This window comes from Cucurbita pepo, chromosome LG15 (assembly GCF_002806865.2).
Source record: "Cucurbita pepo subsp. pepo cultivar mu-cu-16 chromosome LG15, ASM280686v2, whole genome shotgun sequence".
NCBI classification, from domain to species: domain Eukaryota; kingdom Viridiplantae; phylum Streptophyta; class Magnoliopsida; order Cucurbitales; family Cucurbitaceae; genus Cucurbita; species Cucurbita pepo.
Window position 1 is genome coordinate 2,414,679 of NC_036652.1, and position 144,179 is coordinate 2,558,857.

The window sequence follows — 144,179 nt, forward strand, 5'->3', positions numbered from 1 at the left end:
GTAACGCAAATGGAACTATTTTGGGAGTCACTATGTGAAGAGTATATCCTGTCTTGATACGGGATGAGGGACTACGAGAGTAGACGATATAAGGAGTGACCACTTTATGTATGATAACCGGCCTTGAGAGAGGATGAGGGACTACATAAGTAGGTGGCATGAGATGTTGCTAATGTATGTACAATAACCCGCATTGAGAGGAGACGAGAGACTACATAAGTAGATAACATGAAGAATCATTATTGTGTGTATGATAACCTGCCTTGAGAGGAGACGAGGGACTAAATAGGTAGTTTGATTGAGAATATACTATTATGTGTAGACAAACCCGCCTGAGAGTGGACAAGAAACTACATAAGTAGTATTTTCAGAAGCTACTATTGTGTGTGGAGGAAACCCACTATGACATGAGACGAGGAACTACACAAATAGATTAGCTTATGTGGTGTAAGGTAGCTTGAAGGGGATATCTGAACTAGGCAGTAACTTGAAGGGGATATCTGAACTAGGCCTGAACTTCTTAGAACCCTATGACAAGCTTAAGGAAACATATTAGGTTAAGGATGCGATGAGAGCGTACAGTTAGGGTGCTTACGAAGTATTTTATACTCACCCCTTTCCCTTTTTCCTTTTTAGGTATCAGTCAAGGTGGGGAGGTGATCGGGAGCTACACTATCACAGAGGGGCGTTGACTAGGAGCGTCAATATACATATATATATATATATATATATATATATATATATATATATATATTTTTTTGCCTTTGTATTGGTTTCGTGTACCCTTTCCCATTTGTAAATGTCTCGAACAATACCTATTTTTTCCCTATTGTTTTATATTTTTGCAATGGTATTGTTTGATTTTAAATCGTGTGTAATTTTATCGTACTTTTAACTGTTTGTATTCTTTTTTCATTTTCTTTTTCTTTTCGTCTGAGTTCGATTTCTCAAAGCCTCGAAAATCTGTTTGTGATAGATTAAGAAGCCATAGTTTGAGCGGTTTACATGTTGACCTAGGTCAGAACGTTTCTAATAGACCTAGCACCTTAAGATCGTGAGTGACAATACGAGTTCTAGACATGAGTGCACCTAGGGATCAGATTACTCTAAGGTATTAACCTTGAGTGTCTATGAAACATGAGATGTAGATTAAATCGCCTAGATGCCTCTAAGGGCCTATTAACCCTCCACGACATCTAAGTACAATTAAGGAATCTAAACAAAATCGTCAGGTCACTTCTAATTGTGTGTAGTCAAGTCAAGGCTGACATCGCAATCTGGTTTAACTTGGGACTACATAGGTAGTTAGCTCAAAAAGTGGACGTCTATTGAGTGTAAGAGTTTTCACGTGCTACTTCTTTCTAAGGAAAGATAAGGTACACCTATATTGATGACGATATTGCTGTGAAAAACATAGAACCAAAACTAGGATAATTGCATTTACTTTTAAATCGTAGCCCTTAAGTTAAATCATAGCGTTTTTGTAATAACTCGTATAGCTGACATTAAATGAAGAAAAGCGAGGTGTACCAACATTTTGGGTAAAAAAAAAAAAAAAAAAAAATTTATGACAAGAATTTGAAAAGGCAGGGCTGACACAAAGAGGGTAGGGGGTTGAACCAAAATGTTTGAAATCAAAGGGAAAACGTCAAGTACTTCGTTGGAGTCAAGCAACCATACGGGAGAAAATACCACCGAGGCCATAAGCTTGCAAGGAACTACCATTGCTTGTAAACAAAGTCAGACAATCGAGGGTCGAAGAAGAGGAAAAAAGGAAGGTTGGCAAGTGTCGGACAAGCTGAAGAAGTGAAGGAAAGTCTAGGGGAGGAAGGAGCTGATCGCTGGATTTAACCGACTGTGGGACCAAATCGACCCACTGTACCAAACCGCCCTGCCAAAATCGCACTGACCCGTCGACCGACCCTACTCGCCTAGTGATCCAAAAGTCAACACTGGCCCGACCCGACCCATCTAGCTGACTTCGACTTACTACCCAAACCAGACCCGAAGGTAAACATGACCCAAGGTTCAGAGACCCAATTCTCGCAAATTTGCATCGTTTGACTCGAATTCTACCCAACTTCTATAGTTTTAATATATTTTCTTAATGTAGGACCTAATTGAAGATCTTTGAAGAAATTGAAAATTTGTTGAAGACCCGGAACAAGCTCGGGAAGACTACAACAAGTAAGTAACCGCATGGAGCAAGTTTCTAAGAAATGCTTGTAGGAGTCGGTTTGGAGTATGGGCAAACGATCTTGTATTACACTTAGGATTTTGGTTAACATTAGTTTCATGTGTGTTGTACTTTGATATCGTGAATGATTATACCTTGATTATAGTTAGGGTTATATAGCTTCCGCATGCATAAATGTAAAATTCTCTAATAGGCGTTTGGGTTTATGTGTTTCCTAGGATGTCAAGGTAGATTGTTAGTTCTTGATTTACATGATGAGTATGATGTAAGATTTGATACTTTGTTCTGCTTTGATTTAGGGTTTGGATAGGCCATTATTGCCCATTTGTGAATTGGACCATTTGCTATGCGCTAGATAGCGTGAATTATTAATTTCATAGATTATGAGTTACCGTCTTTTAGTTGTCACCTATAGTGGATATGGGTGGCCATAGTGAGNTTTATTAAACTTGCATGAATGTTTAGATCATGATTTTTGTGCACTAGGATCAATAGAATGTATACCTAATAAATCATGCATGAATAAGAGTGAGTAGGGCGGTAGAACCAGAGTGGTTATGCAACGTCTTAGGTCAATACGTTTCTAGTAAAATAGGCACCCTGAGATCGTGAGCGGAGATCAAAGACCTAGGTGTACCTCAATATTTGGCTTAGCCATGAGGAGCTAACCCCGAGCGGCCTAGAAACACATGTTGTGACCTAAACCGCATAGATGCCTTAGAACCTAATATATATCCACGACACCCAAGGCGAACTACAAAAACATATAAGATCGATGGTAACGCAAATGGAACTATTTTGGGAGTCACTATGTGAAGAGTATATCCTGTCTTGATACGGGATGAGGGACTACGAGAGTAGACGATATAAGGAGTGACCACTTTATGTATGATAACCGGCCTTGAGAGAGGATGAGGGACTACATAAGTAGGTGGCATGAGATGTTGCTAATGTATGTACAATAACCCGCATTGAGAGGAGACGAGAGACTACATAAGTAGATAACATGAAGAATCATTATTGTGTGTATGATAACCTGCCTTGAGAGGAGACGAGGGACTAAATAGGTAGTTTGATTGAGAATATACTATTATGTGTAGACAAACCCGCCTGAGAGTGGACAAGAAACTACATAAGTAGTATTTTCAGAAGCTACTATTGTGTGTGGAGGAAACCCACTATGACATGAGACGAGGAACTACACAAATAGATTAGCTTATGTGGTGTAAGGTAGCTTGAAGGGGATATCTGAACTAGGCAGTAACTTGAAGGGGATATCTGAACTAGGCCTGAACTTCTTAGAACCCTATGACAAGCTTAAGGAAACATATTAGGTTAAGGATGCGATGAGAGCGTACAGTTAGGGTGCTTACGAAGTATTTTATACTCACCCCTTTCCCTTTTTCCTTTTTAGGTATCAGTCAAGGTGGGGAGGTGATCGGGAGCTACACTATCACAGAGGGGCGTTGACTAGGAGCGTCAATATACATATATATATATATATATATATATATATATATATATATATATATTTTTTTGCCTTTGTATTGGTTTCGTGTACCCTTTCCCATTTGTAAATGTCTCGAACAATACCTATTTTTTCCCTATTGTTTTATATTTTTGCAATGGTATTGTTTGATTTTAAATCGTGTGTAATTTTATCGTACTTTTAACTGTTTGTATTCTTTTTTCATTTTCTTTTTCTTTTCGTCTGAGTTCGATTTCTCAAAGCCTCGAAAATCTGTTTGTGATAGATTAAGAAGCCATAGTTTGAGCGGTTTACATGTTGACCTAGGTCAGAACGTTTCTAATAGACCTAGCACCTTAAGATCGTGAGTGACAATACGAGTTCTAGACATGAGTGCACCTAGGGATCAGATTACTCTAAGGTATTAACCTTGAGTGTCTATGAAACATGAGATGTAGATTAAATCGCCTAGATGCCTCTAAGGGCCTATTAACCCTCCACGACATCTAAGTACAATTAAGGAATCTAAACAAAATCGTCAGGTCACTTCTAATTGTGTGTAGTCAAGTCAAGGCTGACATCGCAATCTGGTTTAACTTGGGACTACATAGGTAGTTAGCTCAAAAAGTGGACGTCTATTGAGTGTAAGAGTTTTCACGTGCTACTTCTTTCTAAGGAAAGATAAGGTACACCTATATTGATGACGATATTGCTGTGAAAAACATAGAACCAAAACTAGGATAATTGCATTTACTTTTAAATCGTAGCCCTTAAGTTAAATCATAGCGTTTTTGTAATAACTCGTATAGCTGACATTAAATGAAGAAAAGCGAGGTGTACCAACATTTTGGGTAAAAAAAAAAAAAAAAAAAAATTTATGACAAGAATTTGAAAAGGCAGGGCTGACACAAAGAGGGTAGGGGGTTGAACCAAAATGTTTGAAATCAAAGGGAAAACGTCAAGTACTTCGTTGGAGTCAAGCAACCATACGGGAGAAAATACCACCGAGGCCATAAGCTTGCAAGGAACTACCATTGCTTGTAAACAAAGTCAGACAATCGAGGGTCGAAGAAGAGGAAAAAAGGAAGGTTGGCAAGTGTCGGACAAGCTGAAGAAGTGAAGGAAAGTCTAGGGGAGGAAGGAGCTGATCGCTGGATTTAACCGACTGTGGGACCAAATCGACCCACTGTACCAAACCGCCCTGCCAAAATCGCACTGACCCGTCGACCGACCCTACTCGCCTAGTGATCCAAAAGTCAACACTGGCCCGACCCGACCCATCTAGCTGACTTCGACTTACTACCCAAACCAGACCCGAAGGTAAACATGACCCAAGGTTCAGAGACCCAATTCTCGCAAATTTGCATCGTTTGACTCGAATTCTACCCAACTTCTATAGTTTTAATATATTTTCTTAATGTAGGACCTAATTGAAGATCTTTGAAGAAATTGAAAATTTGTTGAAGACCCGGAACAAGCTCGGGAAGACTACAACAAGTAAGTAACCGCATGGAGCAAGTTTCTAAGAAATGCTTGTAGGAGTCGGTTTGGAGTATGGGCAAACGATCTTGTATTACACTTAGGATTTTGGTTAACATTAGTTTCATGTGTGTTGTACTTTGATATCGTGAATGATTATACCTTGATTATAGTTAGGGTTATATAGCTTCCGCATGCATAAATGTAAAATTCTCTAATAGGCGTTTGGGTTTATGTGTTTCCTAGGATGTCAAGGTAGATTGTTAGTTCTTGATTTACATGATGAGTATGATGTAAGATTTGATACTTTGTTCTGCTTTGATTTAGGGTTTGGATAGGCCATTATTGCCCATTTGTGAATTGGACCATTTGCTATGCGCTAGATAGCGTGAATTATTAATTTCATAGATTATGAGTTACCGTCTTTTAGTTGTCACCTATAGTGGATATGGGTGGCCATAGTGAGTATACTACTGTAATACTACGTCAGGGGTGCCTAGTGGGGAGAGCCATGACCTTTTACTGATCTAACCCCGATAGGGGTGTAAGATAGGTAGTTTACTGACCCAGCCTGGCGGGGTGTAGTGGCAGGTAGTTATTGATTCTCAGGAACAGATAGTTGATGTCAGACACGACTAGGCGGAATACACTGATTTGAGCTCAGTAGATAGTTAGGTATGGAATAAAATCCATATCAATGAGAATCCAAAGGGTCTTCTTTTGAGACCACAGTAGACTTTGCTAGAGATAGATTCGAGCACATAGCCAAAGATTTCGTGAATAGGATTTGTTGGGTTTTATGTCCTAAAATTCATAGTTTGTAAATAAAATCATATTCTGGTTCCAATAAAGTTATTATTGATGTTTATTCGGTAAAGATTGTTATTGAATAAAGTAAATTTTACGATTATTAATCTAAATCCAATAAACTAAGAACACTCTGGCTATAGTATGATTACTTGAACTATGTAGAGACATAAAAGTGAATCAAGTTCAAGTATATAGTCAAAATGATCTACAGTACAGGGATAAGGCTAAGTACCTTATTTTGGGGACACTATGGATGCGGCCCACTTTTGTATATGATATAAACAATGTGATCACTAAATTGTACATGTGGAGACATGTGAGTGGGGGCGTCCTATGCAATGAGTATTGCATAAGATCGGACCATGAAGAAAACCACTCTCACTTTATAATGTCGTTTAAATATATATATATATATATATATATATATATATATATATATATATTTTGTTGCCTTTGTATTGGTTTCGTGTACCCTTTCCCATTTGTAAATGTCTCGAACAATACCTATTTTTTCCCTATTGTTTTATATTTTTGCAATGGTATTGTTTGATTTTAAATCGTGTGTAATTTTATCGTACTTTTAACTGTTTGTATTCTTTTTTCATTTTCTTTTTCTTTTCGTCTGAGTTCGATTTCTCAAAGCCTCGAAAATCTGTTTGTGATAGATTAAGAAGCCATAGTTTGAGCGGTTTACATGTTGACCTAGGTCAGAACGTTTCTAATAGACCTAGCACCTTAAGATCGTGAGTGACAATACGAGTTCTAGACATGAGTGCACCTAGGGATCAGATTACTCTAAGGTATTAACCTTGAGTGTCTATGAAACATGAGATGTAGATTAAATCGCCTAGATGCCTCTAAGGGCCTATTAACCCTCCACGACATCTAAGTACAATTAAGGAATCTAAACAAAATCGTCAGGTCACTTCTAATTGTGTGTAGTCAAGTCAAGGCTGACATCGCAATCTGGTTTAACTTGGGACTACATAGGTAGTTAGCTCAAAAAGTGGACGTCTATTGAGTGTAAGAGTTTTCACGTGCTACTTCTTTCTAAGGAAAGATAAGGTACACCTATATTGATGACGATATTGCTGTGAAAAACATAGAACCAAAACTAGGATAATTGCATTTACTTTTAAATCGTAGCCCTTAAGTTAAATCATAGCGTTTTTGTAATAACTCGTATAGCTGACATTAAATGAAGAAAAGCGAGGTGTACCAACATTTTGGGTAAAGAAAAAAAAAAAAAAAAATTTATGACAAGAATTTGAAAAGGCAGGGCTGACACAAAGAGGGTAGGGGGTTGAACCAAAATGTTTGAAATCAAAGGGAAAACGTCAAGTACTTCGTTGGAGTCAAGCAACCATACGGGAGAAAATACCACCGAGGCCATAAGCTTGCAAGGAACTACCATTGCTTGTAAACAAAGTCAGACAATCGAGGGTCGAAGAAGAGGAAAAAAGGAAGGTTGGCAAGTGTCGGACAAGCTGAAGAAGTGAAGGAAAGTCTAGGGGAGGAAGGAGCTGATCGCTGGATTTAACCGACTGTGGGACCAAATCGACCCACTGTACCAAACCGCCCTGCCAAAATCGCACTGACCCGTCGACCGACCCTACTCGCCTAGTGATCCAAAAGTCAACACTGGCCCGACCCGACCCATCTAGCTGACTTCGACTTACTACCCAAACCAGACCCGAAGGTAAACATGACCCAAGGTTCAGAGACCCAATTCTCGCAAATTTGCATCGTTTGACTCGAATTCTACCCAACTTCTATAGTTTTAATATATTTTCTTAATGTAGGACCTAATTGAAGATCTTTGAAGAAATTGAAAATTTGTTGAAGACCCGGAACAAGCTCGGGAAGACTACAACAAGTAAGTAACCGCATGGAGCAAGTTTCTAAGAAATGCTTGTAGGAGTCGGTTTGGAGTATGGGCAAACGATCTTGTATTACACTTAGGATTTTGGTTAACATTAGTTTCATGTGTGTTGTACTTTGATATCGTGAATGATTATACCTTGATTATAGTTAGGGTTATATAGCTTCCGCATGCATAAATGTAAAATTCTCTAATAGGCGTTTGGGTTTATGTGTTTCCTAGGATGTCAAGGTAGATTGTTAGTTCTTGATTTACATGATGAGTATGATGTAAGATTTGATACTTTGTTCTGCTTTGATTTAGGGTTTGGATAGGCCATTATTGCCCATTTGTGAATTGGACCATTTGCTATGCGCTAGATAGCGTGAATTATTAATTTCATAGATTATGAGTTACCGTCTTTTAGTTGTCACCTATAGTGGATATGGGTGGCCATAGTGAGTATACTACTGTAATACTACGTCAGGGGTGCCTAGTGGGGAGAGCCATGACCTTTTACTGATCTAACCCCGATAGGGGTGTAAGATAGGTAGTTTACTGACCCAGCCTGGCGGGGTGTAGTGGCAGGTAGTTATTGATTCTCAGGAACAGATAGTTGATGTCAGACACGACTAGGCGGAATACACTGATTTGAGCTCAGTAGATAGTTAGGTATGGAATAAAATCCATATCAATGAGAATCCAAAGGGTCTTCTTTTGAGACCACAGTAGACTTTGCTAGAGATAGATTCGAGCACATAGCCAAAGATTTCGTGAATAGGATTTGTTGGGTTTTATGTCCTAAAATTCATAGTTTGTAAATAAAATCATATTCTGGTTCCAATAAAGTTATTATTGATGTTTATTCGGTAAAGATTGTTATTGAATAAAGTAAATTTTACGATTATTAATCTAAATCCAATAAACTAAGAACACTCTGGCTATAGTATGATTACTTGAACTATGTAGAGACATAAAAGTGAATCAAGTTCAAGTATATAGTCAAAATGATCTACAGTACAGGGATAAGGCTGAGTACCTTATTCTGGGGACACTATGGATGCGGCCCACTTTTGTATATGATATAAACAATGTGATCACTAAATTGTACATGTGGAGACATGTGAGTGGGGGCGTCCTATGCAATAAGTATTGCGTAAGATCGGACCATGAAGAAAACCACTCTCACTTTATAATGTCGTTTACTGTTGAGACTAATTTTTTTCATTCAATGACCTAGGTAACTCAATCTTAATCCTGAGCTAACTATGAACTCCTGTTTATTCGAAATTATCCTTAGATTTGCATGGGTGAGAGTGGCCCGAGTTCGCCGACTCAATAAGCCTCCCATTTCAAGGGTAAGACTGGGTGAATAGCTCCATATAGGATGTAAGATGAAATTCACTTCTACCCTCTTTTAGGGATAGTAGAGAGGTTGGTCCCTTAAGTACCGACTCCAAGTCTTGAACAAGGGGCCCCACCCTCTCATTGGCCCAAGAGGGATTCAGTTTGGTGGTTAGACCACAAACCAATTGTTCATTAGGATCAGTGGGACTTAAGGAACAAGAAGTAACTTTAGGGGTAAAATGGTAAATTGACCTAGCTCTAGTTACGAACAACCTGTGAAGAATCGACTTACTAATCATGATTATATCAAATGGACAAAAATATATCTACAGTGAGGGGAGTGCAACTACTAGGCTATAGTGAAGTGTCCTAGTAGTTAACGAATGTTGGTTAACAAGGTTAATTAGTTTAGCCAGTTAATCTCAGATCGTTGGAGCCCATGATCTGTAGGTCCATTAGGTCCCCCTACTAGCTCATATCGGACTAAACCTTAGAACAATGTGACGAGTGAGTTCGAAGTGTTTGAATTCAAATTAGAGAATATACGCTAAATATATACGATATATTTAACATTTTGTTTTAATTATGAATTAAACAAAAATAGAGAATTGAAGATATTTAAATAAGATTTAAATATTTTAATTATGAATAGGGATTCATAATCAACTTGTTTCAGAATTGATTGAGATTGACATTTGATTTAATGTTAAATATTAATTAAATTATTTAATTAATCATTTAATATTATTTTGATTTGAAATTAATTATTTAAATTAATTGTTGAATTAAAATAAAGGAAGTAAAAAAGGTTTGCTTCACTTAATGGAAAAATCTATGTTTGAGTTAGTAGAATATTGAGTGTCAATATATAGTTTAACCAAACTTGCATGTTTGTTTGTCACGTAATCCCACAAATTTGAGTAGAATTTTGAGTGTCAAAATTTGGGCTAACCAAACTTGAATGTTTGCCAAATAAACCCCACAAATTTGAGTGGAATTTTGAGTGTCAAAATTTGGTTAACTCAAGCTTGGATGCTTGGCACATAATCCCACAAATTTGAGTGAAATTTTGAGTGTCAAAATTTGTTAATCTCAAATTTGCCCAAATATGACACTATAAATAAAACATGTAAATTCTTCTTGAAAAAACTTTGAGAAAATCTCTCAAAACTCTCTCTTTGCATATACTAAATTCCAATCAAGTTTAGTCACTCATCGGATTTTGCAATTTCGTTCTAAGGCCGGAGAATAGTAGGGAAGACACTAGTGGTGGTTCGAAACAGGTTCGTGAGGAAAAATGAATTTGAACTACAAAAGGTTAGTATTCAAACTCATTGAGTTTTAATGCTTTTGAACATGCTAACTAATTTAATATAATTGATGTACAAGATCCAAATTGCTTCCGCACGTGTTATAGTAACACCATCAGGATTAAGTCCGACAAGAGCCTACAAGTAGGTTGCTTACGGTGTATTTTTATACTCATTCCATGTTATTGCTATTTTTTTCAAGTGTTAAGTAGACCGATGTCGGTGGCAGAAACGTGCGGAGCCGTGCTGCTACAGTGGAGACCCCTAGATCGAGTCCTCGCGGTCCATGTTGTTTTTAGTGTCATTTTGATGTTTATTTTTGGGAAAACTTATGCTATTTTGTAACTGATTTCTTTCCATGTAACTCTGCGGATCCCGTTATGTTTTGAAACTATTTTGAATTTTTAATGCTTATCATGTAACTTTAATTTTCTTGTGTCTCCCGTTTTATAAAATGAAAATGTTGTAAGGCTTTTACCCTAGAGTCCACGAAGCGATTTGTGATTCGATCCATCAGAGAGCAGTCGTTAGAGTTTGGTATCAGAGCCCTAGGTTGTTAGGTCCTATAGACCCTCCTTTATCTAGAGTGTAAGTTGGGTCCACTGCAGCTGGGCTCATCGCCACGTTCCTCCTTGACTTGGTAACCAAGAGAGTAAGTTACAAGCAGTACTCCATAGTTGTAGTCGTATTATAGTTTAACGTTCCATGATGAGACATTAATTCATGAACCTGTTATGGTTAAAGGCTTGAGATAAAAACCTAGTAACTTGCGTGTTGATGGTGTAGATATTATGGCACCCATAACTAAAAGTAATGGGCGAGGGAGAGGTAGGCGAGCCGCCAGTGCTCTAGAGGAATCTGATCCTACCCAAGACTCAACTTCGGAACAGACTCAAGGGCAGACAGGAGCCCCACCTTCATACCTAGTATTGATTTCCAACGAGGCCCTACAGGCGCTCATACGGGCCGCTGGGGCAAACCAAGGGGGGAATGACGCTGGCATGACTAGAGAGCAGAAATTCATCAGGGATTTTAGGAAGCATGACCTTCCGACCTTCGTAGGGAAGGAAATTGATCCAATGGCAGCAGAAGCATGGGTAGAAGCGATTGAGACCATATTTAGGCATATGAATTGTCCTGAGGATCAGAAAGTGAATTGTGCCTCCTACATGCTCACACTTTTGGTGGAAAACTGCTCAAAGGACGTTGAAGGGTGAAGATGAGGATGAGGAACCGATCTGTTGGCATGAAATGAAGAGGGCGTTTTTCCACAAGTACTACCTACTGGTGAATCAGTATCAAAATGAGGCTGACTTCCTAAACCTGAGGCAGGAAAATAGGATGGTTGAGGAGTACGACTTGGAACTGACCCGATTGTCCCGATTTGCACCAAAGTAGGTCGATACGGAACAAAAATGGATACGAAGATTTATTGCAGGTCTTCAGGAGGAAATCCAGGGAACAGTGGGGACAGTGGCACCCACTACATATGCAGGCGCCGTAAATGCTGCTACCATGATGGACGCCCAACTCCAAAAGATGCTCAAGAGATTTGGGGGTCAGAGGAATTTCCTCGGTAAATGGGAATGGAACAAGCATTCTGACAGGACATCACGACACGTGAATAGAAAAAGATCACATAGGCCACCTCCAACAGAAAGGCAGCAGGGTGTTAGAAGTGAGGCCCTCAGACTTGAGATGCCTACTTGCCCCACTTGTGGCACCAGACATACAGGGGAGTGCAGGGCAGGTTCTGGCGCATGTTTCCATTGTGATAAGAGTGGTCATAAGAAGGTTGATTGCCCTCATCGAAGGCGTCAAGAGGAGAACAGGGCGTCAGGGTCAGGGCAAGGAGGACGAGGGGGCATGACGTAGAATCGCGGTACTGCTAGAGCAACTATTGGAAAGAGGGCGGATGACATGGACACCGTAGTGATAGGTACCTTACCAGTACTTGGCTTTCATGCTTTCATATTATTTGACTCTGGATCCACACACTCGTTCATATCACTACCTTTGTTAGATATGCACGGTTAAGACTAGAGCCTTTAGGATACAAACTATCGGTGTCTACACCGTTAGGAGAGATTTTAGTAGCTAATGAGAGGATGCAAGCAAGTCAAATAGTAATAGCAGGACGACCTCTAGAGGTGGTGTTAATCGTTCTTAACTTGAGTGATTTCGATGTGATCCTCGGCATCGGCTGGCTAGCCGAGAACCATGCAATTATCGATTGCAGGTCTAGAGAGGTGATCTTTAGGCCACCTAATGAACAGAGCTTTAAATTTAAGGGGGTGGATTCTCGAAGCACCCCAAGGATTATCTCTACTCTAAAGGCAAGAAAGATAATTGGCCACGGAGCTTGGGCCCTATTGGCTAGCGTAATGGACATGAGGAAAGGTACTAGTAGTATGATGAATGTGCCTATTGTACAAGAGTTTAAGGATGTGTTTCCAGATGAACTGCCTTGGTTACCACCAGTTAGGGACATGGACTTTGCAATCGAACTAGAACCTGGTATAGCTCCAATCTCCAAGGCACCTTACAAGATGGCTCCTGCCGAGTTGAAGGAACTAAAGAAGCAGTTGCAGGATCTCTTAGATTGGGGTTTTATCAGGCCAAGTGTATCGCCATGGGGAGCCCTAGTGCTTTTTGTCAAGAAGAAAGATGGGACCTTGAGATTGTGCATTGACTGTAGGGAATTGAATAAAGTAACAATAAAAAAAACACATACCCGTTGCCTCGCATTGATGATCTATTTGATCAATTGCAAGGTGCTTCAGTATTTTCAATAATTGACCTGCGATCGGGATACCATCAGTTGAGGATAAAGGAGATCGATATCCCCAAGACGGCTTTCAGGAGCCGATATGGTCATTATGAGTTTACCGTGATGTCGTTTGTATTAGGGTATTTAAGGATTTCTTAGATACATTTGTCATAGTATTCATTGATGACATATTAATATACTCCACGACTAAGGAGGAGCACGAAGAGCACTTGCATCAAGTGCTGTCAAGGTTAAGGGCACATCGATTTTATGCCAAGTTTTCTAAATGTGAATTCTGGTGGCAGGAAGTGACCTTCTTGGGGCATGTTGTGTCAGGAAAGGGTATATCAGTAGATCCAACCAAAATCGAGGCAATTATAGATTGTCCCCGATCTACCTCGGCAACCGAAGTGAGGAGCTTCTTAGGCTTAGCTAGATACTATAGAAGATTTATCCAGAATTTCTCCAAAACAGCCGCCAGCCTCACACAACTAACAAGGAAAGGGAAGGTGTTCTCGTGGGATAGTGCATGTGAGCAAAGTTTCGGTGAACTTAAACACCGACTGGTTACAGTGCTAGTACTTGCAGTACCAGATAACTCAGGCAACTTTGTGGTCTATAGTGACGCATCAGGGAAGGGCCTAGGTTGTGTCCTGATGCAGAATGGCAAGGTCATAGCCTACGCTTCGAGACAGTTAAAGGACTACGAGAGAAACTACCCGACGCATGACCTGGAGTTAGCTGTCATAGTATTTGCTCTGAAGATATGCCGACACTACCTGTATGGTTAGCGTATACAGATTATTCACTGATCACAAGAGCTTGAAATACTTATTCACTCAAAAGGAACTCAACATGAGGCAAAGGCGTTGGTTTTTGTTAGTCAAGGACTACGACATTGAAATAATGTATCACCCAGATAAGGCTAATGTCGTAGCTGACGCTCTAAGCAGGAAAATGGCTCACTTTTCGACATTAGTCACAAGAGAGTGTAGGTTGTAAGAGGATATGGCGGCGACTGAAATAGAAGTGGTAACATAGTTAGCTTACTTAACCCATGAATGGATGAAGAAGGGTCATTGCCTAATTTTCTTGAGTTCAGTAATGAGCATGGTGCAATAGGTACTTACTTCGAGCAAGTTTCACTATTAGATCTAAGACTTTGCATGTGAATGATAAATCATGAACGGTTCCCTTGTATTCTAGAGTATAATTTAACAATAGAGACGATTCATGATCAATCAATATAAGATTAGATGAGAGCAATCTCTTAAGTAAGCCTGTATGGACGTAAGTGCTAGATACCACTCCAAATATTTGAATCAAAAAGTAAATTATGGATTTAGGCTAATCTAGTTTTCGTGCTTTGTAATCATTTAATGTCTTATTATTATGTTATTGTTGTTATATGAGTATGTTATTCTATGGAACTCGACATGTTATGTTATACTGTACTTGTGAGATATACTATGTTATGGAATATCATGTTGACACGTTATGCCATATGAAATTGAGCTATGCTTTGGAGAGTGTTATACCAAGTTATACACTACATTATGAGATGACCTGAAATGATTAAGTATGAAATGACGAAGGTATAACTTGTATCATAGATACATGCCATAATTTTAGACTATGTAGATCTCATGCATATTGTATGTTCACACGCATAACGATATTTCTTTATTATGATTAGTACAGACGCGTACATTACAATATTATGATATGATATTGTGTACACTATAATACTGTGTGCGCTCCTTTCCCTCCGTGGTACATCAGCAGCATGAGTGTACGCTAGTCAAAAGCCAAGTTTAGGTGTACATATACGTGCTCATCTTGGGATCCATGTTGCTCACGTGGGCCGTGTGTAGGAAATTACTATCCATCCAATTATGCCCATACTGGAAGTGAGACCAAAGTCATGTTATGATGTCTCAAACATAATTGCATGTAATTGCATTTCCAGTTATGAGAGTTTTTCTTAAAATACTCAAGTCACGTGGTACTCTTATTTTTTAAGTAAGGTAAGATACATCTACACGGATGACGACGTCACAGTGATGACCATGAGACTAAAGCTAGGGTAAATGCATCCATGTTGTTCTTTCATAGCCCTTCCGTTAGATCAATGCAATACTTTATTTAAAAAACATAATACTTTTACAACAAACAATAGAAAGAATCCTTAAATAAAACTACAAAACACTCTAAAAATGATACCACCCATCACCTCAAAGCCAACAAAATATCACTCACAAACAAAAGTTGAACTATTCCAAATACTAATTTGGTATCAAAAACTACCTATAAATGTATTCTAAACTTGCGAACTAGCCAAACTTTACTTAACATATGACACAAGATTGAAGTAAACGAAGATCGTCGATTTAGTATCCGAACTCTTCTTCAGAAGCATTTCCTGTGAACTATAGCTGGACCCGACTCGTCGTATTCAGCCTTCGTTATCCACATCTGCATCGGATAATCGAAATTGTTATATTCGTAAAATTTGTACAAAAATCCTAAAATGTTGGTAAATAACTCTATTTTGATTGCAAGAGATACCTGTTGGAAGGTACTGAGGGATGCCAGGATGGATCCTCCAATCCAAACACTGTACTTTCTTTCTGGAGGTGCAACGACCTTAATCTTCATGCTGCTCGGAGCGAGAGCGGTGATTTCTTTGCTCATACGATCGGCAATGCCGGGGAACATTGTCGTACCGCCACTGAGTACGATGTTACCGTATAAGTCTTTCCTGATATCAACATCACACTTCATGATAGAGTTGTATGTGGTTTCGTGGATACCGGGTGATTCCATGCCGATCAGCGATGGCTGGAAAAGTACTTCTGGGCAACGGAATCTCTCGGCTCCTATTGTAATCACCTGCCCGTCTGGTAGTTCATAGCTTTTTTCGATGGCTGAACTAGTCCTGGCTGTCTCAAGTTCTTGTTCGTAATCAAGAGCCACATATGCAAGCTTCTCCTTCACGTCACGGACAATTTCTCGCTCGGCTGTTGTCGTGAACATGTAACCTCTTTCGGTAAGGATTTTCATCAATGCATCCGTTAAATCACGACCAGCAAGGTCGAGACGTAGGATTGCATGAGGGAGCGAAAACCCCTCGTATATTGGCACCGTGTGGCTCACTCCATCCCCAGAATCCAACACAATACCTGGCACAATTTTAAAAGTTCTGTGAGAAAATATAACAGTAAAAGTTTATGTAACTAAAACAAATATGGTCCTAGAACAGCCCCAGCCCACCGCTAGCAGATATTGTCTTTCCCTCTCGGGCTTCCCCTTAAAGTTTATAAAACGTGTCTACTAGGGAGAAGTTTCCACACCCTTCCACGCCCTTATAAAGGGTGTTTCGTTCTCCTCCCCAACCGACGTGGGATCTCAAATCCACCCCCATTTGGGTCCCAGCTGGCACTCGTTCCCTTCTCCAATTAATGTGGGACCCCCAATCCACCCCCCGTTTGGGTCCCAGCGTCCTTGCTGGCACACCGCCTCGTGTCCACCCCCTTCGGGGCTCAGCCTCCTCTCTGGCACATTCCGGTGGCACATCCCGATGTCTGGCTCTGATACCATTTGTAACAGCTCAAGCCCACCATTAACCGATATTGTCTATTTTTGGGCTTTTCCTTTCGGGCTTCCCCTCAAGGTTTTTAAAATGCATATGTTCGGGAGAGGTTTCCACAACAGTATAAAAAATGTTTCATTCTCCTCCCCAGCTGATGTGGGATCTCACAATAATGATTGGATCCCGATCACTTATTCTTAAAACCAAAGATGACTTCAATCATATAATTAAGATATCAGCAATTTGAATAAATTTAAATTTCAATCTCATTAAAAAATACGTACGAATCAGTATACGAAGTATTGGCATTCGTATCCAAACGAACCTGTTGTTCGACCGCTAGCATAGAGAGATAAAACGGCCTGGATAGCAACATACATAGCAGGAACGTCAAACGTTTCAAACATGATCTGCGTCATCTTCTCCCTGTTTGCCTTCGGGTTAAGTGGTGCTTCGGTAAGAAGTATCGGATGCTCTTCCGGAGCAACACGAAGCTCGTTGTAGAACGTGTGATGCCAAATCTTTTCCATGTCATCCCAGTTGCTTACGATGCCGTGCTCAATTGGGTATTTCAATGTAAGAATACCCCTTTTGGATTGAGCTTCATCACCAACATAGGCATCCTTCTGGCCCATTCCAACCATCACACCGGTGTGACGTGGTCGCCCGACAATACTGGGAAACACAGCCCTCGGAGCATCATCGCCCGCAAATCCAGCCTGCAATGTTCAAGAAAGGTAGTAGAGATAGGCATTATCACAACAGCTCGACATATATATCACCAACACGAAAATTCATAGACAGTTTGAAGCAATTCTAAAATCGAAAGCTCAAATTCTTGGATTTTGAAGGAAAAAAAAGCTCGCTTTCGATTATGATTCATACAGGCTTAAGTATTCAATTTCATGATTCGGTATGTCTATTGTGAGATCCCACATCTGTTGGAGAGGGGAACGAAACATTCCTTATAAGGGTGTGGAAACCTCTCCGTGGGAGACGCGTTTTAAAATCGTGAGGCTGACAGGATACGTAACGGGCCAAATTGGACAATATCTACTAACGATGGGCTTGGATTGTTACAAATGGTAGCAGAGCCCCCAGTGAGAACGCTAGGCCCTCAAGGGGGTGAATTGTGAGATCCCACATCGGTTGAGAGGGGAACAAAGCATTCTTTATAAAAGTGTGGAAACCTCTCCCTAGTAGACAGGTTGACGGGATACGTAACAGGCGAAAAATCGGACAATATCTACTAACAATGGGTTTGGGCTATTAGAAATGGTACCAGAACCAGACACCGAGCGGTGTGTCAGCAAGGACGCTGGCCCCCCAAGGAGGGTGGATTGTGAGATCCCACATTGGTTGGAGATGAGAACAAATCATTCTTTATAAAAATGTGGAAACTTCTCTTTGGTAGACGCATTTTAATATCGTGAGGTTGACAGGATACGTAACGGGTCAAATCGGACAATATCCACTAGCGATGAGCTTGGGCTGTTATAAATGGTATCAGAGCCATACACTGGAGGTGTGTCAGGGAGGACGTTGAGCCCCCAAAGGGGGTGGATTGTGAGATCCCACATCGGTTGGAGAGGGGGAACAAAACATTCTTTGTAAGGGTGTGGAAACTTCTCCCTAGTAGACGTGTTTAATATTATAACGTACGATACTTATGTGAACTTGTGTTTTAAGCAGCAAATGTATCAAATTTGATATCAATTAAGAAAACTAAACTCCTAACTAATTCATTACAACACAAACCTTGACCATTCCAGTTCCATTATCACAGACAAGAGGTTGGATATCTTCACCATCTGCCATGTTTCAAACTTCACCCAAAACTGATACAACATAAACCAAATATCATCATGAACAACAAAAAAACACATGAAACAGATTATGAATAATCAAAGCAGCTAATCACTCGATCATATCGAGCCCAATTCCACGGCTGCATATATTTCCTCCATAAACACACAGGATTCTAAATACCCTGTTCATTAGTGAAATCACAAAATCAAGCAAAGCCACCAATCTAATCAGATAAAGACACCACAGATGTAACAACCCAAGTCCACCGCTAGCAGATATTGTCCTTTTTGGGCTTTCCCTTTCGAGTTTTCTCTCAAGGTTTTTAAAATGCTTCTGCTAGAGAGAGGTTCCCACACTCTTATAAAGAATGTTTTGTTCTCCTCCCAACGTCCTCGTTGGCACTTGTCCTCTTCTCTAATTGATGTGGGACCCCTCAATCCACCCCATCGGGGCCTTGCTGGCACACCACCTCATGTCCATCCCCTTTGGGCTCAGCCTCCTCGCTTGTGTCTACCTCTAATACCATTTGTAACAACTCAAGCACACTACTAGCAAAGATTGTCCTCCTTGAACTTTCCCTTTTGAGTTCCCCTCAAGGTTTTTAAAACATGTTTACTAGGGAGAGGTTTCCACACCCTTATAAAAATGTTTCATTCTCCTCCCCAACCGATGTGGAATTTCACAATTCACCCCTTTCAGGGCCCAGCGCCTCGCTGGCACTCGTTCCATTCTCCCATCAATGTGGAAACCCCCCAATCCACCCCCTTCAAGGCCTTACCAGCACACCGCCTCGTGTCCATCCCCTTGAGGCTCAGCCTCCTCACTGACACATCACTTGGTGTTTAGCTCTAATACATTTGTAACAACTCAAGTCCACCCCTGGCAGATATATCTCTTTTTGAGCTCTCTTTCAAGCTTCCCCCTGCTAAGGAAATGTTTCTACACCCTTATAAAGAATGTTTCGTTATCCTCGCTCGCCCATCACGTGGGATTTCACAACAGAAATGATCGTGATCATGCACAAATTGATAAAGAGATAGAACAAACAAAGCGCTAAAAAGAGGATCAGATTCGATTACGAAACAAATACCCAATAAAAATCATAAAATTCAATGATCAGAACGGCACATACACAAAGAGAAACAGAATTCCAGATGCAAAAGTAAAAGAAAACGATCAAGAGAAACAAGTAATCAAGAAAAAAACATAAACCCAGATGAAAAAACAGTAAAATCAAGCCATCAGAGACACGCACCTTGACTGCCACCACAGAAACAGAGCAAAGATTGAAGAAGAAGGCAGAGAGAGAGAGAGAGAGAGAGAGAGAAAGGGGTTTTGAGAAAATGGAAAATAGAAAAAAGGGGTAGAAGACAAAGGTTTATAAAGGAGAAAGAAAAGGAAAATGCAAATGCAAATGCAAATGAGACCCAAATACAACAAATTCCATTTATGCAGTTAAAGGGAAAATTCCAAATTGGAGTGAATTGAAGCAGCCGACCATGGCTTGGCTTCAAAAAGATTCGAAGACTTCGGAGGACATAAGAACAGAAAAGGGTAAAAAGAGAGCGAGAAAGAGTTGATATCACCACATCGGCATGGACGGCGCCACTTTGGCATGCCAGCTGCCACCCCTTCCCTAGACTTATGTCCGACTTGGCTCTTCCCTACTTTTCTAACCCGACTTAGTGAATATAATATTGGGAGAATATAAAAATGAGTTATGGAACAGATATTTTAAATTTATAATTTGATTATTTTATTTTATTCTCAATATTCAATTAGTTTATATTTTCTTTATTTCTAGGGATTAATTCTTAGCTTGCATCCTATTTAAAGGTTATGAATATCAATAAATATATACTTTCGATCTCAATTCTATTTCTCATTTTTTACATGGTATCGAGCACTGATCTTGATATTCTTAAATATCAAAATTTCCTCTTAAGTTAGAGTTTGGTATTCCTAATACTCCCGGGAGTATTAGACCTAAAGCCAAACCCCAACTCAATCAGCCTTTACAGTGGCAGATCATCGACTAACTCAATCAATGAAGCCTTTACCGCCACAGATCATCCAATATCAAGAATAAGTTATAAGCATCTCCAAATTTCTCATTCTTAACGTAACTATTTATAATTTTAAGAAATTATTAATTTTATATGGAATGGATAAAAAATGTATGTACAATATAAAAGGTAAAAAATTATAAATATTTTTTTTAATAAAGGATGCTCATATGACTCGATAATTCCAAGTACCCATCCCAAACCATAAATTTTGGGTTAGGTTATATTTTTTCTGTTTGCAGGTTGACATTTTTTTTATCCAGTCAACTTGACCAACTTGAAAATAGAGTTACAACCCAACACGGGACTTTTCAAAAGATTTAATTATTTTTACCAATTTATATTTATATTTGATATAAAATAAAATTTAATGGAGAAAATAAAACAAAATTATAATATTGGATTCTGATTGGGTTGGAACCATTATTTAATAAATATGATATGGGTTGAAAAAATAAAAAATATAAATTTAATTGGGTTGAGTGGTATGAATTAAGTAAATAAAATTTTGGTAGAAACAATTAAATTTAGTAGCGTATGAATTAAGTAACGTAATTAAAAATTAAAAAATGATGTTGATATGGATATTGTTTATTTATTTATTATTATTATTATTTTGTAGGGATGAATGCGAGTTGCAATTTATCTAATTCAATAATTGCCATTGTCCTACATCAATAATTAAAAATAAATTTAAAAAATTAACATTTATTTATTAAAAGAAATATTATAGATTAATAAGAATCCACCAACCCTTGATAATTTTTTTTTTTTTTTTTTTTTTTTTTTTTTTTTTTTTTTTTTTTTTTTTTTTTTTNAAAATACTACGTACTTGAGTTGTTCATATGACTCGATAACTTATCAATTCAAGCAACAAATCAAAAAGATTGGGTTGGGTTGGATTTTTTTTTTTTTTTTTTTTTTTTTTTTTTTTTNGGTTGGGTTGAGCTTTTGAAAAATAGAATTTGGTTCGGTTTGCGGGTTGACATTTGTTTTGTTAGGTCAACCTAACCAACTTGAAAATAGAGTTAAAATCCAATCCAACCCTACCATAATTTTTAAGATTATTACGAATATTTAACATTTGTAACCGATTTTAGTGACAGACTCGTAAATGTTTGATATTTAAATTCTATAAAATTTTAGTTATTAATATAACATGTATGATAGATAATTATGATTTTTAAAATAATTAAAAAAAAAACTAACTCGATAACCCAACAAAAAAATAGAGGACTGGGTTGAGTTGGGTTGGGTTTCGCTGAATATAGGGTTACAACCCAACCCATTCATACCCTACTTTTAAGATTGTTGTGATACCTAACATTTTGTAACCGATTTTAGTGACGTGTTGTGACAGGTAAATGTTTGATATTTAAATTTTATGAAATTTTAGTTATAATATAATGTACGGTGGATAAATATGATTTTTTAAAATAATTTGAAAAAACAACCCGATAACCCAATTCGAAAATAGAGGATTATGTTGGGTTGTAAAGTCTAATTGTATTGTTCGGGTCACCAATCTAAGCAACTCGAAATTTCGAGGTGGTTCAAAAGATTTTTCCAGCTCAACTCAATTCAAAACTTAAACGAAAATATAATCTTAGTGTGGTTTTTTTCTTAAATATTATTATTTCCAAATGAATTTAAAAGTCAAGAAGTTTGTTAAATTGAGGAATAAAAATTCAATCCTTCTAAAAAGAATTAAATAAGATATTTAATTCATTGGTATCCAACATGGCGAATACTATGATTAATCAAGTCAAATTTCTTTAAAAGTTCTTGAATTTAAATTAATTCTTCAAACGAAATACTTTTCTTTTCATTTTTTTTATAATAATTATTTGAATCGAGTATATATGATGGAAGATTAGGAAGATTCAAAGAACTTTATAATATATAAATGAAACGATCAAATCATAATCTAAATTTTAATTTTCAAACGATCTATCATTCATTCAAACACGTACCATAAACTTGTCAAATAAGAACGAAGCCACCAAAATGGACCTTGATTATCAATTGAAGTGACAACTTAAAGCTTATAATTTTATAACACTATAGGTTAAAATACTTTATTTTAATATTTCATAATGTCTTATGCTTCGAAGATGAATAAACAATGTTAAATTACTAGTGGTCGAGCCCGGGTACATCCATTTATTAAACCCATTTAATATGTTTTTGGGATGGTTCAACATTGCTTACCTCAAAGCTCGATTTAGGTTAGTTTCTCTTTAAATTTGGTTATTTTAGAACGTATATTTTAAGGAAGTCAAATAAGTTGAGGGTCATGAAGTATGCTCAAATGAGAAATAATATTAATAGGACGTTTATGAATGTTCCTATGATAGTTGTGAGTGACTTGGAAGGTGGTTGAAGTACGTGAAGTACTCGAATGGTTTCAGATCAAGATTTTAGTGAAATTGATCGAGGTAAGTGAAGTTACTCTCGGAAGCTATAAACTAGGTTGAAGACTTGTGATATTCTTTATGCATTGTGATGAGCATAATATGTATTATGACCCTGAGATTTTAATAGAATAGTGACGTTGGTTATGTATATATGTGATTCATGTCATGATATAGTGTATGATTGATGTTAACTAAGAGACATAAATCCTACAATATACTTCAATGATGGGAAGAAAATGCTATTGAAATTATCAAAAGATATTTTAATTCATGTCACATGAAGAAGAATGAAGTTTCATTATTATAAATTTTTTATAGATTACAATTTAGAGGTATTGTATTTCATTAATATATTTTAAGACTTTTTATTTCCTTTAAGTACATTTACATAATGGTTAATTAGGGTCCTAAAGTAGGAATGATAAACTCTTGGAACATCTGTAGTTTCATTTTGAGGTATATAAAGATGTATTTGTAAGTAGACTTGGAAAATATAGTAAAGGAGCATTTGTGCTTACTTCTATAAAAATTTAGTGCAACTTATTGTTAGTTTGAATTAATTATGGAATATATCTTAGATATTCGTAATCAGTTAATATTTGAGAAATATATTCATTATAAAATATATCTTAGATATTTATCTGTTAATTTTTTTTTTTTTTATGATTTGATTAGTAGTATATTTTATTTTATTCTCAAGATTTAGTTAGTTTATATTTTCCTTATTTGTAGGTATTAGTTGGTAGCTCGTATCCTATTTAAAACGTTGTTGTGAATATTAATGAAGATTGAACCTTCGATCCCAATTCTATTTCTCATTCTTAACTCTATTTCCTTGAGTAATAATATTTTCAAATCTACTCACACTATTCACACTTTTGAGTGGTAGATATTGTGTTGGTTGGTATCAGAGTCAAGTTGGTAACCAAGAGTCTGATATTATTACTTAATCATATGAATGATGGAAGTGCTTCTGTTAAAATATCACAACTAGCCCAATAGGGAAGTGCTTCTAGTTAAAATATCACAACTAGCGTACAACCCAACAATTGTATGAGTAATTATATTAAGAAAAATGATTTAGGAATTTTAGGAATAAATTTAAGAAAATGATTTAAGAATTTTAGGAATAAATTTAGGAAAATGATTTAGGTATTTTAGAAAAAAAGTTTACAAATTTTAGGAATAGGTTGACTAACATCGAGTATAAATACCTCTACCCTACTTAATTCATCATCCCAAGAAATCTCTTCTCGATTGGTCTTAATAAAGTGTGCGAGTGTTTTCGAGTTGTGTTCAACAATCTGGTATCAGAGCGAGATTAGTGTAAATTGTCGATCTCTTGGAATTCTTAGTATGCTCTGTGGTTGCAGCTCTGTCTGATCTTCCACATCAGAAACGATTTCTTGAGATTATAAGTATGTGAGTTTCTTTTGTGTCGTGAGTAGTCTGTGACTCTACAAGTCTTGTGTCGAAAGAGCTTGTTTGGTATTACTGAGGTATAGCCAACACAATGGGTGATTTTCAAATCATTGGAGAAATCAAGAAACTCAATAACAACAACTACAACACGTGGGCAACATGCATGATGTCCTATTTACAAGGACATGATCTTTGGAGATTGTTGGCAGGTGCGAAACTACGCCGCCAGATGATGATTCTAACGTCGCCTTGTGCAAATGGAGAATCAAAGCAGGCAAAGCAATGTTTGCCTCAAAGACTACAATCAGAGAAGAGATGTTAGAGCATATTTGGGATGACAAGACACCGAAAGAAGTATGGGACATGTTCGGGATGTTCTAAAAGAAGAATGATACAAGGCTACAACTTCTAGAGAATGAGTTGTTGTCAATTTCACAACATGACATGACGATTGCTCAGTACTTCCACAAGGTCAAGTCGATCTGTCGGGAGATTACTGAACTAGACCCGAAGTCCGCCATTGTAGAATCTCGAATGAAGAAGATTATAATCCACGGATTGCGACCAGAATATAGAAGCTTTATTATTGCTGTACAAGGATGGCCCACTCAACCATCACTTGTAGAGTTCGAAAATTTTTAGCCAGCCAAGAAGCCATGGCTAAACAAATAGAAGGCATCACATTGAAGGGTGAAGAAGAAGCACTCTACACAAGTGAAAGCCGGAGCAATAATAGGTCGTCTACCAAATATGGATACAATGGTGACAAAAGAAGAAGTCACCAAGGAACTGTACAACCAGGGAGAGCTCAGAAGAACGATAACAATAACTCTCAAGGGAAGAGATTTGAAGGCATCTGCTACAATTGCGAGAAAAAATGTCACATGTTTTGAGATTGTTGGTCCAAGAAAAAAAATCTGTCGAAAGCAATGTGGCATCCTCCAACATGAAGATGGAGGAGGAATGGGATGTAGAGGAACTCTATGTCATAGAAGAAGATGAGCTAGCACTCATGGCGATGATGAGAAACCATATCGATTATGAGAATGATTTGATCATTGATTCAGGATACTCAAACCACATGATTGACGATCAAAGTGGTGCAATGGAAGAGGGGTGATCCTCAGAGAAGGAAGTATTACCAGGCTTTGAGCAAATTGAAGAAATTCTTTTGACGGGAGAGAAAATTGAAGAGATTCTTTCACAGAAGACGGGGGAGCAAGCTGTACACATTTGCTTAAGTGCTGATGTGCCTGAAGATTCAAGTGACACTAGTGTTGGTGAACAAGAAGTGACTCAACCAAGCGAATCTAGTGAAAAACAAATGGCACCTCAACAACTAAGACAGTTAGAAATAATCCAAAAGCCAAGTCTAAAGTATGCCAACGCAACTCTTGTAGAAGACAGAGTTAATAAGCTAGAGATATATGAGGATGTATCACAAAACTCAGTTTGGCAGAAAGCGATGGAGGAAGAAATTATAGCTCTGGAGCAAAATCATATTTGAGAACTAGTGCCAAGATCAAGAGATATTAATTCTATCTTTTGCAAATGGATTTACAAAATAAAGTGTACCTCTGATGAATCAATCGTGAGATACAAAACTCAGACTGTAGATCCAGGGTTCTCTCAAGAATATGGACTAAACTATGATGAAACGTTTTGTCTAGTGACGAAGATAACAATCATACAGGTTCCTACAGTACTTGCAGTAAATAAATATTGGATATTATGGCAGATGGATATAAATAATGCTTTCTTACATGGAGAGTTGGACTGGGAGTTCTACCTGAACCAACCAAATGGATTTGAGAATGAAGTTGGAGTCATTAGTCTCTACATGCGAAGTTTGAAGAAGCTTCCTTTGGATGCGGCTCGACGAACCTTAAGATATATCAAACAATATCACCATACTCGAAGGTCAAGTATCGGGTACGTGTTCAAGCTCAGTTCAAGAACAATCTTTTGTGTAGGAAAAGACAACCAACAGTATCATTGTCTATTAGAGAAATAAAGTACAAAGCAGCGACTGGAGCAGCTCAGGAAAGTACATTACTGAAACTCTTGATGGAAGATTGGCACCAGAAAATTGACTATCCAATATTACTTCATTGCGATAACCAATCTGTGATTCGCCTAGCAGAAAATTCGGTGTTTCATGCTAGAACAAAGTATGTGGAGGTACACTACCATTTCATTAGAGAAAAAGTCCTGAAGGAAGAAATCGAGATGCAGCAGATCAAGACGGATGACCAAGTGACAGACTTGTTTACAAAAAGACTGAACACTAGCAAATATGAGAGTTTTCATTGTCAGCTCAACATGGTGCAACGAATGAGGACTAGTGTTGAGGGGGATTGTTAAAATATCACCACTAGTCCAACAGGGTTAAGCCCAACCATTGCGTGAGTAATTATATTTATGTTAAGAAAATGATTTAGGGATTTTATGAATAAATTTAGAAAAATGAATTAGGTATTTTAGGAAAAACGTTGAGAAATTTTAGGAATAGATTGACTACCATCTAGTATAAATACCCCTCCACCCTACTTAGTTCATCTTCCCAAGCAATACAAAGTAGTAGTTTCTACAGAGTGTTTTGTAAATCTCTTCTCGATTAGTCTTAACAAAGTGTGCGAGTGTTTCCCACAGAGAGTTGTGTTCAACACTTCTATGGGTATAGCTATGGAAAAGCTTGTTGGCAATAATTATAATTATTGGAAGTTATGTATGGAAGCTTATCTACTCGGGCAAGATTTGTGGGATTTAATTGAAAGTGATGACACAGAAATCGCAGCAGAAACTCCCCAAAATGCTAAATTACGCCAAAAATGGAAGATCTAATGTGAAAAAACTTTATTTACCTTGCGAACTTTGATTAGCAAGGAATATATTGATCATGTTCGTGATTTAAAGTCACCAAAGCAAGTGTGGGAAACACTTCAAAGCTGTTCACTAAAAAAAATACTACTCGATTGTAATTTCTAGATGATGAACTAGTTGTGGTAACTCAAAGTAATTTTTCTGTTGAAGAATATTTCTTGAAAGTGAAAAATCTGTGTTCTGAAATTTCAGAATTAGATGCTAAGGAGCTAGTGAGTGATAGTCGATTATGGCATTATCTTATCGTGGATTACGAAAAGACTTTATGCCCTTTGTTTTCTCAATACAAGGATGTGCAAATCAACCTACAATTATTGAATTGTTGAATTTGTTTTCTAATCAAGAAGTTTTGATTAAGCAAATGACTAACAGCAATGAGCTTTCCCCAAAGTCAGAAAATGTGTTGTATGTCAAAGATCAGAGGAGACAGAATTTTTATTTAAAGCCTTCATCAAGCAACGGGAATCAATTGAGAAGTGAGGAGTCGTCAAAGAAGCCATTTAAAGCTTGTTACAAGTGTGGAAAACCTGGCCATTTTAAACGAGATTGTTGGGTGAAAGTGGTGTGTCATCGTTGCGGAAAGTCAGGCCATATTAAGCCAAATTGCTGAATTAAAATGCATGAATCAGAAGCAAATGTTGTACATGAAAGTAAAAATCCTTCAGATCCATTTTGGGACCACTGTTTAACTATTGAGGTTCTTGACTAGCCAAAAAATGTGACTTCAACTGTACATCAAGATGATGTCCCTCCAGATGCTCATGCCTTTATAGACTACAATGAAGAATGGATTGTTGATTCTGGTTGTTCTCATCATGCAACTTGAAACGAAACTTTTCTATCAGATGTTCGTCCACATTGTCAAAAGAAGAGTAAAGAACCCAGTAAAGTGGCTGAATTGGAATCACGGCTTTCTCAACTCCAAGAGGAACTAAAGAAAACAAGTGATCAGCTGAGTGCATCTGAATCACACAAAAAGCAAGCCCAATAGGAAGCAGAAGAAGCAAAGAAACAACTATCAGATATGTCTAACAAAGCTTGAAGAATTCCTACCGCAGGTGCTTGAGCTCTCAGCTTCTAAGGAAGATCGTGTTCAAGAACTGCACAAACTTTCTCAAGATCGCGATCGAGCATAGGAGTCTGAACTCAAAGCTATCAGAAGGAGAATGCAATGGATGTTGCTGCATTGGCCTCCACCATGAATGAAGTTTAGAGGCTCAAGGTCTAGCTGAACATGGTGTTTGAATCCGACCAAACCCTTGGTTACCAACTTGGTTCTGATACCAATTGAAGAAATGCATCCTGTGACGAAAGAAGGAGATTTGAATGATGGGAGTGTTCTACTCAAGGACGTTTATCTCATCATGCTGAATATGTTCTTTTTTGTCCTAAAGATGTTCAAATACTTTCTAATGTGAAACATGTTGCTGCTGAAATCCTGTTATGTGGAAAAAGCAAAGAATTTTTGTATGTTTTATCAACTAGTGATGAATATATCAAGAAAGTTGGTCATAATGCAAGCTCAACTCTTTGGCATGCTCGTTTGAGTCATGTGAGTTTTCAGTTGTTGCAGAAAATATCCACAAAACAACTTCTTCATGGTGTCCCTGTCTTTAATGATATTCAACATGATGAGATTTGTCCAGGCTGCCAATATGGCAAGTCTCATCGTCTTCCTTTCACAAGCTCAAAGAGTAGAGCTTCAACAGTATTGGAATTGATTCATTCTGATCTTCTGGGACCAACGTGAACAGCAAGCTATACTGGCCTTCATTACGTGATGGTGTTTGTGGATGATTTCTCTCGCTTCAGTTGGGTATATTTCTTAGAACACAAAAGTGAAACTTTTTCAAAGTTTATTCAGTTTAAGCATGTTGTAGAAAAAGAATTTGAATTGAAAATCAAGTGCTTGAGCACTAATAATGGAGGAGAATTTCTTTCAAATGATTTTATGGAATACTGTAAGGAGCATGAAATTCAGCGTCAACTGACTTGTCTAGAAACCCCACAACAAAATGGGGTGGTTGAGCGCAAGTTAGCTCATCTTACATCAGTTTGCTTGTCTTGGTTGCATGCGAGGAGTCTTCCAAGAGAGTTATGGACATCAGCTTTTCAAACAGCTTGCCATGTTGTAAATCGACTGCCTCCATGGCCAGGGACAGAATCATCACCATTCGAGCTGATTTATCATCGTAAACCTAATGTGAATTATTTTCGTATTTTTGGGTCTATTCGTTATGTTCATGTACTGAAACATAATCGAACTAAACTTGACCCAAAAGCCAAGAAATGCATTTTTGTTGGCTATGATACTCATAGAAAGGGTTGGAGGTGTATGGATCTGGAAACAAAGAAGGTGATTGTGTCTCGTGATGTTGTGTTTGATGAAATTTCAAGTTACAAAGATGATGCAGATGGCAGCAAAAGTACAACTACTCTTGCACTCTCTCCTGATGATTCTACATTAGGGAGAAAAGATTTTTCAATTGTGACAGACATTCAAACTGAAGAGAATACAGTAGCCACCACAAATATTGAAGTTGCCACAAGAAAAAATACTCGAAGACAGAAAAAGTTACCCGGTCATTTGTCTGATTTTGTAGTTGACATTAATCAATTTTCTGTTCTGTCTTGTTTTTTTTATGGGAGATATAAGTGAAAATGAGCCGAAGTTGTATAGTAAGCTAAAGGAATTTCAGAATGGGAAAATGCAATCATGGAAGAAATTTCAGCACTTGAAAAAAATGACACCTGGGAGCTTGTACCAAAGCCTCGTGATGTCGATTTAATTACTTGTAAGTGGGTTTACAAGTTGAAAAAAAAAACCCTGATAGTAGAATTCATAGACACAAAGCTCATCTTGTTGCTCGTGGGTTCTCTCAGCAATATGGTCGAGACTATGATGAGACTTTTAGTCCGATCGCAAGGATGGTAACATTACGGACAATCATCTCTTTAGCTGCTAGTAAAGGCTAGAAATTATGGCAGCTTGATGTGAAAAATGTTTTTCTTTACTAAGAGTTGGATCGTGATATTTTTATGGAGCAGTCGTAAGGATTTACCTCTAAGGAATATCCTGATTATGTGTGCAGACTTAGAAGGCATTGTACGGACTCAAGCAAGCTCCTCGTGCTTGGTTTGGTAAGATTGCTCGATATCTTAATTTTTGTGGTTTTAAGTCTTCATGTGCTGATCCGAGCTTATTTGTTAAGAAAACAACAACTGTATGCACCTTGCTCTTACTTTACGTTGATGACATGATTATTATTGGTGATGATATTGTTGAAATTAGTAGTCTTCGAGATGCCTTGTCTGTTCGTTTTGAAATGAAAAGATTAGGTGAAGCTGATTGTTTTCTGGGTTTGGAAATTAAGAAATGTGATGTTATTTTCTCTCTAAAAAAGGATATGCATCGAGTTTATTGCAACGGTTTTGTATAGAGAATTCAAGAGAAAAAACTACTCCTATGGAACTAAATCTCAAATTAGCTAGAAATGAAGGGAAGTCATTAGTAGATGTTACATTCTTTCGTCATCTTGTTGGTAGTTTATTCTATTTAACTATCACAAGGCCAGACGTTGCTTTTTCAGTAGGAGTTGTGTAGGAGTTGTGTCTCAATTTATGGATCAACCACATCAGACTCATTTAACTGCAGCAAAAAGGATTCTTTGTTACATCCAGGACACTCTAAATTATGAACTAATGTATGAGAAATCAAAGTCATTTGTCTTGAGTGGTTTTGTGGATGCTGATTGAGTTGGTGACGTGAACGATAGACGCTCCACAACAGGTTTTTGTTTTACAGCAGGCTCTACTGCAATTTCATGGTGCAGTAAAAAGCAAAGCATCGTTGCTTTGTCAAATTGTGAAGCAGAATATGTAGCTGCTACATGGCTACTCAAGAATGTTTGTGGCTCAGGAGGCTTATTCTCGAAATGGTGACTACTCTCAATCAGCCAATTCAAATTAATTGTGATAATAAAAGTGCAATAAAACTTGCTGGAAATCCGGTGCTTCATGCTCATTCGAAACATATTGAAACTCATTATCATTTTGTTGGAGAGAAAGTGTTATCGCAGTATGTTGAATTGCAGAAAATACATACTAATGAGCAAGTTGTAGACATATTTACTAAGGCACTTGCCAATGTGAAGTTTGAAGTTTTTCATAAGATTCTCGGAGTTATTGAGAAATAAACTTGCACTAAGGGAGACTGTCAGAATTTAGTGCAACTTATTGCTAGTTTGAATTAGTTATGAAATATATATTAGATATTTGTAATCGGTTAATATTCAGAGAATATACTTTCCTTATTTGTAGATATTAGTTGGTAGTTTGTATCCTATTTAAACGTTATGAATATCAATAAAGATTGAACCTTCGATCCCAATTTTATTTCTCATTCTTAACTCTATATTGTTTACTTGAGTAATAATATTTTTAGATCTATTCACACTTGTGAATGGTAGATATTGATATTGTGTCATCTTCAACGAATGGCTAAGTTTCTTTGCAATTTTATGTAGTTTAGGTTGCATATAGAATCATTCAAGCTCGACATGATCAATCTTGCTTGTGGAGTGATTCGAATCTCAAACAAGTGTTATTGCATTGAGATATTTGATCAACAATAATCATTCAAGCTAGACATGATCGATGTTGCTTGTGGAGTGATTCGAATCTCAAACAATGTTCTTGCCTTGAGATATTCGATCAACAAGGAAATCTGAATCTTACTCCCCTTGTAGTGATTCCATATCATTTGGTATCCGAGCTTCAGGCTCAAGATCGGATATGTGTTTCCTTTGTGTTTTTTTTTCTCAATATGATTTTTTATTTATTTTTATTTTTTTAGTTTTTAATCGACCCAGAGTTAAAAATTCAATCTTGGCTCTATTTAAAATTTTGAGAGGTGAGAATGAGAGCTTCATCCGTGTAAATGAGTGCAATGTGGCTTAAAATTCCTTGAGCGTATACACGTGAGAGAGTGTTGTGAGGTTCTTTATATTTCCATAACTTATTTTTGCAGCAAAGTTTCACAAATAGATTCGATGACGAATCCTCTTTAAGAAGTGGAGAATGATATGAACCAAGAAACATCAATCATACAATATATTTCAATGAAGATGTGAAAAAAATGCGGTTGAAATTATTAAAAGATTTTTCAATTCATGCCACATTGAACAAGAACGAAGTTTCATGTTATAAATCTTGGGTAGATTACAATTTAGAGTAATTTAGAGTTATTGTATTTCATTAATATATTTTACTTTTTATTTACTTTAAGTTACAATTACATAATGGTTAATTATGGTCATAAAGTATGAATTTACTACTTCTTGGAATGCCATAGTTTCATTTTGAAGCTATATAAAGCTATGTATGTTGTATTTGTAAGGCGCATTAAAAAATATAGTAAAAGAAGTATTTGTGCTTTCCTTTAGCCAATAGCTAAGTTTCTTTGCAATTCTATGTAGTTTAGGTTGCATGTAGAATCATTCAAGCTCGTCATGACCAATTTTGCTTGTGGAGTGATTTGAATATCAAACAAGCGTTCTTGCCTTGAGATATTTGATCAATAAGAATTATTCAAGCTAGACATGATCGATCTTCCTTGTGGAGTAATTCGAATCTCAAACAAATGTTTTTGTCTTAAATATTCGATCAACAAGGTAATCTGGATCTTACTCCCTTTGTAGTGATTTCTATATCAATGATGTTGGTCATACGGTTGGGAATGTCGGCCATGGAAAAAATGATAACATTACATAGTCATAACGACATATCATGAGTTAGATTATACGTTCTTGTTTTATGGGAACTCACGTATGTGTGTATTCACGAGCAATGATCACGTAAGTTGAGCATAGTTCAAGGAGGCCATCTAGAAGAAGTACTACCCTATCGTCATCCGACACATGATATAGTCATAATTCGTGAAGCTTCAATAGGGAGGTCGACCAGTGGAGGTTTCTAAGCAAGAGTTCATGAGATTGTAAAGGTTCGCCCGAGAACTTGTTGACACGGAGACCAAGAAAGCCAAGAGATTTATCACGAGCCTAGATGAGTCTTGTCACCACTAGACTATGCTATTGCAATGAGAATTGTGAACTCATAAGATAAAACATGCTTTTTATACCGGTCAGAAGAAGAGCTACCTCGATGAGAAATTCAAATTTGTGTTTTTTATTCAGCCAAAATTGGTGTCTTTCTTATTCCAATAATTCCAATAAATTGTAGAGCTCGAGTATGATATTTTTCATGAAGATCTTAAAGAGAAGTAACCATAGAAAGACCCTCAATTTCTCCATAGAACAATCTAATTCGTGCCGTTCGTGCGGTTCGGTTTTGTCCTTGAAAAACTCATTTTAAAGGAAGTCAACCGAGACACTCGTCATCACTGTGACACACGCATGTGCACAGGGTAGCTCGCTTAGGCCACATGACCTAGGGGTGGTAGAGAGCTAACATCACGCCTCCCTCTAAGGTACATTTTGAGGCATTTTCAATCCTTCTTGAGTAGACGTCATTTTGGCGAACGGTCATACAGTGTCGTGGAGTGTCCGTTCAATGTTCGATTGACACCAAATTTGGTAAGGATTCATACTTCATATGGATGGACTTGACTCTAGAATTGCATGCTCAAATTCCTTTTAGAACCCCGACTATCAAGGTTAAGGCCTAGGGTCCTACCCAGCCCTTCAACAAGTCAATCTTTGACGCTCTGTCTACTCATGGTCCTTATCTTGCTTATATCTCGTCTTCTCTTCAATGCCCCACTCAGTGTGATGTGCTAAATAATACATCATCCTCCTTAGTCGCATCATGACACTCATCTAGACTCTCGCGTAGTCGGATGGACGCCACTTGAAGGAAACCATTTTGCTTGTCACAACGTGAGAGTCACAATCTACTCTCTTCACAGTACAGTAATTTAGGACAATACGTGAGTTTGGATAATGAGGTACCTAGCAATATGAGTATCATGGTAAGCTCAGGGTTCCGAACAATACGAACCAACCTAATCCAAAAACTTCATGGCTCGATTTGGTTCGGTTGTGTTTAGGTCGAAAAATTTACCATCCAAACAATTGAGTTGAACCCGATAAATGGGCCTTGTGAATAGTAGACCTTGGGCCTATAAATGGGCTTTTGTGAATGTGCAATAGAAGCCCATTTCTCATACTCTCAGCCCAAAAGAACCATCTCTAATCATTTCATGGATGTCTGTTTGTTATTTTATTATTATTATTAGAATTAGAATTAAATTGAGTGTGTGTGTTTTTTTATATGCCTTTTGGAATTGTAAGCTAAAAGGGAAACAACAATGGGGAACATGCATGTGTGGGATAAAAGCAAAGGCTAATTAAAAAATTAAAAAAAAAGTTAGTAGGGGTTAGCAAATAATTAAGCAATAATCATACATCTTAATTACTCTCACCTTTTGTCTCCATTCAAATCTTTCAATAATCCAAAATAAAATAACAATACCAAATTAGAATCTTCATGATCCAAAATAAATAAATAAAATACACATGTCATAAATACCCCATTCAATTTTTATTTTTAAAGGGAAGCTTAAATAGATAATGGATTGTTCCGTTGTACACTGGTTAGGTTAGGAAGAACTAACCAACCTGAACAGAGTTCACAATCCAACCCAATTCAAGCTTGATTTTCGAGTTTGTTAGGTGTGTTCGATGAAAGTGGCTAATCTAGTGAATGATCATGGGTTTATAATCAACGAATATTATCTCTATTGGTACGAAGTCTTTTGGGAAACCCAAAGCAAACCCATGAGAGCTTATGCTCAAAGTGGACAATATCAAACATTGGCTAGTCAAAACACATCACTAACAACAGTAACAAATATTAAATATTCTTAATTTTCGTAATAATTTTAAAAGTAGAGTTGGATTGTAATCTTAATTTTTGCATGATCAAACAAGTGTCAACCCGCTAATGACCGAAAAAATGTCAACCTGCAAACTGATCCAAATTTTTAAGTTTTCTAAAAATTCAACTCTAACTGAAATTGGACAAAAAAATTCTATCTCAATCCAACTTTTTATGATTTCGGTTGGATAGTTCATATGGGTTGGATCCTTTTAGGTCTAAAAAAAATGATGCCCGACTCAATACAACCTATGGATACTCCAAGGAACCTACTCAAAGATCTATAGAAAAAAAAGTACGAACGTCCATAGTCTTCTATTAGATAATGAAAAACACAACATAAAATCGGAGAAGCACGAAAACAGTGAGATCTTGGAGTGTTCGTGAGTTGAGTTATGATATGAGAATGCAAATAGACATAAGGTTGAAATTCAATACAATTATCATAATCATACTCATTACATAAACTAAATTAAAATAAAAACAGCTTGTGTTTTTTGTTCCATTCCAATGTCTTCATTTCACACATCATAAGATCAATGAGCTTTTTCTTCTTCTAGTTCATGAATTCAACACAATCAACTTCAACCCTTTTTTCTTTTAAGTTCTAGAGGAAGGGAAATTTTGCGTACCCGAGTTGAATGTGTTGATTGAGATGGGATATAGAGAAGACTCCATAAATGGGGTTGATTTGTTACTCCTCCACTCGCCGTTCGACGCTCCGATCACCAGCTCGAGCGCTTGACTATCGTCTTCTCCGCCGTAGCAATACGAGCTCTCGCCGCCCGTGCTCAAATTTGGAGTGCTTTCGGGACCTTGGTCGTAAAGAATCCCTTTGAACATACGCCCACCAATGTTCACTGATGTTTGATATGCGAATTGTTCTTCGACATCGTCGATGGCACTGACTTTCACGCACCGAAAAACGGCTGAGGAGTTGAATTCAGCTGGAAAATTCGCAACTTCTAACCCTAATTCCAAATCAAATCGATTAGAAGAACAAAAATAATTGTAATTCTAATGAAACACTACACCCATCTCACCCTAGGGTTTGAATCATCCATCATCATCGTAATTTTTCGACTTAAGCTTATGAATTTCATCGAAAATTAATCACCTGGAGTGTCGACTGGAGCGGTCTGATCGGGTCGATCTAGTCGGGATTGTTGCCGAACAATTTGGTGACGTTGTAGCTGCCGTTCCCGGCGCTTGGTAGCCGGAACCCAAGTACTTTTGACATGAGTTTGGCAATGAAACCCTCGGCTCTTACAACAAGTTCTACATCTCAAATGGGAACAATCTTTCTTAGCTTGATTCCCACAATCTTGACAATTGATCGAAAACCCTAATCTCGGGACAAACTGATCGTGACGATCGGAGGCGTTGATCATGAAGTTCCTCCGACTCGGACCCACTCCAAATGAAATGTAATTCTCTAGATTTTGTTGTGGCCATATCTCCAAGCCCTTGGACAAGAACAATTGCTGTTCTCTTCCTCTTTGTTCTTGATTTTCCTCTTGTTTTTCACTTAAATAGAACAAACCCGTCATGATCTCTACAACCCAATATTATTTAGGTCATTCACGAAGGCTTTTAGGGTTTTTAGGGTTTAGAGAGAGAGAGAGAAGGAGGGTACCGGAGGAATTTGGAAGGTGGATTGCAAACGCCGCCGTGTTAAGTACTGAGAATCGTTACAGCTAAACCAAAACTGTCTCTGTCTCTTGTCTCTGGTCTCTTGTCTCTTGTCTCTCTCACTCACTCACTCATACTCGATATAATACGATGGTTTTTTTTTTAATAATAAAAAAAAAAAAAAAAAAAAAAAAAAAAANGAGAGAGGATAGAAGGAGTCATTGGATCTCTACGTAATCCAATTGACTGCAAATTGCTCAAGATCTTCTGCAGGGAGATCGGACGGCGGTGGATTCTAAGGGCACAATGGTCATTTAAATTTAATAGTGTCAACGAGAATGTTGGGCTATGAAGGGGGTGGATTGTGAGATCCCATGTCGATAGGAGAGAGGAACGAGTGTCAGTGAGGACGCTGGGTCGGGTGAATTGTGGATTCCACGATGATTGGAGAGAGGAATGAGTGTCAGCGAGAACGCTGGGACCTGAAGAAGGGTGGATTATGAGATTTCACGACGATTGGAGAGAGAAACGAGTGTCAGCGAGGATGCTGGGTTATAAAAGGGGTGGATTGTGAGATCCCACGTCAATTAGAGAGAGGAACGAGTGTCAGTAAGAACACTAGACCCTGAAGTGGGTGAATTGTGAGATTCCACATCGGAGTTGGAGAATGAAGCATTCTTCACAAAAATGTGGAAACTTCTCCCTAGCATACGCATTTTAAGAACCTCGAGGAGAAGTTCGAAAGGGAAAATCCAAAAAAAGACAATATCTACTAGCGGTGAACTTAAACTGTTACAGTGCCAATATAGTTCTTTTTACTCCGGAAAATTTTTAGAACATTTTCTAGAATTATATTCTATGAGTTTTATATTGAAAGTGTTCTTCAAACATCTAGATCTTTGATCCACGATGATTTCCAGATACATTACGTTAATGTGTTACCACACTATGATAACTTCTCGATGCACCATTTGAATGTGTTTTTTGTAGTGTATTTGACACATAGGTTTTGGACCCTGTGTCGGGGTGCATAACCCTTTGAACGCAACTTTACGTACATGTGTAACCATATTTTGGTCTACTATGTATCTTATGATTACCCAATGCATAGTATGACTAGAGATTACTCTCTTGTACATATTAAGATTACTCTACACCAATATGACCCGAGATTTGAATACAGGTATGATGACTGTTTTTACTCGTTAATTTTATGATTTTTTTAAATAGATACGGATATTATACAAAGATTTGAACAAATTTATTTAATTATATTTAAAGAGATTTGGATTTTTTTTTTTTTTTTTTAAATTTATAGTTGGGGATTAATTAATGATGGAGCGGCGCTAGTTGTACATGTGACTTAGAATATGAATGGATATTAGTTGGTCAAACGGAAAGTCTTTGCAGAATTCCCGGCTAATAAACGCGTTCTTCCCTTTATCTTTATCTAATCATGCCTGCTTCCTTTCAACATTTTTGACCAAACAAACCCTAATACCAAATACTTCAACCGGTTGCTCGACCATACACGTCGCTTTGAGTCCAACGTATACTCGTTCAATAAGGTTGGATCTTTAAGAAAAAAACGAGGAGTGTTCATATGACTCGATTGGGTTAAATATTTGAAAAACTGACATTTTGATTCAGTTCACGGGGTTGACATTTTTTTTGTTGGATCAACCCGACCACCCCAGAAGTAGGGTTGTAGTCTAGTTCAACCCAACCTTACCCTATTTTTATAAATATTAAGAATATTTAACGTATGTAACTGATGTTAGTGATGTGTTGTGACTTGTAAATGTTTTATATTTGAATTTTATGATAATTTATGTATTGGGTAAATAGGATTTTTAAATATAATTAAAAAAAAAAAAAACCCCGACTGTTAGGATCGTACAACTCACACCGGATTTTGGTAAAGAACAATAGAGAGAAGATAAAGAGAAATATATGTGAAGACACCGACAAGTGCTAGGGTTTAGATTATGAAAAATTAAATAATCTTAAAAGCTAAGTACGAGAATATATAAGATTTCTCCAATTACTTCAGTATTAAGTTTTTTTAAGTCTTACGTAAACCTAATTCATAAATAGAAATCAGACTCTACAACCTAACATCGACAATCCAACTCGGGTTAAGTTGAGTTGAGTTGTGAACTTTATTTAGATTATTCGGGTCACTCATCCAATCAATCCAAAATTTCAAGTGAGTTCAAAAGATTTTTTTTCAGCTCAACCCGTATACATCCCTAGAAAAAGCGTCACATAAAGCAACATTTTTTTAGTATATGATTAAGTATACAATAATCAACCCGAACATAACTCTTTTCAAAACCACCATTTAAAATGTTTATAATGAGTTCCCTTTTTAATTTTTTGAATAATGTCATAAAATTATTGAAAGTGGTCTAATATGAAACATTTAATTAGTTTTTCTTTCAAAAGTGGTTTCACAAAATATAAAATTAAAAAAAAAAATACTTTTGAAAAAAGCATGTGATTAAAGAATTTGTACTCTATAAATAGAATTGTAATGAAAGAATAAAAGAAAAATAAAGTGATAATTGAAAAATATAAATAAAGTTTAAATTAAAGGGAGACTAATTAATAATGGGTTTTTTCTTTTTTTTTTCCTTTTTTATTTTTTTCTTGAGTTCAATAATGGTATTTTTTTTTAAATAGTTTTAATTATATAAAATTCAAATATAAAAAATTTAAAATCACAGGTCATCACTAGCATCGGTTATAAATGTTAAATATTCTTACTTTTTTTTTAAAGTAGAGTTGGGTTGGATTGTAACCCTATTGCAACCCGACTAAAAAAAGTCAACCTGCAAACGAATCGAATTCTCAATTATTTAAAAATTCAATTCAACCCAAATAAAAATATATATAATCCAATTAAACTTTTATAGTTTTGACGGGATAATTTGAATTGATCAGATTATTGGCGTGGTAATTAAATAATCGAATAAATTTTAACTTTACTTTATATGAAAATTTACTTTAAATTTAAATATATGTAGAAATTATGATTTTTAGAAGTTTTTTTTTGTTTAATTTAGTAGGCTATTTGTGGTTACAAGAAGTTACTTTATCTTTTCAAAAAAACAAAAGAAGAAAACAAGGTACTTTATCTTTTAAGTGTTTATTTGGTTAAGTTTTGTGATTTTCTTTGTTTGAAACCAAGTTAGTTGTCGAGAGAGAGAGAAAAGGAGGATTTTCAAGAATGCCCACCACGTTAAAGATTCAAAGGATAAACTCTTGTAAAAGTGGACAACCGATTGTGTTGCACTCGTTCTAACTTGGTGAACAAGTCAGTCATATGAAAATCCTTAGTCACAAGTAATTTGGATGTATGATCGAGTCTCGGTCACGTTTGAGAGAACGTGTTTTAGAGGACATGAGCGAAGAAATGCGTTAAAAACAATTGGTAAGAAAGCAATGTTACACATCTACAACTTTGATGACATATGAGGTTGATTTTGAGGAGTCTCTTCAAATCTGTTAGGAATTGTTGAAAATCACTTCTCGATTCGTTGATTCTTCGCGTCTTCTCTATTACAATCTCTCCTACATTTATGCAGTGGAATTCTTCTTCGTGGCATGAGGTCATATCACCACTTTGTGACGGGTGTCTTCTTAGTCAGAATAATAATGTTTCAAGTTATTGGTGTGGACAACAGGACTACTCTGTATCCATAGGAGCAATTAGATACTATATGATGTCTTCCCGACATTCTAAGTGACTTTGACTAGTCCATAGTATTTTCGCACCAGTCATTGGTTCTTGCTGCTTTGTAATTGGAGTTGGGTTGATCTCAGCTTGATCAGAACTCTTTCTCCATTTTGAAATTTTTGTGGCCGACACTTCCGACCGACTCTTCTCTTCATTTGTATAGATGATCTTCCTAAGTAAACATGAGTTGTTTGGGAGGTTTGTCTCTGCCTCCCCCTTTAACGTAGGTGTTGGCTTGGGGTCTCTCCCAGTAATTAGGTGACCACTAACAAGAGTCTCAGTCGTATGACACACATTTATGGCAAAGGATCTCGCCCCCGACATAAAATCAATCTAGTGATCTATCTACCCAAGTAGAGATAAATCCTTTGTCTGACTTTTTGGTCTTGTGTCGTGGTGTTTCTTTGGCGACCAAGAGATTTCTATTGGAGTTAGCTCACTCGAGCTCTCCTCCTCAACTATGGCAATGCCAGCGATCGTAGGTTCATCATGGCTAAGATCTCTTCTCAACATAGTGTCGACATCATTTTCACCCCTTTTGGTTGATAGCTGTTGATAAGAAATCAGCCCAAGGAAAAGCTCTGATACCAAATGATATGGTAATCAGCCCAAGGGAAAAGCTCTGATACCAAATGATATGGAATCGCTACAAGGGGAGTAAGATTCAGATTACCTTGTTGATCGAATATCTCAAGGTAAGAACACTTGTTTGAGATTCGAATCACTCCACAAGCAAGATCGATCATGTCTAGCTTGAATGATTCTTGTTGATCAAATATCTCAAGGCAAGAACACTTGTTGAGATTCGAATCACTCCACAAGTAAGATTGATCATGTCAAGTTTGAATGATTCTAAATGCAACCTAAACTACTTAGAATTGCAAAGAAACTTAGTCATTGGCTAAAGAAAGCACAAATGCTTCTTTTACTATATTTTCCAAGTCTATTTACAAATACAACATATATGATTTTATATAGCCTCAAAATGAAAACTCTTAACCTTCCATGAATCTTTACCAGAGCCGTAACTTTCATACTTTATGACCATAATTAATATGAACCAAGAGACATCAATCATACAATATACATCAATGAAGATGTGAAAAAAATGTTGTTGGAATTATCAAAAAAATATTTCAATTCATGTCACATTGAAGAAGAACAAATCTTCATTATTATAAATTTTTTGTGGATCATAATTTAGAATAATTTAGAGTTATGATGTTTATTTAATGTATTTTAAGGCTTATTTACATAGTGGCTAATTATGACCATAAGTATACATCGTGGTTAATTATGGTCATAAAGTATGCAACTTACACCTCTTGGAAAGCTAGAAGGTTAAGAGTTTTCATTTTGAGACGATATAAAGCCATGTATGTTGTATTTGTGAGTACACTTTGAAAATATAGTAAAAGAAGCATTTGTGCTTTCTTTAGCGATTGACTAAGTTTCTTTGCAATTCTACATAGTTTAGGTTGCATGTAGAATCATTCAAGCTCGACATGATCAATCTTGCTTGTAGAGTGATTTGAATATCAAACTTTTTGCCTTGAGATATTTTATCAACAAGAATCATTCAAGCTAGACGTGATCGATCTTGCTTGTGGAGTGATTCGAATCTCAAACAAGTGTTCTTGCCTTGAGATATTCGATCAACAAGGTACTCTGAATCTTACTCCCCTTGTAGCGATTCTATATCATTTTGTATCAGAGTATTCCCTTGGACCGATTTCCATATCATTTAGTGTCAGAGCCTTCCACCCACTATGCTGATTTCATATCATCAAACCTACCCAGAATAGAAATCTACCTAAGACCATGCCATGTTGTTTTTAAAAGAATAGGTTCTATCATACTGCAAGTGTTTGCATTTTTCGATTCCAACAATAGGGTTACTTACTAAAATACTCAAGTCACGTGCAACTCTTATTTTTCAAGAAAATGTAAGGCACCCATGTAGGGATGACAGCGTCACGATGAAAGTCATGGAACTAATATTAGGGTAGTCGCATTTATATTTGTTAATCGACTCTTAGGTTAGTTCAAGCTTTGTTTATTTAATTTAATTTATGACATTCATTGGTTTTAAGGTATTTATTTTGAATGTTCCGTCCGTGACACCTTTCATGAAATATTTTAAATGTAAGTTTTCCCTACACATTATGCGTTACAAAGAGATCGTATGTCCCTCCATAAATTATTTTAAAATGATTGATAAAATTATTTTTTTACCATGAAAAATAAAATTTTAAAAATAACAAAAAGGAAATCAAACCACAAATAAAATACAAATAATCGAAGAAAAAAAAAACAAACAAACAAAGAATCTTTGTAAGCTAAATGAGGATAGGGACAACCTGCTCCATGTACCTTGTAATATTTTTTTATTGTCTTTATTATTATAATAATTATAGCTACATAATATTTAAATTTTAAGTTTTATTTTTTTAATTACGGGATAATTTTATATGTTTGAACCATTCAATATTTTAATTTTATGCATAAAATTTCTCTTTTTTCCGTAGGAAATTAACCATTTAAATTATTTTTCGATGCAAAACTAAGTATTTAATTTATTTAGAAACCCATCCATTAGAATTTATTGAATCGAATTTATTTTTGTTTTTTTTTAAAACTAAATTAGGATTAATTCTCTCGAGAAAAAAAGAAATGATTCGTGTGAGTTTTTATTCCGATTAGTATAAAAATTAATCTAGAATTTTGCAATAATGGAAAATGAAATAAGAAGAGATAAGGATGATGAAGTCATCTCGGACTCTACTTCACCTATGAACATCCTTACTTCTGTATTTATAGATTTAAATTTTAGGCTAAATGGATAAAAAAAATATCTTTCACTTTCCATTTTGTTTCAAAAATATCGTTAAACTTTCAAAGTTTCATAATACTTTTAAATTTTTTTAAAAAAATATCTCAAAAATACCCTTAAAATTTTAATATTAAAAATATTTGTATCATTAGTTTTGGACGAAAACGGTTGCTTCAAAAATATTTTTTAAATTTTTAAAAGGGTTTTAAATGAAAAATGTTTCAAAAATACATTTTGTCTTTTCAAAAGTTTCTTAATATTCTTAAAAAAAATTAACTTCAAAAACTTCACAGTTTAAAATATATTTTTTATTATTTGAAACGTTTTTATTATTGTCACGTTTCAAAGATACTCATAAACTTTCAAAAATAATATTAAAAATTTTGGAGATAACTTACACGGTGTTGATATATGTTTTTTGTCTGTGAAAAGTAAGAAAATTATTTAAGTTTATCAATATTATTAAAATAATTTAAGTTGGGAATATTTTATTAATTGAGTATTAACTTTTAATAGAAATAAAGACAAAATTTTGAGTTAACTCATTGAAAATAAAACCAGTTATATAATACTTAAACCTGATTATTAAAAGTAAAATTGGAATATAATGGTTTAAGCCAAATTTAAGAAAGCTTAAACGTTTTAGTAAGTTTAAAATATTAAAAGTATCTAATAATTTTTAAATTCTTTTTTTTGCATCTAATTGGATCGATATACAACGTATTTGAAATAAATTTGAATTTTAGGTTAATAAAATCCTAAACTTTTAATTTCGTGTCAAATAAATTAATAACTTTATAAAAATATTGGTTACGTCAATGTTCTATTAAACACAAAATTTTAAAAAAAAAAATACAATAAACTTGGCAGGTCGAGTTTGACCTTAACACATTACCGAATCATTTTTGGCCAATTCCCAATTGTTTTGAAGCTTGAAAGCTACGAGTTTGATCTTTTAACACATTCAAAGAACCTCTTGCCAACATTCATCCTTCCATTAAAGCTTGGCTGGTCGATCTTCATATGAAACTCCGAGTTTTCTTGACCAAACGAACCATTTCGATTCTTCCCTCGTGTTCTTGTTGGTCGTCTCGAATGATTCATGCTTTATCGGTCATTTTTGCATGTCAAACAGTAAAGACACTTCTATTTTGATTTGCAATGAGCTAAAATAGCTTGTGAATACACATTTATAGGCCTTTAGGAAGCCATAACAAACCAAATAGTCAAATCCTAAGATCTAAACTTGGACTGCGGTTAAATAACATTTAACCACGCCTAGACTTCAAAAGAAATATAAGAAAGTCTCAAAGACTTCCTACATCAATTACCTCCAATTTGACCTCAAGCTCTATCCAAGAAAATAGCAACTTTAGCTGCTGGGCTACGAAGTGCAACGATGGGAACAGTACGGTGACACCGGAGGGCCTACCGAAACCACTCAATCGTATATCCAAAGGGCTAACCAGAATGAAGGTTCGAGTCAGGTGTGGTAGCCAGGATGGGTAGAGAATGAGAATCGATTTACCTATATCTTCGCACTTTCGTTGGACAGTTCCTTGCTGAGGTTACTGGTCGAAACGATCACCGCGAAAGTGTTGCTATTGTTTCTGATCTTTAGCAGTCCAAGGAAACCTCATTGAGAAGAAAGACGTTGAATCACAAAGCAATATATGAAATAATTACTGGAATTACCAAAACAAATAGAATTTGAATTTCTAATCGCATACCAAATAAACAACTTAACACAGCATACCTAAAGAACCCATGAAGTGCAGAAAAAACGAGCACCTTCGAATAAATCGAGGTATGTTTCTCTGTTCATGCCACTAGGGTGTCGTCTATCATCATGATTGATACTCCTGTTTGTGAGATATCTTGCCTACGTTATCCACATACTGCTTCATTCGAGTTGGGTTTGACTCAAATATAAATGGCATTCCCCTTATCTACAAATGAACAAGATGAAAAGGAGAAAACATTCAATTCTCAAGCATAGACGTACAGTCCAACATGATCGTGTCAAAAATCCAGAGCTCCAACACTTCCAAGACTCCAGACCCCATAAAAATAGTAATGTAACAGATCCAAGACTTCAGACCCCATAAAAATAGTAATGTAACAGATACAATATGGAATGTCTAGCTTTCAATAAGTAATACATGGGGAGAGTGCATGCATTCTCTTTACATATCTAAGGTCATTTTTCTCGATTGTACCAAAATCATTAAACAAAAAAATACATGATGATACCAGTAAATCATGAGATGTGAACCGTTCTCCCGAAAAGCAAACCAGAAACATTAGGCATTATTCCTTTGTAGTGACTAGAGCAACATACCTCAATCAAGCAGCCAGAATTAAGTCGGAGGCAGTGACCAGGGGCTACATCCTTGTTATTTATAGAGATTGAGCATTTACCAAGATTCTTCAGGGAGAAAAATCCATCCTGATCTAATTTTATAATTGCCTGGAAAGAGAATATGGGTCGTTCATTTCGATAAGGACACTATTTGAACAGGAGACGAATAAATGTGCAAAAGATATGATAACAATATAATCTGAAAAAAGATTGAATCAACTCTACCTGCCGCCGAGATATTTTGTTACCACTTCCCTCCCTTCCCAAGTCAATGTCCACAATGACATCCTCAGTTGCTCTACCTAATAGAACCTGCAAACAAATGACACTTAATATGCAAAACCAGATAATTTTCCTTTAAGAACAAACCCACTTGCAGTGCTTGCCTTCAGTGCATTTAAACTAGCCGGCTCTAAATCATCGCCAAAGTTATTATATTGAACTCAATCACATCCTTCTCAATTAACAAGTCTGTTCAAGACACTAAGGAAATCATCTAGTGGGAATCACAAGGACAGCAGGACAATGAAGCACAGGGAAGGGAATTCAAAAGAGAGAACAAACTGCCAAAGGAAATTGACCTAATACTCGTATGCTTACTGGACAAAACCATCATATCAGTGTTCTTTGTGGTGGCAAACATCTTAAATTTTATCCAATTGAAGTCATCCAAGGACCTCATAAACTACCCCCCAAACAAGAGATCAGCGATTAATCCACCCGATAAATTGGCTTAGTTGAAATTATAAATCATTGAAATACCTCTGATTTCTTAATGTAATGCTTCGAATATCGGCCATATAGAACTGCTAATGCCCCATGAGAAGCAGTAGATCTTTGCATGTAAGCATTAGCCCCTTGCTCCAGTCGTATGATTCTCTTCTTTGTGTCCACATGTTGATATTTTAAGACTACAAATTAAACAAGAATATAAGAATATTGCATGGCGAACGCCACATTGAACCAAAACAACATTGGAAATATCATATAAGCATTTACATACAAGGATAAAAAAAAAAAATTAAAAAAAAAAAAATGTTATTCAAGGGGAGATAGAACTGAAACGCTAAACTTGGATATCAACCACGTGTAACATATGCAACAGTGTGGTCGAGTAATGTCAAAATAATATTCAGCCAATTGTACGCACACTATGGCTGGACAGCAGATTATCAGCTAGTTCTTGCCAAAATGCATTAAGAGCACTTACAGGCTATCAAAAGCCAGCTACGATTCAATATCAATACTAAATATGGAGACGTGGCTTCTTTCAAAAACCAAGTTTGGAATATATAGTAGCTTCTGTACAGGGGATATCAACTTTCCATACAATATTTTTTATATTGTAACAATTTATAGTCTTTTTTATGAATAAATGGACTTTCATTAAGAAAAAAAAATGAAAGAATACGAAGGCAAACAATATATTTTTTATATTGTCACAATTTATAGCTAGTTCGCACATTACAATCATGCATGTCTAAATACATTTCTTTCCAAACATTTAAAAGACTGAATAGAAACAGTTCGATGATGCAATCCATTGATGGCAGAGCACCAACCAATATAGAACCAAGAAAGTACCAGAACAGATATTAAATGAAAGGGTTTAGAAACTATGACGTTCATTATTTCATTTCAAAGAAGATAACAAGGAATAATGCAATTAGAAGTTTTGTTAGAATGTTTACTAAAAGTGACAAGAAATTGCATAAATTGTCATTTTATCCTTTTGATTATAACCTGAGAAGGAAAGCTAAAATATAATGATTTCAATGTATAATTCACACTTGAACCATGCAAAATCTAATAATATCAATTTGGTAAACTTTAAACCAAAAACCGAATTTAGAAGCACTTCTGATTTCAATCTATTTAAATTAAATGATCACAAACAAAGAGTGCTTCAATCCTACATATGATACCAGATCTTCTGAAATCCCATGTGCAACATTCAAACACACACCCATGCACAAAGGTAAATAATAATCTATTGATACTTCATCCTCACAAGGCAAGCACCATAGGATTTCTATTAGCAAGGCCGCAACATAATTAAGAATTGATTTAACCAGAAAATACATTGATCAAAATTACGCATTCAATAATAATAAGTCATCTATATGTTACCTTCTTCACTTGAATACAAATCCTGATCTTCTGGATCCAAGTCCATATCAAGTATCTGAAAGAGAAAGTTTTAAGAAACTGTAAGAGACAAATAGAGCAAGAGATACAAATAACTATCTGTCACTCAACTATTTATCATAGAAATCTTACCATTGCTTCAATATCTGAAAAATGAGGTACATCATCTTCACTGTCAATAGATAACTCTTCTTGATCAGATGTCGAAGATAGTCCACCTTGTTCAACACCAAAAGTACCTCTAGTACCCCCTTCCTGTGATAAACGATGATCTTTCAAAGAAGCCAATATATCTGGTTCCTGTTTAATGTCACAGGCAGCACTTGGTGGATACATTCTAACATTGTCAGAATCAAAGCCTGGCTTATCTGCATGAGCATTCAAAAAATTCTCACCAAGATGATTTACCCGGGAAATTTCATTGTTCTCTTCCTTGAGCACAGCTGGAAGGGCAGCATCACTATTTCCATTTATGGAGCCAACATTACTCACAGATGGCAAGTGTCTGGCGTTGCTATGGGATGATCTATAATTAACACCAGCTCCACCAACTGGATGCTTTTCACCTCTTTCAGAAAAACCATGCAATCCCGATAGAACACGAGGTTGTCCATGATTTTTCCTCTCCCTCCCAAGGTTTTGAGTCTCACCAGATTTTTCATTATAAGTGAAATCCTTGGTAGATGAAAAGGTAGTATTGATGCAATCTTGAAAATTGTATCCCATCGTAGCCATTGTTGACAATGGAGGTAGGAAAACATCATCATTGCTCGGGATGTCTGGGTCTTCTGTGTTCAAAGTACAAAAAAGAGGTTCATCACCTTTTACAGGACACTGACTGTTCAAAGATGCAGATGGCGAAGAATGAGCTTCAGAAGTACAATCCAAATGTCCAACACCACAGTCGGATCCTTTTTCATATAACCCTCCAGAACATGCTGTGGGGGGATCTACCATTGTATCAGTTGGTAACACTGTTTCTGCATTAATTGCATTAGTTGTTTGATCATGATTGATTTCATTTGGTGAATTCAACAAAAGCGAGCTCAAACCATCATAATATGACTTATCAAGCGCATCCTTTCCATCAACATCCATGAAAAGTAGCTCGTCCTCATTGCTCATGTTCATAAGAGAATTGGACAGTTCTGCAAGATAAACTTCAGCAGTGGCATTTGGACTTTTCAAATGATCTTGCTCAACTTCAATCTTCAACTTTAAGTCAGAGTAAGCATCATAGCCTGCTACTCTTGCATTTTGAATGTTTTTGTTCCCATCATCATCAGGTAGTTCAAAAGAGTTGCTTGTAGGTATATCCTTATCTGCAAAGCCAACATCAATTGGCAAGGCTGGTACTGAGGCATTTCTCCATATTGGCATACCAGGAAGCGGAGATGAGTACTCAACATTGTGAAATGATGCACCAGATTCAGAAACAGGAGAGTTAAAGACATTGTTATCCTCTAGTTCAGAGCCCATCACTCTCTGATCATTGCTCAGTTGCCCAAAAGTAGAAGGTCTTGCCTCCAAATCATTTTCAAAGATACTATGGACTGGAAAACCAGTCGATGGAGCCAATCCCTCAACATGAGAATCAATTGCAGAAGGAGGCAGACTCTCTCTCATACTGTGAGAAATTCCCTCCTGTCCATTATCCAGATTCCTGGGAAAATGCTTTTCAACTGTACCTTGACATCCAGATTGAAAAGTGTGCTCCACATCATCAGTATTCATCACATTCTGAGAGAAATCACATGGCAAGATCCCCATCTCTGAGCTCTGAAGTCCAAAATCATCAGATATTGGAGGGATACAATTTCCGGACATAGGCTCTTCAACAACATAGTTACTATTACTGGGTCCAACAAGAAAATTCAGGTCCATAGGGTTATTAAATGGTTCATTGCAAACTCTTTTACGCAAAGCATAGTAGCAATGGCGTACACTCCCAGATTTTCTCTTCCCACCAATATATTTGGTTTCTTTTGGATTCCCAAATTTGTTGAACTTTGACGGAAGAATGGAAGAAGAACGCTCGAAGTCAATCATGGACATAGATGCATCTTCGGATACAATTGGATCATAAAGTAAAGAATGCCATCGTTCTTGCAATTCTCTTACTGTGTATCTTCGAGAAAACTGCACAGCACCTTTGGCAAGGGACTCCAAGGAAGCACCTGCCTAGATGTTTAAACAATTAAAATGTGTACCAAGAAGCACCAATACGCTAGTTCTCTTGACAGAAAAAAAAGCATTGGAATTCGTCCAAAATAACTAGCACGTATACAAAAAACCTGAAGCACAGTCCCTTCAGCGACATTAGATAAAATTGGAAAGAACCTGTAGCATAATCCATGGTCTACTAATTTGTGGCTCACGAAGAAGAAGAGAATTCACCACTTATGAATCAAGGTGCAAGAAACGAAATCCTATCAAACCTCTTGCTTGCTTTTAAGGACACTGACAATTCAATTGTTCTCTTACATCCTCGACTCGAGAAAATGAAAGTTACATAACATAGCATGCCTTAAGAGTGCTTTAAAATCGTAGACGCATCTTCGATAATTAAACCTGTTCTTCATATATAAATTTTGAATTATAACTTCCAGACAGATAAGGCAGTTAAAGGCTTTCTAGTTATAAAAATGAAAGTTCCTATTTGAACAATCCCATGGATTTTCTAGCACAAACATCGCGCCTACCATAACTTGAACCTCAAGTGATAGAGACTACGCAGTGAAGGAGATGGTCCCACAGTTTAACACAAATTTTCAACAAGAACAATACAATATCATAATCACCATGAGGAAGAAAAAATTTAAGGCATTCAACAGTAAGGAACAAAACGGCAATCAAATTTATAACAATTCAGCTGTAAGAAATTCAATTCGCCCGATTGACTTAGACGGCCACAATTGAGACAATCAACCGCGAGTAATCGAAAGTAACAGTCTACGGATGAATCTTAAAAATGGCTCAAAAGAGGGAAATAGTTTTACCTCAACTGCGTTCTTGAGCAGAATATCATCTTCAGGAGTCCAAGGCGCGACGGGGGCAAGAGCTCCCATCTCCCTAAAGCAACAATTCCTTACCAGACCCTGTATAGAAAGCGTGTACTGTTGAAACCAACCGTAACAGCGAGAGAAGGAAGACGAAAGGTATGAAAATCGCCACTAGTTCTACCCGGCAGCAAGTTGTTCCACCGTGGCAGTCAAAACGCACAATCGCTGGTTGTGAAGAGGTCCGTCGCACACACCGCCATCAGAAAATCGTGTCGATCGCAGCAGTATGCTCGTAGTGGCAGCACACTGCCCGTCGCGTCACTACGTACGGTACCGCCTTACGCCGCGTGTAATCAAAATGACGTGGCGGTTAGTGAATTTAGGCTCGCCGGTGAAGAAAACAAAAACGCTGGTCAGAGTAATCGAGGGCCTTCCCACGCCTGAGACTGCAGCGATAGCGTCGGAGAGGAGGCGCAGTCGCCGGAAATGAAGAAGACGAGGGCGAGTGTTTGGCGGCTCGAACACACGTGAGAGGGAGCTGGAAGAAAGAGGATGGGGCTCATGAGCCTTAGGGTTTTCTTTAATTTCCTTCCCTTTTAATTTATTTATTTATTTATTTTATTTATTTATTTCATAGGGAAAATGGCACATAAATAAAAGAAAAAAAAACTGACATAGTTATTGTTTTTATATTAGTTTAAAATTTTCACTAATTATTTATTTTAACATATTTTTAACAAAATTAATTTAATATAGTTAAATTAAAATGGATTATTTTTTCTTATAACTCAAATGTATAACTAAATTAAAAATAAAAAATTGTATTTCTAACCCGATATAATATTTGGAAAATATATTATAATAATTAGTTATAAAATATATCTTAGATATTTATAATCAATTAATAGTATATTTTTCTCTTATTTTTAAATATTAGTTGGTAGTTTGTATCCTATTACCCCTATTTCTCGTTCTTAATATTACTTTTTAATTAAAAATTTTCTAAAAAAAGTTTTTTTTTTTTAATTTTAAATAGATTATCTCTTTTTAATATTATTTCTTTAAAATTTATGAGTATTTTTTAAAATTTGTATTACGGGTAAGACTATTCTTGAACTTTAAACAAAAATATCAATGGTCATAGCTTCCTTAGGCTCGGGTTTCTTCTTCTTCTTCTTCGACTCCTTCCTCTTGCCACCCAACCACCTATTTTCGCATCCGAGCTACTATTTCTATGATTTTGATTGTTATTTCATTTGACACTATGTTAGTCTTCTCTTTCTTTCGTATTTTGTTTAACTTATAAGTTTTAGGATAATCGATAATTTTCTATTTGGTTGTTGAGCAAAAGATTAGAATTCACCTTTCTCGGGAAGATGAATTTGGTGAATATTGATTGTGAACATGTTTTCATCTAGACTAAAGGGTGGAGGATTTAGTTTGTGTTGATGCGAAAATCTGGTAAAAAAAAATCTCACCTCAACATTCACCTGCTTCAATGGTAAATTTATAATTTGAAAAAAAATAAGTGACGTGAAAAATAGAGTAGAGGTGTGCACAGGTATGATGCTTGCTACACCGACTCTAATACTTTAGCTAGAGAGGTTGACGGTAGCAAACTTAGCTTTTAGAGAACTTTTAAAGGATGAAAAAGAAATCGAAAGATCAAACTATTTGATATGCGGTTAAAATGATGTATTTATAAGAAAAATAACCTAGGGTTTCTCTTTCCCTCTTAGGATTAAGATGCGAGTTTTACGCTCAATAATGAGTTGACCCATAAGTCTACTTTCGTTCGGGATTTATTTACTAGTCTTTTCCTAGCTTTTGACCTATTTGTCGGACCCAATTTTACCAACAATAGTAGTTCCCAATCCCAAGTTGGGGTTTATGGTTTAACTCGGGATTGTCATAGTGCAAAATTTATGGTGTACTCTTCTCTTTAACGACATGTGTAACATATCAAATTAAGCCCTTCGATGATTCGAGGAAGGGCCCAAATCATGAATTCTAATGGAAAATATAATCAAATCATATGTAGATTTAACTAATTTATAGATTTAAACCCAAATCATTGAAGTCAAGTTAGGCATGACTTATACCGTACTTATCTTCTACGACGACCTTAGGCATATGTTCTTAGTTCGATTTGAGATGGTCTCTAGATTTTGGACGTTGATTCTGGAGTTGACTTTACCTTAAATTCAATTATAGGGTGACCAATCTTTAGTGGTTGACCAAATATTTTCATTTGGAAACTATCAAGTTCCGACTCGATTTTCCAATGACAATTTTCTTTCATCTCCTCATGTCACCTATGTCATTGGTTTTGAAAAAACTCTACCCATCCTCTAATTTGATCTCGATATTCCTACCGTGTCTTCATGCCACCTATGTTATTGTCGTGTAGAACTATTTCACGTGTCGTTGACATCACAATTCACCAAACCCTAAACCCGCTTCATCTTCTTTCAAGAAAGCTTTTTAGCAAGTGATTTTTAGCTCAAAATCTTCATCCTTTCTACTTTGAACCTAAAATTACAATCAAAGTTGTTTTTTTGGCAAAGTTGGATCCTCTTCCACATGCATTGTTGTACATTACAGTAATAGATAGTCAGAGTAATAAGAGATGAACACCCTCTCATCATACAAACTCAACTGCCCAACTTCTCCTCATTCACAAGTCCTCTACTAAGAGATCTTCTTTTATGAACTAATCTACACAGTCGACATCGCCTCTCTATCGATATATCACGACTGTCCTGAAAACACGTACTACTTTTTTACCTACATGTCGCTTTGCTGCTGAGTTCATTGCTGCTGCTGCTGCTGCTGCTGCTGCTGAGGTTGAGTGTGCGGCCATGGCATGAACGGCATAGGTGGTCGTGGCTGTTGCACAGTGGCACCGTACACGTTCGCTTGATCCAATTGCTTCCCCATGATCATCCCCGTCGCACCAACTGGATGCTGCGAGGGAACATAGTAATAAGGAATATCAGCTGGGGAACCAACTACAGGAATAGAGGCTTTAGTGATTCCGAGGCCTTCCTCTTTCAGTTCGTCTCTAGGAATAATATCAACCAAGAAATCGAAGACATCGGTCCTCGAAATTGCAGCTGCAATATCGTTCTTCTGTAAAGTTCTCCTTTTGTTCTCTTCTGTATGAATCCAGGATCGTAGAGTCAATTCCAAGATGAACATTTCACACGCCTTTGCGAATACAACGGGTGCTTCAGCTGAAATCATTCGAACGTCTTCATCCGCTTTCATTATCTTCTTGATTCGAGCAAGGGGGAGACTATGGTTCTTGAAGTCAGTTGTTTGTTCAATCTCTTGCATTTGGTTTGCCCAAAACATTTGGTGTTGTTGTTGCTGGTGGTGGTGGAAGTGCTGAGCCTGCTGAAAGGCAAGCTGAGTTGGGGGAACTGTAATAGCGGGTGTTCCGGAAGCCACCAACGGAGCTGTTTGGTAAGGATTAGAATATGTGCCTGCACCGCCCGCACCGCCCACACCGCCTGCAGGCTGCTGTGATTGTTGCTGATGCTGTGAACGCTCTGATTGATCCATGGCTCACAATACTTGGTGTATATTCCACACTGTTCATCAAAACACAATTTCTATCATGCTTAAACAACATCATAGCTTTAATCATCGATCTAGGTAACCGCTCAACCTCACCGCTAGCAGATATTGTCGAGGTTTACACGCCCTAATAAATGGTGTTTCATTCTCCTCCCCAACCGATGTAGGATCTCACAATCCACCCCTTCAGAACCCAGCGTCCTCGCTAGCACTCGTTCACTTCTCTAATCGATGTGGACCCCCCAATCCACCCCCTTCAGGGCCTAGCATCTTTGCTGGCACACTACCTCGTGTCTTCCCCTTCGGGACTAAACCTCGTCGCTGGCACATCGCCTAGTGTCTGGCTCTAATACCATTTGTAACTGCACAAGCTCACCACTAGCCGATATTGTCCTCTTTGGGCTTTCCCTTCCGAGCTTCCTCTCAAGGTTTTTCAAACACGTCTAATAAGGAGAGGTTTCCACACCCTTATAAAGGTGTTTCGTTCTCCTCCACGACCGATATGGATCTCACAATCTTTTCCCAAGCAATTAAAAAGAATTGGGGAGTGGCTCCATGCCCCAAAATAGAACCTAGAAAACACTCATATATCCACTCACAGAAGAATTTGTTCAAGCTAAAAAAGTTCATCAGGAGTGAAACAGAGAGTAATCATTCAGAGAAAAAGAATCATCAAAAGAGTAATTATTAAAGAACTTCTCAGCTCTCCAATCTGCCCTAACTTCAAACTCAATTGAATCCTACTGGATCTCCAACAGAACGCCATCGAAAACAGGAATTCATATCCAGAGCTTCGATTGTATGAATTGCTTAGCCATGGATTTCAATTTCAAAAGCATAAAATTAACACAAACGAAACAGTATTGAAATCGTTATCATGCAGCAGAGAAAAACAAAACCCGATCAAGGCAGAATCAAACGAAAAGAGGGAGTGAGTACCAAATAATCGATGGCCATAATCCAAAACACTAAATAAAAAGCAAAATAAGAAGAAGAAGAAGAAGAAGAAGAAGAAGAAAGAAGATCACCTCTGATTTTGAAATCCGAAACCGAACTCCACCAAAGTTCTTCAGTAGCAGAGAAGAAAACCTAAGAGAGAAGGATTAACAGAGGTTGAAAAGAAGGTGTTGAGAGGGAGAGGGATGATATAGAAGAGAAACGTGTCGAGGCGTGAGAGCTATGGCGGAGGGCAAGTGGCGGAGAGAGAGTGGGCGGGGGAGACGGAAGATGGTGAAAGGGATGTTTTTCTGTAGAAAACAATGGCGTATCTGTGCTCTCTCTGTCTTTCCTGAATGGCCCATTTTCCTTTTTCTTTTCTTCTTGGTCCAAATGGGTTTTTTTTGCGTTGCTCCTAGGTCAATAGCAACGCACCACGTGTCTACATGGTCGAGTCCGGTTGGGTTGAGGATTTTTTTTTGACCCAATCTAAAAATTTGGGTTGGTCCGATGGATAACCCAACCTAACCCAATTCAACCCGAAAATTCTCATAACCCGAATTAGGGTTGAGTTAAGGTTCATATCTAACTTCTGTCAAAAAAAAAAAAAAAAAAAAAAAAAAAAAAAAAAAAAAAAAAAAAAAAAAAAAAAANATTGTTAATGAATCAACTTTCGTATGCCACCTGTCATAATTAATGGAGTGCAGAGCACAGGCTGGAGAGATACAGAGATAATATTTCGTGGAGAGTATAAAAAATGCCATCAAAATACTTTTCATCCACAGTGTTTCAGCTTAAATCAAAATTTCCTTACCACTTCAGTCAGATCGAGAGACGAGAAGGAGAGATCAATGACTAGGAGGCGTGACAACCCAACCCAACCCAACCCATAACCGTGTATTTTTAGTTGGGTTAAGGTTGTTCCATTTTTTTTTTTTTTTTTAATTTAGAAAACTCTCCTTAAAAAAATGTCACATAACTAACATCTGTCAAAGAAAATGTCACGTACCCAACCTCACCCAACCTCAGTACAAAACAATGTCATATAAAAAAAAAATGTCACCTGACATAGTTAATGGAGTGGAGAGCACAGACAGGAGAGGCAGAGATAGTATTAGTGGAGAGTGTAAAAAATGCCATCAAAATACTTCTCATCCTCCGCATTTCAAATCAAAATTTCCTTACCACTTCAGTCTAAATTCGAGAGATGAGAAGGAGAGATCAATGACGAGAAGGCGTGACAACCCAACGAGAAGGAGAGATCAATGACCAGAAGGCGCCACAGCCCAACCCAACCCTCTATTTTTGGGTGGGATTAATGTTGTTCCAATTTTTTTTTTTTTTAAATTTAAAAAACTCTCCTTAAAAAAATGTCACATAACCAATTATCTATCATAAACAAGCCACATAATTGTCCTTTGTCAAATAAAAAAACGTCACCTTTTTTACCATAATTAATGGAGTGCAGAACACAGACTCAAAAGATGCAGAGATAGTATCTGTGGAGAGTGTAAAAAATGTCATCAAAATACTTCTCATTCATAGTATTTCAGTTTTATTAAATCAAAATTTTCTTACCACTTCCGTCTAAATCTAAGAGATCGAGAGACGAGAAGGAGAGACCAACAATGAGAAAGAGATGATATTCGTGGAGAGTGCAAAAAATGTCATCAAAATACTTGCTTCATCCACCGCGTTTCAATTTTATTTAACCAAAATTTCCTTACCACTTCCTTCTGAATCCGAGAGATCGAGAGATGAGAAGGAGAGACCAACGACGAGGAGGCGTGACAACCCAACCCAACCCAAAAATTTTCATAACCCAATCTAACCTAACCCTCAAATCCTCTCTTTCAAAGTTGGGTTAAGGTGGTTCCAATTATTGTTTTTTTTTAATTTAAAAAACTCTCTTTAAAAAAAAATGTCACTTAACTAACCTCTGCCAAAGAAAATGCCACGTAACCCCAACTTTCGTCAAAAACAATGCCACATAACTGCCCTTTGTCAGAAAAAAAAAACTGACATAATTAATGGAGTGCAGAGCACAGATAACCCCAACTTTCGTAAAAAAACAATGCCACATAGCCTCTTGTCAAAAAAAAAAAAAAAATGTCACCTGACATAATTAATGAAGTGCAGAGCACAGACTGAGAGATGCAGAGATAGGATTCGTGGAGAGTGTAAAAAATGTCATAAAAAATACTTATCATCCACTTTATTAAATCAAAATTTCGTTACCACTTCAATCCGAGAGATCAAGAGACAAGAAGGAGAGATCAACGATCAGAAAGAGATGGTATTTATTCGTGGAGAGTGCAAAAAATGCCATCAAAATACTAACCTCGTGTTTCACTTTTATTAAGTCAAAATTTCCTTAGCACTTCGGTCTGAATCCAAGAGATCGAGAGATGAGAAGGAGAGACCAACGACCAGGAGGGGTGACAACCCAACCCAACTCAAAAATTTTCACAACTCAACTCAACTTTCTATTTTTTGGTTTGATTAAGGTTGTTCCAAATTTTTTTTTAAAATTTAAAAAACTCTCCTTAAAAAAATGTCACATAACCAACAAAGAAAATGCCACTTAACCAATCATCTACGGTAAACAATGCCACATAATTGCCCTTTGTCAAAAAGAAAAAAAAAAAAAAAAAATTGTCACCTTTCTTAACATAATTAATGGAGTGCTGAGCAGAGACAGGAGAGATGCAGAAATAGTATCCGTGAGAGTGTAAAAAATGTCATCAAAATACTTCTCATCCACAACATTTTCGTTTTATTAAATCAAACTTTTCTTACCACTTCCGTCTAAATCCAAGAGATCAAGAGACGAGAAGGAGAGACCAACGATGATAAAAAGATGGTATTCGTAGAGAGTGCAAAAAATGTCATCAAAATACTTACCTCATCCACCGTGTTTCAGTTTTATTAAATCAAAATTTCCTTACCACTTCAGTCTAAATCCGAGAGATCAAGAGATGAGAAGGAGCGACCAACGATGAGAAGGCGCGACAACCCAACCCAACCCAACCCAATCCAAAAATTTTCACAACCCAACCCAACCCTCTCCATTTGGGTTGGGTTAAGGTTGTTCCAATTTTCTTTTTTAAATTTAGAAAATTATCCTTAAAAAAAATGCCTCATAACTAACATCTGTCAAAGAAAATGTCAGGTAACCAACCTCAATACAAAAAAAATGCCATATAATTGCTTTTTGTAAAACAAAATGCCACCTGTCATAATTAATGGAGTGCAGAACACAGACCGAGAGATGTAGAGACAGTATTCCGTGGAGAGTGTAAAAAATGCCACCAAAATACTTCTCATCCACACTGTTTCAGTTTTATTAAATCAAAATTTCCTTAGCAGTTCGGTCTGAATCCGAGAGATCGAGAGATGAGAAGGAGTGACCAACTACAAGAAGGCATGACAACCCAACCCAACTCAAAAATTTTCACAACCCAATCCAACCCTCTTTTTTTGAGTTGGGTTAAGGTTGTTCCAATTTTCTTTTTTAAATTTAAAAAACTCTCCTTAAAAAAATGACACATAACTAACCTCTATCAAAGAAAAAGCCATGTAACTAACCTCCTAAAAAAACAATGCCACATAACTGCCCTTTATAGAAAAAAAAATGTCACCTGTCCTAATTAATGGAGTGTAGAGTACGGGAGAGATGGAGAGATAGTATTCATGGAGAGTGTAAAAAATAGGGGTGTACATTGCCCGGGTTGGGTTGGGTTGGGTTGGGTTGAGGGATTTTTTTTTTACCCAACCCAAAAGTTCGGGTTGGATGGATTGGTAACCCAACCCAAAACTTTTCACAACCCAACCCAACCTTCTATTCTCAGGTTGGGTTTGGGGTATTAACATAGTTAAACATTGTCATCAAACTAATGAGCGAAAATTCTAACGTATTAACATAGTTCAACATTGTCATCAAACTAAAGACAACTAAATACCGATAATTTTTTTAGAATGGGTTAAATATTTGAATTGAAATATGAGTTTATCGTGACCTAAGTCCTAAACTATTAGAAAAATAAATATATATATAAATTGGTATATAATAATGTTACAACAAATAGATAATAAATACTATTTTGGCAAAGTACCATTTTGGCAAACCTATTAATACTCAAGATTTCTTAATATAGTTTATATATTTTATTTCAATCCGGTCGCTCGGGTCAATTCGAGGGTTTTGTCTCACGAACTTGAAACCGAACCGATTCAATTCGGGTTCAGAAAAAATTAACCCAACCCTACCCGAAATGCTAATCCAACCCAACCCTTATAGTTCAGGTTGGGTTGGTCCGGGTTGTCGGGTTGAATGTATACCCCTAGTAAAAAATGCCATCAAAATACTTTTCATCCACAGCGTCTCAGGTTTATTAAATCAAAATTTCCATACCACTTCCGTCTGAATCCAAGAGATCGAGAGACGAGAAGGAGAGACTAACGATGAGAAAAAGATGGTATTCGTGGAGAGTGCAAAAAATGCCATAAAAAAACTTACCTCATCCACAGCGTTTCAGTTTTATTAAATCAAAATTTCCTTACCACTTCAATTTGAATCCGAGAGATCGAGAGATGAGAAGGAGAGACCAACTAAGAGAAGGTGTGACAACTCAACCCAACCTCAAAATTTTCACAACTCAACCTAACCCAATCCTCTATTTTTGGGTTAGGTCAAGGTTCTTCCAAATTTTTTTTTTTTTTTTTAATTTAAAAAACTCTCCTTAAAAAAAAATGCCACGTAACTAACTTATATCAAAGAAAATGTTAGGTAACAAACCTCCCTCAAAAATCATAATTAACGGAGTGTAGAGCAAAGACAGGAGAGATGCAGAGATAGTATTATGTGGAAAGTGTAAAAAATGCCATCAAAATACTTCTCATCCACATCGTTTCAGTTTTAATAAATAAAAATTTTCTTAGCACTTCAGTCTGAATCCGAGAGATCGAGAGATGAGAAGGAGTGACCAACGACAAGAGGGCGTGACAACCCAACCCAACTCAAAAATTTTCACAACCCAAAAATTTTCACAATCCAACCTAATCCAACCCAATCCAACCCAATCCAACCCAACCCTCTCTTTTTGGGTTGGGTTAAGGTGGTTCCAATTTTTTTTTAAAATTTAAAAAACTTTCCTTAAAAAAAATGCCTATATATCACATTGCCACATAACTACCCTTTGTCAACAACGAGAAGGCTTGACAACCCAACCTAACCCGAAGGCTTGACAACCCAACCCGAAAAAAATGCCTATAGATCGAGAGATGAGAAGGAGAGACCAACAACGAGAAGGCTTGACAACCCAACCCGAAAATTTTTACAACCCGACTCTCTCTTTTTGGGTTGGGTTAAGGTTGTTCCAATTTTCTTTTTTAAATTTAAAAAACTCTCCTTTAAAAAAATGCCACATAACTAACCTCTGTCAAAGAAAATGCTACCTAACCGTCAAAGAAAATGTCACATAACTGCCCTGTAAAAAAAATGCCACCTGCCATAATTAATGGAGTGCAGAGTACCAACTGGAGAGATGTAGTGATAGTATTCTTGGAGAGTGCAAAAAATGCCATCAAAATACTTACCTCTCATCCATAGCGTTTCAGTTTTATTAAATCAAAATTTCCTTACCATTTCGGTATGAATCCGAAAGATCGAGAGATGAGAAGGAGAGACTAACGACAAGAAGGCGTGACAACCCAACCCAACTCAAAAAATTTTACAACCCAATCCCAAAGTTTTCACAACCCAACCCAACCCAACCCTCTATTTTTGGGTTGGGTTACAGTTATTCCAATTTTTTTTTTTTTTAAATTTAAAAAACTCTCCTTAAAAAAATGCCACATAATGCCATGCCACTTAACCAACCTCTGACAAAAACAATGCCACATAACTGCCCTTTATAGAAAAAAATGCTACCTGTCATAATTAATGGAGTGTAGAGTACCAGACTCCAGAAATACAGAGATAGTATTTCGTGGAGAGTGTAAAAAATGCCATCAAAATACTTCTCATCCACGACGTTTCAGTTTTACTAAATCAAAATTTCCTTACCACTTCAGTTTGAATTCGAGAGACCAACGACGAGAAGGCTTGAGCGATTGCCGAGTGCCAGTGACGAGAAGAGATTGAGATCGAAACTGAGACAAAGAGGAGAGTTGAGACCATAGCGTCACGACGTCGCAAAGAGGAGAGTCTAAGAGTGAGACTATGAGAGGTTGAGAGCTGAGAGACTCAAAGTGAAAGACTAAGAAAGAGATAAAAGAGTAAAATGTTAGAGAAGTTGAGTCTGAGAGACAAAGTCTCGGACTCATGGTCAAACAACAGACGCCAGACGCTGTTAGAGAGAGATAGTACGACGTGGACTTCAGTTTTGAGTTTTGGCCTCTTCAATTGTTTGGTTGGGGTTGTTGGGCTCTTTTTTCTTTTTCTTTTTTTTTTTAATTTTTTTAATTTTTATATGTTTTCGGGTTGGGTCAAGTTGACCCAATCAATTTCTTTTGGAACCCAAACCGGATCGAGTTCAAAAATTTGAACCCAACCCAAACTCGACATCCAATTCAACCCAACCCACCCTTATAATTCGGGTTGGATCGGGTTGAGTTCTCGTGTTGGGTGTACACCCCTACGCACCACTCTTCCTAAGTGTGCTTTCTTTTCCTCACTTGCTAACCATCCAATCAACACCCAAACCTCCATCAACCTAGCAATTTAGAGTAACTATATGCATTAACTTACACGAAACATGTCGTTCTTGTCACACAAACGACTGGAGTTCGACTTCGACGAGTAAGATCAAACTAATACTGACCAAGGATATGTAGTGACTCCAGCTTACACCAACGAGATAAGTGATCTTACTGTTAGAACGCGTTCGATCTAGGTTAAATGAATTGAATGTTGCATGAACTAATGATGACTTCGTATCATATTTTCCAACCGAATTGTTTTCAACTACATGCATAATAATATGAATACATTTTGGACACCAATGTTGAATGACAAAGACATAGACAAACATAATTAAAAATCTATTAATCAGCTGATATCTTCTCCCTCAAGCTGGAAACGAGTTGATCAATGTTCTTCATAGAGCTGCCACCTTGTTGAAGAGCTTCCAAGCCAAGCTGTTTCCATTTCAAAGCATTTTGTTTGAATTCAATGGCTCTATCTCCCTCCATCACTGTTCTTATACAAGCTTTGATCTCATCTTTCCTCACAATCCCATCCTCACCCACCTTCACTCTCACGCCCACCTTCCAAACATCCTTCACATACTTAGCGATCGTTGGCTGATCGGTCCACTGCGGCATGCCCAACATCGGCACGTCCAAGCACAAGGCCTCGAGCGTCGAGTTCCAACCGCAGTGCGTGAAGAAGCAACCAATTGCTTTATTCGAAAGCACTTCTAGTTGGGAGCACCACTTCAATGTTAGTCCCTTCTCGGGCGCGAAGCCTTCAGGAAGTTTTGCTTCTTCCGATGCCCTAATCACCCAGATGAAGTAGTAGTTACTTTCGACTAATCCACTAGCAAACTCTGCCATTTGAGTTATATTTAAGTTGGCCATGCTACCAAATGACACGTAAACGACCGAGCCATTTGGTTTGGTTTCTAGTCATGTTCTTGTTAAATATGCCTCATCTGCCTCGACTTTGAAGAGATCCAACTCGTATTTCTTGTCGTTTTCATTAGGATTCCCTAGGTAGAAAGATGGAATAGTTGGCCCTATTGTCAATGTTGGACCAATTTTCGATAGTTCATCTCTCTCCTGTAATATACATTAAAAAACATTGGTTTTGACCTTTTGATCCAACCACACCAAAATAAATAACCAAAACATAACGAAACATTCACAAAACACACGGTAATACTAGTAATGCTCTACAATTAATAACTTCTCATAGAAATGCTCTACGATTAATAACTTCTCAATGCATGACTGTCACAACCCCTGATTCCAATGTTCGATTTTGAACAAATCGAGCTTAGTTTGCCCGCTAGTGTTGACCAATTTTTAATAGTTCATCCCGTTCCTATAATATATATTAAAAAAATTATTTTTTTTTCTAGTGAATTGTTAGGCCTCTTTGGCTCTAATTTGACAAAATAATGCTATTACTATTTATTTTTACTTAAAAAATATACAATACGACCAACAATATTTGAAATTATATATAATTTGAATTTTGAATTATTTAAGGTGGTCGAAAATAGTCCAACTGTGGATAAGAGACAAAAACAAGAACCTCAGCCTCAAATTCATGGATAGAGTTGACTAGGATCCAATCAGCTCCCTCTGTGTTGGACCACTGATTCAACACCAATTGGAAGTACTGTGGGTAGCAATCAGGAGCTGAGAAAAAGGACGGCAAATCCTGCAGCTGAAGCGGCGGCAGCCCGGGGATAGTCACCGGCGATGAGGGCAGACTCAGCCATCCCACGTGTGAATAATAGTAAATAAAGTTGACGGGGCAAGGCTGAGTGAAGAACGCCGCCGCCATAAGGCCGAAGCCCTTGGCGACGTCGAGAGCCCAAGGCATGAACGAGTCGTACACGACACCATGGATTGGATGATCGGAGCTTTGGCGGCGGCGTATGAGGTCTATTAGGGTTCTGGTGCCGTTTGTTTTGATTTGAAAGAGATAGTCGTCGATGTTTCTCGCTGCAGCGAACCCGGCGTCGTCGAAGCCATCGGAGATGGTGTCCCACTCGAACGAGGTAGTCGTCGATGGTTTGAAAGTGTTGAAGATGGTGAGGGCTACCGTGGTATGAATTCCTTTGGAGGATAAGGTGTTGGAGAATTGGAGCATAGGGTTTACATGGCCTTGGGATGGATAGGGAATTACCAATACATGGGGTTTCTTTGTTCTCTCCATCTCTCTCTCTCAAATGAACAAATGGAATCAACTAGTTAGACCCACCATCAATTTGAGAATATCTAACCTTAAAAAGATGGAATAATTCGTGTCCAAATCTATGTTCACCTTGTTTAGAGCACTTCTACGAGTGTAGTTTGCCACATCGTGCTCACTCCTCTCATATCACTTCCATCTTCTTAATTAATTGATGGGTAAGACTCTTCTCGAGCCTTGGTTCTGTTGGATGATGAAAGTCCCACATCGGCTAATTTAGGGAATGATCATGTGTTTATAATAAAAAAAATACTCTCTCCATTGGTACGAGGTTTTTTGGGGAGCCCAAAGCAAAACATGAGAGCTTATGCTTAAAGTGGACAATATCATACCACTGTGGCGAGTCGTGTTCATCTAACATGGTATCAGAGCAGGGTCATGTCCTAAACTTAGTCATGCCAATAGAGCGAGCCTCCTTAAAGGCATAGTAAAAAAGACTCACATAATCAATTGGATCAACTCTAGAGCCTACTGACCGATCCTTGAGCTTTCATTGTGTTTTTGGACAACCTTAGCTGAATCAAACGTAGAGCCTAACTCACATAATCAATTGGATCAACTCTAGAGCCTACTGACCGATCCTTGAGCTTTCATTGTGTTTTTGGACAACCTTAGCTAAATGAAACATAGAGCCTAACTCACATAATCAATTGGATCAACCCTAGAGCCTACTGACGGATCCTTGAGCTTCCATTGTGTTTTTGGACAACCTTAGCTAAATCAAACGTAGAGCCTATTGATCCTTGAGCTTCCACTGCGTTTTACTTTACTTAGATTTCTTGAGATTGCTTGGAATGAAAAACTTAATAAGTGAAAGGGGATTTGTAGCCATTGAAATCCTTTATTTAAGAAAAAACAAAACCAAGAATTAGAATTTTCAAAGTGAATAAGATGAAGAAAGCGACATGAGGATGTATTGCAACCTTTCTTGAATGGTTAGAAGGTGTAGCAAGTTTCTTGAAATATATGAACAGCCATCGGAAAACGAAGGTGTACCAACTTTTCTTCTCGATGGGATCGGTTGGAAACTAATAGACAAAGATATGGAAATCAAGACTTCTAACAATTATAGTCATCGGATGTAGGTGTATGTGCTCAGAGGAAAAGGAGAGACATTATGTGCATTCAAGAAATTCAAAAAACGCGTTGAATACGGGTCTTATCACAAAGTTTTTGGGAAGAAGAAGGTATGACGCGTTGAATATGGGTCTTATCACAAGTTAAAGTTTTTGGGAAGAAGAAGGTATCAAGCATCAACTCATCGAACCATACACTCCACAAAAAACGATGGGGTCGAGTGGAGAAACCACACCATAATGAACACTGTAAGAAGTTTACTCAAGAACATGCAAGTCCCAGCGATTTTCTAGGGCGTGGCAATACGACATGTGATTTATTTTCTAAATTATTTACCGACAAAGACGTTGTACACTCACACCCCCTATGAAACATGGTTTGATAAGACACCTCACTTCAACTATCTAAGAGTCTTTGGTTGTACAACACATGTTAAGACTGCAAAGTCAGATATCAAAACACTTGATGACAAACGCCAAAAGATGTATTTTGGCATAGAGGATGGGACCAAGGCACACAGGTTGTATGATCTGCAACATGAGAAAATTCATGTAAGTAAAAATATAACATTTGAAAAAGAAAAGAAGTGAGGTTGGTGCAGCGTCGGTAAAGAAAAACAGACTGTTACGGAGTTTACTGTTCTAGAAGAAGATGGAGATGCGACTGACCTAGAAAGTACACCGACAACGACATCAACAAATCAACACATTTTATCACCGGTGATACCGAAAGGCGTGATGAATTCTCTAGAGCAAAAGAGCTCATGCGAGAGTACATGTGGATCCACAACAGAGGGTAGACAAAAAAAGTTCCGTCCTCTCGCTGAAATTTATGCAAATACATTTCAAGAACAATTGAATCCCAATGAGTTAGTGTCCGCCAACAACTTAATTGTTTAAAACATTTAAATTTTTAAAAATTAATAATCTAATAAACATAAAATTTGAATTCTTTACAAATGAAAAATGGTTTGATAATTTGAATTCAATAAATAAAATTACTTAGGAAAGAAGGTGATTGGAAAGTTGGCGAAGGGTAAAATAGACCTTTCCTTTCAGCTCATTAAGTGCCTTTTGTCCTTATGTTCCTCTTTCATAATCAATTCTCCGACACATTTCCCATCCACTTGGACATTTTTGTCCAATAAATTTGAATTTTTTATTATATGTATTTAGTTTCAAACTAATTAACAAAAATGTTTTATTTTTTATTTTTTATTTTTTTCGAGATTCAGTTTGATTTGCAAGTTGGACGGCATTGACGAGATTCAACGGTGAACAACTGCCCAAAAAAAATGACCTAGAAGTCTAAGAACCTTTAGTACCCTACCTTACTCTCGGGGTAGAATCTCCCCAAGGAATATAAGGTTTCATGAGGCTGATCTTGATCCACCGTTCAAGCACGAATACCTTCGTGTTTTTTTTTTCTTTTTTTTCTTTGTTTTGTAAAAATCTCAATTCTAGGATCTTTTCCATTGCACTAATTTCGTGAGAAACGAAATTTTTTTTATTAGGTTAACCTGACCAACCTGAAAATAGTGTTATTTACCGACCCAAGTCTATCTAATATTAAACGACTTGTAAATATAAAAGATTTTATTAAATTTTAGTTATTAATATAACTCTATTCGAGTTGTTCAGGTCATTAACCCAACTAATCCGAAATTTCTGAATTTCTAATTCTGTTCGGGTCATAACTTTTTGAATTTCTGATTCTATTCAGATCATCAACTCCGAAATTTCTGAATTTCTAATTCTGTTCAGCTCAACTTTTTGAATTTCTGATTCTATTCAGGTCATCAGCCCAACTAATCCGTCATCAACCCAACTAATCCGAAATTTCTAAATTTTTCGTTCTGTTCAGGTCATCAATCCAGCTAATCCGAAAATCCGAAATTTCTAGTTCTATTTAGGTCATCAACCCAACTAATCCGAAATTTCCGAAACTTAATCTAATCGGTGTACAACCCGTGAATCGATTTTCTTTTTTCTTTAAGGTATAATTATTTTGTTACTACTAAAACAAAGGGCTAAGATTAAGATATTTATTAAGATGTAAGACAACTCCTCGAAATATTAGAAAGAAGCATTACAAAATATAGAAACTTTTAAACCAAAAACAATGTAAATAGACGCTAATGTGTCTTAAACAACCGCTATTTTATCCATCACACCAGCAATAAATTCTTCGATGTGGTTCGAGGAACTGCCACCTTGTTGAAGAGCTTCCAACCCAAGCTGCTTCCATTTCAAAGCATTTTGTTTGAATTCAATGGCTCTATCTCCCTCCATCACTGCCTCTATACAAGCTTTGATCTCATCCTTCCTCACAATCCCATCCTCTCCCACCTTCACTCTCACGCCTACCTTCCACACATCGGCTACGTACTTCCCCGTCGTTGGCTGGTCGGTCCATTGCGGCATCGCCACCATCGGCACGCCCAAGCACAACGACTCGAGCGTCGAGTTCCAACCGCTATGCGTAAAGAAGCTCCCAATCGCTTCGCTCGAAAGCACTTCTAGTTGGGAGCTCCATCGTAAGACCAAACCCTTTTCGGGTGCGAATCCCTTTGGAAGCTTTTCCTCTTCGGAGGCCCTAACTACCCATATGAAGTAGTAGTTGCTATCGATTAGCCCGGCTGCTAGTTCCGCCATTTGGGTTGTGTTTAGCTTCGCCATGCTACCAAATGAGACGTAAATGACTGAGCCTTTTGGTTTGGTTTTTAGCCATGTTCTTGTTGATGATGCCTCCTTTGGCTCGATTTTGAACAGATCTAACTCGTATTTCTTGTCGTTTACGTTGTTTTTGTCAATGTAGAAAGATGGAATCGTTGGACCTATTGTTAACAATTTTGGGCCGATTTTTGACATTTCATCTGTTTCCTGTGAAAAAATTTAAACTTCATCAAATAATTCAGATCGGATCGGTACGTTAATAAATAATTTCATGACAAAATTTATTGGAGGTGAATTATTTATGATCAATACTTAAATTTCATTCAATTAAAAAATGGAGCCGTTGGACCTAACCAAGGAGGCTCAATAAACAATGTTGGATTGTTTCAAAAGAAATAATAAAAAAAAGTAACCAATATTGTACGCTTCAATAATTATTAAAAGTGGTGTATACGAGATCTCGTTTGAAAAAATCTTCTAGACCAACTTAAAATTTTTAGTGTGTTGAATTGATAACTCGAATAACTTAAATAGAATTCATAAATTAACCTAATTCCATATTTTTTAGTTGGGTTATCAAGCTTTTTCTCTATTGTATATAGGGTTGTAATCTCAGTTGGTCACCTAACTCTATCGGCTATTGTCTTATTTGGGTTTTTCCTTTCGGGTTTTTCCTTAAGATTTTTAAAACGTGTCTGTTAGAGATGTTCTCTCTTTTGAGCTTTCCCACAGGTTTTTCAAACGTGCCTACTAGGAAGATTTTCCATTTCGAGCTTTCCTACAAAGTTTTTAAAACGTGTCTGTTAGGGAGATTTTCCCTTTCCAGCTTCCCCTCAAGGTTTTTAAAACGTGTCTATTAGGGAAATTTTCCCTTTTCGAGCTTACCCCACAAGGTTTTTAAAAAGTGTCTACTAGGGAAATTTTCCCTTTTGAGCTTCCCCACAAAGTTTTTAAAACATGTTTGCTAGGGAGATTTTCCCTTTCGAACTTCCCCCACAAGGTTTTTAAAACGTGTCTACTAAGGAGATTTTCCCTTTGAGCTCCCCCACAAGGTTTTTAAAATGTGTCTGATAGGGAGATTTTCCCTTTCGAGCTTCCCCACAAGGTTTTAGAACATGTCTGCTAGGGAGATTTTCCCTTTCGAACTTCCCCTCAAGGTTTTTAAAACGTATCTACTAGGAAGATTTTCCCTTTCGAGCTTCCCCTCAAGGGTTTTAAAACGTGTCTGCTAGGGAGATTTTCCGTCTCGAGCTTCCCCTCAAGATTTTTAAAACGTGTCTACTAGTAACAGATCTCTACACCCTTACAAAGAATAAGAATGTTTTGATCCCCTCCCCAACCCAAGTAGGATCTCACAGTACCCATCCATAAATTAATTCAACTTTTCGATTTTATCAAATCCAATCCATCTTCTACGACTCGAGTTAAATTATATGAATACCCACCGATTAAAAATCATTTAAAAAACAACGAAACAAAGAAACACGAGAAGAGAGAATAATACCAGAGGTTCAAACTCCCGAACGGAGTTGACAAGAATATAGTCGGCTCCCTGAATATTGGGCATCTGATTCAACAGCAAATACAAATACTGAGGGTAAGAATCCGGCACATAGATGAACGACGGCATATCCGGCGGCATAAGCGGCGGCAGGCTAGGCAGGCACACAGGATACGACCCTTCAGCCACCGGCAACCTAAGCAGCCCTTTATCAACATAGTAATAAATAAGGTTAACAGAGCAAGGCATAGTAAAAAACGTAGCCGCCACAAGCCCAAACCCTTTGGCAACATCCAGCGCCCACGGCATGAGCGCATCATACACAATAGCGTCAATGGGCCGCCCGGACTCCCGGTGGCGCTGGATGAGCTCCGTCAGAGTCCTCGACCCAGCCGCCTTGAATGTCTCGAGGTAGTGCTCAATGCCAGTGGCTGCAGCGAACCCACCATCGTCGAAGCCGTCGGAGATGGTGTCCCAGTGGATGGAGCCGTCGTGGGGCTTGAAGGTGTTGAAAATGAAGGCGGTGACGGCGACGGTGGTGGTGACTCCTTTGGAGGCCAAGGACTTGCAGAATTGGAGCATGGGGTTCACGTGACCTTGGGTGGGGTATGTCAGTACGAGCACATGGAGGTTCTTTGGTTCTGAACCCATTATTGGCTGTGGGGGTTTGTGCTGTTCTTTGTGGGTGTGTTTGTAAGTATATATATATAGAGGTTTTATATACCTACCACCTTTTTAATTTTATTTAATAATAATCATTAATATTTTATTTTATCTTTTTAAATCACCACGTGGTACGACAACCGGTGAACACGTAATTAAAAGTTTAAAGATTCTTGTTTTCGTTTTTGGAAGAACTCTTGAATCTTGGGTTTCGAGCCAAATTTCTATATGAAATCAGTGGAGGACTTTTCTAAGATGAATACGTTAAGATATTAGGTCTCAACTTGTAGAGGTTGGTCTCGGATCGGAAGAAAATATTCAAGAACTTACCTTGTAGGTTTCTCACGGTTCTTGATGGAGAACGATGTGTTGGTCTCTTGAACAACTTGGAACTGGGTCTTCCTTCTTTTCGCACTATTACGATACGAAAATGAAAATAATCGGCAAAATTTGATTCAATTGTCAATTGCTCGTATCGTAAATAGAATTGACTGCAGATTCGAGCTATAGCACATAGTTTCATAAAATCGTACGATTTTTTCGATCTCTATAAAGGAGGTTTTACATGAAGAAGATTTGACTCAGCGTGTTCTATTTGATACGGGTAGAAAAAGAACCCAACTCGGTATTATTAAAAAAATAGAGAAATCAGAACCCAGTCAAGATGATACAGATCCCCCTTCTTGTATCAAAGATCTAGACTGAAAATAGATTTTCTGCCGTTTTAGAGGTGTTTTGATTGGGTAATTGAGGATCTCTAACGACTCATTTACCCATTTCATGACTTTGATTGGATTTTTTTTTAGTGTTACTGGTCGATATAAAATTGAAATGAAGTTCAAAGACTTATTAAACCTTTTTTCGAAATGAAATGACTTAATAAAAAAAATTTAGTTATTAAACTTGTAATTTAACCTAAATTTTTTGTTTTCGAATTTATTTGTTCGAGGATCTATCAAAATTAAATGAGACCTTTTAACCTTTGAGATTAGGGTTGAGTTGGGTTGGATTATTATTTTTTTTTTGGAACTGGTTCGTTTTGATTTTAGGTTGAGTGAACAAAATATCGGGTTGACCCGATCCAACCTGTATATATATATATATTTTTTTTTAAAAAAATATATATATACATATATATATTTTTTACTTTTTATGGTTTCTACATTTTGGCTCCATGGTAGCATATCTCCCGACGTTCCAACAACATTCCTTTGTCTTCACTCTCGTGTCTCTAGCGACGTTCACGTTCAAATTGACACAATATCTATCACTCAAAAGTGTGAATAGATTTGAAAATATTATCACTCGAGGAAACAATACAGAGTTATTCTTGAGAAATAAAATTGGGATCGAAGGTTCAATCTTCATTGATATTCACAAGGTTTAGATAGGATACAAGCTACCGACTAATACCTACAAATAAAGGAAAATATAAACTAACTAAATTTTGAGGATAAAATAAAATATACTACTAATCAAAGGGAAAAATATTAATATTTAAGATATATTCCATAACTAATATAGTCTCCAAATATTAACCCATTACCAATATATATAAATCTTAAAAAAAAATTAAAAAAATTAAAGAACCTTATAATCCGATCCAACCCAAAAATAGAGGGTTATCAACTCAAACTTTTGGGTTGGTACAAAAAATTTACTCAACTCAACTCAACCGGTCCTGTGTACTCTTTATGGGCGTTTGCTCAAGAGATTTCTTATCTTTGACCAACATCTTGTAATAACATGAAAAAACTGTAAGATGAGTATAAAATACTCGGTAAGTAGCTACTTAAAGACTGATTATGTCAATGGATGTAGTTAAGGTACCACAATCTTAACTTGATCATAAGGCGTGTATATGAGGGTTCATTCCAAAGTTCCGAGTCCTTAATCAATCTTGTTTAGGACCTATCCTATGTACCCACGTGGTCTCTCGTCTCTCTCAAGACAAGTTTATAGAACATGGGTCCTATTTGAAAGCCACATCCATTTTCACACTCAATACATAGTCATAAATTCTGAATCTAAGACACTCCTTTGGCTAGAGCCCTCTTAAGTCATATGGTTGATAGAAAAGTCCTGGTGCTACCCATTAAGAAGCAAGGTCGTGCATGGCATCCTACCATTCAGGACAAATAGCAGGCATCACACCGACTGAGATGAAAAGATGTGAACTCATGGCATACAAAAAAGGTGGAAGGTCTAGAGTGATTTACGAAAATCACAAAGCTAGGTTGGATTCATTTCGTAGGGTGGTACTTAGGTATCAAGGTGTTATGTTGAACTTCTGATCCTCGTTGTGTCACGTCATGGATTCAACCTACTTGACTTGACTATACTCTAACAAACTTACCAAATTATTACCCAAAATTAGAAAATTACCCTTTTACCCTTTTTTTCTCGAGCATTACAAATGTACTCAATTTTTAACCGTTTAAATATATCACGGAATTTTTTTTTAAAAGCAGGTGGCCGAAAAATAAAACATATTAAAAGAATACTTGTTAGCATATATGGGCAACTTTCACTAACCAATGGGACATTAAGGTCACATGGAATGCAAGAGAGCACGAGACACTCATGTACAATATTAAATTTTAGAATCTTAGGTAGTTGGTGGTATAAATTGCATTAGAGTAAGCTTATCCCACGCAATGGTCCATGAAAAAAAAAAATATAAAGAGAAAAAAGAAACATCGACGAAAACACCAGAAGTACAAAAAGACTAAAAGGCCCTTTTTGTCATCATCGCATTGTTCCATGTCATCGTCTTTTATCGAACATTTTAAAAGACTTTCAGTTCAATCGTAATTACGAAAGGCGAAAAATAAAGTAATAATTTTTTTAAAAAATTAATATGAGAATTTCTCGAACAAATTTTATAAATTAAAAAAAAAAAAAATTATCTCTACCTACCACCGGCGAAGAAATAAAATTTAAATAAAATATTAAAATTAAAAGATTCTCCTTACCTACCACCATCACTTAAAACAATGGGGAAATTGAACGGACAGTAAAATGTGTGGTCCGCTTTAATGAAAATGTTGCAAAAAATAAACCAAAGGGTTTTGTCAGCTTGTGGGAGGGCAGGGGAAACTAGACAAACAAATCTCTTCTACACGTGATTTGGAACGCCAAAAAGCTTAGTTTTATAACTTTTACTCGTAAATTATTGAATCGATTCGTTGTGTATACGTGTTGGAACTTGAATCTTGTTCTCGTTACCCGTTCTTCTCTTTTGTTTTTGCATGTATAGATAATTGGTACGATTCTGTTTGTTATCTGCTGAGGTGAAAATTGATGATGAAGAATGGTACGTACACTAACGAGAGTAAAAAAATGTGAGAGTTAAGTTGTTAATACTTGAGAGAGAGTCTAGAGTGTGAGCCGATGTTAGTAGTATGAGTTAGAAACATGAACAAGAACTAATAGCGAAGATCGAGAACTGGAGTGAGGAACAAGAGAAAGGAGAAAGAGCGAGATGTGAGAGGTAATAAATTTTTATTCAATTAATAAGGTGGTACATGGAATGACTATGGTAAGTGTTATAGAAAAGGTCGATTGAAAGGGATTTTCATGCGAAACATGACGAGTATACTAAGAAGATGGTAGGTTGTGACTTCTATGTGCAGACAGACAAGGAGCATAGGGCCCAATAGATCACGTGAGGGTCGAGATAGAAAAATGTCATGACAATTGAGAGGTTGTCACTTAGCATTCCTAGTCACACGGGAAGAGAGGTCAAATGGCAAAGCCATATGCCCGTTTGGCTCCTCGCGGCATCGGTGCGTAGCCTTCATTCTACTACGCTACGCAAAGGTTACGCCCTTGGGTCCCCTGGTCCATCACATCGTAATAAATGTAGGAGCAATGAATCTTGAGTCTTGACTTCCGAATTACCCCAAAAAGAAAGTCTCGATGAAAGGAAAGGGGAGACAGAAAGCGGGGAATGAAAGATTCGAAAGGGATACACATAAACCTCGAGATTTTCGTAAAAGAAAAGAGGAACAAGGGGAACTGCCTGATCATTTCTACAACCTTCAAGCTCCAATTCCTATAAAAAGAAAAAAGAATTTCAATTATATCCCCGTTTCAATACCTGCCCTCAGATCCTCTGACCATCCACCACCATCAGAATAAAGGTCCTGCGGTGCCCATAATTCACAAGAACATTAAGGGAGGATTGTGTATTATCCAATGCACCAAGAAGAGTATGCATGATAGCCAAGTTGAGGCATAAGTAAGATTAGAGACAACAGTGTCATCATGAGTGTTAGATACAGGCTGAAAGGGGTCAAGTAAGGTAGGGTTCCAGGCCATAACCTCAAAAGTCAAGGTTTCGATGTGTATTTCAACATGCAACTTTGTAGTCAAGTCTGTATATATAAAGGATAAAAGCTCGCCAATTAGGTGTCAATCAGACTAGATAGATGCTCCACAAGGCCATATGACCGTTTGTCAAAATAACGTCTACTCTTTCTAGAAGAAAATTGCCTCAAATTGTACTAAACGGGGGAGACATGGTATTAGCTCTCCACCATCCCTAGACCCAGTAGTCTAAGTGAGCTACACCATGACACATGCGTGAAGCATGATGTAAGTGAAGTTGAAAGACGAGTGTCTTGGACGTCTTTCTTTAGAAATAGATTTTCAAGGACAATATCGGATGACACAGGTGTGCTAAAATTGTGTCCCATCTCTCGAGTTAGAGGTTGGTATATAGGGTTATTTTTTGGGAAGGCTTGCAAAGTACTCAACATGGATATGATAGGGTTCACGCCTCAACAATACCCAAGTCTTGATTAGCTGACTCATAGATTGGTTCTTGAAAAGTGTGCTCGAGTGAACTGCAATAGTCGATAACATTCTAGATCTTAAGATGACATCATGAAGTATTGGTGGGACTCAAGAGTTCTCGGTTAGCACTATACTGAGTTGATATGTCCTTATAAGCATTTTAATGCCCTAATAAGCTTTAATTTGTATCAATATGCTCGAGTGAGATTATAATGCCTCAATAAGTTCCAATAAGAGTTAGGTCACTCACTATGCTTTGATTGAGTGTTTTAAGGCCATTTTGACCCAACGTTCCAAACGCATCCCAACGAAGGTTTGAATTAGTGTAGAAGCATGTGGGCCGTGTTGTTTAAAATTTAGATGACAAGATGAGATATGACGTTGCATTTGAAGAACCTTGACCTAATATCTAGAGACAAGGTTGAGCCTCGGGCATGGCCTAGAGTAGAGACAAGTTGGCTAGAGACATAACATATTAAAAATACATGTATAGGTGATGTATTGGGTCAAATAAAGCTTTGTTTTTTGCATGTGTTAAGTTCGATCGGTGAAAGAGAATTTCGCCTAAGGTTTGACGAAGCTACAAGGCGGCACAAAAAAAGTATAGTAAGGCTTGAGCTCTCCTTAAGACTGGTCATGATTGTATCAAAATCATGATCCCACACAGTTCGAAAACTACGACCATGATAGTTGGTATCAGAGCCAAACTTCGTACATGTAGTCAAACAAGAAATTTTGAAAATGAACTCGAGGGTATAATGAAGACTTCACGAGTACATCAAGAGTGCCAGTTTGGGTAGGATAACTGTAGTGCGAGCATTTGAAATAGTTTGGTGGGTTGAAGTTAGACTCTTTAAAATTCAAGAGTGTCGTGTGTCGTCACGTCATTGAAGAGAGTCTTACCCGTCATGAAACAAATACAACGCTTTCACACTCTCATTAATGGATCGTCCTTTAAGTTCAACTATAATACAGTCTAAGCTAGGCTTCTATGCGTCGCATATCTATTGGTTGTTGAGTTGGATGCATAGGCTAAGGTCTTTAGGCTGCTGGGCTGGACTGAAGCTGGGTGTGGGCTATTAGGCTTCTAGGCTGAGGAGTTTGGGCTGTGGGCTATTAGGCTTAGTTTAACCATCGGGTTCTTGCAGCTGAACATGCTTCGGGACATTCCTCGTTCAAAAGGGAACCAAGAGAATAAATAAGAAGGAGTAGTTATCTTTTACTGTTCAGGCAATGGGTTCAACCCAACCGACAGGTGCCCATAATAATAAGGAAGGGCATCTCGGTATGGGGTTGGATCATCATAATACCATCAAAGTCCGTTCCCTTCATCTAGCAGCCCCGGTTTCATCTTCTTTTCTTTTCTTTCCTTCCTGTAAACCCTGTGACTAGATCGTCCTGAAGACGGATGTTCAATCTGGTTCAGTAGTTTAGGCAATGGAATAGTTCAACCCTAGTCAGGAAAAGGTTCCTTCTTTCATGAATTTACTCTCCCGTAAAGAAAGAAATGTGGTTGCCTTAGCCCGCTTTTACCAAAAGCGACCCAAGATTTTTCAAAAGGCCTCGTGTCAATAGAGATGTATTACTTTACTTATAAACCCATGATCATTCCCTAAATTAGCCAACATGGGCTCACTCCGAACAATCTTCAACAATCCTTCCCTCGAACAAAGTATACTATAAACCTCCCTTGAGGCTTATGGAGCTCTCGAGCAGCCTCCCCTTAATCGAGGTTCGACTCCTTTCCCTAGAGCCCTCGAATAAAGTACACCATTTGCTCGACACTTTAGTCACTTTTGACTACACTCTTTGTTGGACACTTTAATCACTTTTGAGTACACCTTTGAGTCTCACAATTCTCTGTTCGATATTTGAGAATTCTATTGTCATTGCTAAATTTAGGGAGGATATGAAAGGAATTCAAAGATAAGTGAATAAGCTCATTAGCTCTCGAGCATGTAAGGGAGAGTCTTAGTTCCACTATGTGTGATTTGCTGAGCCATTAACAAACAAATATGAAATATCGATGTCGATATTGATAAATCAAACTTACGAATGTATTAATGAATATTTCGAAAAAAAAAAAATACCTTGTTTAGCTTTTCAAAACTTTAGAACAAAATTATTTAAATCACACCTCCCCTTAATCGAGGCTCAACTTCTTTTTCTTTTGGAGTTCTTTGTTCGACATTTGAGGATTTACCAATCTCTTGGCACGACTAAGTTTAGGGCATGGCTCTGATATCATGTTAGATGAACACGACTCTCCACAAATGGTATGATAAGCTCTCATGACTTTGCTTTGGACTTCCCCAAAAGGCCTCACACAAATGGAGATAGTATTTCTCGATTATAAACCCATGATCATTTCCTAAATTAGTCGATGTGGGACTGTAATCATATAAGCGTATGTTTAATAAACAATAAAAAAATTAGATATTAAATATAATTTATGGGAGTCCTAATGGGTAGACAAGTTGACAAGGAGGGAGTAGCAACCAACCACGTGGTTTGGGCCTTAAATTCTGTGAGAGATCGCAGTATTTATGGGTCAATGTCGGGCTTCACCAATCAGTGTTGACTCATTTATTCAATTGGTTAAAAAAATATGGTTCTTTTATTTGTTTTTATTTTGCAAAATGAGCCATTAAAGCGGTTCATAGGGCACGACACGAAAGTCTTCTCGTTCGTGTCCTTGCCTCTTATTTCAATCTTCGTTAAAAAAAATTGTGAGATCTCATATGCGTGGAAGAGGGGAATGATGAAAACTTCTCCTAACATACGCATTTACAAACCTTGAGAGGAAGTCGAGAGTGGACAATATCTATTAGTGGTGAGTTTGGGCTGTTATAAATTATATTAAAGTCAGACACCGTGCAGTGTGCCAACGAGAATGCTAGGCTCTCAAGGAGGATAGCTTGTAAGATTTCACGTTAAACGAAACATTCATTATAAGGATGTAGGAACCTATTCCTAGTAGGAAAATTCAAAAGAAGACAATATCTGCTAGCAGTGGACTTTGACGGTTACAAATTTTTCATTAAAAATAATATATATATATATATATATATATATATATATATATATAAAATAATAGGTTAGTTTATAAAATTAGGATTTTATCCATAAGATTCTATAAAGTGTTTTAAAACATGAATCACATTATTAATTTAATTTATCCTTTCATTCAAGCCTATGTTCATCCACTTGATACATTCAAATTCAACTCAAAAATTTTAAAATAAATAAAAAAAATGAATTATTAGAGTTGTTGAGATTAAATTAAATTTTTTCGTTCAATTATTGTAGTCAACATTAAAATCTATCGACTAACGTTTTATATAGAAGATTAATAAATTTTCGTATAAATTTGTTTATTTCTCGAGTTTGACAATTCTCGTCTCATTTGATTATTTTTAATTTTATTTTTTAAAAACAATTTTATTTATTTTTTTTTTTCTAAATTAATAAAAATACTTATAAACTTTTAAAAATTAAACTTAATTATTAGAGTATTATAATAGACGTAATTATGATTCAATTGGTTAAAATATATAAATTTAATCTCTGAATTTTTAGTTTTGTATTTATTTAGTCTATAAATTTTTAAATATATCAAAATTTATGTTGAAACTCAATTATATATTTATTAGATTAATTAATTTTAATTTTTTTATAAAACATAAAATTAAAAGCGGATAATTTTTAAAACAAATTATAAAACTTAATATCAAATAAACAAGTAAGTTGGAAAGTAATTTTTATTTTTTAAATTAAAATAAACTATATAATAATTCGAGGTTCATTATTGAATAGTTTTAATAAAAATAGTTTAATTTAAAATATTTTATAATTCAAATAATTGAGTTTAAAATAGGTTGAAATTCCACGTAATTTCTTTTTATTTGAGAGGGAAGATTTTAAAATTTAAGAAAATACCATAAATTTTCTTCCATAAATATTAAAAAAAAAAAAAAAAAAGGATTCCGTTAACGGCAACGGGCTATTAGATTTCGTATTTAACACGCTAGGAGAGTGGGAAGCACGCGCGTTGACGTGGCACTCTCTTTAAAATCCTTCCGGTCCACCCTGTCACTTGGCCGACATGACTCCTTTAAATTTTCAATTTTATTTACCAAAAAAATTTAATATCCTAATATTTTTAAAAATTAAAAGAGTTCAGTCAACATTACTAATATCAGTTACAAACGTTAAATATTCTTAATTTTCATGGTAATTACAAAAATAGGATTGAGTTGGGTTCGGTTGGATTGTAACCCTATTTTTCGAGTTAGTTGGGTAGGTGGGTTGACTCGAACTCAAACCGAAAGAAAAAATCTAACCCAACCCAATACAACCCTTTATGATTTGGATTGGATAGTTCGAGTAGATCGAGTTTCCAGGTCATTTGGACACTCGTATCTCTAATAATTATTAGTCAGTTGGACGTTGTCAAAGAGATCGATGATAGAGTATTAAAGAGGTTCGAAATGTAGGTGTGATGAGTTGAATGGGGGAGCAAAAGAAAGAAGATGGTAAGAGACATGAAAGTTGGTCTAATTGGTAGTGGGTGATTGTGAGTTGATGTTGCCCACTTAATTGGCATCTTGTGAGCTCTAGACTTGGTCATAAGATGACACATAACAATCAGATGTTAATGTTTTTAAGAAAATATCCTAACTTTATTATTAACTTCCTATCATATATATATATATTATATATATATTTTTTAATTATACTCGGGTTTATGAATTTGTTTCTCTTCGGGGAAAAAAATAATAATAATAATGCCATGGTAGTGAGTTTTTATGTAGTGTTTATGGATCTGGTTTATAAAATCTTTTGAATCCGAGCAATCCAAATAGAGTTTACAGCTCAACCCAACCTTTTATTTTTGAGTTGGATTGGGTCTTTCGGTTATTCTTTTTTTAATTATTTAAAAAATATATATTTATCTGCGATACATGTCATATTAATAACTAAAATTTCATCAAACTCAAATATCAAATATTCATAAGTCACAAAGCATCACTAACTGTCAATTATTCTTCATTTTCATAATAATCTTAAAAATAAAATAGGTTGGGTTGGATTGTATCCCTATTTTTGGGTTGGTCGGGTTGACCCGACAAAAAAATGTCAACCTGCGAACTGATATGAATTTTTCGATTTTCTTAAAAATTCAACCCAACCCAACTTTTATGATTTGGATTGGATAGTCTGAATTGATTGGGTTCTCGAGTTATATGAACATCCTTATCCTTAACTTAACTTTATGACACTCGATCATTCTTCTAAACCTTATTCGTATTTGCCATTTCACAAATTATTAATTATATTTATTTAAAAAATTCATTAATTCATCGATATAAAAACAATAGTAAATTTTAAAACGAAATTATTATCAAACTAATCAAACTGGTAAATGTCATAGTCCAATCATAGAATTCAATCAATTCAACTATTTGGTTACACGAAAAGAGAAAAGAAATTTTCGGAAAAAAAAAAGGTTTTATCTATTCCTTCAAGCTTCTTGAGTTACACGAATTGACTAATATTGATCAGGTGCAATTGTTCGAATCGAGATCTCTGTTGAGATAATTTGTGCATCTGTTCGTATATCGATTATAAAATCAAAAGTATAATCTAACAGTTTAGATGTATTTGTACGAACACATCCAAAAAAATTTAGTTACTCTTATTTATGTGAATTTCAACATTTAATTATTTTGTTCTTCAATTTTTTTGGTCATATAAATTAACTGATATGCTAACCGAAAGACCTCTTCAATTTCGGATATTCATTTAGAAAAATGGTGTATTCGTTCACACATGAGTGCGATCTAAATCATAGATATAAAAAAATCACAATCTAACAATTTTCATATATCAATATCGGTAGATAAAAAGTCAACTCTAAAAATTGGGTAGTTGAAAATTTTTAGTTCATATTATTTTGTTATAATAAAATATAAAGTTTATATACACGTGTACACGCACACGTGAGTAATATTTTTATAATTATATAAAAGACTAAAATCAAGTAAGTTTAATTTTTTTAAAAAAATTTAGTTAGTCGCTTTTAGTGGATATAAATATTGTGTGATAAATTTATATGATATAACGTTATTTAAATTATAAGTTTTGATTATTTAATATTATGTGTTGATGTGTTGAGTTGGGTTGTGAACTCTATTCGAGTTGTTCGGGTCACCAACCCGACCAGCTTGACGGATGATGTATAGGCTAGTGGTGGTGGGATCAAGACAACGAATCATTTATGGTAGGAACTATAATACAAGAAAATGCAAGGAATATTGGGGAGAGAAAGTATTTTAGGCATATAATCACACTAGCAAAGATAAACACGACAACCAAAGAGAATAATTCATCTGACCCAGGCGAGCATGCCATAAATCATATGAAGCACGTAGAGATTTATTTTTAAGGACAAAAATAAAGGCAGAGTTTTCGTTCTCTAGCACAAATAGCCCTCCATCCCTTTTACCAGTCGCCACTACCTTTATTGTTTGACGATTCTGGACAGTAAAAAAAATAGTAGTAAATGTAATGGAAACAAGAAAATTCCGACCTTAATTTAATAATTGAAAGAAGATTTTTAGTGAGATGAGGGACAACCAAGACATCTAACGAGTGAATATTTGAGATAAGAGAAAAAAGTACCAATGTGGGTAATAGGTAGGGAGACACTGTTTCCTACGATCATAGAGTCGTTACCAGTGTCGAGTCCACGAAGGAACCAATGCATTTTATCAATGTCCTCGACAGGTCTGCCAATGGCACAAAGTTGGTCACATCTGTTTTGAAGGTACTAGCATACTCAGCAACAGGTTTGGTGCAGCGTTTCATCATTGCAAGTCATCCTTGAGCCTAAGCTCACAGGCTTTCGAATGATGATTGAATGTAATCTCCAACCTGAGCCAATCATCACGGGCAATGGAGAGACCAACGATGACAACAAAGGCTTCCTCGGTGAGAGAGAAGAACAGGAGATAGAGAAGTCATTGATCGACTACTTTCCACGTCAAATATTTGTTACTGACTGTGGAGGAGGTTGTTGGTTCAAAGCGAGGTGGTGAAACCAGAGTTCCATCAACATAGCACAACATGTCTTGACTGTCAAGGAGAGGAAGAAGTTGGTTTTTACAAAGAAGATAATTAAAAGATGGTGATCATATGTATTAGAGTATTGAAAGGAAGAAAATAAAAAGATGATTCAAAAGCCATGAAGAAGAAATGATCGGGGTTGCTAAACCAGACGAGCTCTATTACCATGAAAATATTTGCTAAAACCACGACATTTAAATGGTAGTGAAAGTTCTCTCTTTATATACCCTACTTACTCTTATTCTAAGGGTGTAGGTCAACCATCAGGGTGTATTCGGGTTTTAGGGTGTACTTAGTCTCTCATTTTCTACTTTCTAAGGTCCATCGGGTCACTACGGAGAGTTAAGGTTATATTGTAACCCAAATGGATTATCATATTCGATCGTTAACTAGCCATTTTAATATGGAGATTAGGTGTGTATTTACCTTGTAGAGGTTAAGGTTGTCAAAGACTATATAAAACCTTCTTTTCTTTCTTTGTAACATCACATTATGAATCAAAAAAATAAAGTTTCTATTTTAGCTTCGTTGAGAACTAAGTTTTTTACTTTGCAAGTTCTTGTGTTTTAGAACTTGCGTGCTAGAGTCATTCAAGTGATATTGATTAAACCTCTTACGTAGTGATTCGAATTACGAATTTAGAAACAAATTTTCTTTACTTTTCTAAGAACAAAATGTCGATCATATAATCTTTCCAGATGTTTGGATTCCTGGTTTAACATTCATTAAACCGCCAAACTTTTATTTTACTAAGTGTTTGTGTGTCGGTTAGACGGACACAAACATAAACATAAACATAAACATCACGAACACTCAACTAGATCAAATGAAAACAAAGAAGTTTTAACCCCATGATTACACAAATGTTGTCGTCTCTAATCCTTACCTAAAAAGTAATTGTTTCATATTAAAAAATATCGTAATAAGTGAAAACATTGAACGAATCGAAAGAAAGTCAACTTTGAAGCTTTTCTTTTTTCTTCATTGATTAGGTCCTCTCCTCCTTCTATAGGCTTCCTTCTAGGAATTTAGAACTAAATAGACCACTTAAGGCACGTGGTGTAACTATTCATGACCAATATGAGTCATTCCAGTGCGTTTTATAATTTCCCGTACATCACCCAACATAAAATGGCTCCAAGAAAAACAAGATTAACTCGGGAAGATGTACCTTGTGGGTATAGATAGTGACTTTTAATTCTTTTAATTTTTTTTTTTTAACTATCATATTCTCCGGGTTGCTTTAGTTTTGAACTATATAAAATATTTTTGAAATTGGGTCTAATTAAAACGTCAATTTCATAATTTTATCAATTTAATTAAGTTTGCAAGACAAATTATTCCGTATTTTTTATTAAATTTGTAGAAAATAGAGTAAGAAAAACAATAGAAAAAACGTCTGTGAGATCCTATATTGGTTGGAGGGGGAACAAAACATTCTTATAAGAGTGTCGAAACCTCTCTATAAGAGATGCATTTTAAAATCGTGAGACTGACGAAGATACGTAACGTGACAAAAGGGACATATCTAGTAGCAGTGGACTTAAACTGTTACAAATGGTACTGTTAGATGAACATGACTCTCCACAATGGTATGATATTTATTGTCCACTTCGAGCATAAGCTCTCATCATCTAACAGGTACCAGCGAGATCACTAGACACGAACTAAAGTTGTAACGCCCCCTACCCAAGATTCGAAATCCAGATCTACTTCTCAGTTCTAAGAGTGAAAACTATTCCCAGAAACCAACACAAATTCTTTTAACACGTTTTGTCCTCACTCACGTACACCCTAGAAAAAATCCCGAAAAGTAATCCAATATGGAACTGTTCTAAGCAAAAAAAAAACCCTTAATTTTAAATTTCTTTTTAAGTTTTTTTTCGGCATTTTATCTTCAGGATTGTTCTCATTCGAATGTGGTGTCGGTTCAGCTGAGAAGACGCAATAATTAAGTTAAGTTAAGAAATGGATAACTAGTCGCCCACTTATAATAGAAAGCATCATTAAAGTGAAGTAATGGAAAATAAAATAATTAAATTTATGAGATATGATGAAAGTAAAAAATTAATAATATTATTGAGACCATCTACACCATAGCTTAAGGTATTATTTATGTGTTAATAAATTGTAATTTAATTGAAAGCTACTACATTATTCATTTTGAAAAAGTCAAAAATAATTTTAAGACAACGTTATCTATTTATTATTTCAATATTCTTTGAAAGAAAAAACATTTTAAAAAATCTAGATTTTTTTTCTTTTATTATTTTATTTAAATTATATGGTATCGTATTTTTTTTTTTTTTTTCGTTTTTGATAGGAACGTTCATGAATTGAGTTGAAATAATCTTTTGAATCAGTATCACAATTTGAACTGATTGAGTTGGTGACTCGAGTAACTTAAATAGAGCTGATACCCAATTCAACCCTGTATTTTTAAGTTGGATTGGGTTGCCGAGTGGTTCTTTTATCTATTATTATTTAAAAAAGTTATACTTATTTATAACATTCATAACTAAAATATCATAAAACTCGAATAATAAATATTCACAAATGCCAAATATTCTTAGTTTTCAGAATAATTTTGAAAAATATGGTATGTTCGAGTTGAGTTTAACCCTGTTTTTGGATTGGTCGTGTCAACGGGCAACAAAAAATTTAACTCAACTTGAATCGGAAAAAAAAAAAAAAAAAAGAATTAACACTACCCAATATTTATGGTTTGAGTTGAATTATTTGGTCAGAGCAAGTAGAGATGTCCACGAGGCATTTCTACCCCGTCCCGACTACCTATTTCATTTTTCGTCCCTAAAAAAATGTTCATTTATTTTTGTGGAGTTGGAGCGGAGATTCACGCGAGGAATTCATGAGGATCGGGTTCCCTGCAGGTAATTTGTCCTGTTTATTATTCTATTAAAAAAAAATAAAGTTTTCGTTTTTCAATATAATATTTATAAAAACAAATGGTAAAAAAGACCTAATAAATCAACTTTGAGTTTAACCCTATTTTTAGATTGGTTGTGTCAACGGGCAAATTAACCTATATTTTTCACCTTTCCAAAAATTTAACTCTAACTTGAACTGAATTTTTTTTTTAACACAACCCAATATTTATGGGTTGAGTTGAATTGTTTGGTCAGAGCAATTAGAGATGTCCACGAGGCAGAGGCAGGCAAGGACATGTAAGCATTCCTCGTCCCCATCCCTACTACCTATCTCATTTTTCGTTCCCGAAAAATTCCTCATTTATTTTTGTAGAGTTGGAGTAGAGATTCATGCTAGAAATTTACGGGGATCGAGTTCCCGTGCAGGTAATTTTTCCTGTTTATTATTCTATTAAAAAAAATATAAAATTTTCATTTTTCAATATAATCTTTATTAAAAAAAATTGTAAAAAAGACGAATAAATCAATATATTTCATAAGTAAATATACATAATATTTTATCAACATAGTTTTTAAAAATTCAAATTTTAATATTACAACGTAAACTTTAACAATTAAAAAAAAAAAATCAAGAAATTGAGCGAGTAGAGACAGTTAATATAATTCCATCTCGAGCCCCATTTACCAAACAGGTAAAAAAAAAAAATATTTCCCACTCCCCCCATTCTCCATCTATACAGTGTATTCCCTTCCTATCTAGGGGACGAGTCCTTCACGAGTAAAATGAACATCTCTAATATTAACACGGTTTTTTTTTTCTAATATTTTATAAATAATTTAATTAGAGAAAACAAAAATAATTCCCACCATAAATAATATAATTTCTAAATATCTTATAAATGTTTTTTTTATTATATATATAAAAAAAAAAAAGAAAAAAAAAAAGAAAAAAGAATTGTGTCCTGTTTTGGTCTGTATTTGTTGCTTAACAACTTCCTTCAACCTCCAACCTCCTCCCTTCAATCATCGGCCATTCCCTTTTTCTCTCTTCGTCTCTCCACCACGCTTCTTCCGGATCTTCCATTCCTTCCATCTTCTTCTTCTTCTTCTTCTTCTTCCTCTTCCTCCTCTTCTTCTCCCTTTCTTCCCTTTCATGTTCCCCCTTTTCCCTCACCATCTCTCCGCCCTGTTTTCCCCCCTTTCTCGCCTTCGAGACCTTCCCCACCATTCTCTCCGCCGCCAATCTCTCGATCCGACCCCCAATACCCAGTTTCTGATTCTTCTTCTTCTTTTTCAATTTCACTATTACAAACCAACAACGAATGGAGAATATAACAGCCCAATTAAAAAGGGGAATATCGCGGCAATTCTCCACCGGCTCCTTACGCCGGAGTCTCAGTCGCCAATTCTCCAGGCAGTCGTCTCTTGATCCGAGGAGGAATAATATGAGATTTAGCTTTGGGAGACAGTCTTCTTTGGACCCTATTCGGCGTTGTCTTGATGAGGAAAATGAACTTTCTGTGCCCGAGAATTTGGATTCCACGATGCAGCTTCTTTTCATGGCTTGCCGTGGCGATGTTAGAGGCGTTCAGGATTTGCTTAATGATGGTACCGATGTTAATAGTATCGATTTGGATGGTCGCACCGCTTTGCATATTGCTGCTTGTGAAGGCCATGCTGAGGTTGTTAAGCTTCTGCTTAGTCGTTGGGCTAATATTGACGCTCGTGATCGTTGGGGGAGTACGGTATTTCACTGCATTCCCCATTTTCCTTCCTTTTCTAGCTTTTGTTGGTGTAATTAAACCCATATTTGGATCAATTTCTGTAAGATCAAGAGAACAAAACACCCTTAAAGGGTTTGAAAACCTCTTCCTAGCATACGCCTTTTAAAAATCTAGAGGGGAAGTCTGAAAGGGAAGAGGACAATATCTAATAGCAGTCAACATATACTTAGTAACCCTTTTGTCTTGTCTCATTCTTTGCAGGCAGCTGCAGATGCTAAATATTATGGAAATACAGAAATTTACAACATTCTCAAAGCACGAGGAGCTAAAGTTCCGGTAAAACATTCAATTCTTTATCCTTATTTGTAACTGAGAATCAATGAATGACTACAACCAACCCCTTTTAATCTCATCTTCTCTGTTTTAGAAATCGAGGAAGACACCAATGACAGTTGCAAATCCTAGGGAAGTTCCTGAGTATGAGCTTAATCCATTGGAGCTTCAGATTCGAAGGGGTGATGGTATATCAAAGGCATGCCCCTTCACCATTTTTGTTAATCATTTGCAATGATTTATAAATTATGTAGATTGTTTCTGGCTGCCTCTTGAGATTTTCTTGTGAGTGATTTCCTTAGAAGCGATTTTGGAGAACTTGTTTTGTTGTAGTCAACTTAAGCATATCTCAATTCGTTAGAACATTGTATTCTCCCCTTGAAGTTAGATGGTGAGATCCCACATCGGTTGGGGAGGAGAACGAATCATTTTTTATAAGGGTGTGAAAGCCCCTCTCCCTAGCAGACGCGTTTTAAGAATCTTGATGGGAAGCCCGAAAGGGAAAGTCCAAAGAGGACAATATTTGCTAGCGGTGGAATTAGACTGTTACAAATGGTATCAGAGCCAGACACCAGGCAATGTGCTAGAGAATTGGCTGAGCCCCAAAGGGGAGTAGACACGAGGCGGTGTGCTAACAACGACGCTGGGCTCCGAAAGGAGGTGGATTATGAGATCCCACATCGGTTGGGAAGGAGAAGGAAATATTCTTTATAAGGGTGTGGAAACCTCATTCTCGCAGATGCGTTTTAAAAACCTTGAGGGGAAGCCCGAAAGGAAAAGCCGAAAGAGGACAATATCTGCTAGCGGTGGACTTAGGCTGTTACATAGACGCTCAAATCTGCATCCTTTTCTCCACACTTATAAGAAAGTGGGTTTCATATAATTAAAATGACTTGATGCCAAATATGATGCAAAAATCATTCTAAAACATGCTTGGCTTACCACGAACTAGCTAAGATTTGGGTATTGAATTGTTCATTCAATCACTATTTGTTTATTTTTTTTCATTCATTGTTCTTCATGTGTTCTATCTACATCTCCAAATTCAGGAACAATTTTTCTCACAATAAGTTTTTACTTGTATATCTTTGCAGGGGACATATCAAGTTGCCAAATGGAATGGTACAAAAGTGTCTGTGAAAATTCTTGATAGAGATTGTTATTCTAACCCGGATTCTATGTATGTATTCACTTGAATCCTGTTATGTTTGATTCACTTTGAATGATTAAATTATGTATCTGTGTATAATTCTTCTTCTAGCACTTAAATTTAGAAAGCCTACTATTTTCGAATCTAATTTATAACTCAACGCCCTGTTTTTTGCTTTCGACTGTCAACCAACCATTGTATAAATTATTTTTGCAATGACGGGTTTGAGCCACCAACTTCATGGAAAGGTAGTGGTGCTTAACCGTTAAGCTATGCTCATATTGGAAATAAGTACCATTTGCATCTTTAGTACCCTACAGTTTTACCGTTCGGCAAGCTTAGCTTCTCACTGCTTTACGCTGCTTAAGCAGTTGGAACCAAATAAATCTCTTTCACCATCATGTTTGAAACTATTTGTTTAAATTTTGTATATCTCATGTATATTATGATTTTTTCTTATTTTCTTGTATTTCATACAGAAACGCATTCAAACACGAGTTGACATTACTCGAAAAGGTCCGACATCCCAACGTAGTTCAGTTTGTCGGTGCTGTTACCCAGAATTTGCCAATGATGATCGTTTCCGAATACCATCCAAAGGTATGGATGAATTGAAATTATTTCGTCATGTTCGATAGCTAGCCATTTCGTTACATATTTCGTTCCATACAAGACGAATGAAGATCAGCTTTTATATCAACTAATTCCTTCTTCATTTTACATTGCATTTTCCAGGGTGATTTAGGTTGCTATCTTCAAAAGAAGGGTCGTTTATCTCCATCGAAAGCCTTAAGATTCGCCCTCGATATCGCTAGGCAAGTTCTGTTTTTCTCATACTTTATTAACATTTATAAATGTTATGCTACTAATTCCTTATCAACAAGCATATTGTTATCCTATACATTTCTAAGACATTTCCTTTCGATGTTCGATCCCTCTCGTGATATTCTGGCTCCAAACCCGGAGTCTTAATCTTCTAGATTGTAACGTTATGTAAATCTTTTTATTATCAGGGGAATGAACTATCTTCATGAATGCAAACCCGATCCGATTATCCACTGTGATTTAAAGCCAAAGTAAGGCAACCATATTCGAAAGTCAGTCTCGGGATGATAGTTGCTTTAATTTGAGATTTAGTCTGCACCGTAGACGTATTCGTTTTTAATATTGGAAGTTTTTGTAAGGTGCCAGAAATATTTTGCTGGATAATGGAGGACTACTCAAAGTTGCTGGCTTTGGCTTGATAAGATTGTCAAAATTGTCAGCTGACAAAGCAAAACTAGCTCACCCAGTGGTTATTGACCATTCAAGTAAGTTGTCACATTCAATGATAAAAATATTTTAAATGTTTTTTGTACTCTACTCGTGAAAATGACGTTTTTATTGAAATTTTGATTGTTTATTTGTTTTGTAGACATGTACTTAGCACCCGAAATTTACAGAGATGAAATATTTGACAGAAGCGTTGATGCATTTTCGTTCGGTCTAATTTTATACGAGGTATCTACAATTTGATTGTTCGTACCATTTAGAGTTGAAAATAACTTCGTGTAACTTTGGTTTCGCATTTGATAATGATTTTGGTTATGTATTTGTGTTTGGTTTTCATGGAAAGATGGTTGAGGGTATTCAGCCACTCCATCCCAGGCCTCCAGAAGAGGCTGCTAAAGCTATTTGTGCAGAAGGAAAGAGACCTCCTTTTAAGATCAAATTGAAAAGTTATCCACCTGATCTAAAGGAGTAAGTGTGTTGTTTTTCAGTTGTTATACTATAAACCGAGTAGCTTATAGTATATGAATGTTGAACGTCCTCTTACGTAAAACACGACATTATTTAAGTGTGTTGAAAGATGTTACTGGCTCTGCATATTAACTTTAAGTTGGTCGGGTGATGTTTAAAAGTACGGTAGACACAATTCTCGACCGATATGGTTGAATAGAGTATAAGATGTTGATATGGATTTTGAGGTATGCTGATATATACAATGCCATAAAATCCAGATTGATTGAGGAATGCTGGGATCCAGAACCTGTTATGAGGCCTACTTTCTCTGAAATTATTGTAAGGTTGGATAAAATAGTTGCCAACTGCTCAAAACATGGATGGTGGAAGGACACATTTAAACTTCCCTGGTTTGTTCTTTTCCCTATAAAATGCTTCTCATGTCATTTCCTTTTTTCTTGGCAATCATTTTTTGTTCTAAAGTTCACAATTTGGAATGAAAATGTGAGACCTCACGTCAGTTGGAGAGGAGAACGAAACATTCTTTATAAGGGTGTGGAAACCTTATTCTAGCCGATGCGTTTTAAAAATCTTGAGGGGAAGCCCGAAAGGGAAAGTCCAAAGAGGACAATATCTGCTAGCGATTGGTTTGGGCCGTCCCAAATGGTATCAGAGCTAGACATCGGACGATGTGTCAGCGGAAGGCTGAGCCCTGAAGGAGGGTGGACACGAGATGGTGTACCAATGAGGATGCTGGGTCCTGAAGGGAGTGGATTGTGAGATCCCACATTGGTTGGAGAGGAGAACGAAACATTCTTTATAAGGGTGTGGAAACTTCTTCCTAGTAAACGCATTTTAAGAACCTTGAGGGGAAGCCCAAAAGGAAAATCTCAAAGAGGACAGTATCTGCTAGGGGTAGGTTTGGGTCGTTATAGGAAAACTAGAAAAGTAGAACGGAATTCCATCAATGAACTCGGTTTTAACTTTCAACTTCAACCAAATAAGTTCATTGAAATCATCTCTGTGGGAAGTAAGCTGTAGTGTGCAAAACATATGCATAAGAACAAAGTTTTGGATTGTGTGCAGGAAATAAGAAGGTAGAGGAACTCAACTCACTGTCTTCAGAAGTGGGCAAAGTGATAATGAATGAAGAACAATTCTCATAACATAGAGAGAGCTTCATTGTTGAGATTATTGAGAACACCATTAATGTTATCAAAGCTTTTCTGTTTCTTCTTAAATTATGTCTCATTCATTTTCAATTTGTATTGTCTCAATGGATTGGAGGGGTTCCTGTGTAAAATGTGTGCAAAAGCATTATTGTTTCTTTTCTGGTTTTTTTTTTTTTTTTTTTTTTTTTTTTTTTTTTTTTTTTTTTTTTTTTTTTTTTTTTTTTTTTTTNAAGTTGAACTCGTATCGAAACTATCGTAGATGCTTCTTTCTTAGTTTTGCCTCTTTTTGCCAACACCAACACTTCCTGTACGCTTTGTACGCTTTGAGGGACTGACCCTTCGGATCCCATTTTATTGGTCTTCTTTCCACTTGATAAATGTTGAATGTATAGCGCTCTTCCACTGTTTCAAAGTGTATATTATAAAATGTGAGTTTAGTTGACGATTAAACTAGAATAGAGAGTTTATAAGCTATTAGACTCGAGAGTAAACCTCAAACAGAAATGGAAAATAGGATTGAAAAGCTAATACTCTTATTTCAAATAGCATCACCACATAATAAATCACAACCTCCAAATCTAATAAAATAACAAATCTAGACTACAAATTGTTTGAACAATATAGTTTGAACAAATTTAAATCTAATAATAGCGAGTTCCGTTCAGGTTTATAACAAATTGGGTATGAATTCGAGATACAAATACAAACAAAATATAAAAGACCACAAAGTGCATGAACTAACAACTCGAGACAACCTCCTTTGTGACCATGCAGTGACCATGCAGCTGAGGCCTTAAAGTTTTGAGTGGTTCTCTGGTTGTTCACAAACCCACTCTAAGTTTGAAGGTGGTTCCCCCATTTCTAGCACCGTGAGTCTATTAGACGATGTATCTTAGCTTGGGGGGAACTGAATTTACTGTTCTTTTGACTTAGTAAGCTTGCATGCTACAACAATGAATGATCAATATCTTGGGTTGAGGTGCGACTTTATCCTAACTTTTTGGACTATATAACAACATCTCTTCTTAACATCATTTGTGTAAGGTTAGTTGGCAACCCTAAACACAGTGCCTTAGTGTCACACTGAATCAGGGGGAACAACCTCGTGTGCCGAACAACCACTAAGTTTAGCCATGTGGTTTCACGTCCCTCTCAGATGGATTTATTGTATTGTGACCCTATTTAGGAAGCTCGCCATTTCCACAATCACTAGGTGCACTCATCATGAGTCAACTACCTGTGTAGTCTCAAGTTCCCTCTTAGAACCAATTTACAAATTTGTGGCCTCAGACCTATTCTAAGTAACCCAAGTGGCAAAATGGTCATTTTGACCCATTCCTAAGGAGTGGTTAGCTGCTAAACCAAAGGAGAAATGAAGGAAAAAAAAGAAGGAAAAGGAAAAGAAATGGAGAAAGTTAGGGTTTGGAGGGGAGGAAGAGAGAAACTAAAACTTTCTCCAAACAATGGTTTAGAGACGGAATTTGGCTAAGAACTCCTCTCGTCGGCTTGGGGAGAACCAATCTGAACACTTGTGATATGAACCAAGAGACATCAATCATACAATATNAGTTAGGGTTTGGAGGGGAGGAAGAGAGAAACTAAAACTTTCTCCAAACAATGGTTTAGAGACGGAATTTGGCTAAGAACTCCTCTCGTCGGCTTGGGGAGAACCAATCTGAACACTTGTGATATGAACCAAGAGACATCAATCATACAATATACTTCATTGAAGATGCGAAGAAAATGTTGTTGAAATTATCAAAAGATATTTCAAATCATGTCACATTGATAAAAAATGAAGTTTCATTATTATAAATTTTGGGTGGATTACAATTTAGAGTAATTTAGAGTTATTGTATTTCATTAATATATTTTAAGATTTTTTATTTACATAATAGTTAATTATGATCCTAAAGTAAGAATGTTACATCTCGTGTATGCCTTTAATAGTTTCATTTCGAGACGGGAGTAGACTGGAATAATATAGTAAAAGAAATATTTGTGCTCTTTAGCCAATGGCTAAATTTCTTTACAATTCTATGTAGTTTAGGTTCCACGTAGATTCATTCAAGCTTGACATCATTAATCTTGCTTGTGGAGTGATTTGAATCTGAAATAAGTGTTGTTGCCTTAGATATTTAATCAACAAAGTAAGCTGAATTTTACTTGATTGGCTAACACTAAGACTAACTTACCACATCTATCAAAGAACAAATGTTGAGACATACTTACGAATATGTAGGAATCGACAAGATAATATGTGCAAGTTGTGAGACTAAAGGGAGAGCGAAAGAGAATTTTGTGTTTTCAAACCACGGAAGTAGAAATCCTATTTTTTGTTTTTTGAAACAAGCTCGAGCTCTCAAGAGTCTACGTTATGACAGATGTGAGTTAAAAAAAAAATATAAAAAAACTGAAAGTTCGTTCGTAACTCTATGCATACTACAAATTGACAGATTTATGTAACAGTCTAGGCTCACAACTATCGAATATTGTCCTCTTTGCATTTTTTCTTTCGGGCTTTCCCTTAAGGTTTTTAAAACGCTTACTAGATAGAGATTTTCTCGCCCTTATAAAAAATGCCCTTACAAAGAATGCTTCGTTATTCTCTCCAATCGATATGGGATCGTGCTAACACTCATTCCTCTCTCAAACCGATGTGAGATTTCTCAGTCCACCCCCCTCCGAGGCTCATCGTCCTTGTTGGCAACCACTTGGAACCTGGCTATGATACCATTTGTAGTGGCTCAGCGTCCTCGCTGGTACTCGTTCCTCTCTCAGATCAATGTGGGATCTCTCAATCCACCCCCCCCTTGAGAGATCCCACATTTGTAACAGCCCCTTAAAATTATCCTCTTTAGACTTTCTCTTTCGAGCTTCCCCTTAAACCTGGCTCTGATACTATTTGTAATAGCCCAAGCCCACCGTTAACAAACATTATCCTCTTTAGACTTTCTCTTTCGAGCTTCCCCTTAAAATTTTTAAAACGCGATTACTAGGGAGAGGTTTCCACACCCTTATAAAGAATGCTTCACTTCTTCAACCGATATCCAACCGATGTGGGATCTCACAATTGATAATCATTCCTATTTCTTGTTTATGATCATTAAGAAAAGCCTTAAAAAAAAAAAAAAAAAAAAAAAAAAAAAAAAAAAAAAAAAAAAAAAAAAAAAANTCACACATAGATCGATCGTTACAAATTTCATCTTTGGACCAAAAACACGTAAAGGGTTCGTAACAAAGAACCCTTTGTTAGTCATGTCTTCCTCATAAGTTGTTGAACAAAATGATAAATATTAATGTTGGAGGTCCCACCTTCATCCATGGCTTCTTTTGCCATTTCCCTCAACTTCCTCAAATTCTCTCTAATCTCATTACCATCTTCTTCCCCCATAACTTCATTAACACACATCTCTATCTCCTCCCTTCTACAAATTCCATCTTCCCCAATTCTCATCCTCTTCCCAATTCTCCACACATCCTCCACATACTTAGCGTTCGTCGGTTGGTCCGACCACAGCTCCATCGCCACCATCGCCACTCCCAAACACAACGCTTCGAGCGTCGAGTTCCACCCGCAGTGCGTAACGAAACATCCCACCGATCTATGAGCCAAAACTTGTACTTGTGGACACCATTTCACTATCAACCCTTTCTCAGTTGTCTCCTCCATGAAACTTGGAGGAAGCTTATGAATCTCAGATTCTCTCACAACCCACAAGAAGAATTTGTTGCTCAATTTTAGCCCCCATGCTAACTCCTCTATTTGCTCCTTTTTGACCTCCGCCATACTTCCGAACGACACGTAAACTACCGAGCTATCGTCTTTTGAATCGAGCCAACTCTTGGTGGAATCCGTGTTTGATTCGAGTAAACTCAGTCCATAGTATCGATCGTCTTGCAACGTTCCATCTAAATAGAAGGAGGGAAGCATTGGTCCAATGCTCTTGAATGGAAGCTGCCTTCTCATCCATTCACCTTCCTAGTACATTCAAAAAAACAAATCACGATCGAAATATATCGAAACAAGTAATCCTAAGCACTTAGTTTTTCAATTCTCTTTTGTGATTGTATTGTTGTGGAAGGAGCATACATCTTATTAGTATTTATAGTAGAGAAAACATTGACTAACTTTCTAAACTTTCTCCTCCAGTTAAGAACCATGTAGGGAGCGAGGACCCTGATTGAAAATCACTCCAAAAGATCAACCTAACCTAGCCCAATCTACTTAAACAACTTAAAGACTTGACCTTGTTTGAAGGAAGAAGAAAGTCGACCTTGTAGAGAAGCAGATAGGAGAGGTAGCCTACAGACTCAAGCGATCAGCTCGGTAAAAACTCACCCCATATTCTATGTGAGTCAGTTGACTTCGATTAAACTAGACCGACTTTGAGAAGAATGTGCCCACGAGGGCACTACCAGAAGAATTAATTTAGAATATCATAGTTGACTCCATCATAGACGGGACGGGACGACCATAACTCACTACACTAACAATCTTCTTAATTAAAGCATAGGTCTAAAAATACAAAACTTGGTCCACAATTCGGTAACTACTATCAATGCTACCGTGGTTGCTTTATAATTAGTAACTTATTCTACTAAAGTCTACTAACTAAGGTTACTCCATAAGTTAGTAACTTGTTCCACTAGCTCAAGTTTATTAGCCTATTTACCTGCGGTTCCAAAGAATCGAAAGTGTTGATGAAGATCCAGTCATCATCGTTCAACCGCGAGAATTGATCGGTGGCGAGGGAGAGGAGAAATGGGTATTTCGAAGGATCGAAAATGAACGATGGAAGATCGTATGGCTGAAGAACAGGAAATCCATGATCGAAACAAACAGAGCTTTGTTGCAATGGAACATTTATCCATTCTTTGTGGACATTATAATAAATTGCATTAACACAAAAGGACTGAGTGAAGAACACAGCAGGAAGAACCCCAAGCTCTTTAACAACGTCATGAATCCATGGCAACATAGAGTCATACACAACGCAAGCAACTCGATCGCTGCCATTTTCATGCCGAGCAATGAGTTCTATGAGATGTAAACGTATGGAAGTTTGGATCCGTTCCCAAATGGCTTTGGGAGTCTCGGCGTCGGTACCGTCGTAGGGTAATACAGATACTTGTTGAAGGGTGACTGAAGTCGGTAGGTCGATGGCGGCGACGTTGGTGAAGACGGCGAGGAACGTTACGGTGAGACCGCGATGAGCGAGGTGCTTGGAGAATTGGAGAAGTGGGTTTATGTGGCCTTGGGTTGGCGTTGGAACCACTACTATATGAACTCTTCTACCTTCTTTATCTTCATTTCCATGGCTTCCCATGAGTCTTATCTTTTGCATTTGGATTCCAATGTGACTCAAAGTTGAAATATAAAGCTGTTCTTGCTTGGGATTGTAAAGATAAGGTTTGGAATTATTGGTTGTTCCACTAAAGAACATGATAGCTATAGATGCTCTTATGACTTTATGTTCGGTGACAATTCTCTGTCGGAATCACGGGCTGTTCCACTTGTGCATATGATTGTGAAAGCAATCACTTTTTGTTTTAATGGAACATCATTTCAAGGTGAGATTGAAATCCACTTTATTGAATTTTGAACGCGTATGGGCAAAATTCTAATGCTATTTGATAGGAGGAACGAGTGATCGTACATAATGGTATAAAATTGTCCATTTTGAGTATATATGCTATTATGGCTTTACTTTTTCATCTTCGATTCTTCGTCCCATTCTTTCTCGCACTAGACTTGCTACTCACCGTTTTTGCTACTCATTGTCTTCATCTTCTCACTATCTTCTTCCTTCATTCTTCTCTGCCCACCTCACGACTCACTTCACCGATATTAACGTGAAAAAGAGTCTTTTGAATGGTTTATATATATGTCATGACCCATGCCTAGGATTCGGATCAGGTTTCAAAATCTAGATTTGACATTCTCGTGCATTTCCTGCAACATGATCACGTTACCTACTTCTCGCTTTTTATTAGTCTTTTAATTCGGCTTTCTCATGCGCCCCCTAATCGTGTCATAAGCTCGTTAGGACTAAGACTTAGAACGAGCAACTTCACTTTTTAAGGTCGTCGGATCAAGCCGGCCCAACGATTGGCCCCTTAAAAGACAACTTAACCTTGTGCAAGTCAGTCCAATTAAGAAGACTAATAAATACACCTTTATTATTAACACCAGGTCACATTACACAGTCCATTAATTACACCAAACCATGTTTACAACATCATCTCTAAACACTACACAGTCACAGACACAAACAACACAATTCTTTCCTTCTTTTTACACACTACTTTATATACAACAAATGTGGTTTCTTCTTTCTTTACACCTATTATATCCCCATTTCTTCTTCATATTTCACAGTCAATCAAATTAACCAAATCAACGTACCATGCTTCATGAACGTTAACTGATACATTGGCTGCCTCTACTAAAACTTCGGCAGCTTTCACCATCCGTTCCGTTAGCACTGCCCCTCCGACTTGCCGGAGAGCCATTTCTGCTAATCTTCTTCCGGTCCCTCCGCTTCCTCCTAGAACGACTCCTCTCGCTCCCAAGTAAATCGCACGCGACACCTTTTCAAACACGGCGTCCCCCGCCTGCAAGCATTTCCTTATCATCCGACTCACAACCACGCTCTGTGATTGAAGCACCTCTACCTCTGCTGCATTGCCATCTCCTGTGAATTTAACTATTGTTTCGGTAATTTCTTCGCTTCCTGCATTTTCGTCTCGGTCTAACATGTTTGAAAGTTGTTGAGCGCAATTCGAAACTGCAGCTTCTATGTCTGTAGTTGTCATTGTTGAACTTCCATGGCTCAGGAGGATCTGCCGGCAAACAAGTATGCTGCAAAAACAAAAGGCAAATGTCATTATAACAGGATGAAAAATTCCTGTTCTCAACCCTTTTCGATTCAAGTTACGACCCCCACTCTACCTTGTTGTTATGACGATTAGTTTCTGAACTTCGGATTGAACGAATCTTATCCGATGAAGGTTAAGACTAAATGTTTCTGGTACTACTTCTTGTGTTACGCCAGCCACACCAGTAACTAACTTCAGAAGTCCAAGCCTGATAGCTATATCCAATTCTCGTCCACCGCATTCGGGTTGTTCGTTATCTAATGAGAAACAAATAAACAGCCAAAAAGTGAAATCAGGTTCTAACTTGGGTATAATTGGGATCCTAAAGAAAAAACGAATGGATGGATTCAGTTGTCATCACCTGCAGTTTCTCTGGCAGTATTATAAGTCTGTTGGCCTGAATTCCCCGGGCGAGCAATACTTCCACCGGTTCTTAGAGGGGTCGATGGAATACGGTTACAACCCTGCAATGATCCCTCAGAAACTACAGACGATGATAATACCAAATTTTTGTGTTCTTCCCACTCCTGGTTTTTGCAATGCCATACAGATGACAGCCATTGCATTGTTTTTGGCAGATTGGCATTGGCATCAGATGAGACCCCATATCGGTTAGCAAAAGCTTTTTTAAGATAATCAAAACCATGGGATCCGGTTAATATAGGCTTCAAGATTTCTATACGAGCTTTGCTTATCTCTTGCTTGAGCACCTGCAATTGAAGTGCAATAGTTAACTTTTGCGGCTACAATTTGACTTAACAAAACAACTTCGACTTTAGTATCAATCGAACAGGTACGGCTAAGATAAAGGTCTGGTCTATTCATAATCCCTATTCAAATTGCTTGTTTGACTGATTTAGAGAGTTTGGACGGGAGAAGAGGCTTTGATGACGAAATGAAGGTACAAAGTGGATTTCTTATGGCCCTCCCAATAGATAATTTTTTTGCTATACGAGAATAAACAATAACCACTTTTATAGAATATTAGCATGCGTTTGGAAAACGGAAAACTGGTTTGATTCATTTTTCACATAGGGAAGCATAAAAGGAAAGCGGCCTCTTACCTTCCCTGAGAGATTATGTATCAAATAAAAAACATTTTAATCTCTCCAATCGAAAGAGCTAAGGGAGAAGAAATTAAAAAGCACGGAACGAACCTGAATCTGCTCCAGGACAAATTGCAGACCTCTAATCAAGGCAATCTCGCTTGGATTCTTCGACTTATCTTCAGTATGACGACATATCTCAGTTAACTCTCGAAATAAACTCTCGTAACTAGCCTTCAGCTGACTCTCTTTTGAAGGAGAGGAGAGCTTCTGCAATGTGACAAATGAAAACTCCAAAATCCTCCCAAGGTAGTCCATATCCATGTTCCCTGACTTGAGTATCTTCCAAAGGACAGAAAATGAAAAGAAAAATATAAATCTATATATATATATATAAAGATTTCAAAGATACAAATTTCAGCAGTATCCAAGCATGAGTATGATGATTAATACCTGAGAAAGAAAGTCTATGTCAAAGGCTTCAGTAATCTGCTGTTTCCAGCTCTCTGGAGCCATATTGCAAAGTTCATCCTGGACCTCTCTCACAAGCTGAACCACCCGATCGTAGTTGGGCTCTTCTTGTTTCAAGGATTCCATGACGCCGTCCCAGAAGGCCTTCTGCATTGTTTCTCTCAACTTTACCTGAAAAGGACGAACAGAGAAGGTGAACACGTTTTAAGAGAAAAATAACAGGTTGAGTGTATGAGATAAGGCCCTTAGAGAAAAATAACAGGTTGAGTGTATGAGATAAGGCCCTTAGAGAAGATTTGCATATCTTAGATATAAGCAGATAAAGACGATAAAAACTGATTTCTAAAGATCACAAAAATCAGAAAAAACGTGCGAACCTGGATACTGTTTCGATCTTCTTCAATCATGTCCAAACTGTCAGAAAATGGATGTTGCTGGTGGAGAAACTCATTTACTAAAAGTTCATTTTCAGTGGTCAAGTCTCCAACAGACCTTAACTGACCTTCAGGAATGCTTCTACTAGATTCAGATAATTCATTTGGTTTAGCCATCATTTGATCTTCCCTGAACAAAGAACGGACTACATGAGCTGGCCTCTTGACATACTTGTCCTCATTGCTCCCGACATCTGATCTTGAAACGGAAGGACCGTCTGAGTTGGATATAGGCGAAGATATAAACTGTGTAACTGGTGAACTCAGAGGGCTTCCATTTTCTTTAGACTGAAAGTACTTAAATCGTGTTTCAGATAAAGCTTTTTCCATACGCTCAATCCCAGCATCTCCATTAAGGTTCTGAACCTTTTCTCTTAAAAGTTTCTGATCATCAGAGACCTGTTTGACAAATACCCGTTAGAATATACGATTCCTAGATGTGCAGCAGTCAAAACTACAATTACCTGACGTTTAACAATGTTAGAATATACAAATCCTTGTCAATTTTTAAATGTAAACTTCCAATAAAGAAGACAAGCTTAACCTGCTTCTGGATGGCTTTCATATCATGCGTAAGAGCATTATCTCCTCCATCTGATAACTTGCAAGTTTGGAGCATAGACAATTCAAGATGACAAGCAGCTCTCACCAAATCCTCTTCTAAGGCTCGTGCATCCTTCACCTTCCACGCTACGAAGCAATTTAGGTAAGAACACCATGCTTTATCGAATGCAGCAAGCTGAGATCTGAAGGACCACTGTTTTGGTGAAGATTCTGATTCATCATCTGAACTCTGAATTGGCCCTTCCAAAATAATCTTTATCAATAGTTCAAACTCATTGACAAACTCTTTTGCAGTCTTGGCCAGAGCAATCTCACGTTCTCCCTGACTACGAAGAACAGCATCAGGATGACCCAGTATCATATAAGCACAAAGGACCACTCTAACTGGATATCTGGATGGTTTAGAAATACTTTTAGGCACCTCCCTAATAACTTTACTTGTATTTCTGCTCCTTGAAGAAGAACTTGGACTAGACCTCCTTTTAGGAGAAGCAACTCGCATGAGGAGGTGATCAATATTTTCAAAATTAGATGGATAACTTGTAGCAGCAACAGCCTTAGCAACTTTCAAGCGGCTTTCAAGCCGATCAAGTAATGCTTTAACAGTTTGGAGAGTAGAACTTGATTCAATCAGAACAGCAAACTGCTCAAAAGGCATTGACTTGACAGATTTTCCATTAATTTTTAAGGAATTGTATGCTTCAGTCAATGTTAAAGTAGTCCTCCTCAATTTAAGAAATCTCCTCCAGCACCTAAAGGAGAAAAATACAGTTTCATTTCAAGGGAATATATTTCTTAATTCATCAATAGAACCATATTTAAAGGCATATGCAGTATGATTATTAGTCTCTATTAAGGATGGAAAAAGAAATGTTCCACTCTCTGATTCAGCAGGCAAAACTAAGAGACATGATGCTGATTTAACCTCAGATTAAGACTAGCAAGAACTATCCCCAAATCTCCAATCCCCAAGCAAAGGAGCAAAGAACAATAGTAATGATACTAAATAAGAAGTATTGAGGATAACATATATCAACCTGTAATAGAAAGAATGTAGAAGCAGATAATATTTTATTGTATCAAGTTTATATAGAACCCAAACCGTAAAGTAATCAAATTATACAAGGGTTCTATCTTTAGAAGCAGAGACGGGGAAGCATGGTCAATCATCCTCAAAGAAATTTAAATTTAGCATGAAGACATAAAGTTTATCTTACAGCATAAATAGAAATATGAAAGCGAAGTAACAGTAGAAAAACATTTCGGATAATTAATTCATACTTGAATCTTGAAAGCAGGGAAGAGTTAAAATACCTTGCTAATTTTCGGGATAGGATGTCAGCCTGTTTGTGCATCCTAATTCTAGTCACTCGAGTAGCTATATTTGGCCTTACTCTCTGCCTCAAGAATTCTGCTCTCTTTCTCTTTGCCTAATGATCCACCAAACATCACAAGGATGAGAATGATACTTGACAAACCCAAGAAATGTGATCAGAACTAAATCAGTGGGAAAAAGCAGAATCCACTGTGACTAACTACTTTACTTCCAAATGAAATCTCATGATCTACCAAAACATAGAAAGAATGAGAATGATACTCATAAATCCAAGGCATGCGACTGGCTATTGTAATTCCAATTGAAATAAACATGCATACCCTTTGCATTCGATCTTCCAACTTATCCCTCATTTCCCTCCTCTCAAGCTCACGCTGTTGAGATACAGACTTAGCCACATGTCGAGCCTGCAACACTCGAGCTCGTGCCCTTTTTATCTCTGCTTCCAACAAACTCAGCCGTTTTTTCTCAGCAGCTGCACGTTTCTGAGAAATTGCAGCACGCACTCGCTCCTTGTACTTATTTTCCCAAGCCATCTTTCTTACCAATGACATAGATGACCTTTCCATCAGTGAGGCCCTTCGTTGCCTGTAAGCCTTCAGCATAAGCATTCTATTGGCCTCAGCTTGTTGCGCCCGAATTGCAACTTCTTTCCCAAGCTTCTGACGCTCTTTCTCTTTACGTATCTCCACAACAGTTTTAGCAACTTGTCGTACCTCATCCAACAAAGAAAGACGCTTCTGAGAATGAGCCAATATGCTCAACCTGTCATATTAAGATCACCAACTTAGTTTGAAAAGCCTACAGTGTATGATGCATCAGCATTATCACTCTAGAAGAAATAATATTATGGAGACCACAATTAAAACCATGGAAGTTGTCATCAATGGATAAATAAATATCACAAAGATTCCCATGATTAACACAGAAAAAGAATCTTTCAATTATCGCGAATTATAACCTCATCACTATTTAAATCAGTCCAAATAATCTGAACTTGAATTCAGAAGAAGAGCCACAGAATATACGGCTTTCATATGATGATCTCAGATATATGGATTGCCAATGACTTTTCCATTAAGCACAAGTACTAATAAAATTCTGAGAAAATATTTATAAGTTCACCTCTTCTGCTCTGCAGCCAGGAGTTTTGCTTCAAGCCGCTGTCCAAGGTTTCCCTCCTGAGAAGAAAAATGTGAGGGATTTTTCGGCTTCGGTCGAGCCTTGCTGGACAACTTCTCATAGTGTTGCTGCACTCAATAAATAAAGAAGAATTAACAAAAGCAGTTGGTCTAAAGTTTCCCAGCAAAAGTACAAAGCACCCTGCCTCTTGTATCACCCCACCCCCCGGAAAAAGGAAAAGGGAAGAAAAGGAATCGGTATAATTAATTGAGTAAAGAAGACAAGTATTGAAAATCAAACGTAAAATGGAAATAAGACTCTGACAATAAAAAAATATGATTAGCGAAAACAAGACAAACACATAATTGCTGTGCATTCTTTCTTCTGCTATACCGTTGTCAAATTCCCTCCAGCCAGCAGTTTGAAGGGAAACCGAAGCAGATTAATCAACAACAAGAAAATTTCCTTCTAAACACACAAGACAAAGAAAACATAACTTCATTTTCGAAAGAAGAAAAAAAGGAAAAGCGGAAGTCAGAAGAAAGCTTATGTGAGAGAAAGGAACCGACCAAACCACCCCAAAAAGGGGAAGGAACCAACCATTCCTACCGACCGTCCAAAACCAAAGAATGAAGAAAAAAAAGTACCACTAAAACTCCAGATATGGGGAGAAGAAATTAGAAAACAAAAGACGGGCGATTGATGAGAAAATAATTAGCAAGAATCATACGGAACTCCGATCAAAGGACTCCAGGAGGGCCATGCAGTCTTCTAAGATAATATTTCAAAACTAAATTATACAACAGATTAAGAGGAANAAGTTAACGTAAAAAGAAAACAAAATCCTTGATTAGTGCGACGTTAAAGAACAAAAGTCCCAACCACTCAATATCAATCGGCAAGATGAAACGGAAGAAACACTTGAATTTAGAATCCAGGCAATAAACAACAAACTAAAAAATCCAGCACGTCCAGTACGCAAAAACCAAAGGAAAAGAAAGAAACAAGAAAGAACAATTTGAAAGAGTAGGAATAGATTAAGGACCTGACGACGAAGATCAGCATGACGAAGCTTAGCCTCAATTTCCTCCACAGTACTGGGAGACTTACACTCCACAAGAAGTCTCTGACGAAGCCGCTTCGGAATTCTCGGTGGTGGAGAAGAAGAAGAAGAAGAAGAAGAAGAAGAAGAAGAAGAAGAAGAAGAGGAAGGAAGGAGACCATCACCGGACGAAAGGTCCACCAATATCCCCATCCCGCCTCTCTCCGTCTGAAAAGGCGTATCAACTCCTGCTTCCATGAACAGCTACGATGATAAGAATCAGAAGAATCAGGAAGGCGGCGTCGGCGGCGGCGGAGAGGAGGGCGATCAGAATTAGGAGAGGATGAGAATTTTGCAGGAGTAGGAAGGAAAAAAGAGGAGAAGAAAAATGGGGAAACGGAATTGGGATTGCGAATCAGGAAAGCGTGTGTGTTTTTTATTTATATTTATATATATATATATATATATATATTTTTTTTTTTTTATAATTTTAATTTAGTTATATATATATATATATACGAATAAACAGTCGTCTTTGTTGAGGAGTGTCAACTTTTCCAACCTGGGCCTTCCATTTCACGCCACGTCACCCCCTGACCCCAACGGTAATCTTTTTTATATTCTCTTAACCCAAACCCATTTGTATCACTTTTGACTTTCTCATTTCTTCCAACCACCGGTATTACCCAAAGTCATCGTTAGTAGATATTGTTCAAGCCTTTGTAACGGTCTAAGTCCATCGCTAGCAGATATTGTCCATTTTGACCTGTTACGTATCACTGTCAGTCTCTATTAGGGAGAGGTTTCCACATCCTTTACAAGGAATGTTTCGTTCTCCTCTCGAACTAATGTAGGATCTCACAATCCATCCTCCTTGGGGGCTCAACGTTCTCGTTCACACACCGCTTAGTGTCTGTTTGACCCGTTACATATCGCTGTTAGCATCACGGTTTAAACATACGTCTGTTAGGGAGAGATTTTCGTACCCTTACAAGGAATGATTCGTTCTCCTCTCGAACTGATGTAGGATCTCACAATCCACCCTCCTTGGGGGCTCAACATTCTCGTTCGCATACCGCTTATTGTCTGTTTGACCCGTTACGTATCGCTGTTGGCCTCACGATTTAAACACACGTCTGTTAGGGAGAGATTTTCATACCCTTATAAGGAATGCTTCGTTCCTCTCTCCAACTAATGTAGGATCTCACAATCCACCCTCTTTGGGGGCTCAACGTTCTCATTCGCACACCGCTTAGTGTCTGTTTGACCTGTTACGTATCGCTGTTAGCCTCACGATTTAAACACACGTTTGTTAGGGAGAGATTTTCATACCCTTATAAGGAATGCTTCGTTCCCCTCTCCAACTGATGTAGGATCTCACAATCCACCCCCCTTAGGAGCTCAACATTCTCATTAGCACACCGCTTAGATATTGTCTGATTTAACCCGTTACGTATCACTGTTAGCCTCACGGTTTAAACACACGTCTGTTAGGGAGAGATTTTCATACCCTTATAAGGAATGCTTCGTTCCCCTCTCCAACTAATGTAGGATCTCACAATCCACCCTCTTTGGGGGCTCAACGTTCTCGTTCGCACACCGCTTAGTGTCTGTTTGACCAGTTACGTATCGCTGTTGGCCTCACGATTTAAACACACGTCTGTTAGGGAGAGATTTTCATACCCTTATAAGGAATGCTTCGTTCCTCTCTCCAATTGATGTAGGATCTCACAATCCACCCTCTTTGGGGGCTCAACGTTCTCGTTCGCACACCGCTTAGTGTCTGTTTGACCAGTTACGTATCGCTGTTGGCCTCACGATTTAAACACACGTCTGTTAGGGAGAGATTTTCATACCCTTATAAGGAATGCTTCGTTCCTCTCTCCAATTGATGTAGGATCTCACAATCCACCCTCTTTGGGGGCTCAACGTTCTCGTTCGCACACCGCTTAGTGTCTGTTTGACCAGTTACGTATCGCTGTTGGCCTCACGATTTAAACACACGTCTGTTAGGGAGAGATTTTCATACCCTTATAAGGAATGCTTCGTTCCTCTCTCCAATTGATGTAGGATCTCACAATCCACCCTCCTTGGGGGCTCAACGTTCTCGTTCGCACACCGCTTAGTGTCTGTTTGACCCGTTACGTATCACTGTTAGCCTCACGATTTAAACACACGTTTGTTAGGGAGAGATTTTCATACCCTTATAAGGAATACTTTGTTCCCCTCTCCAACTGATGTAGGATCTCACAATCCACCCCTCTTAGGAGCTCAACATTCTCATTAGCACACCGCTTAGATATTGTCTGATTTAACCCGTTACGTATCACTGTTAGCCTCACGGTTTAAACACACGTCTGTTAGGGAGAGATTTTCATACCCTTATAAAGAATGCTTTGTTACCCTCTCCAATTGATCTAAGATCTCACAATCCACCCTCCTTAGGGGCTCAACATTCTCATTAGCACACCGCTTAGATATTGTCTGATTTAACCGTTACGTATCATTATTAGCCTCACGATTTAAACACACGTCTGTTAGAGAGAGGTTTCCATACCATTATAAAGAATGTTTCGTTCTCATCTCCAACTGATATAGGATCTCACAGTCATATTTGTTTAGTTTTAAAACTTTTTATTGGATGTTAGAGACATCTATTTAATCCGTGAAAGTGGTCCCATACATTGGAGTCAAACCGCTCCAAACAAGGCAAGAAATCTCCTTACAAAACAAAGAATATGGGAGAAAGTCAACAGAGATTACCCCAACATGACAAATATTATATTCCACAAATTATGTTGATAAAACATTTCAATGTTTTTTTCTTATAAAATATTATTTTAATTATGATGATATTTTATATTTTATATTTTATATTTGTTAATATGAATTAAACCTTCAAAATTCAAAATTTTTATATTTGTTAATATACTTTTAAAAGTGGTGGAAGAATAAATAATAAAAAGTAATCATAAAATTAAATAAAATAAATATACATAAAATCTTAAGCAAAAATATATATTTTAAAATTAACAATAAATTCAATTAATTCAGATATCTAACTCAGTCCAGTACTGTATGAATTAGATTGGATAAAGTAGATCGAATTTTTTGAACAACCTTAAAAAAAATTATTAATTCGAGAATATGAACAATAATACATTACAAATACGCTCCTTCCGTTTTATAGTAATAACTAATAATGACGATTAAGTTATTATTATACTCCCCATGTGCAATCATTCTTGTCAATCCTTCCTATTCCCTCAAATTTCGCTTCATATTATAAAGTTTCATACTATAATATTGCATCAAAAGTCAACGATATGACTTATCGCCCAATTATTAGTTTAGCCATTCGATCGAGCGGGATCACCTACGTTAGCCCATGCTTTGAATGGCTTTCCTACGCCTTTGGGTGGATCTCGTGGTGAGTTTTACTCACATATATGTCCTAAAGTCTCGTAATTAATTATTTAATTTTGTATTATTTATTTTATGAAAAATTCAAGGTTTTTAGCACTATTGATACAGTTCACTTTGTTATTGCGGCAAACAATTTGATCCAAATAGTTCATATGTAGACATGTGAGTGAGGATATCGTGTATAAAATTGAACCAAATATTTAATTTTTTTAATAAATTTGTTAATTGAGAAGATCAATATTTCACAAGATGATCATATGCAACTCGACTTTAGTCTTAGGCTTGTCCTTTGATTTTCCAGGGTGAAAATCAAGATGCTTTTAGGGACGACTTGAACCATAGGATCTCTCATTCACTTGTTCATTAGAGAATCAACGATACATAAGGTAAAGATGTAATTATAAGGGTAAAATAGACTTTTGAATATATAATTATAAGGGTAAAACAGACTTTTAAAGAGTTGTAATTATGAACTATTCGTGAAAGATTGACTTGCATGTAATGATTATATCCATGGATACAGCTTGTCCTACCCTGTATAATTAATATATTTATTGTTTATTAGATTTTTGGATATTTCATAATATTTAAATATTTGTTTAATATATCTAAATTATACTTGTCATTCCAACCTTTTTGGGACTTTCTTTGTGAGCTCGGTACGAGTTTTAACCTTATGCACGAGTCAGTAAATCAAATACTTTCGTTGTGTGAGACTGTCATTGTATTTAACAATTCCACTTTTGAAATACAACCGAGTTTGTACTAAATCATGTCATGACTCTTTAAGCTTGTCATATACTCATCAATTTTATAAATAAACACTATAGATTTCATACACATCGACCCACACTCAAGACTTCAATGATTATGACTGTTAGACGAACACGACTTTTCACAATGGTATGATATTGTCCACTATGAGAATAAGCTCTCATGACTTTGCTTTGGACTTCTCCAAAAGACCTCATCCACGTGGAGATAGTATTCCTTGATTATAAACCCATGATCATTCCCTAAATTAGCCGATGTGGGACTTTCATTCAACACCTCCCCTCGAACAAAGTATGCCTTACCTTAATCGAGACTCGACTCCTTTTCTTTTGGAGTCCTAGTCATTTTTTACTATGCCTTCGAGGAGCCTCGCCTCCTTTTCTTTTTGGAGTCCTTTATTCGACATTTGAGGATTCTATTGACATGACTAAAGTTTAGGGCATGACTCTGATACCATGTTAGATGAACACGACTCTCTACAATGGTATGATATTAAAGACCTCACAACAATAGGGAACGTGACGTTTTGATAGATAAGAAATTAATGTGTGGAGAGTCTTAGTCATTGTGGAGAGTCGTGTTCGTCTAACAATGACAACCTTAAACGAGTCTTAGAATGGAAAAAAAAACATGAATATATCATTTTTCATGCCTACATGAATCATAATCCGAGAGAAAACATTAAAATGGAGATAGTCAAAACGAAAAATCAATCATGGAATAGAATTGAAGTGGCTTTTCAATCAATTTTTTTTTTTTTTTTTTTTTTTTTTTTTTTTTTTTTTTTTTTTTTNAAATAGTCATCGTTGTTCTCATTGCCCACTAACCACCCCACTTGTCTCATGCCCACATTAATGAATGAATAGATTTGTACAAAAAGGGTAAAGAGGCCTAAGTACAAAATCGAGGGAGAACGGGTCAAACCCAGACCAATACTCGAAGTCTTCGAGCCTTCAAAGAAAGTTTTGGTCGCTTCATAATCTCCAAGAGTTTTCAAGTTTTGAAGTCTTCTGATCTTCAAAGAATCTTCGATTCTAAGAATTTCAGAGAATCTCGGGTCTTCAAGAGCTTCAGAGAGTTTTAAGATCTTCTGTTTATAGAGCTTTTCATGATATACCGTGGCCTTAGAGTTTAATAACTTCTCCATGATTTTGAGCATAACTATTTTGAATTTGTTATCGATTTAGAAATAAAGACGTGACAATTTATGATTGGTCAAACATATTCATTCAATCATACATTATATAATGAATAGAAGCAACATGAAAATGGCATTTCAAAGGGAATAGAGAATAGTCAACGCATTCATTATTCTAATCCCAAATTTATGATGTCACGCATTGGTTGGGGAGGAAAACAAAACACCATTTATAAGGGTGTGAAACCTTCTCCTAGCAGACGCGTTTTAAAGCCTTGAGGGGAAGCCCAAAAGGGAAAGCCCGAAAAGGTCAATATTTGCTAGCGGTGGGCCTGGGTCGTTACAAATAATATCAGAGCCAGACACCGGACGATGTGCCAGCTTTCTCGCTCTTCCCCGAAGAGGGTAGACACGAAGCGGTGTATGAGTAAGGACGCTAGGCCCCGAAGGAGAGTGGATTTGGGTGCGGTCCCACATCGATTGGAGGAAGGAAAGAGTACCAGCTAGGACACTGGGTCCCGAAGGGGGTGGATTGTCTCGGGGCTAGATTGTGATGTCCCACGTCTCTTTAGCCCCTAATTATCACATTTTGGGTATCTTTCTTTGTGATTTGATGTTTTCCTAATTTTTTTTTTGATGCACATCTTTCTCTAATTTACTTTTTGCTCGTGGCTACAAATGTTAGATAATATCATTATTTTAATCAAAATCATTATATCCAATTGCTTAACCTATGAATGGACGCTACAAATTTCAACCAAAAATAATATCTAATTTACTTGTAACATTATTATATGTGGAAAAAACATTTTTTTTGAAAAAACATCAAATAATGAATATTGTACGAAGAAAACTCTCGAAGTTAGGATCAAAAGTTCTAATTAAACAAACTAAAAAAACGAAGTATAGAAAAATTAGGAGTGTTCATATGACTTGATAAGTCGACCCAGACTATCCAATCGAAACCATGAAAGTTGAATTAGATTGAATTTTTGGAAAATAAAAAATTTGGGTCGGTTTGCAGATTGATTTTTTATTTATTTATTGAGTCAACCTAATCAACTCGAAAATAGGGTTACAACCGAACCCAGTCGTGCTCTACTTCAAACTTATTATGAAAATAAATAATATTTGATATTTGGGTTTATGAGATTTTATTTCTTAACGTAACATGTACGGTTGAGTAGAATTTTTTTAAATAATTGAAAAACACAATTTGACAATCAAAATCAACCTAACCCGAAAATAGAGAATTGGGTTGGGTTGGGTTGCTCGTATCACCAACCCAATCAACTCGAAATTTCAAGTTAGTCCAAAAAAATTCTCCAACCCAACTCGTATTTACTTTTTATGAAAAATCTCTGGTTAAGTCACACTTATTTAATTTATTTTATAATCATTTGATTAACAAATTTATGGTTTTCAAATTCACTTTATTTTTACTTTTTACCTTAAAAAGAAAATTAATTGTCACTAATTATCATAAAATATGTAAATCTAATTATTACATAAGACTTTTTTTTTTTTTTTTTTTTTTTAAACTTTATCAATAAATTAAAAAAAAAAAAAAACAAGTGGTAGGTATTGAGTTTGGACATTGGTGGGGCCCTTCATCTGAAAAAGTGGAGTATGGGTGGACCCCACGGAATGTAGAGACTTAGGAGGGGCAATTAAGTCTTTTCATCCGAGTACTTTCCAACGCCTACTTGGACGACGTCGCTTCACGCCTCGCTGTCGTATCTTTACACAAACCAATTCACGCCACTCGAAACAGTATTTGTCTTTATTTACAATCCGACGCAATACGTAACATCAACGTCACTCGCGCGACTAAAAGTTTTACTCCACTCGCTTTCTTGAACCGTCGTCTTTCGGATTTGTACACGCGTCAGATTCCCTGTGGTTATTCAGAAATTGGGGCTTCAATTGCGTTGGAGTGGAGCGTGGTTTTTTTTGTCTTTGCCTTCTGACTTACTGCCACGTGTACTTTCCACGTCAGCTTTTTTTTTTTTTTTTTGGATAAATTCAGAATTCCCACAAAAAAATTTAATAATGTGTGGATGATAATAACTAATTCTGTTTTTTTTTTTAAATATTATAAGTAAATTTAAAAAAAATTAATTTATTCTCTTCCATGTATTGCATTAACGTACATTAATATATTTAGTGATTAATGTATCAAACTATTCATGTATCTAATTATCACGATCCATATTCTGACGCTTCGTATCATAGATCGTAACATAGACATGCATACAGACACTAGAAAGTATGATAAATACATTCATAACGTGTATATATATAAGACTAAAGAACTTCGTTTATGGTTTGATCATAAACAAATTGTTCATTAGAAGATCAATGATATTCAAACTTACAAGCAACTGTAATTACTAACAACTTACAAGCAACTCCAGAAAAAATGATTTGCTTAGAATAATTATATTAATGGACACAACTTGTCATATACTATAAGAGTGCAACTCTAGGTCTACAGTGATATGACATATAGTTAATGAATAAAATTGATTAATTAAAGAGTTTATTTAATTAATTTTGTATCATTAGACCTTATAACCAATAGATCTAGATCATAATAACACTAAAAGAATTAATTTAGTTGAAAGAAATATGATTTAAATAAGATATATCTTAATATATTAGATATTAAAGTATATTAGTAAAAAAGAATTAACTTTGCTTTGGATTTACAAAAGGCCTCGTCACAATGGAGATAGTATTATTTGATTATAAATCCATGATCATTCCTTAAATTAGTCGTTGTGGGACTTTCATCCACCAACAATATCAAGGAAGACCTCGAGGGAAGAACTTCATTGTTGGACTACACTAAAGATGCTTGCGAACTGTGGTTTCTAGTTTCTACAAAGGCAGAATCTTTACTCTTATATTAAATGTTTTCTTTCATTTCTTAATAAAATCAAACTGGTTTCAATGCTTCGAGAACAAGAATGAATAGTTCATTCCCTTTAGTTAAGGGTATCTTAATAGTTTATACTTAAATTTTTGAACCAGCATCGGGGTCATTCATAATCTAGGAGCACTAAAATTCAATTCTCTCTTATGTGAGTACTCGATTCATTAGTAACATCTTGACATGATATTTATGAAACTATTTTAGTACTCTAATCTTATCTTAGCTCTCTTGTTTAAGCTTTATTATGAGTGTGTAGCCTAACAAAACTCTTCGTATATAGTTTAGAGTACTAAGTTGACTTACTAAGTGAGTATTAGTATCTAGACATGTAAATCTCTAACATGCAAATCATACTACTGATATCAATACTTACTTTAGCCATGCGTATTCTAGCTATATAAGACAAACATGCTTGTAAGTTGATAAATCCTAGCGATTCCTATAAGTACCTATTTCACGATAAGAAGACTTTTCCAGCTTAGCCGGTGGCAGCAATCAACTTACCTGATTAAACATTGATGGTCCCTTTTGCTATTTGCCATGTGAAAGCCCACATAACTTGCCTTTGTTTCGATGTTTATCCCAAAACCGTTTGTGGGTTGAGTTAGTCTGTAGTCTGTTTCATACATTTTTTTAGATTCAATCTAATTACTTGAGCGGTAAATTTTTTTCAATATAAACAACAATGCTTAAATAATGAATCGAATCGAACCTAACACAACGAATGAGTTGATTGGAGTTATTTAGGTCATTTATTCAAATAAAATAAATCTTCATATAGATAAAAATGTTAGTTAATAGGGTATCTATTTAGCTATTTTCAAATATTTAATTAAGATTTGCGACTCAATTTGATTTTGAAAAATTTCTTTTAAAACAGTTAAAAATTATTATAAAGAACGACCAAGAATGAATAATAAATAAATAATTTTATCATATTTTTAAATTAACAATAAATCTGAGCCGATTCGGTTCAACTCTATAACGTATGTTTATAAAAAAAAAAAAAAAAAAATCGNGTCCGAGAATTCTGGCGAGGCATCGGAGTTCTCATGCAACGCTTGGGAGAAGTGCAGTATCACAATTGCACTTTTGATGGCAGCAGACTTGTGATTGTGCGGCACTCACTTCCAGCAACAAGTGAGTTAAGCCAATTCGTTCTTGCGCCGTCTACGGGCAAGTGACATATGCTCAAGCCTCTGGTCCCGATTCAAGGAGAAAGTTTTAGAAAACGGGGACAGAGAGAGATTTCAAAAGAGAGGTTTTGAAAGCAAGAGTTGAGAAATTGAAATTGGTGTTATATATGGAGGCAAAAAGGCAACAACAACTGCTCACAGTATATAACTATTGGTAGGGAGAAGTTGACAACTAGTCATATCCGCCTATAGTACATTTTGAGGCATTTCATGTCTGGCAAACCTAGACATGATTTTGCCGAAACGTCATACTCCCTTAGAAATACAAAAGTAAAACATTACAACATGGAAAAACATAAAGGGTTTGGCTTGGCATGGACATGCGGCCATGGGCTACACGCCCTAGATGAGCATCACTGTAATATCCTCCCCCACCTAATTGGTTGATGTCCTTGCCAATTGACAATTTTCAAACCTGGTGATGTGGGTTGCGGCGGAGTCGAGACCTTCGACGCGTTCCCAGCCTGTTTTTCTGTAGGGAGGTTCTTCCATTTGACAAGGAATTCGCAAATCCTCCGTATAGGTCTTCCTACCTTCCTAACCCGGTCAACCAGGATTGCCTCTACTTCTTTGATGTCTTTTGTTTTCAGACCGATGCTCGGTCTGGTGGTTGCATTTTGCCGATCGTCGTTTGGATCGGATGATAGGGCTTCAGGTTACTCACATGAATTACTGGGTGGATTTTCATCCATGTGGGTAACGCAACTCTGTAAGAAGTAGCCCCAATCTTTTTGAGAACTTCAATCGGGCCTTCATATATTCGAACAAGTCTTTGGTCCTTTCGACTGTGGAATCTGATCTGATCTGTTCTGGTCTTTGGTCCTTGCCCACTTCTTCATGTGTTTGGAAGTTTTTTCCAAATATGCTCGGGCTATATCTGTTGTCTACTTCCATTCTCTGATGAAGTTCTGAGCTTGAGGGTTCTTTCCTGCATAAGAATGATCAATAATATGTGGCAAGGCCGGTTATCATCCACTTACGATTTCGAAGGGGCTCTTTCCCTTAGACGAACTCGTTTGGCAATTGAAACAGAACTGAGCGACATCCAGAAGTTGTACCTAGTTCTTCTGACAAGCGTCGACGAAGTGACGTAAGTATTCCTTGAGCAAGCAGTTGAACCGTTCCGTCTGTTCATCGATTTAGGGATGGTAGCTGGAGGAGATGTTTAAAGTCATTCCCAAGAGGGCGAATAGCTAAGTCAAGAATTTTCCAATGAATCTACCATCACTATCGCTGACAATGCTCGACGAAATGCCCCATAGCTTCACAATATGTTTGAAAAATAGTTGGGCTGTTAGTTCGATCGAGCATATTTTAGGGATGGGAACGAACGTTGCGTACTTCGAGAATCGGTCTATGATGACCAAGATGGCTTCATACTCACCGACTTTTGGGAGGTGTGTTATAAAGTCTAGAGACACACTTTTTCAAGGACTTGTTGGCACGGGTAGAGGTTCCAAGAGTCTCGAGATTTTGGCTTTCTCGACTTTGTCCTGTTGGTAGGTGAGGCACGTCTTGTCGTCACGCATATTTGGCCAAAAATACCCCTTTTTGATTAAGGCATAAGTTCGTTGCCATCTAGGGTGTCTGGCCCATAAAATATCGTGGCATTCTTGGATGAGCTTCTTCCTTAGTTCTCTTGTTCTTTGGAGATATAATTTGTTTTCTTTTGTCATTAGAAGGTCTCCTCGACCTAAAACTGTCGTGTCTTCCCAGCTTTGGCTAGTTCAACGACGAGTTTGACCGATGGGTCTTGGAGTAAATGTTCTTATATGATGTCGTGGATCATCCATCGATCTTACTTGAGTGAATATGGGCTAACATGCATAGGGCCGCCTGTTTGCCCTTCCGATTCAGTGTGTCAGCTACTTGGTTGCTCTTTCGTGTTTTGTGTTCAAATTTGAAGTCGAATTCGACTAACGACTCTTACCACTGAGCTTGTTTTTCCGTCAACTTCGGTTGATCAAAGAAGTGGCAAATGACACTATTGTCCGTCTTCACCACGAAGTACGATCCCAAGAGGTACTGTCTCCAGACTTATAGACAATGTACAACAGCTAACATCTCTTTTTCGGAGACCGTGTACCTCCTTTCTACGTCATTGAGCTTTTGACTTTCATAAGCGATGGGGTAAACTTCTTGGATAAGGACACCGCCTAGGGAAAAGTCGGAAGCATCCGTCTCTACTTCAAATGGCATAGAAACATCCACCAATCCGAGGGCAGGACCCCTCGTCATGGTTGTCTTCAGATCTTCGAAGGTCATTTGACATTCATTTGACCACGACCAAGGGTAGTCTTTCTTTAGAAGTTCTGTTAATGGGGCGGCTCGTCGTGAAAACCCTTCGACGAACTGCCTATAATAGTTTGCAATCTCAGGAAGGACTGTACATTGGATACTAAAGTAGGAGTTTTCTACTCTTGGATAGCTTGTATCTTGTCGCTATCCATACTGATCTACCCACAACTGATGACATGTCCAAGGAAGTTGATGCATGTTTTTTGGAAGGCACATTTTTCTTCCTTGACATATAACTGGTTCTGCCACAGCTTGTCGAACACTAGCTTTAGGTGCATCTTGTGCTCTTCTAGGGTTGCGTTGTATACGACTATGTCGTCGAGGTATACTACGAAAAATTGATCCAAGTATTAATGGAAAACCTAGTTCATTAATGTGCAAAACGTAGCTGGGGCGTTTGTTAGACCAAAGGGCATTATTAGGAATTTGAAAGCCCCGTATCTTGTTACACACGTCGTCTTGGGCTCATCCCCTTCCGCGGTATGTACATGGTAGTATCTTCATCATAAGTCTAGCTTCGTGAAGTATTTGGCCCCGTGAAGCTGGTCAAACAAGTCGGATATTACCGGTAGTGGGTACTTGTTGCATACAGTCACCTTGTTTAAGGCTCTATAGTCTATGCAAAGACGTAACGTCTCATCCTTCTTCTTTTGAAACAGTACGGGGTTTCGTAGGGTGCCTTTGCGGGGAGGATGAATCCCGCTGCCAACAACTCGTCTAGTTGTTTCCTCAATTCGGCTAGCTCAGGGGGAGCCATCCGTTATGCGTTCTTCACTAGGGGTTGAACCCTAGGGAGGAGTTCAATTTCGTGATCGATGCCTTGACAAGGTGGTAATGTTTGTGGTAAGCTCTCTGGCGTTATGTCGGCATAACTAGCTAAAATATCCTTGATTTCGCTTGGAATAGTCTCATCAGTGGTCATATCTTCCATCTGAGGTATAGCCATAAATGTGGGTTTCTCTCGTGCAAGTCCTCTTTTCAATTATATGACAGAGATCATTTTAAGATTTTGGTGCTTTGGTTGCTTGGTGCTTGTAGGTAGTACTACCTTGGGGTTGTGATCGGTAATCACCAAACATTTTGATAGTGGCATTGAGATGACTTTGTGTTCTAGGAGGAAGTCCATCCCAAGTACTACGTCGAAGTCGTCCCTACGAACCACGGCAAGGTCCATTTCTCTTGACCAGGCCTCTAATTTCAAGGGGATTCTTTTAGAGACTCCCACGATAGGCCAGGCCTCGGAGTTGACAACTTTCTTTTTTCTGGGATCATTTTCTATGGTGAGTCCCACCTTCGGGCTTCTTGGTCGACAATGAAGTTGTGGGTCGCGCCTAAGTCTATCAAGGTGCTCTTGCTCGATCGTGAGTTTATCGTCGCGTCTATGAACATAAGCCCTTTCTCTATTATCTCTTTCGAGTCGACCTTCCATTGAAGGGCTGACAAGAATTTGAGCGCACTCATCCGGGGGTTGTCTTGGTCTTTCTTTATGTCTTGTGTAGTCTCGACTACTGTGTCGTTGCTCTCTTGAATGGACACTTGGAGTGCACTGAGAGAGGCTCGGTGAGGATAGTAAGACAGTTTGTGGGGCCCTTACACAACAGGCACTGTGAAGGCGTAGTCGAGTAGTTCTTTTGAGGGTAGAGTCCTTGAGATGTTCCCGCTTGGTTATTCTGAGGAGGTCTATATGTCCCTCCATTTGATCTGTTGTTAATTTCGTTTGGCCTACTAGGGCCTTTGTTTCAATGACCCTGCGACTTATCTGGTTTGCCCCTAGTGTTTGAATTTTGTGTTATTTTTCTTTGGAAACTAGCTTTGCTCCCAAAGTCTAGGAGTCTTTCAGTGCTGGCGATTGCGGTGGCTAGGTCTTGAATCTTTTTCTCGTATATCTTTGTCTTGCCCCATGGTTGCAACCCATTTATGAAGAGGAATATCTTGTCTTTCTCTGACATATCCCTGATATCTAGCATCAACGTCGAAAACTTCTTGACATATTCCATGCCTCCAGTTTGTTTTAGTGCTAGTAGTTTTTCCTTGCTATGTATTCTACATTTTTGGGGAAGAATTGGGCCCTCAACTCTCTCTTGAGGTCTTCCCACGAGTCGATGGTGCTTCATTTTCAATGTCTTGCACCTTCGAACGCCACAAAAGCTTTGCATCGTCTATGAGATGCATTGTGGCTACTATATCTTTTATGTCTTCGGTACAGGCTCCTGCGGCTTTGAAGTATTGTTCGATATCAAAGATAAAGTTCTCCAACTCTTTGGCATCCCAGTTCCCTTTGAAGGGTCTGGGATTTGGGAACTTCAGTTTGTTGGGTCTTGTATGAGTTTGTCCTGAAGTGACGTTCTCCACGACTTTCATAGTCACCCCAATTCGAATGTTCATCTTGTCCATCTTTTCTTTGATGACATCAATCGTTGTTTTGAATTCGTCAGCTAATTCATTAAACAACTTCATCATGGTATTTTGTAGCTCGTTGAACTCTTTGCCACTTGCCTCCTTGTGCGTGATAGAGCTATCAAGGCTACCAGCAGGTCTTGAGCTGTTCGTGGGAGTAACTTTTTCTTCGAGCGAGTCCACTCGAAACATTAGTTATTTGATTGGAAACCCATCCAGGCGGTTGCCCATTGCGTTGATTTCTTCGACTTTTTCATTCAATTCTGTCACTCGTGCTTCCAGGAAGCGGACAGTGTCAGGGACTTCTTTGAGGAACAACATGTCCTCCTCTATCACAGCAAGCCAATAGGCTTGTGACTTGGGTGTCGACTTTGTCGTCGACATGGTTTCGATCTTTAATATGTCACGGAGCTAACATATCTCTGATATCACTTGTCACAATTGCACTTTTGATGACAGCTGACTTGCGATTGTGCGACACTCACTTATTAAATAAAAGCTATGGTCCTTAAATTTAGTTAAGTTGTTTTGACCCTTTAAATTTCTGAATTCATGCTCATGGAAGAGCTTAAATTTGGCTGGCCATTTTTGGCTAACTTCGGGCGAAGTTTTAGCCCACTCTTTCTATTTTTGTAATTAAGTTTGTTATTTAAGGAATTCAACTGAATGAGAAATAAACATCGGGTCTTCAACAAATTCTCTCCCTCTCTTTTTACTTTTCGCTGTTATTTCTTCGAAAGAACTTTCTTCGGCCGTTTGTTTTTCGTCGACGTTTTGCCAGAGGTCAACAAGTGGTATCAGAGCCAGGTTGAAGCGATCGGTGGTATATCATTATAGAAGAGCCAATCTTATCAACAGTTAAGTTGAATATCTCAAGTGGTTAGAGCGTTGACCTAACAACGCACAGGTCTCAGCTTTGAGTAGAAGAAAATGCAAAGTGCAAAAATACACACATTGTGGGGTCCATCTCGGGTAGAATTGCTGGCATCTCCATCACCGCCACGAAGAGGCCCGACGTCGTGAAATCGAACCTCGACAGGGAGACGACGTGACCGCCACTATTCACATCGGCAAACAGAGGCGCACACCCTTTCCGTCTTGGACACCCTACCGCGCCGATGAGCTGTTGGAGCTTGTACACGGCGATATCTGCGGGCCCATCAAGCCGGTGACCCCAGGCGGTAAGAGTCTCTTTCTCCTGTTAGTCGATGACAAAAGCTGCTTCATGTGGATGACCCTGCTTCTCTTCCTCCTGATAGTCGATGACAAAAGCTGCTTCATGTGGATGACCCTGCTGCAAGCAAAGAGTGAGGCGGCAGAGGCGCAAAGAGTGAGGTCGGGATGCCTGGGAGATTCTGGGGAGAAGGCGTAATGACGGCCGTCTATCTCCTCAATCGGTCACCAACCCAAAGCCTCGACGGGAAGACGCCATATGAGGCTTGGTACAACAAAAAGCTAGCTGTACATCATCCCCGTCATCTCTGCGTGTTCGGCTGCATCACATACATGAAGATAACGCGTCCCCACCTCGCCAAGCTCAATCCCAGGGGGCTAAAGGTCGTCTTCATCGCCTATGAACCCAAGAGCAAGGCGTACCAGACTCTATGATCCTGTAGGGGGCGAGCTCACGTATCTCGCGACGTCATCTTCGACGAAAGCACCTTCTGGCAGTGGAACGACGTGATCGAGACAAACCACAACCCAAATCAATTCACAGTGGAGTACCTCATCACCAAGCCGGAAGAAGGAGGAGCCCAGCATCAGGAACCGTTACCGCCGCCCGCAGGTGCACCCCCTGAACTAGTGGAGTTCGCAACACCACGGACTGCGGATTCGATGCTGGATGCTGATCACGATGATGATCTGGTGGCAAGGTACCAGAGGATGGACGATCTAGTGGGAGGAGGTGAACCACCTGGACTGACAGCGCGCGAGCTCGAAGAAGTGGGCAAACTGCATGCCATCAGTGCAGATGAACCGACGGACTGTGGATTCGACGCTGGATGCCGATCACGATGATGATCTGGTGGCCAGGTACCAAAGGATGGACGACCTAGTGGGAGGAGGTGAACCACCTTGACTGACAGCGCACGAGCTCGAAGAAGTGGCCAAACTGCATGCCATTAGTGCAGATGAACCGAACACCTTGGCCGAAGTAGAAAGGAACCCGTGCTGACTGAAGGCAATACAAGAGGAGATGACATCCATCACTGAGAAAGACTGGCTAAAGGTAATGCAAGAGGAGATGACATCCATCACCGAGAACCAAACATGGAGTCTGGAGGATATGCCGCCGGGACACCGAGCCATAAGGCTCAAATGGGTCTTCAAACTGAAGTGCAACGAAAAAGGAGAAGTTGTGAAGCACAAGGCCCGTCTGGTGGCGAAGGGCTACGTCCAGAAGCAAGGAGTGGACTTCGAAGAGGTATTTGTGTCGGTGGCAAGGTTAGAATCCATCCGTCTTTTGCTGGCAATTGCAGCACATTGCTCTTGGGAGGTTCACCATATGGACGTGAAGTCTGCTTTCCTTAACGGAGAGCTAAAGGAGACCGTCTACGTCCGACAACCACCTGGCTTCCTGGACAATTACAACCTCGGTAAGGTACTGCACCTGCACAAGGCACTCTACAAGCTTCGACAAGCCCCACGAGCCTGAAACGCGAAGCTCGACAGTACCCTACTGTCACTAAAGTTCAAGCGCTATGCCTCTGAGCATGGCATGTACACGCACGGCCATGGCAAGCAGCGACTGATCGTGGGAGTGTACATCGATGACCTCATAATCACTAGAGGCGACATGGAAGTTCTCGGAAGGTTCAAGAAGGAGATGTCAAAGAACTTCAAGATGAGCGATCTCGGCATGCTCAACTACTACCTCGGCATCGAAGTGCAACAGAATTCTACCGGCATCTCCATCTGCCAAAGTGCGTATGCGAAGAAGCTGCTGGACACAACTGGGCTTGCGGACAGTAACCCTACAAGGACGCCAATGGAGGCCCGGCTCCAACTAAGGAAGGCCAGCACTACGACGCCAGTCGACTCCACTAATTACCGCAGCATTGTCGGGAGTCTGCGCTATCTGGTAAACACTCGTCCTGATCTTGCTTATTCTGTTGGATATGTGAGTAGGTTTATGGAAGCACCTAGGGAGGAGCATCTAGTGGCTGTCAAGTGCATCCTGCGCTATGTAGCCGGAACCAGAAGCTGTGGTGTAAGATACTGCGCAGGGAGAGGAAAGGAGAAACTCAAGCTGGTCGGCTACGGTGATAGTGACATGGCCGGTGACGTTGATGATCGTAAGAGCACTAGCGAAATGATCTACTTCCTCTCAGGCGGCGCGATCTGCTGGCAATCAACATAACAGAAGGTAGTTGCTTTGTCTTCCTACGAAGCAGAATACATCGCCGCTTCGATGGCAGCAACACAGAGGGTTTAGCTTGCGCGACTAATGGAAGAACTCATCGGGAGAGAAAGCGAACCACCAATTCTATTCGTGGACAACAAAGCTACGATCTCCCTGATAAAAAATCGAGTTTTGCACGACTGAAGCAAGCACATAGAAATCAGATTCCAGTACATTCGAGAATGTGCAGATCGAGGGCTCATCAAGATTGATTTCATCCAAACAGAGGAACAACTTAGAGACATTTTCACCAAGTCCTTGGCGCAGGTAAAATTTGAAGAACTACACTCAAACATCGGAGTTCAATAATAAGGTAGATATAGCACAACTTGTAGATGGAGATTATCAAATAAAAGATATGGTCCTTAAATTTAGTTGAGTTGTTTTGACCTTTCTAATTTCTGAATTCATGCTAATGGGGAGGGTAAATTGCAGCCAACTTTGGGCTAAGTTTTAGCCACTCTCTCTATTTTTATATTTAGGTTTGTTAGTTAAAGAATTCAACTGAATCACAAATAAACATCGGTCTTCAGCAAATTCTCTCCCTCTCTTTTTACTCTCCGTTGTTATTTCTTCGAACGAACTTTCTTCAGCCGTTTGTTTTTCGTCGACGTTTTGCCAGAAGTCAACATCACTTTCCAGCAACAAGTGAGTTAAGCTAATTCGTTCTTGCGTTGCCTACGGCCAAGCGACGTATGCTCGAGCCTCTGGCCCCGGTTCAAGGAGAAGGTTTTAGAAAACGGGGACAGAGAGAGATTTTGAAAGGAAGATTTGAGAAATTAAAATTGGTGTTATATATGCGAGCAAAAAGACAACAATAGCCTTACAACTTAGAAAAACATAAAGGGTTTGGCTTGGCATGACATGCCCTATGCAACAGACGAGCATGACCGTGACACGCAGCACGTCCCACAGTCACCAAACAGGTAGCCATGCTTCAGCCAACCCTCCCTGACTCCCCCACAAACACCTGCAGACAAAGAACAGAGAGAAAAATAGTAGAAAGAGAGAGAGAAAAAGATGTTTTTTCGGCGAGTTGACAGCCACGCACCCGACGGCTAAAACGACCAACCCATGCTGTGAAAGAGATTTTCGACCATTGTACGTCCACCTAAAATACTTTTCGTGCCTCCTCAACGTTCATTGTCGTCGGAAAAGAGATTGGAACTTCGAGCTTTTGAGAACCTTATATATGTTCCGTTTTAGATATCTTCAAGCCACGAAGCTTCGAAAATAGCCGCAGAAAGGAGAGAGAAAAAGAAATTAGAAAATCGCGCAGAGTCGGGCGAAGAAGACGAACCCGTCGGATTCGAATCCGGGTTGAACTCATCCTGTAACCCATTGCACATCCGTTGGTCTCGGCCCAGTGTCACCCTACCAGCCTAGGCCTGCAGCCCACGAGACCACGACCCGCCTCGCTTGCAGCCCACGATTCTGAGGCCCAATCGCCCTATCAGCCCAGTCCTGCAGCAACTTGACCCGCGTGCCCGCAATAGCTGACCCGAACCTGCGCCTCGACCCGAGAAGCAAAACGCTACGTGTCCCTCTCCCTTGGAGACACGTGTCACGCATGCAGACAGACTTGTCGACTCATAATCGTGTATCTGGCTCACCTATGTTTTCGACCCTTCTGGAGCTGATTTGTACCCTTATTAAGTTAATAAAGATCATTAGAATGCCTTATTTCACAATTTTAAGTTGAATCCTGTTACAATTGTGAAGTAGTAATGAAAGGTGACGAACGACCTAATAAGAAACGAGGTCTGGCGACACTTGGAACGGCTCTCAAGGAATGAGAGCTAACGTATTAAAAATTTAGGGAGAACGCCAGCTAAGACCTACCAAATAAATGGTCTTACTATCTGATAGGCTAGATACTTATTTGCTGTATGACAACACGTGCCTATTGGCACCGACACATGTCCTTTATGCTTTATAATTATGACGTATGACGTATGACCTATAATGTATGATGACATGTATGAGTTATATGATGTTGTATGATGATGTTTGATGATGTGCTATGATGGTTATGACGTTTTTTGATAGCGTTATGATCGTGATGTTTGATGATGACAATGTATGATGTTATTCCCTTAATATGACATTATTTTCCGTATTAAATTGAGATGCATGTTGTGAATGTCATATTGCATGATGTCGATGACCCGAGCTAGGACACAACCCTACAAATGTTATTTATGATGTTAAGATGGAAAGTTGATGCGCATATATTACTATTAGTAATATAAGGATGAAATTAGGGTTGTGTTGTAAGACGTTTTAAAGACGAGAAACTAGAGGGACTCCATGCATTTTGGTATTGCATAAGCATCGATATACTTTCCCTTTTATTATGATGAGTATGGACGCGTACGCTACGATAATAATGGTGATCATGCCGAGCATGACACTTAGGGGTCTGCTAACCTTCGGACGTCGTTACGAACAACTAGCTCGATTATGATAGATCCAGGGGGTACGAACCACTTGGAGATTCACACTTGCACGTGTGGATCGTGTATAGGAAAGTACTACACATTCAATTTAGTTCGGACTGGAGGCCACCCCTAGGATGTTTTAATGATAGGTTCCTAGAGCATTGTTGAATGTGTTTGCATTTTTCACGACCCCTATAGTGGGGTCACTTACTGAGTATTCTTCAAAATACTCAAGTCGTGTGCTGCATCATTTTTCAGGTAAAGACAATGCGTCCATGTACGGTTGACGGCGGCATCGCAAATCAGAGACCACGACAAGTGCATAGGCTATAAGCATATTTATTTCTTAGACTTAGGTTAGAATAGGTTTGTTTGCATTTCATGTTCTAAATTATTTCATTATCATTTGCAATTTCATTTCTAAATTATGTTTTGAACACGTAAGACCATAGTGGTGTTTTGAATGATGAAGTATGTTCATTCTGCAAATTATGATTTATATGATGATGTTTTAAGAGTTATAATTCCTAGCGACTTTAGGTAACTGAAATCTAGGGTCCTTACAAACTCAATCTAATTTTAGGGGGAATCCATGAACCAACCCAATCCCTATAATGTTCCAATTCAAATATGTTCATAACCCAACTCAAACCATATGAATTGAGTTGAATTGATCGAGTTTTTCATGTCATCATCGGATTTTTTGAGCACTTCTACCATACGAAATATGCGAAAAATACAGTCTAATTTGTAGGCATAGACGAATTATGATAACTTGTTCCAAGGATAATTTATACGAAGAAAAAGAACCCTAAAGGCCTAAGGCAATATATTCAAAAATAAAATTGACCCGAGATGGATATATTCATAGACATTTGACTTATATTTATGAAATGATAAAATATGAAAAACAATCGATTCCAAGAATCGGTTCACGTAGAAATGAACATATTAGCTCATAAACCCTAAATGTATACTTAGAATATAAAGAATGCCTTCTTGTTCAAGCATGTTTCAACAATGATATTATAGACGTATGATCGGGTAATTTCTTGGTCCTCCCCGAGTACTTGTCGATCAAGAGGCACAAGAAGCGACAACCATTGTAGTCCTCTTTGTAGGTATTAATATTGAAAACAAAGACACTCCTTTGCATCCATTCATTCAATGTAGTGATAATTGAAGTGCTATGTCCATTTCATGAAGGCTAACATGCTTGACTTCCATGGAAGCAATATCCTTCACAAAGCTTGGAAGTGCTGTTTTCATGGTGCCATTCTTGATCATAGGATGATCTAGACAAGAGCTGATTAGGGAAAGTTCAAGAACAGTCTTGCAAAATGGTAGCAGCTTCGGCCCTTTGTTCCTCGCTCAACTCGGACGGAAACTTGACGAGGAATTGGATGCGAAGGTCGCCTTTTCGAGACGGTTGGGTCGGGATCGGCATTCCTTGGCCCATAATAACCTTTTGAAAGCCAGGATATATGATGGTATCAAAGGAGAGACTCATTTTGTCACCTCCCAAAAGAGGAACTGGGATTGAACAGCCAGTTAGTGCATTCACCAAAGGGATCTCAACTCCTAATTCTAAGTCGTCCCCGTCTCGACTGAACAACGGGTGCCTTCTCTCGTCGATCGAAAAGGTTATGTCGGCCGGGAGGTAACCTGGTTTTTCATCTCCCTTTCCTTCGAATGTGATCTTTGTTCCTTTCTTCCATCCCGGTTTCACTTCTATTTTCAGCATCTCCTCTTCTTCTACAATTATCCTGTTCGTGAAAATTGTAAAAATATATTTTTAACTTAAAATTTAGTTCATCACATTGGTTCATCGCCGTATATTTTGAACTTTTTAGAAAAATTTAATGAAAATTTTGAAGTTTTTAAAAAAGTTATGAAAATTCAAATTGATTTTTGAAGCATGTTTTTAAAATTCATTTAAAAGTTTAAAAGTATTTTTGAAAAAAAAAAATAATATTGAGAGTATTAATAAAACTTTTTAAAAATATTTTAAAATTGATTGACAATTTTTTTAAACAGAAAACAAATTATTATAATATTTTTAATTTTATTTTAAATAGTTTTAAAACTATAATTTAGCTAGAAAAATTAAAGAAAATATTTGGTAATTTTTTTTTTTAAAAAAAAAGATCCAAAATTTTATAGTGAAGAATGGTAACTGACCCGTTAACTATGGCGTCTCTGGTGATCATAATCTTCTTCACGCATCCATCGCAGAGCTCTTCCAACGTACATTCCAGTTTCTTCTCGACCGGCGGCGGTTTCTTCAACGCCGTCGACTGTGAATATATGATCGGAGTACTTTTAGGACTCCTTCTACTCGTATTTCTCGAAAGCAATCGATCCGCTGTGGAGTTGAGCTCTGGAGAGATCGGTGTTTCATTCGACTCCGGTCCGTCAACTTTTCTACTAAAATTTCTCGATATCGATCCCCTTAAGAATTCGGAATCTGAATTACTTCGTCGGCTTTGATCTCTCGATAACAAAGTCGGCGTAGTGCTCCGACGACTCGAGTTCCTTGACAACGACCGCGGACTTGGCGACGGCGTCTTGCTTCTCCGGCTATTGGTTCTAGAAAAAGTCCTTGATATGTTAGCAAAGAAACTCTCGTCCAAGTTCGGGGTGGTTGGAGTGGTGACTATATAGGGCTCGTTTTCGCAATGGGACTTGTCACGTTCTTTGACGGGGGTCATGTTTCGAGGGCTCTTCATGGAAGGGTTCCATTTCATGAATCCCTTGCAGAGATCTTTGACAGGGACTCGAAGGATTCGGTATAAGTCGGCTGTCGTGTGTGAACGTGTATGATCAGCCATGCAAGAAAGATAAAAGAGAGAGAATTTGAAAATGAGGGAAAAGATTCAAAGGTTGGTGTTTCTTGTTCAATTTCAGTTTGTAGGTGTCTAAGTGCGATCGATCTTGCTTCTGTTTTCGTTACAACAATTGGGTATCAAAGTATTTTGATGATATCAGATCATTGAAGGTGGTAGCTTTATTGATACAACAAGCGGTACGATCTATCTTGCTTCTATTTTTGTTACAACAATTGGGTATCAAAGCATTTTGATTGTGGCATTCCCCTACGATAAGCGGTATCAAATCGTTGAAGGTGGTAGCTTTATTGATACAACAAGCGGTACAATCGATCTTGCTTCTGTTTTCGTTACAACAATTGGGTATCAAAGCATTTTGATTGTGGCAGTTCGCTACAACAAGCGATATCAGATCATTGAAGGTGGTAGCTTTATTGATACAACAAGCCGTATCAGAGTCTTGAAGGTGGTAGCTTTGATGATGTGAAAGAACAAACCAAGAGGACGCGTTTTGTTAAGGAGTTATAGAGGGAGGAGCCATAGAGGAAGCTGATTTTACTATAATTAGCTTGTGATTCTACACGAAAATATGCTCCCTAATTCTTGCCAAGCCAATGAATTTGTGTGCTAATCATACACCATTTCTAAATTATAAAAATATCCTTATTTTTTTTTTCGTAAATTAAACTTTTAAACAAATTAAAAAATTTATGTGATTTTGGATTGAATTATAATTGTATTTTTAAAGAAAACTGGATGATAAAACTATTTTTGAGATATCTATAAAAATCATAAGTAAAATTGAAACCGAACGAGAGTATTTTTGAGACAAAATCAAAGGTCAAATGTATTATGTATCGAACATATTGTATCTACAATTATCTATGTTCCCAATGTGCTTATGATGTAGCACGAGACGGATTAGCTAGTGTGTATCATCTTACGAGAATCAAGTATGATATAGATCAACCGAAAGAGATATGCATAAAAGTATTTTCCGCAAGGATAAACCCTAGAACTCCGTCTATTTTCTGGGTTTGGAAAAGTGCGGATTTTCCAAAAAGAGAATCTTATGATATGTTGGGAATCTCATATGATAATCATCCACGTCTAAAGTGTATCTTAATGCCTGAAAGTTGGGTTGGATGACCCTTATGTAAGGATTATATTGCTCCAAATTTTTATATGAAATACAAGATGCTCATTAAATAATACGAAACTAATCTTCACTTCGACAACTCAAGATATTCAAATACATTTGTACGTTCTCTTATAGATATAGCATAGTAATTGAAGTCTCATTCATCTTATTATTATTGATTCAAAATATAAAGAAAAAAAATACAATTAGAGATTTGGTGAGATTATCAAATTTTTAAGATACTTATTTTGGATGAGCCGAGCTAATAGGATGAACTAAATGAGTTCTACATTATGAACTATGTATCACGCNTCACGAACCTTTTAATAACGGAAAAATGTTAGATATTAAACTTGTTTCATGCATTTATAGATTCATGGATTCGTGGGATACATATACATGAGAGATATAGCCATATACAGTTTATAATTATAATAATCATAACTCTATGATCCCATCCGAGTTGCTATAAATACATAATCTATCGATTATCTACCTTTAGGAATCCAACAATGAAGTCCATCGACGTTGACTTTTATAATAGCTCAACTTCCAAAATACAATCAGACTAGAATAATTAACACATGCATGTTATGAAAGTTTTTAGAATCGTATTCAAGTACACTAAACCCAACGTGTGTATCATTTTATACACATGGTTTCATGTCACCAAACCGGTTTACAAAACATCTCTTTCATGCATTTTAAGTCTCACTCACTATGCATCACTTTCATGATTTTATGTACTTTACTTTCATACATGTAGAGCCTCATGGACGAGCATCACTTTCATGTAATCAACTTATATAGAAAAGAGGAAATGTGTTTAACATTTCATAACATTTATGAGCACATGCTTGAGGTCACACAATTGAAGTTACTCTAGAGCTTGCCAAAATTTGGAGAAGTCTAATGATTTATTTAGGAGAATTGTGAGTGGTTTTAACTTGAGAATACACTTCAGGAAATTTGTTAGTATTTTCAACCCTATAAATACTTGTAGTGATTAAGGTTGTTCTGTTCTAAGAAACTCTCTCTTCAAGTTGTTCTTTTTGTTTCATTTATCTGTTTCTGCATATTTGGATCATGGGGCCATATCCAACATTTGGTAGCAGAGCTAGGATATCGAAACAAATTTCGTCACCATACAAAGTCACTGAAGGAGATACGACGATGATAAAAAGAGGAAAGTAGGAGAATGTAACGCTCTAGTACTCGTTACTCACGAAGAATAACTCCGTAGCATAGTCGATAAAGATGCGTTTTAATTTACAGGCACAGGGCATATGTGACATTATCAAGCATGTTGATGAAGTTGAGGAGCATAAGGACATGATGGCTATTGTTGCCATCTACCAAGTAGTTCCGGAGGACGTCCTTCTCATGTTGGCAGGGAAGGACTCGCCAAAGGTAGTGTGGGAAACGTTGTAAACAATGCATGTGATGTGGAACGTGTTAAGGAAGTAAAGGTGCAGACCTTGAAAAGGGAGTTCAAGGCTATCCGAATGAAGGACAGTGAGTCAATAGATGAATTTGCTATGAAGTTGACGATGATCGTCAGAGTAAACTAAGAGAGAAGAATAGAAGCTTGATTTAGTAAAAGAAGTTACTATGGAGCAACTTTATAAAATATAAAGATATTTGTGAAATATATTTTGTGGCGTAATTGTAATTAGTTAGAGAATATATCTTATGTTGGGATTTATGCCCTAGAGTCTCGTAATTAATTATTTAGTTTTTAACAAATATTTTTTATTATTTTATTTGTAATTTATATGTTATTCATGGTATGANCATAACTCAAGATATTCAAATACATTTGTACGTTCTCTTATAGATATAGCATAGTAATTGAAGTCTCATTCATCTTATTATTATTGATTCAAAATATAAAGAAAAAAAATACAATTAGAGATTTGGTGAGATTATCAAATTTTTAAGATACTTATTTTGGATGAGCCGAGCTAATAGGATGAACTAAATGAGTTCTACATTATGAACTATGTATCACGCATATCACTTAGATGTGCTTTAGAAAGTCACGTAGGGGGAAATGAAGAAATCTAATATGAAAAGAGGAAAAATCAAAATACATGAAAAGAGAATCGGATTCTATTTGTACTGTATCGGAGATGAATCTTGGCCATTCCCGCCTTTCAACTCCCCTAGACTAGACTTTTGGGTCTTATAACGAACTAATTGAACCTTTCAAATATGTATAAAGTATTAATTGAACGTGAGGAGACAGAGTATGAACAAATAAAAAAGAAGAGGAAAGAAAATAAAATTCTTTTCTTTTCCATATCTATATCCATCCTTTACATATTTATATATGTATCCTCTTTATCTTTACTTGTGTATTTTACTCATCTATAAATAGAGTAAAAAATATATATAGTTTAGTTAAAGGGTATATTTCCAGACATCATGATGTATCGGTATTTTTCATAATCTATTTTATTAATGAATCTGTAGAATAGATACGCATACAAATTCATGATGTGCCAAGAACCAGATTTGAACTGGTGACACGAGGATTTTCAGTCCTCTGCTCTACCAACTGAGCTATCCCGGCCATTTCCGACACATTAGACTTATTTTCATACCAGATTTGAACCGGTAATACGAGGATTTTCAGTCCCCTGCTCTACTAACTGATAACTGAGCGATACCGGCCATTTCCTTTCCGACACATTAACCTTCTCATGTTGGCAGGGAAGGACTCGCCAAAGGTAGTGTGGGAAACGTTGTAAACAATGCATGTGATGTGGAACGTGTTAAGGAAGTAAAGGTGCAGACCTTGAAAAGGGAGTTCAAGGCTATCCGAATGAAGGACAGTGAGTCAATAGATGAATTTGCTATGAAGTTGACGATGATCGTCAGAGTAAACTAAGAGAGAAGAATAGAAGCTTGATTTAGTAAAAGAAGTTACTATGGAGCAACTTTATAAAATATAAAGATATTTGTGAAATATATTTTGTGGCGTAATTGTAATTAGTTAGAGAATATATCTTATGTTGGGATTTATGCCCTAGAGTCTCGTAATTAATTATTTAGTTTTTAACAAATATTTTTTATTATTTTATTTGTAATTTATATGTTATTCATGGTATGAAAATCCAAGGTTATTAATGTAATCTTGAACCATATGTGGTTGACATACAAGAGGATCGTGTTCAAGTAATAACCTAAAGGGTTGGATAAGGTTGGGTGCCTTATCCTGATAACACTATTGATACGTCCCACTTTGTAATCATTGCAAATGATTTGATCCAAATCGTTTATGTGGAGACATGTAAGTGGGGTATCCTATACAATGAGTTTGTATAAGATTGGACCAAGAAATATTTAATCTCTCTTTATAAATCCGTTAATTGAGAAGATTAATATTTCACATGATGATCATATGTGACTTGATCTTAATCCTGAGTGAGTTATGAACTCACTGCCGGTGAGGGTTTGTCGTTTAATTTACATGGGTAAGAATGACTCTGTTAGCTGATTCAATATGCCTACCATTTTGGGGACTTGACCAAATAGAGAGTTGGGAACCTAATATCATGGGATGGAATTCACTCCTTTCCATATCAGAAAAGCAGATGAGTTGCTCTATTAAGTACTGATTTTGGGACTTAAACAATGGGGCCCCACCCTCTCATTGGCCCGAGAGAGACTTGGTTTATGAATGGATCATAAACAAATTGTTCATTAGAGAATCGTACTTAAGGTGAAAAATGTAATTAGAGGGGTAAAACGGACTTTTGACCCAACTATAATTATGAACAACTCGTGAAGGATCGACTTGCTTGTAATGATTATATCAATGGACATAACTTGTCCTACAATGCATAAAAGTGCAACTCTAGGTTTATAATTGTAACGACCCTAAATTTCCACATACTCAGAGTCGCTACTAACGTCTCATGCTCATCTATAATGCGGAAATATAACTCTTACATGAACATAGTTGATAACGTAAACTTAAAAAAAATGTTTAAAACAACTTCTTCTCTGGAAAACACAGCCATGGTCTTACGTGTTTAAGTATGAAATACTGAAATTTAGAGAAAACAAAAACAAATACAAAATAATTTAAAACAATGAAATGCAAAACAACCTATTCTAACTTAAGACTAGAAATTTAAATATGAATCTACCCTATGCACGTGCCACAGTCTCTGCTCGCGATGCCGCCGTCCTCCGTACAAGTGCGCCTTGCCTTTACCTGAAAAATGATGTGGCACACGGCCTGAGTATTTCAAAGAATACTCAGTAAGTGGCCCCACTATAGGGGCCATGCAAATGCAAACACATGCAATCATGATTTAGGGACCTATCTCTAATCATCTTAGGGGTGGCCTCCAGTCTCGGACAAATTGGATGTGTAGTACTTCCCTACACACGACTCACACGTGCGAGTGTGAGTCCCCAGGGCGCTCGCACACCCCCTGGACCCTCTGGTCAAGCTAATCTGTAGCGACGTCCGGAGGTTAGCGGAACCCCATAGTGTCATGCACCTCATGAACACCCTCATCTGTGTGCTTTCGCACCTGTGCGCATTCGCGCTCATCATACGGTGCGCGTCCGCACTCATCATCTCTAGGGGAAGTAGCCCTATGCTTATGAACATACAATATGCATGAGGTCCCTCTAAATCCATCATAATGTCTCTTCTGACACAACCCTCTAGTCTCATCTCTTTGTTACTCTAGGTAACACATACTCGTGGATATTTATATTAATATCATTTTCACGCTCTTAGGGTTGTGTCCTATGTCGATCTAACGACATGATGCAATATGGCACTCATCATCATATAACATGCTCAATATGGAAAACATCATCATATTAAGGTAAACGTCACGCAATCATCATACTCATCATATTGCCACAAAGTGCATCAAACATATCAAGTACGACATTCATCAAAATATATATATATACTGAGTACATCATCAGGTATCATAACCCACACATCATCATAACTCATATACCGCATCGTACGACATAGTTCATCCAACATCGTAACTCATACAATTTTTAGCCTATCCTATAGTAAGGCCACTTACCTGATTAGCTTATACGGTTGTCACCAATTTATCTTTAATGAAAGTTTGATTTTTCCCTTTGTATCCAAGCCAACCTATAAGAATCCATGGCATCAATTTCATGTTAAATTCTCTAACTCTTACAATGGTTCATGTGCTAAACTTCATGCGAGCATTAAAGACTTTGCATAGATAAAGTCTTGGATGTGTTATAATATACCTCTAAATAGATATACACATTATATATATATATTCTATTTATATTAAGATTTCATTTTCTATTTTTTATTTCGATTGACTTCTCTCATGTCTTTTGATATTCTTTCTTTACTCTGCTTTTTCTCTCAATTTTTGTTCAAGACATATTCTTGACCAATTTTTGATCGGTTCTTACCTAATCATATTGTTGGTCATTTCGGATCCATTCTTACTCCCAACTCTTCCCTTTTATTTTTCTCTTCTGTATTTTTTTCTTTTGATTTTCTATTCTGGCCTCCTCTGTATTTTCTTCTCCCCTGCCTTTTCTATTTTATTTTTTTTACTCTATATGCGTATTTTTTTTTCTTTTACTTCTCTCTATTTTTTTTTGTCTGTATGCCTTCTCTGTATTTTCTCTTTTTACTTCTTTCCTGCTCTCTGTATTTTCTCTTTACTTCATGCTCTTTATTTATTTATTTTTTTTTCTTTTCCCTGCCTTTCTAGTTTTCTCTCGATTTTGTTTACGGTATTTGACCTTCTATCTATCTATCTATATATATATATATTTCTCTTTTCTTTTGATTTTGTTAACAGTACTTTGCCTCTCTACCGTCATCTCATATTTGTTTGTATTCTAATTAATTCTTGTTTCCAAATCTTTCCTTTATCTTATATGTATTGTATTTTTTTTCTTCCTTTAATTTTGTTAAAATCTAAAATTCACCGATAAATTTTCATTTCAAATCTTTCCTTTCTTCTTTCCTCTTTCCTTTCTTATTTACCTGTTAATTTTTTGTTCCGATTCTTCTCTTTTACTCTCTATTTTGTATTTATTTTTCTATCTGTTCGGTTGACAAATATTTATTTGCCTCATCTGTTCTAGTGATTTTCTATGACCTAACATCATAACCAAAAATCTAACTATCTGGGCAAGAGAACCAGGGATCTAATTCTGAATAATTAGACAAAGGAAAAGAAAATCTGTTCTAGTTATTTTTCTATGACCTAACATCATAACCAAAAATCTAAATAAACGGGCAGTGAACAAGAGATTTTATTCGGATTAATTAGATAAAGGAGAAGGAAATCTGATGATCGGGATAAATGAAAAAGAGATCTGAAATATGACTTACCGTAATAACAAAGCAAGATCTCTCTCCAATAATTAAATCTCCAGCTCCTTGCAATCCGTATTTTTTTTTCATTGTAGGAACCTCCGATGCATCCAGTATTCTGATTTGGTTTTTTTTTTACGGATGAATTGGTTGAGGAGAGATAGTTGGGAGAGGGAGGGGATAGTGGGGAGTAGTTTAGGGAAAATTATTATTTTAATTATTTAATTATTTAATTATTTTTTTTGGGTCGTTACAAGGAGTGACCTATAGTTAATGAACAAAAATTGATTAATTAAAGAATTTAATTAATTAATTTTATATTATTGGAGCTTATAATCGGTAGGTTCATAAGGTCTACTAATAGCAACTAAAAGGTTTAATTTATTTGAAAGAAAATTTGAAGGGTACTAATGGATATTTAATATATTATATATATATTAAATGAATAGAAAAAATATATTTAATTTGAAGGGTTGAAATTAATATTTAATATATTAGATATGTTAAATATAAATGGAGAAAAATATATTAATTTGAAATGTTTAAATTAATATTTAATATATTATATATATTAAAAAGGAAAAAAAATATTTATTGTATTTGATACAATTAAATATTAAATCAATTAATGTATTTGAATGAGATTCAAATTAATTAAATATATATTACAATATCTTATAATATCTAAATATGATTTATATAAGGTATTATATCCTAATATATTAAATATGCAAATATATTATTTGGCAAAGATTCTTCCAGAGTCCCTATAAATAAGACCATCGGGTTGAGCCAAAGACACATCAATCTCTCCCACTTTTTCTCGAGAATGAAAATTACATATCTAGAGAATTCTCAAAACTCTTTCTCCAATCCCAGAGGCTCCCACAAGCCTTGACCTTGTGTATGAGTCATAGTAAGGAAGATCTTGTGGGATGTTGAATAACTTCTACATGGAATACTCCGATGAGTCTTGCAAGCGAGGGAGCTAAGGTTTCTATAAAGGTAGAGTTCTTACTCTTCTGTTTATTGTTTTTCTTTTAATTCATAATAAAATCAAAACTGTTCCAACGCTTACATTAATGGATAGAGTTGATTCCCTCCATCTTAGATATCCACAATCCTAATATTTTTTACCCTTGTTTTTAGTATATTTGGTATATTTTATATTATTTTCAGAATAATTTTTACCCTTGTTTGTAGGAGTTCGTTAATTTTATATATAATTTTCAAGATTTGATAAATTTTATATATAATTCTCAGGATTTGATTAGTAGTATATTTTGTATATTTTATATTATTTTCAGAATTTGGTTAGTAGTATATTATCTTTTATTTATAGGAATTAATTGGTAGATGGTATCCTATTTAAACATCGTGAACATCAGTGAATATCACACTTTTAATCCCACTTATGTTTTTAATTCTTAACATGGTATCAGAGCACCGATCTTGGTGTTCTTAAATATCAAAATTTCCTTTAGGGTGGAATAAGCCAAATCTAGCTTCAAAACTTCGAATGTTGATTTAACACATCCTTATTACATCACTCTGATAAGCCAGGATATTCACGTGTTCCAATCAAATTAAATGGGACAAATTATCAATCCGGGAGTAAATCAGTTATGCATGCTCCTATTGCCAAAAACAAGATGGGTTGATTGATGACAGTACTGAAGAACAGTCTTAAGATGCAAATTCAACCGAATTTGAACTCCTGATTCAATGTACCAGTATAATATTATCTTGGTTAACTCATTCTGTTGAAGTAGATATCATTGAAGGTATTATTCACTCTAAGACAGCTCATCAAGTGTGGGTTGATCTTCACGATCAATTCCCACAAAAGAATGCTCAAGCAATTTTTTAGATACAAAAGTCAATAACATTAATGTCATAGGGAACCGTGACACTGTCAGTATATTTCACCAAGCTCAAAACACTTTAGGATGAATTGGAAGCACACCGCACACCATTTACCTGTAATCAACGCCAAATACATGTTGATCAACGTGAAGAAGATAAGTTGATGCAACTACTCATGGGGCTCAATGAGTCTTATAAGACGGTGAGATCTAACATAGTGATGATGACTCCATTACCTAATGTGAGGCAAGCCTATTCGTTACTTGTATAAGAAGAGATGCAGTGTCAAGCAACTTTTGAACCTACGAGAATTTCTCAATTGCAGTAGTAGTGCAGAAGAGAAAACATATTCAAAATTCACCAAGGACAAATCATGTGAGCACTGCAAAAGAAGTGGTCATACAATTGATGAGTGTCGAATCCTTAAGTTTTACTGTAAAATTTGTGATAAAATGGGACATACAGAAGATCGATGTCGACAGTAAAATAATTTTGGAAAGGTAGTACAAGTCAATCAACGCAGAAATCGTGGATATCGATCATATGCAAATATGACCGATGTTTCTCAGTTGAATACCGAAGAACAATCACCTAATTCCATTCCAAAATTTTATTTCGAGCAATGACAACAGACAGCACAAGCCTTATCTGCACTCAATTATCGTCCTTCTGGTAATTCTGACAGTTACATCAATATGGCAGGTTTGTTTCCAGTATCTGCATTATCTATTAAACTCTGCTAGTTTTAATTCATGGATTCTCGATAATAGAGCTACGAATCATATAGTATCCAAAGCTTCTGTTATGATTGAACCAAAGGCTGCAATCATTTCTACAATAAATTTGCATCTTCCACGTAGCCAAGTCTTGCATAACACAAGAATCAAGATAGAAAGTGACATAACATTTCAAGTCATTAGTAAGTTTGCTAATGGACATTAGATTTAAATGGAATGGAGGTACACATAAAACATTGTTTAATTTAAGGTTATGATTAAAGGGAACATTGCTAGTATGTGACACGTGTTGTCCCTCAATTAGGTAAATTTATTGTAGATATGATTGTAGCCTTTGGTTCAATTATAATAGAAACATTGGATACTATATGATCCGTAGCTCCACTATCGAGAATCCATGAATTAGAACTAGTAGAGTTAATAGATAATGCAGATACTGGAAACAAACCTGCTGCATTGATCTAATTGTCAGAATTACCAGAAGAACGATGATTGAGTGTAGATAAGACTGTTCTTCTGTATTCAACTAAGACATATCGACCATATTTGTAGATGATCGATATCTACAATTGGTGCATTGATTGACTTGTACTGCCCTTCCAGAATTATTTTTCTACGACATCGATCTTCTATATGTCTCCTTTTATCACAAAATTTACAGTGAAACTTAAGGATTTGACACTCATCAATTGTATGACCACTTCTTTTGCATTATTCACATGATTTGTCCTTAGTGAATTTTGAATATGTTGTTTTCTTCTGCACTGCTGCAATTGAGAAATTCTTAGTAGGTTCAGAAGTTACTTGACGCTGCATCGAGTAATGAATAGGTTTGCCTCGCATTAGGTAATGGAATCATAACCAATATGTTAAATCTCACCGGTTTATAAGACTCATTGAGCCCCATGAGTTCATGCATCAACTTGTCTTCTTCGCGTTGATCAACATGTATTTGGTGTTGATTATAGGTAAATGGTGTGTGGTGCGCTTCCAATTCATTCCAAAGTGTTTTGAGCTTGGTGAAATATGCTGACAATGCCATGGTTCCCTGTGACATCATTGTTATCGACTTTTGTATTTGAAAAATTGCTAGAGCATTCTTTTATGAGAATTGATCGTGAACATCAACCCACACTTGATGAGCTGTCTTGGCGTGAATAATACCTTCAGCAATATTTACTTCAACTGAATGAGTTAACCATGATATTATCATACTGTTGCACTGATTCCAGAGTTCAAATTTGGTTGAATTTGCATCTTGAGATGATTCTTCAATTGTGCCATCAATAAATCCAATTTTCTTTTTTACACTAAAAGCATGCCTAACTGATTTACTCTCAAATTGTAATTTGTTCTATTTAATTTGACTGGAACAAGTGAGAATATCTTCACTAGACCAATTAAGGCTTTGCACAACCTTAATCTTCAAAATCAACACATTTTGTCAACATGTTTGTTGAATTATTTGTACCCTCTATCTTCTCCAAACACATATCACCTTCTTCCACTAACTCGCGAGTGAAATAATATCGCTTCCACTAACCTGCGAGTGAAATAATATCGTCTTCTGATACATTTTATCTTTGAACAATAAACCAGGTTCTTCACCAACTTTTGACACTCTAACTATTCGTATAAAGAATTTTCTCGTGCTGCTTCTTGCCTCATTCTTCTAGATAATCAGTCATCCATATTATCTTCTTTCCCGCTTCAACTATTATCATGTACTCAACCCAAGTAGATGAAAAAGCAACATAATTTTGAAGCCTAGATATCCAACTCATCCCATCATCCATGATTTGCTCCCACATGGTTGTATCCTCCAATTATTGGGCCTCATCAAAGAACTCTAGTTTCCCTTTATCAGTCAACAACAGATAGTGTAAGGAAGGTGAATACTTATTTGGTAATCTGATAGTACTGGATGATCTTCTCAATACCTACCGAGGTGTAGGGATGTACATCTAACCTGACAACCCGACAACCCGACAACCTGAACCAACCCAATCCGAATTATAGGGGTTAGGTTGGATTGTTTTTCTGAACCCGAAGTGACTCGGTTCGGTTTCTGGTTCATAGGATAAGAACCTGGGGTTGACCCAAAATCAAATAAAACTTATGAATAACATTGAGAACTTTGTTGTATATAAAGGTTTGTCAGAGTGACAATTCAGGTTTATTAGAATACTCCATGCTTGGGTTTGACTTAAGCCGAATGCATCCTTTTTAATTTCATTTATATTTATATTATTTTATTTAGTTTATTTTATATATTATAAAATTTTATTCTAAATATAAAAAATTACTTCAATATTTCATATTATTTTTAAACACATTATTTGCAACGTAAATAGATTAATAAAAATTTACCTCAATATTTTATATTATTTTTAAATATATTGTTTGGAAGGTAATAAATTATTTAGTTTATTTTATATATTATAAAATTCTATTCTAAATATAAAAAATTACTTCAATATTTCATATTATTTTTAAACACATTATTTGCAACGTAAATAGATTAATAAAAATTTACCTCAATATTTTATATTATTTTTAAATATATTGTTTGGAAGGTAATAAATTATTTAGTTTATTTTATATATTATAAAATTCTATTCTAAATATAAAAAATTACTTCAATATTTCATATTATTTTTAAACACCTTTCATTGTACTGTAAATAGATTAATAAAAATTTACCTCAATATTTTATATTATTTTTAAATATATTATTTAGAAGGTAATAAATTAACAAATATCTATTAATTCATTTTATAGTATTTTTAGATAATAATAGGAATAAACTAACCGATCACACCTTATAATTTTATTTTAATTTAAAAATATTATTTATGATAGGTTATTTAATATGATTTTGAAGTTATTTTTTATTTTTTTTATATAGTTTGTTTAAACTAATCATTTATACGGTTTTAATTTTATAATCTATCCTTACATTTTCTATAAAAAAAAATTACACCCTTTTTTATTTTTTTTTGTGATGTATAGTTTATATTTCTATTATTTTTTAATTTCATATTCTATTCTTTTATTTTCTTATTGTATGACTAACCAATTTTTGTTAAATAATGTTGAGATGTTACCATTTTTTTTTATTGTTGTCGATGAATTTATTTTTTAAAAAAAATAATTATAAATGGTTTGTGTTTGTTTTTTAATATTTTTTATCTAAGATTATATTAAATAATTATGAATTGTGAATAAATAATTTTTTTTTAAAAAACTTAAAAAAGAAGTTAACAACGAAAGAACTCAACCCGAACCCAACCCAAAAATAGCGGGTTGGGTTCGGTTGGATTGTGAAAAATTTTGGGTTGGATTGGGTTATCAATCCAACCAACCCAAATTTTTGGGTTGGGTAAAAAAAATCTCTCAACCCAACCCAACTCGGACCATGTACATCCCTACAGAGGTGTCACTTGTTCCACCTCTAGTTCCTCAGCAAGAGACTCAGAAGTTTCTTGATTATCTACTACAACATCACTTGGTGAATTTTCCACAACTTACGTCAACTCCCACTTGCTTTATTGTCACATAACCTTTATTCTTTTTCTCCTTGTACATGATATTTTCATAAAATGTCACGTCACAATGTCTGGGGACTTTTCTGTTCTTATCATCCCAAAACTACACCTCAACATGTCAGAAACATAGCCTATGAAGTAGCACTTCACAACCTCATCGTCAAACTTGTCTCTCTTCTCTAGATCAACATGAACATACGCAGTGCATCTCAAAGTTCTCAAGTAAGAGTACTTGGTTCTTTTCCTGTGCATACCTTTTTTGACAATTTGAACTCTAAGGGTATTGACGACCCTTTATTGATCCAGTAGACTATTGTATTTACAACATCAACCTAGAATATCTTAGGCAATCAAGAATGAATCCTCATATTCTTTGCTCGTACACTCAATGTTCTGTTCATCCTTTTAACAACATTATTTTTCCTTGCCTTACCAAGAACTGTCCTCATTAATCTAATTCCCTCAGCTGCATACAATGCTTTGCATTCTGATTTGTCGTACTCTCCTTCATCGTCAGACCTTAGACATTTGATCTTCAACTCGGTTTGATTTCAACTTCAGCCTTCTACTTCTTGAAGGTGACAAACACATCTGGCTTATGTTTCAGCAAATAAATCCACACATTCCTGCTGAAACCATCGATAAAGGTAGCGTAGAACTTTGATCCACCAAGTGATGAAATTGAAGATGGTCCTCAAATGTCAATATGGACGATTTTCAACTGCACTTTATTCAGTTCTAGCCTTTGTGAAGCTAACTCGTTTCTATTTGCTTACAATGTAGCTCTCACAAGAGCTGATATCAACAAATTTTAGGCCTTCTAAAATTTCTTTTTGCAGCCAACATATTCATTCCCTCGACGCTCATATGTTCAAGTCTATTATGCCATAGATTTGAATTTGAAACACTCTCAGCAACAACAACCATGTTCATACACCCTGTAGTGGTGTATAAAGTTCAAGATTTTGTACCACGTGCTACCATCATAGCACCCTTCACAATCTTCCACGAACTCTTTCCAAACTTTGTTGCATAACTTATGCTATCCAACTGACCAATAAAGATCAGGTTGTTATTGAGACTAGGAATATATCTGATATCCTTTAATGTCCACTAATTTCTCTGGAGTTTTTATACAGATGTCCCCATTTCATTCAATCTCCAAGGCTTTGTTGCTGGTAAGATATGCCTTCTCGAAATTTCATGATTTGAAATTCCGAAATAGTTCCTTATTGGAGACGAGTGAAAATGTGAACCTCAATTCAAAATCTAGAATTCAATCAGATTGTCCAAGTTGAGGATTAAAACATCCCCAGTGGCTAAATTTATAGAATCATTACATCTTCTGATTCGTGATTCTACGTACTCTTTGTTCTTGTACAATCTATCAGAAAATGACTTTTTTCTCCACAATTCCAAAACATTTTGTTTGGTCTGTTTGGACGATTTTTACAGTTATTTGATTTTGATCAGTCTTTGTTTAGACCCTTCGATTTACTTCTTCTCATTTGGTTAACACTGAGAGCACTACCAGATACCAGTTGTTAAAATCATACAACACAACTCAATCTAAATGAACATAGAGAACAGAGAGAGAAAGAAAATGAAATGAGAAATATTGGCTAGAGATTTATATTGATGACTACAGGTATTTACAATAAAAGAGAATATAAATAAAGCAAAAAGTACATTTTCAAACCATTGACAAAGGGTATATATATGGTTCAGTTTACTATATATAACTTCCATTGACTATAGGGTATATATAACTTTAGCACGTATAATTATCTAATAGCTCTACTAGATATATCCTTTTTCTATACATTGTTTACTATATCTGACTATTTACTTTACCATATATAACTATACTATGTATAACTATTGAACAAGTCATAAATAAGTAGCAGACTCTATGACCTAACAAACTTAGGTATTAATGTTGCTTGAATAATTATCTAGTTTCTTGAAAGTAGTAAGTCATAGATATTTAGTGATAGAAATAAATGTAGGAAGATAATGTATCTTATGCGGATATTGTTATGCATGAACAAATTTGTGTGTTGCATAATGTGAATGAAGCGACATTTTCTTGTACGTAGGACCTCATGCATATGTGGACTCCTTAAAGTCATGAAATTTTGAACGTATTCCTTCTTTTCTATATAAGTTTATTGAATGGAACTGATGCATGCCCAAGAGACTTGTGTATCATAGTGATGCAAATCTATGCATGCAAGTGATATATACCAAGTGAAGCTTATGTTGTATGAAAGTGATGTTCACCTAGTGGGTTTGTTATAAATGAAAGTGACGCACATCTCGAAGAAAAGAGAAGAATTGAAAACTCAAGGCTAAGTTTTTTGTTTCATCAAAGTCATATTAGTCCAACTCATGAATGCATGTGTTTGCATTTCCTGGAGTCACATGCGGGATATTTTTAATACTCAACATTTTCAATTTTTTCGAGTACAGTCAAGATCATCCTAGATGACTGATGGAGTTTGGTACGAAGTTTGGTTTTCAATTTCTTAGGTTAACTATTTATGCAAGTTTGTTGTCCACAAAATTACAATTAGATTAATCTAAAAATCAGCTACTAAACATGTAATTGGACCAATACTTTATTTTTTACTCTACAAATTTCATTAGAACGCACAATATGAATAAATCCATAAATTTTAGATAATATGAACATAGTTCAATAATTAAGACATTTATTTTCTTAACGTTTGATCAGCATTTTATTAACCATGTTAATAACACCACGAATAAGTATAAAAGGTATAAAGATGATGATGGTATGGATGTATAAATGAATCAACATAACCAAGAGATTACCCTTTTTCTTAATATTGATTTATAATCATCACCTTCTTCCACACTTCTATCCATCTGCACAAATCACACGTATAATAAAATTCGTTAAATGTTATATATACAACTATTCGAATATTTTAAGTTTTCTTTCAAAATTTATTGAGTTATATTCAAGTTGATAAATAAAATATTATATTTTCTGAGAGAATTTTGTAATGGTTAATATTTAAATAAATTTATCTATGTTAAATAAATAAATTTATAAAATATTTCATCTTTAACTTTATATTTCAATGATTTTTTTAAAAAAGATTTTAGTTGTGTGTTATGCAAGATAAAAATATTGTTCAAATTACCACGTTGAACAACTATCAAGATTCATTTATGAGTAACGGATTCCAATTATTTAAGTGAAGCTTTATTTATCTTTTAATGATTTAATGATTGAAATTTAGATTTATAATATTTTATTTTTATATCCTATCATAAAACGATTATAAAATATGAATGTTACCGAAGTTTTTTTTTTTTTGTTCGGTATAGTTTAAGTTGAATGTTTATATCAATGAAGCTTGACATGATCAATCTTGTTTGTGAATGATTTAAAGAGCTTACTTTTCTGGAATTATGGATACTTAGATATAAATATC

General features: G+C 36.8%; 12 protein-coding genes and 1 non-coding gene across 17 annotated transcripts in view; 1 reads left to right on the forward strand and 12 right to left on the reverse strand.

Moving 5' to 3' along the window:
- Positions 1–15,365: 15,365 nt before the first annotated feature.
- On the reverse strand, positions 15,366–20,006 carry LOC111811600 (actin-7-like). The gene is made up of 5 exons (XM_023698530.1): positions 19,899–20,006; positions 18,593–18,672; positions 17,160–17,553; positions 15,811–16,424; positions 15,366–15,717 (listed from the first exon to the last, which is right to left on the reverse strand). Exons 2-5 carry the CDS (start codon positions 18,650–18,652, stop codon positions 15,652–15,654), a joined length of 1,134 nt encoding a protein of 377 aa, XP_023554298.1. The 5' UTR covers positions 18,653–18,672; positions 19,899–20,006; the 3' UTR covers positions 15,366–15,651.
- Positions 20,007–35,927: 15,921 nt separating this feature from the next.
- Positions 35,928–36,877, reverse strand: LOC111776509 (protein SHI RELATED SEQUENCE 1-like). Its single transcript, XM_023655974.1, has 2 exons — positions 36,445–36,877; positions 35,928–36,298 (listed from the first exon to the last, which is right to left on the reverse strand). The coding sequence occupies exons 1-2, from the start codon at positions 36,875–36,877 to the stop codon at positions 35,928–35,930; spliced, it is 804 nt and encodes a 267-aa protein (XP_023511742.1).
- A 7,774-nt stretch (positions 36,878–44,651) lies between these two features.
- Positions 44,652–51,625, reverse strand: LOC111811415. Of its 5 annotated transcripts, none has more exons than XR_002817538.1 (8): positions 51,044–51,625; positions 48,177–50,225; positions 48,027–48,081; positions 46,659–46,807; positions 46,122–46,208; positions 45,876–46,004; positions 45,291–45,483; positions 44,652–45,169 (listed from the first exon to the last, which is right to left on the reverse strand). XR_002817538.1 is itself a non-coding variant. In XM_023698251.1 (8 exons), exons 2-8 carry the CDS (start codon positions 51,110–51,112, stop codon positions 45,382–45,384), a joined length of 2,640 nt encoding a protein of 879 aa, XP_023554019.1. In that variant the 5' UTR covers positions 51,113–51,142; positions 51,228–51,625; the 3' UTR covers positions 44,652–45,381. The 5 variants fall into 5 exon arrangements, 3 of the variants coding, with proteins under 3 accessions (XP_023554019.1, XP_023554020.1, XP_023554018.1); XR_002817539.1 differs by having other exon boundaries at positions 44,652–44,995; positions 45,063–45,483; XM_023698251.1 differs by having other exon boundaries at positions 44,652–45,483; positions 51,044–51,142; positions 51,228–51,625.
- A 1,959-nt stretch (positions 51,626–53,584) lies between these two features.
- LOC111776282 (nuclear transcription factor Y subunit C-2-like) lies at positions 53,585–55,911 on the reverse strand. Its single transcript, XM_023655695.1, has 2 exons — positions 55,657–55,911; positions 53,585–54,642 (listed from the first exon to the last, which is right to left on the reverse strand). The coding sequence occupies exon 2, from the start codon at positions 54,611–54,613 to the stop codon at positions 53,858–53,860; it is 756 nt and encodes a 251-aa protein (XP_023511463.1). The 5' UTR covers positions 54,614–54,642; positions 55,657–55,911; the 3' UTR covers positions 53,585–53,857.
- Positions 55,912–62,477: 6,566 nt separating this feature from the next.
- On the reverse strand, positions 62,478–64,575 carry LOC111811159 (UDP-glycosyltransferase 74F2-like). Its single transcript, XM_023697907.1, is given in 2 exon segments — positions 62,478–63,346; positions 63,825–64,575. Coding segments are annotated over 2 exon segments (1,365 nt in total). The 5' UTR covers positions 64,455–64,575; the 3' UTR covers positions 62,478–62,611.
- A 3,017-nt stretch (positions 64,576–67,592) lies between these two features.
- Positions 67,593–70,419, reverse strand: LOC111811157 (UDP-glycosyltransferase 74F2-like). Its single transcript, XM_023697906.1, has 2 exons — positions 69,747–70,419; positions 67,593–68,449 (listed from the first exon to the last, which is right to left on the reverse strand). The coding sequence occupies exons 1-2, from the start codon at positions 70,392–70,394 to the stop codon at positions 67,712–67,714; spliced, it is 1,386 nt and encodes a 461-aa protein (XP_023553674.1). The 5' UTR covers positions 70,395–70,419; the 3' UTR covers positions 67,593–67,711.
- Positions 70,420–86,329: 15,910 nt separating this feature from the next.
- On the forward strand, positions 86,330–91,483 carry LOC111776439 (integrin-linked protein kinase 1-like). Its single transcript, XM_023655874.1, has 12 exons — positions 86,330–86,967; positions 87,208–87,282; positions 87,374–87,478; positions 88,374–88,459; positions 88,909–89,029; positions 89,165–89,244; positions 89,443–89,505; positions 89,621–89,739; positions 89,844–89,929; positions 90,045–90,169; positions 90,430–90,561; positions 91,238–91,483. Exons 1-12 carry the CDS (start codon positions 86,545–86,547, stop codon positions 91,242–91,244), a joined length of 1,422 nt encoding a protein of 473 aa, XP_023511642.1. The 5' UTR covers positions 86,330–86,544; the 3' UTR covers positions 91,245–91,483.
- A 3,026-nt stretch (positions 91,484–94,509) lies between these two features.
- On the reverse strand, positions 94,510–96,720 carry LOC111811138 (UDP-glycosyltransferase 74E2-like). The gene is made up of 2 exons (XM_023697880.1): positions 96,000–96,720; positions 94,510–95,305 (listed from the first exon to the last, which is right to left on the reverse strand). The coding sequence occupies exons 1-2, from the start codon at positions 96,669–96,671 to the stop codon at positions 94,580–94,582; spliced, it is 1,398 nt and encodes a 465-aa protein (XP_023553648.1). The 5' UTR covers positions 96,672–96,720; the 3' UTR covers positions 94,510–94,579.
- Positions 96,721–97,482: 762 nt separating this feature from the next.
- On the reverse strand, positions 97,483–104,643 carry LOC111811395. The gene is made up of 11 exons (XM_023698211.1): positions 104,224–104,643; positions 103,182–103,306; positions 102,377–102,821; positions 102,035–102,150; positions 100,701–101,472; positions 100,100–100,555; positions 99,705–99,893; positions 99,363–99,593; positions 98,567–98,915; positions 98,279–98,462; positions 97,483–98,188 (listed from the first exon to the last, which is right to left on the reverse strand). Exons 1-11 carry the CDS (start codon positions 104,476–104,478, stop codon positions 97,693–97,695), a joined length of 3,618 nt encoding a protein of 1,205 aa, XP_023553979.1. The 5' UTR covers positions 104,479–104,643; the 3' UTR covers positions 97,483–97,692.
- A 9,733-nt stretch (positions 104,644–114,376) lies between these two features.
- LOC111776355 lies at positions 114,377–115,930 on the reverse strand. The gene is made up of 2 exons (XM_023655787.1): positions 115,779–115,930; positions 114,377–114,620 (listed from the first exon to the last, which is right to left on the reverse strand). Exons 1-2 carry the CDS (start codon positions 115,928–115,930, stop codon positions 114,377–114,379), a joined length of 396 nt encoding a protein of 131 aa, XP_023511555.1.
- Positions 115,931–125,552: 9,622 nt separating this feature from the next.
- On the reverse strand, positions 125,553–127,062 carry LOC111776356 (dnaJ homolog subfamily B member 4-like). The gene is made up of 3 exons (XM_023655788.1): positions 126,756–127,062; positions 126,413–126,611; positions 125,553–125,997 (listed from the first exon to the last, which is right to left on the reverse strand). Exons 1-3 carry the CDS (start codon positions 127,060–127,062, stop codon positions 125,553–125,555), a joined length of 951 nt encoding a protein of 316 aa, XP_023511556.1.
- A 3,640-nt stretch (positions 127,063–130,702) lies between these two features.
- On the reverse strand, positions 130,703–130,775 carry TRNAF-GAA. The gene has a single exon. It is a non-coding gene; the product is annotated as a tRNA-Phe (tRNA).
- Positions 130,776–143,529: 12,754 nt separating this feature from the next.
- The window catches only part of LOC111811206 (transcription factor bHLH160), a 3,517-nt gene continuing 2,867 nt past the window's right edge, over positions 143,530–144,179 (reverse strand). Inside the window, exon 3 of the mRNA XM_023697960.1 lies at positions 143,530–143,604. Coding sequence (XP_023553728.1) covers positions 143,530–143,604 — 75 coding nt within the window. The remainder of the gene's footprint in view (positions 143,605–144,179) is intronic.

Bases quoted from the DNA above. Each gene is read 5' to 3' on its own strand.
- LOC111811600 (XM_023698530.1), bottom strand. From the start codon at position 18,652: ATGGCAGATGGTGAAGATATCCAACCTCTTGTCTGTGATAATGGAACT. The intron at 17,554-18,592 runs GTTTGTGTTGTA...TGAACATTGCAG, and splicing joins ATGGAACTGGAATGGTCAAG to GCTGGATTTGCGGGCGATGA. The intron at 15,718-15,810 runs GTATCTCTTGCA...TATCCGATGCAG, and splicing joins CCCTCAGTACCTTCCAACAG to ATGTGGATAACGAAGGCTGA.
- LOC111776509 (XM_023655974.1), bottom strand. From the start codon at position 36,877: ATGACGGGTTTGTTCTATTTAAGTGAAAAACAAGAGGAAAATCAAGAA. The intron at 36,299-36,444 runs GTGATTAATTTT...ATTTGGAATTAG, and splicing joins CGCTCCAGTCGACACTCCAG to GGTTAGAAGTTGCGAATTTT.
- LOC111811415 (XM_023698251.1), bottom strand. From the start codon at position 51,112: ATGGGAGCTCTTGCCCCCGTCGCGCCTTGGACTCCTGAAGATGATATT. The intron at 48,082-48,176 runs GTAAGATTTCTA...TTTCTCTTTCAG, and splicing joins TTTCAGATATTGAAGCAATG to ATACTTGATATGGACTTGGA. The intron at 46,808-48,026 runs GTAACATATAGA...TTTAATTTGTAG, and splicing joins TTTGTATTCAAGTGAAGAAG to TCTTAAAATATCAACATGTG.
- LOC111776282 (XM_023655695.1), bottom strand. From the start codon at position 54,613: ATGGATCAATCAGAGCGTTCACAGCATCAGCAACAATCACAGCAGCCT.
- LOC111811157 (XM_023697906.1), bottom strand. From the start codon at position 70,394: ATGGGTTCAGAACCAAAGAACCTCCATGTGCTCGTACTGACATACCCC. The intron at 68,450-69,746 runs GTATTATTCTCT...ATTTTTTCACAG, and splicing joins TTCGGGAGTTTGAACCTCTG to GAAACAGATGAAATGTCAAA.
- LOC111776439 (XM_023655874.1), top strand. From the start codon at position 86,545: ATGGAGAATATAACAGCCCAATTAAAAAGGGGAATATCGCGGCAATTC. The intron at 87,479-88,373 runs GCATGCCCCTTC...ATATCTTTGCAG, and splicing joins GGGGTGATGGTATATCAAAG to GGGACATATCAAGTTGCCAA. The intron at 88,460-88,908 runs GTATGTATTCAC...TATTTCATACAG, and splicing joins TATTCTAACCCGGATTCTAT to AAACGCATTCAAACACGAGT.
- LOC111811138 (XM_023697880.1), bottom strand. From the start codon at position 96,671: ATGCAAAAGATAAGACTCATGGGAAGCCATGGAAATGAAGATAAAGAA. The intron at 95,306-95,999 runs GTAAATAGGCTA...TGAATGTACTAG, and splicing joins TCGATTCTTTGGAACCGCAG to GAAGGTGAATGGATGAGAAG.
- LOC111811395 (XM_023698211.1), bottom strand. From the start codon at position 104,478: ATGGAAGCAGGAGTTGATACGCCTTTTCAGACGGAGAGAGGCGGGATG. The intron at 103,307-104,223 runs GTCCTTAATCTA...TATTGAGTGCAG, and splicing joins ATGCTGATCTTCGTCGTCAG to CAACACTATGAGAAGTTGTC. The intron at 98,463-98,566 runs GTGATGACAACT...GTTTCTCATTAG, and splicing joins TACTGCCAGAGAAACTGCAG to ATAACGAACAACCCGAATGC.
- LOC111776355 (XM_023655787.1), bottom strand. From the start codon at position 115,930: ATGACGAGGGGTCCTGCCCTCGGATTGGTGGATGTTTCTATGCCATTT. The intron at 114,621-115,778 runs GTACACGGTCTC...ATTCTTATGCAG, and splicing joins CTCAATGACGTAGAAAGGAG to GAAAGAACCCTCAAGCTCAG.
- LOC111776356 (XM_023655788.1), bottom strand. From the start codon at position 127,062: ATGGCTGATCATACACGTTCACACACGACAGCCGACTTATACCGAATC. The intron at 126,612-126,755 runs GTCGGAGCACTA...CGATCTCTCCAG, and splicing joins GTTGTCAAGGAACTCGAGTC to AGCTCAACTCCACAGCGGAT. The intron at 125,998-126,412 runs GTCAGTTACCAT...TTTCACGAACAG, and splicing joins AGAGACGCCATAGTTAACGG to GATAATTGTAGAAGAAGAGG.